The 121,836-nt window shown below is 43.2% G+C and overlaps 14 protein-coding genes across 22 annotated transcripts; 10 read left to right on the top strand and 4 right to left on the bottom strand.

Moving 5' to 3' along the window:
- Nucleotides 1-12,638: 12,638 nt before the first annotated feature.
- LOC129591087 (oxysterol-binding protein-related protein 10-like) lies at nucleotides 12,639-27,997 on the top strand. The gene is made up of 13 exons (XM_055486606.1): nucleotides 12,639-13,254; nucleotides 13,402-13,504; nucleotides 15,189-15,318; nucleotides 16,359-16,702; nucleotides 18,168-18,543; nucleotides 19,507-19,865; nucleotides 23,442-23,609; nucleotides 23,677-23,728; nucleotides 24,265-24,390; nucleotides 24,929-25,200; nucleotides 26,076-26,192; nucleotides 26,746-26,988; nucleotides 27,489-27,997. The coding sequence occupies exons 1-13, from the start codon at nucleotides 13,193-13,195 to the stop codon at nucleotides 27,579-27,581; spliced, it is 2,445 nt and encodes an 814-aa protein (XP_055342581.1). The 5' UTR covers nucleotides 12,639-13,192; the 3' UTR covers nucleotides 27,582-27,997.
- A 701-nt stretch (nucleotides 27,998-28,698) lies between these two features.
- LOC129591141 (uncharacterized) lies at nucleotides 28,699-32,737 on the bottom strand. The gene is made up of 5 exons (XM_055486677.1): nucleotides 32,697-32,737; nucleotides 32,564-32,637; nucleotides 31,769-32,018; nucleotides 29,625-29,735; nucleotides 28,699-29,382 (listed from the first exon to the last, which is right to left on the bottom strand). Exons 1-5 carry the CDS (start codon nucleotides 32,721-32,723, stop codon nucleotides 29,212-29,214), a joined length of 633 nt encoding a protein of 210 aa, XP_055342652.1. The 5' UTR covers nucleotides 32,724-32,737; the 3' UTR covers nucleotides 28,699-29,211.
- A 512-nt stretch (nucleotides 32,738-33,249) lies between these two features.
- LOC129591091 (uncharacterized) lies at nucleotides 33,250-39,174 on the top strand. 4 transcript variants are annotated; one of them, XM_055486612.1, is made up of 6 exons: nucleotides 33,250-33,901; nucleotides 34,536-35,084; nucleotides 35,334-36,684; nucleotides 37,240-37,342; nucleotides 37,640-38,433; nucleotides 38,531-39,174. In XM_055486612.1, exons 1-3 carry the CDS (start codon nucleotides 33,646-33,648, stop codon nucleotides 35,918-35,920), a joined length of 1,392 nt encoding a protein of 463 aa, XP_055342587.1. In that variant the 5' UTR covers nucleotides 33,250-33,645; the 3' UTR covers nucleotides 35,921-36,684; nucleotides 37,240-37,342; nucleotides 37,640-38,433; nucleotides 38,531-39,174. The 4 variants fall into 4 exon arrangements, with proteins under 4 accessions (XP_055342587.1, XP_055342585.1, XP_055342586.1 ...); XM_055486610.1 differs by having other exon boundaries at nucleotides 35,334-36,709; XM_055486611.1 differs by having other exon boundaries at nucleotides 35,334-36,709; nucleotides 37,624-38,433.
- Nucleotides 39,175-41,182: 2,008 nt separating this feature from the next.
- LOC129591060 (uncharacterized) lies at nucleotides 41,183-51,486 on the top strand. The gene is made up of 8 exons (XM_055486582.1): nucleotides 41,183-41,284; nucleotides 43,588-46,143; nucleotides 46,362-46,763; nucleotides 47,269-48,122; nucleotides 48,567-48,775; nucleotides 48,971-49,343; nucleotides 49,897-50,327; nucleotides 50,597-51,486. The coding sequence occupies exons 2-4, from the start codon at nucleotides 43,611-43,613 to the stop codon at nucleotides 47,835-47,837; spliced, it is 3,504 nt and encodes a 1,167-aa protein (XP_055342557.1). The 5' UTR covers nucleotides 41,183-41,284; nucleotides 43,588-43,610; the 3' UTR covers nucleotides 47,838-48,122; nucleotides 48,567-48,775; nucleotides 48,971-49,343; nucleotides 49,897-50,327; nucleotides 50,597-51,486.
- A 1,833-nt stretch (nucleotides 51,487-53,319) lies between these two features.
- On the top strand, nucleotides 53,320-55,538 carry LOC129591139 (uncharacterized). The gene is made up of 3 exons (XM_055486675.1): nucleotides 53,320-53,621; nucleotides 53,996-54,507; nucleotides 54,768-55,538. The coding sequence occupies exons 2-3, from the start codon at nucleotides 54,222-54,224 to the stop codon at nucleotides 55,370-55,372; spliced, it is 891 nt and encodes a 296-aa protein (XP_055342650.1). The 5' UTR covers nucleotides 53,320-53,621; nucleotides 53,996-54,221; the 3' UTR covers nucleotides 55,373-55,538.
- A 12,452-nt stretch (nucleotides 55,539-67,990) lies between these two features.
- Nucleotides 67,991-70,876, top strand: LOC129591095 (alpha-(1,3)-fucosyltransferase C-like). The gene is made up of 3 exons (XM_055486623.1): nucleotides 67,991-68,467; nucleotides 68,760-69,504; nucleotides 69,959-70,876. Exons 1-3 carry the CDS (start codon nucleotides 68,386-68,388, stop codon nucleotides 70,407-70,409), a joined length of 1,278 nt encoding a protein of 425 aa, XP_055342598.1. The 5' UTR covers nucleotides 67,991-68,385; the 3' UTR covers nucleotides 70,410-70,876.
- Nucleotides 70,877-75,043: 4,167 nt separating this feature from the next.
- On the bottom strand, nucleotides 75,044-76,503 carry LOC129591157 (acidic leucine-rich nuclear phosphoprotein 32 family member A-like). 2 transcript variants are annotated; one of them, XM_055486696.1, is made up of 3 exons: nucleotides 76,180-76,503; nucleotides 75,341-75,844; nucleotides 75,044-75,280 (listed from the first exon to the last, which is right to left on the bottom strand). In XM_055486696.1, exons 2-3 carry the CDS (start codon nucleotides 75,828-75,830, stop codon nucleotides 75,183-75,185), a joined length of 588 nt encoding a protein of 195 aa, XP_055342671.1. In that variant the 5' UTR covers nucleotides 75,831-75,844; nucleotides 76,180-76,503; the 3' UTR covers nucleotides 75,044-75,182. The 2 variants fall into 2 exon arrangements, with proteins under 2 accessions (XP_055342671.1, XP_055342669.1); XM_055486694.1 differs by lacking the exon at nucleotides 76,180-76,503 and having other exon boundaries at nucleotides 75,341-76,101.
- On the top strand, nucleotides 76,060-77,324 carry LOC129591085 (putative inhibitor of apoptosis). The gene is made up of 3 exons (XM_055486605.1): nucleotides 76,060-76,194; nucleotides 76,445-77,185; nucleotides 77,217-77,324. The coding sequence occupies exons 2-3, from the start codon at nucleotides 76,445-76,447 to the stop codon at nucleotides 77,322-77,324; spliced, it is 849 nt and encodes a 282-aa protein (XP_055342580.1). The 5' UTR covers nucleotides 76,060-76,194.
- A 4,392-nt stretch (nucleotides 77,325-81,716) lies between these two features.
- Nucleotides 81,717-83,054, top strand: LOC129591084 (uncharacterized protein F54H12.2-like). Its single transcript, XM_055486604.1, has one exon. It carries the CDS (start codon nucleotides 81,717-81,719, stop codon nucleotides 83,052-83,054), a length of 1,338 nt encoding a protein of 445 aa, XP_055342579.1.
- Nucleotides 83,055-83,475: 421 nt separating this feature from the next.
- Nucleotides 83,476-90,007, bottom strand: LOC129591156 (uncharacterized). Of its 3 annotated transcripts, XM_055486692.1 has the most exons (8): nucleotides 89,664-89,912; nucleotides 88,715-89,598; nucleotides 88,515-88,655; nucleotides 86,861-88,455; nucleotides 86,596-86,799; nucleotides 86,457-86,536; nucleotides 86,137-86,393; nucleotides 83,476-84,584 (listed from the first exon to the last, which is right to left on the bottom strand). In XM_055486692.1, the coding sequence occupies exons 2-8, from the start codon at nucleotides 89,546-89,548 to the stop codon at nucleotides 84,450-84,452; spliced, it is 3,246 nt and encodes a 1,081-aa protein (XP_055342667.1). In that variant the 5' UTR covers nucleotides 89,549-89,598; nucleotides 89,664-89,912; the 3' UTR covers nucleotides 83,476-84,449. The 3 variants fall into 3 exon arrangements, with proteins under 3 accessions (XP_055342667.1, XP_055342666.1, XP_055342668.1); XM_055486691.1 differs by having other exon boundaries at nucleotides 88,715-90,007; XM_055486693.1 differs by lacking the exon at nucleotides 88,715-89,598 and having other exon boundaries at nucleotides 89,780-90,007.
- Nucleotides 90,008-90,368: 361 nt separating this feature from the next.
- LOC129591058 (uncharacterized) lies at nucleotides 90,369-92,107 on the bottom strand. 3 transcript variants are annotated; one of them, XM_055486578.1, is made up of 6 exons: nucleotides 91,670-92,107; nucleotides 91,574-91,612; nucleotides 91,412-91,489; nucleotides 91,308-91,358; nucleotides 91,161-91,229; nucleotides 90,369-91,103 (listed from the first exon to the last, which is right to left on the bottom strand). In XM_055486578.1, the coding sequence occupies exons 1-6, from the start codon at nucleotides 92,013-92,015 to the stop codon at nucleotides 90,427-90,429; spliced, it is 1,260 nt and encodes a 419-aa protein (XP_055342553.1). In that variant the 5' UTR covers nucleotides 92,016-92,107; the 3' UTR covers nucleotides 90,369-90,426. The 3 variants fall into 3 exon arrangements, with proteins under 3 accessions (XP_055342553.1, XP_055342555.1, XP_055342554.1); XM_055486580.1 differs by having other exon boundaries at nucleotides 91,161-91,200; XM_055486579.1 differs by lacking the exon at nucleotides 91,574-91,612.
- Nucleotides 91,896-95,553, top strand: LOC129591059 (uncharacterized). Its single transcript, XM_055486581.1, has 7 exons — nucleotides 91,896-92,000; nucleotides 92,736-92,943; nucleotides 93,114-93,205; nucleotides 93,884-94,115; nucleotides 94,320-94,477; nucleotides 94,630-94,891; nucleotides 95,057-95,553. The coding sequence occupies exons 2-7, from the start codon at nucleotides 92,850-92,852 to the stop codon at nucleotides 95,236-95,238; spliced, it is 1,020 nt and encodes a 339-aa protein (XP_055342556.1). The 5' UTR covers nucleotides 91,896-92,000; nucleotides 92,736-92,849; the 3' UTR covers nucleotides 95,239-95,553.
- A 555-nt stretch (nucleotides 95,554-96,108) lies between these two features.
- LOC129591083 (uncharacterized) lies at nucleotides 96,109-98,571 on the top strand. Its single transcript, XM_055486602.1, has 3 exons — nucleotides 96,109-96,957; nucleotides 97,170-97,676; nucleotides 97,910-98,571. The coding sequence occupies exons 1-3, from the start codon at nucleotides 96,690-96,692 to the stop codon at nucleotides 98,569-98,571; spliced, it is 1,437 nt and encodes a 478-aa protein (XP_055342577.1). The 5' UTR covers nucleotides 96,109-96,689.
- Nucleotides 98,572-99,244: 673 nt separating this feature from the next.
- LOC129591140 (uncharacterized) lies at nucleotides 99,245-102,012 on the top strand. Its single transcript, XM_055486676.1, has 3 exons — nucleotides 99,245-99,588; nucleotides 100,090-100,590; nucleotides 101,101-102,012. Exons 1-3 carry the CDS (start codon nucleotides 99,444-99,446, stop codon nucleotides 101,760-101,762), a joined length of 1,308 nt encoding a protein of 435 aa, XP_055342651.1. The 5' UTR covers nucleotides 99,245-99,443; the 3' UTR covers nucleotides 101,763-102,012.
- Nucleotides 102,013-121,836: the final 19,824 nt, after the last annotated feature.

The raw sequence follows: 121,836 nt of genomic DNA, 5'->3' as shown, positions 1-121,836 counted from the left end.
TTTATTCTAAATCCAAGGGTTTCGTGAATCGTGTTGGTATTTTGATGAATGAATGTTTCTCATACGCTATACTACTGTCGAATCCCATTAATGATCTTTACTGTACACCCTGATGACAGATACACGAAACAGCACATTAATTTTTCCGATTTACAGTAACACAATCAGACAATCTTGCTACGCTCAGATTTACGTTCACCCACACACACCACGTGGCCAGCAGGGACTTTGTAACAGGCAATAAGATTCCATGCAATTAACGGCCAGTGTTTTAGCCATAAAGGTCATCAAAGCGCTGCACAACGCAAGTCGCTGTACAATGCTACTCGATTCCCAATAGAACATCAACACCTTACACTTTTGCGATCATTCTTGCCGAATAGGCAAACTGATCGTTAAAAGTATTTTGCCACCGTGAAAGCACGACACCGAGCCGACCGGTATATTCTGCCGGTAGGTACGGTAATATGAATATTTTTAAAAGAACTGCCCAGTATATATGGCTAGATGTTGATGCGCACTGCGAATGCTCATAACTGTTACAGAAAAATTGCTATAGCTGCAGGATAGCTGCAGTTAATAGTTGCACCAGCAACATGCACTGCAAAAATCGTAAAACAGTTCGACGACGAGCCCGTTTTGACGAGAACAATAACTATGAATGCATTTTGTTTTGCATGCTCCGAATGTCACATTCACCAGAAACATTCTCAAACGCAGTAAATGTAATTATCGTTATGCTTGTTCCGTTCACCAGAGCCATTACGATAACGAGGATTGCATACCATGGTTTCCTCCGCATCGGTCAGCCGTACAACAAATTCGTTGACATGCTGACTGTGGGTATCCCAGAGCGACGAATACAGATGATACAAATCAATGCGATTCAACATCCTAACGACATAAGACCCGAAAGGTCACCGAACTATTACAGTTGCAAAACGCATCCACCCAGGAGCGCCATGATAAATGAACGTTTCTCCTACCTTCTACCATACACACAACGGAGAATACTATCGGATCCATTAACGATCTTTACTGTACACGCTCATGACAGGAACTGATTTGTTCAACCACTTCAGCATCGCGCAGAGAAATGAGCACAGAAAACAGACGTCTTTAGACACAAATTACTACGTTAAGATGGTTCACAACAGTTACATAAACACTTGTCTACCAGTGAGCGCAACTGCAGACGTTCGTGACCGTATGTGACATAACAATATTTTTTTGTGTATACAGAAAATTCTTGAGCCTTACGACATTTCATTGCCACGAATTCGCATCACCGAAGACTGAATAAAATTATAGATAAGATTCGTTTTATTCTTTTTTATTTTGTAAAATCGTGGAACAAGTCAAATAAATTACACGGTGGCGGGGCTATCGATTACAAGTATCCTGTATGTACTCCACCCGCCAAGGTATGTAAGTACCGCTGTGCGCTACGCTACCGTCACCAACTGCAACGGTCGACCTACGTTTCACTGCAAGTCTGCAACCATATTACCATGGAAGTAGCGAAGAATCCCCACGCTAATACCTTCTACGGGTACTTTTTCTTTACAAGTCTTTGTACAGTATAATGCGTAACCTTTGTATACAAATGTTGGCTTGATTTTAGCTTATGTATGCTGTAAACATTGCTCTTTCGAATAAAGCCGAAACGATGCCGCTTAAACATCGGACAGACCCGGTGCAGTCGGGTAAAACAGACCGCCATTTTGGTTCAGCCACCGGTCCCGGGTGCAAGGAGGCTGCGGTGACATTTTGTACTACTCTGTATAATAATACATTCCGTGTCCAGTTAAAGCCTCACATTAGTACCTTCAAAATAACTAGCGAAACTGCCAACAAGAACAAGAAAATTTAAGTAAAATAACTTTTGAAACAAAGCAAAGAATTCGACGAAAAGCGTAACTAATCAACCAAGCGCCAAGCGGTAAATTACGCATCAGGAAAGGAGGTAATAGCGAAGTGCTGCGTGCACGGGTAAAAACGGACGTTGGATGCGTGCACTGGTGACCTTTCTGGGTGTGTTGGCTCAGCCTGAATGCGTGCGCAAGAGGTCGCCATGGCTTTTGACTCTATGCACGGAATCTCGCGTTTACGTTTAAATAGTTTTGAATCCTAGATTGTAATTCCACTGCCTTTTGTCATAGGTTTCTCAGCCGCCTTTGGGACAAACTGTATTTTGTAGTATGCCACGATCCAGGTATACAATAAATAAAACAATTTTTTTATCTTCGTCAGACTTTTGTTGACCCTGCCGGTATGTTGATGGCATCGAATCTGACCTTTAAATATCCTCGTATCGTTTCTGGTTCCCTTTTGTTGCTTACATGTTGCCGTTCCCGGAAAACCCGTAAAGGCGCGATTCAAGTTTTACGTAAAGGCCGTGGGTGTGAGGTGGTCCGACGTAACCGTTACGCTTTTGTTACATGGGTGGAGGGTAGCACGGTGACCATGTTAAGCTACATTTGAGCACCACTAAGAATTAGCCAATATATGGGCAATGCTACCGCACAGAAACCCAACAACGCCCCACTGGTTTTGGCACCGCTCCCTGACCACATCCACCCTTTCGTCTCTGATCTAATTTCATCAGAAAATTACGCAATTAGGCACTTAGTTTCCGCTGTCATATTCCAACCCAAACTTTGGCTTTAGAAAAATAATTCGTACAAAGATTTAAACGGTTTAAGAAGAATTCAGCCGTGCACACAGCCAAAACCCGTTTCCGACCTCCTTGCACGGCGCACGCAGCCTAACCGCGTGCAAACAACCGTGCTGCAGCATCCACCAAAAGATTTTGTTACTTTTATTAAACACACAACAATAAATCCCACTTCCTATGGGATGCTGGGATAATGCCGCTGTGTCTATCAATTGTACAGCCAGCTGAAAGCCGGTGACTCATGCTCTGATCTCACGGAGCCGAGCCGGAAATGAAATCATACGAACCGACGGACAACGTAAGGACGGTACATCACGCGGTGTCATACCATGGATTTCATATGCATGCACAGAGAAACACGATTTTCTTACGGTCATAATGAGCAATGAGTCAATGACCAACAATGTTGGGTGCTCTCAGCGTTACACAAACATCCTCGTCTTCATGATATCAGCACAAGTTTCTACGTAGAATTCTGGTATTCTATTTGCTTCTACAGTTTTAGGCAAGTATGTTCTACCAGGACCGACTTTATACAAGCCTAAGAAATGAAAAAGTCACGGGACTGTAGATGAGGCGCCGGAATGTATACTATGTTAGTGTATACTATGTTAATGTTAATCCAATTACGGTACCAAAAATATTTCTGTAAGGTGCGATCAGACACGGTTGCGCGATAGCTCAAAAAGAAAGAGAGAAAAATTCTATGCTATACGATGACAAATGTTTTGGCAAAAGATGAAGAATGAATGTTATTAGATGGTTTGAATTAGGGGCAGTCGATTGCCTCAACCGTGTACGCCTGCAGCGGGCGGTTGTCAGGCGACAGCAAAACGCCGTTCTGTGCTGTGAAATTGGTCGCCTCGTCGTTATTTTCTCCATTGACTCCTGTGTTAACCTCAAACACTTGCACCTCGTTTATTTCTCAACAGAATTAACTAACCGATATCTTAAAAATTAGGCAACAAATAAAGAAGATTTTTCAAACCAAATAAGGTGCTGTTAAAAGCGAGTAAGGCAACACAGAGCCGTTAGGGATTCCTCGTAGACACAGCATTGAAGCATGGTCAGGGTAGGTCCTATGCTATGTCTACGAGAACTTGAAATGGGAATATCTTGGCTTAATCGCCATCAATGGGATCTTGTTTGGTATCGAAAAACCTCTTAATTTTTTCTCTATCGTTGGAGATATCGATTGCATGGTTCTATTCAAAAATGTGTAAAACACAAGTCGATGTGCTTAACGTATGAGTCTATGGGATGCAACACTGCGAGGCGACCAATTTCATAACATAGCAGGCTGTTTTGCCAGCCGCTCAGGGAGACGTACTCAGGCCCGCGTTGGAGGGGGGGGCGGTGGGGGCGGCCGCCCCCCCCTTTCTAGATTTATGGCCGCCGGGGGGGGCGCGTTTGACAGTTACCTGACAGAAGGTCCGCCGTGGGGGCGGTTTTTATTTTTGAATAAAAATTAAATTGCATTTCTTAGTTTTTTTATTATATTTCTGGTAGTTGGATTTTGTCTGTAAAACTGCTGTACACTACCCTGCACTTTACGGAAATCTGTACAGTGCAGCGACTGGCTGCACTGTACAATACGAACACACATTTCCGTCAAGTGCAAGCTGTGCAACGAGTAGCGCCTGTAGCGGCTGGCTGCACTGTACAAATTTCCGTCAACTGGCCAGCCACTCACACTTGTACGAGCGCATTCACCATTCGACCATTCCATACACGGCTTGCAGCTAGTGCATTTGATTGCTTGCAAACTTTTAACTTTCATCTGTTTTAATTTTTTATTTTGTTATTTCGACTCTTTTTGTGCGCCATGGTCGTTCGGCGAGGATTTCGTTTTCCTCAAAAGGTACTTTTGAACTGAAAATTCTTATGTTACAAATTTGTAACATAAGAATTTTCAGTCAGTTGGGCTCCTGCGTCTGCGATGCCAACGACGACTCGATCTCCCAGTCCCAGCAGCCCGCCCGCCGTCCGCAGCACCATCAGCTACAGCACCACGGAGGATTCTCATGGCGGCGGGGGAAACCCGTACAGTAAAGCAGCTATTCTGGGATACTGCGCACTGGCAGCGCTGCTTCTTCTGCTGCTGCTGCTGTTGCTGTACGTGGTTTCCCGATGGCTTCGCGGAAAGCGAGTGCCATTGCGGGCTGCTGGTGATGGATCTCCATCCTCGTCGACGTCCTCGTTGGACCGAGCCACCTTTGTGCCCAAAGAGGACACAGTTCTGCTGCGGCACCGGCGTAGCGTGAGTGCTCCAAAGGGAGAACATTTGGAGGCCTCCCCACTGCCAGCCTGAATATTTACTGGTGAGTCTGTCTGACATGTAGGCTGTGTAGCTGATTTCACGGTTCTAATGGTTCCAACTTAAATTTATAACCAAATTTGCTGTATTGCGCAGATTCCTGGATTAAAGGAGTGGAACAGTATTCTCACCACGGAAGCCTACTTCCCGATGCCATTTCAGTTTTTTATAATAACTACAATTTGTTTGATTATTTCTGGCGATTTCGGCTGCGCACTGTGGGAATGTTAGGAGCTTCTGCGTTCTGGTATTTTTTTAATTTTACCTGTGTACAGACAGTACAGTATTTTTGGCTTACGGGCGGTATTGTTGTTTTTACAGTGTAGAGTGTGAAATTCAGTGAATAAACGTAAAAACTGAATTTGAATGCTCATTATTTTGTTAGTTAATCTGCAATAAATCTACAGGTTTTTGTGACTGTCCACAAGACCACAACGGAATTAGTGGTAACTGGTAAATTAAGTATTTAAAATTAATTTTAAAAAATTAAATCCGCCCCCCGGCGGACCCAAAAAAATCGTCCGCCCCCCCGGCGGTTTTTTGGCTAAAATCCGCCCACCGGCGGCCTTCCGCCCCCCCTACCCAAAAAACGCCAGCGCGGGCCTGGACGTACTGTAGCGGCTCCACCAAGTTATACCACAGAGTTCGTGTATGGGAAAACTGCATCCGCGCAGCGTGTGCATGCCCATGCATCGCGTGCATAATTAATGCACACACTCTGGGTACTGTTTCCCCGTACACAAACTCTGTGGTATAACTTGGTGGAGCCGCTACAGTACATACAAGTCTATGGCATTCACTGGCACACGATCGGCCCGTAAGCTCCGTGCTTTAAGCGTCTCATCTATGATCACGTGACAGTCCAGTTCATCGGCCGCAAGAACGAAAGTAATATGCGCAAAATCGTTCCATTTAAGTGCAACATCGTGTGGAAAAAGAGTTGAAAACGAAATTATCCTACCAAAAGCCAGTTTACCTACATTTCGCAATAGTAAGATTCCGTTGTTGTTGAACGGGACAACTACAGATGCTTTGGACGCAGATCAACACAATCACCACAGGAATGACGGGAAGGAGACCCATGGTGGAAGATCGATCTGACAGGAATAAAAAAACCGATAAACACTCAAAAACTAAATACTAATATCTGGATTATCGAAAAGTTCACTCTTACAGAAATGTAGACTGTAGACGCGCAATCACTAGCTGGATCCCTATCGAATGGAGATTGGATCTGCTGATTAGTACAAATTCCAGATACCTCGTAGAAAAACCACGTACACTATGTACGAGTACTATTATACCATGGACAGCTTTAGCGTTGCGTGCGTTGCGCAGCTGAGTCCATGAATCATTTAGCTGCGCAACGAGTTTGTAACCATGAATCAGCCTGTAGAGTACAGCTTAGGACGAAATGGTCGCATAACCCTAGATCCAGCATTTTGTACGCATTCGGTGCAGTGCACCTGTATGAACCGGTTAATTTGAACTCAGTCGCAGAGCACTGCGATGCATGCGTACTGAATGTGGATATGTTGGGTATGCGAGCATTTCGTCCTAAGCTGTGGAAACAGAAAGCAGAGAAAAAGTTGCGAATGCCGAACAGGTAAAGTTAAACAGCTTCTATTGTTTAAATTGCAATCATCATTGTCAGTACCAGCTGTAGCGGTTTTATTTAGCACGCGGTTTCCCTCCTGAGCACCCTCGTACCCAAAGCACTGCCGGGGCACCCAAAATAAGGTTATGGTAGTATTATTCGAGCTCCTTGAAACGTTTCCACAAAATTTTGTAGCTGGAAAATCGTGCAATCAATTGTCTTGTATTTTGCTTTACTTGTATTCGACTGAACAAAATGCGGTATATTTGTACATGCTTTTCCGGTAATTTCTGACGAATCAATGCAGCGATTTACACAATTTTGCGTGTTATGCCAAACTTCACACTGCGGCGCGCCACGCCATATTGTTTAAACACGTAACTTGCATTTGGCTGGCTGGTGGCTTGGTACACTCCATATAATTTTATGACAATCATCATAACTGCCTGGCGGAAGGTGGCTAAAAAATGGTCGGTGCAGTAAGCGACAATCTACCTGCGGAGCGCATTAATTAGAGATTTTAATAAACGTAGTGATGTGGCCATCGTTCTAAGCGCAAACTTCGCGCTAGCTGTACCTTTACGTAGGAAATTACCGGACAAGCTTGCACGTGTGCATTTACCGCTTACTGGGTACACTGTCTCCAGGAAATGGCGTACGTCTAAATTTTACCCAAAGTTCTGTAAAGTAGTACTAGTATACTGTATATCCACATAATATTATACAGAGGGTTATTCAGCCAAGTGTGGTCAGCGCATTAAAAAAATTCCTATAATTCAGCTGTAGCGCAGAGTCAGATTCTAATAATTGTTTTATTATGACAAATTAGTTTTGATGCTTTTTGCAAATTTTTGTGACAATCGAGCTTAAACAGCCCGCAAGATTGGCTACTGACCTAAAGACTCCGACTCTAAACCTTTGACCAGGCAAAATTTGGCTTTCGATGATCTGGCCTTAAAAGGATCGTCTGCTTTTCAAATCTGGATGGTTTTAATTGTAAAAAACGACGATCCGAATATTTTTCATAGCAAAAACGATTCCATATTCTTGCGCGTTCTTGCGGTAGGACGGTTGGAAAAAACGCGAAAACAGGAAGACACTCGCAGGAGCCATGCTCATTGTGCGAATTCTTACTCACGGAGCTATAGCTATCCTTTTCGTTCCTCCACAAACTAAAGTTGTAACGCAGGTCTTTCTTCACAATTTACAATGTTCATTGATCGAAAAGGACGCTCCGCGGATTAAGCCTGGCAGAGAGGAAGAAGTCATCCAGAACCAGAGATGTGCTCCCGGGAGCACTGCTGAGAAAACAAGGATGTTGCTTCCTGATCGAAAAAACTAGTAATTCCTTCTGAAAAAGGATTGTTCGAAACCCCTGACAGGTTTTCAATGGATTATGGCGAAAACCCAAATTTTAAATTAATTTTGAGTAAAGGGAATCCATTTCCTATAGCTGAACTGGTCAACTGTTGCCAACATGGGGGGGATAAACTTAATTTTTTCCTGGGCTACAGGATAGCGAAATCTTGGCTCGGTTGAATTCAGAATATGATTAAATGTTGTGGTTATCTGATAAAATTTTTAAAAAAGTAAAATAAGCCTGCAACGGCTAAGCAGAAATTTTCCAAAAAGTGACCACACTTGGCTGAATAACCCTCTGTAGATACAGATATAACTAATTCAGTCGATACTTCATGTTAAGTGTTGCACCGTACTGCAGCTTTTGCCATATGCCGTGAATTCGCGAATGGTAAAGGTCAACACTTCATGTGAAGTACTGAGCTTCTGACTCCTTTTGCCCGGGATAGTTTACATAATCAAATGACGTATGTAACGAAAAATATATTTTTAGTGTATGTCTTAAAATGGCGGGGGCAAAATATAGAAACTTATTTGTGGCACGCCCTTTGTATGTGCGGCTCATCGATAGGTTTGTACAAATCACGTACTTACGGATTTTTGTTAGTCACATAAATAAATATTGCCGACGTTGTATACGATTCGAAGCCCAGCTTACAGTACTTATTAGAAAAAACTTTAAGGGCAAAAGTTACGGTGATCTGCGGACGTCTTCTGATTCAGAGGAGCCCACAGTAATTTTAAGCTGAGTTGGATCTCTACTAGTGCATATACTGCTGGTGACTTCGTTAGCTTAGCATTTTTTATGTTGGTAACAGAGGCCACCATGCAGGTGTCCATTTAGTGGCAATGCGACAGTGACCGACGTAAGAACGCCACATTTTTCATTGTCGCTTCGCTTAGTCAAGGACTGCAAACAGCTGGATGATATGATCTTAATTCCCATGAGAGATGGTCGACATTTTGGGACACTGTGACCGTCCGGCTTTCATTCAGCCGGTGACGCTATGCATTTCCGGCTTTTATCCAGCTAGCGTGCATGTGAGATCGGCAAATGTATAGGGTCACAGTTGGCTGAAAACATTAAACAACGGACGTATGCTTTCGTTGAGGATTTGGGATACCTTTCTATCTCTGGCAGTCGTAGCACTCGGAACATTTGTGACGGCCGTCGCTGAACTGATCCGTTTCGTCGGCCCGAAGATCCGTGAAGTTAGCGGGGAAACTCTATCTACAGTCTTCTTCAGGCAACGTTTTAGTCTAGTTTACACATAGTACTGTAAAATGGAAGACGTGGTGTGATGGCTAAGATGGGGCTCCACAACGGTCACCATGCTTTGCCGCACCGGCTGTGCAAGTAGCGTTTCGGTCCTTGCACACGAACTAATGACGATAAATCCAGCTTTTGACATAACTGAAATACCAAGTTATGCCGTTTGTTTTGCCATTCTTGATTCTGCATTGATTGTTCGCTGCAAGCTTACCTTTACTCCTGTACTCGCGGAAAATTTTTTGGTCGTATGATATTACGTATCATCCCGTTTAGTTAGTTTAGTTTATTCCATTGAGCAGACAAACCCTTGAGACACTTTGAAGTCTGGTGAGTACAATACATACTTGCACAAACACAGAAAAAATAATAAGAACTACATGATTTTTTTTTATTTCAACAAGGACAGGAAAGTCTCAACAGATCCACAACCAAACAGCCCATTCCCCCCCTTCCCACTACTTTGTTAAACAAATTTTTCAGCCTCATCGCCAGGGTTGTCTTTCCAGTTCGTAGTTCTGCAGCATGTACATCAAAACTTTCTTTCCGGCGGAAGTCGTACCTCGTGCTAATGTCCTTGTATGGAACAAAGTCACACATGTATGCTGGCAGTCAAAACTGACCCGGTTGCGGATCTTGTACAGCCACACTGCTTCCTTCTGGCGCTATCGCTGGACTGCTGGAACTATGCCCAGCTGTTCGTAAAGTTGCGGTGTTACCCAAACCGCATCCTCCGTGAAGGTCCGTAAAGCGGTGTGCTGTCGCTCTATCAACTTCTCCCGTTCTCCCAAAGACGCTAATGACCAGGCCAACACACAGTAACTTATGTATGGCTGGACATACCCCAAGTGCATGGTTACTCGTTGGGGGATGTTGGGCCCGGGCATTTCACACCTGCTCTTTTGAAAAGCCGTAGTTGGTGTTTCCCTTCACTTTCACATACTGCTTACAATTGTTAGTCCATTGCAGGTTGTGGTCCACTTCAATGCCCAAGTACTGTACGTTGTATGCTGCTTACAAGCAATGTTTGACCGTTCAACCGTCAACTTCACCTGCGGGTCGATTTCTTTTCGGTTCTTCTGTTCGGTACAAATAAACACAGCCGCGCACTTTTTCACATTTACTGCCAGTCTGGTTTCTTCAACCCACTTCGCTGCCGTCTCCAGCGCATCGTAGAGCTTCTCAGTTCTCAGCAGCTGCTGCTTTCGTTTTCGCACGGCAGTGAGCAATGGTATTATCCGCAAATGCTTCAATCTCGAAACTGCTGTGCAGCAATAAGTCACTGATGTACAAAATAAATAGCAACGGGCCCAGTACGTACTTTGCCTGGCGGAACGCCGGAAATGACAGGTAACCAATCTTAGACGTACTGTATTTCTGCGTTTTCTGCATTTCTGCAGGTACATGTAAGCACTTGCACTCGTACTGCCGAAACTTGCAGTACCCTAACCGAATTAGGAAACTGGCGTTTTTATAATTCGACTCCAACCAAGTTCTGCTTTATTGTTTTCTAGAAGGTTATGAAGTTGAGCTTGACTTTAGCAGTACTTGGTCTGAAGCCACCATCGGATTAATTCAATAAAATAAGTCTAATATCTATATATTACTTAGATAATTGCTATCATAACTTACATACTCTGCAGTTCCTTCGCGATGTGTTTTTACGAATAACTTCATGTAGTTGTTTGCAATACTGTAATGAGTTCAAAATCTTTATCTAAACGCAACTTCGAACGCAAAGGTTATAAAAATCACTAACGCTAATGTCACATTAGCGTGAGGTAAGTGAAAGCAGATACTTACATAAGTGCGGCACACTGTAAAATTGTAAGTGCATACACGCAGTTGCTTAACGCTGTATATTCTTTCCAGTTAGCAGAACAAAGGAGTGCGAAATACTTAAATAATTCGATCTGAACTTAGTATGCGGTCGCATTAATTTTTGCCTTTTACCGTTTTTAAGGTTTACGCCCTTCAGTCGATGTCAAAATAATATGCAGTTTATTTTTAGCCGGGTACTGTACGATTGATTTCTGCTGCACTGTGTCATTCTATATTCGTCATCGACAACTGCATGTACTTGACATACAGGTAACTTGCCCGGAAATTTTATAGATACTCGTATTATTGTATATTTTCAGCTTTGCCTGATTTACCCATAAAAAAACCCGGACGGAATCCGAAGTCATGCTGTACTCGTATACTGATCTGTACGTTCACGCATGATACATTACCTACCCTGAGTCCAACCAAAATCTATATTAATTTTGCTCTTTTGCACGGAAAAAAGGATAATGTACACCTAATTCAATGGAAAACGAAAATTGTTAAAGAATTTTAGATGGTATTGTGGTGCGGTGTACAGTACTTGTACGTGCGCTCAGCATGTACGTACTGTACAATATCTGTAAATATTCTCAAGTCAAAAATTGCATGACAGTTAAGTTTTAAAATTTTTTTTTTCATGATGCACGCACAGGCCCGTCGCGAGACCCCTGTGCAATTTTCAAAAACAAACTCCTCCTACAGTTTACATCGGAAAATTTTTCTGAATACACCATTGGATTCGTCGTGAAATTCTAAACAAAACGGTTGAGGCCGATTTTTGAAATTCGCATTTCCCCCCAGACCGCTACTGCGGGCGGTCGCCAATGCGACAGCCCAGTTCTTGGGGCATTCCCCCCTGGCCCCCAAGGGCAGTCAAAGACACCTTCTCGAGCCTTTTTCAGTGATACAATTAGTATTTCAAGCGCAAATGGTTTCTCTATTTCTGAGGGATCAGGGGGGAAAGCCCCAAAACTTGGGTTGAGACATAGGCGACCGCTCGGGTGGACGTGCTTGGGGAGGAACGAATTTTGAAATTTGGCCTCAACCGTTTTGTTCAGAATTTTACGGCGAGTTCAGGAATGTTTTCAGAAAAAATATGCTATAAAAACTGTAGGAGAAGTGTATTTTTGAAAGTGCACGGGGGAATTCCCCAGAAGTCAGGCTGTCGAATTGGGGACCGCCCGTAGTAAGGGTCTAGGGGGAATTGCGAATTTCAAAAATCGGCCTCAACCGTTTTGTTCAGAATTTCACGACAAATCCAATGGTGTATTCAAAAAAATTTTCCGATGAAAACTGTTGGAGGAGTTCTTTTTTGAAAATTGCACAGGGGTCTCGCGACGGGCCTGTGCACGCATGTACATGTGTACTGTATGTAAGTATTATACTGTATCTATATATACATACTGTATCTACATTTCGATATTTGTAACAACGGCATGTGAGTGTTAGCTTCGCCACCCGGAAATGCCAGCTCGTGTAAAATGGAACTGCGTACCCGCACTGCTGGTGGAACTGGAAGTCACAGCGGAGTGGAATTGCACCGTCTGCACCGAGCGCTGCCAGTGCCTGCTCGCTCGTAAATCAAAAAACTTAATAATTTTACACTTTACAGTTTCTGTTTCACCCATTTTCGCGTTGTCCTCCACTTTTTCCATCAGTTTGTCAGCCTTGCTAAGTAATCCGTAAAAGCAAGAATTACTGTTGATTTTTTTATTTCTTTCTTTGTATAATTTTTTCAGCAGCGCGCTCGTGGATTGTCTTTCGTTAGACGGCAGTGCCTTCGATCACACGCAAGCGTCAGTTCGTGATGTGTTGAGTTCGCTGTGTCTCCCGTGGCGCTGGATAATTTGCCTGCCCCATCAGCTGTGTTTCATGGCATCCGCAGGGCATTATCCTGATTTGTATCTATTCCTGTCTCGCTAATACGCTCTAATAGCACTCTATAATGATCCCTGTTGGTGTTTGACGCGCGACGAGAACAATTTGACTGATCATTTCGCCGTTGACAATCCGCCATCGTCAGTCTCCGATTTTCCGCGTTCTTTCTTCTGCTTTTGATATTGACGTTATTTCTGCTGTCTTTTACATCCTAATTCTTGTGGAAAATTTGGCAAATTATTCAGGGATTTTTTTACAAATTGAATTATGATGGCGGGGACTAATCAGGATGGGAAAAACGGCGGACCGTCGTCGTCGATGGCGCCAACGTGAGATTTTCCCTAATTTTTCCCTCTCGGGTTTCTGCTTCGTATTTTGCATTTTGTTAGCTTTTCTTCCCAGTGAATTGGATTGTAGAATATTGTCCGATGATTGCTCTGTCCGGTGAATTAATTTTGGGTTGGTTTTGCGCGTAGGAAACACGAAGGGGTGCTGTCGAAGTGGACGAACGTGGTGCGTGGTTGGCAGAATCGCTGGTTCGTGCTGGATCCGGTGCACTGCACACTGGAGTATTATTTGGTACGTTTGCCGTTTGCGGTGTGTTCTTCACGCTTTCTTGTACATAATTCAGAAATTCTTGATAAGAAATATTAATAAATCAGGTTTTATTTTTTTTAAGATCATTTTTTGAACAACGTTTTTCTTGCAATTTGCCGTTACGAGTGAAAAATGAATTATTTCTTGAATATTCTTCCCTTTTCTGACAAATAGATTTTAAAATTGAAATTTGCTTTCTGTGTTAGCGATAATTAACGCCGTTGGTGGTGATTATTCGAAAACCGTGCTGTATGGTTTCTACAAAATTTTTAACAATTTTTTTCTCGCACTAATCGAATTATCTGATGATTTTTTTCAAAGTTGGTAAAATTTAAATTTTAGTTTTATTGTAATTCTTTATAGATAAATTTGTAAATAGAGTAGAAAGTAATCTGACCTGGATAACTGTAGTTGTAGCTTGTAGGTATTTTCTTTGGTTTGTTTGGGTTTTTTAAACATGACGACGACAGCGGTTATGGCCATTAATGACCGCGTTAAAACCGACCGTAGCGGAAATTTCCGCTGCTGATATTTTAGGATTTCGTTCTTACTACTTATAGCCGATTATACTGCGTTGTTCAGGCGTTAATGATTTCTTATCTTTTCTAACACATTTATTCGTCGGATTTTTGTTGAAGATTTATTGGGGTTTCGTGTTTCCTGTTGCTACTGCATTTCTTTGATCCTGTTTTTATAATGTATGGATTTTGACAAGTGAACTGGAGTACGTCGTTTATCCGTTTTGAAAAAAATAGACACATGTACGTTTAAAAAATAATATTCTTGCTTTTCGTATGTTAGTGGTGTTCGTGTTTTGGGCTAAACGTAATGATTCTGTAATATTATTGCAACAAATACATATTTTTCGTTTTTCGTAAATATGTGAGATGTTTTCAGTCCTGGTTATGTGGCAGTTAATAATTGTTTTTAAATAGAGATTTTTGTGTTGTACTTGGGTAGTTTTGTATTTTTGTCACTTTTTGGGTTGTTTTAACTTGCTTACATACATTCTGTTTTTCCCCTATTTCGTGTATTTTGTAACAAACGATGCACTTGTAAGATTGCCATTAACTGATGACTTTGGCGCTGACTTGTGAGACAACGTAACTTCTCACGTGGTTTTTGATGGGAATCGGGCATGAGTCGGCTGCATTTCGCATTATTTAATTATTTATCTTGATGTTCATATCAACACCAGCAGTTTAAACCGTGGTGTTGGCGTAGAATGGTCAATGGCAAAAATAATGGAAAAACTGTGTATACAGTGCAACTGCACAGTAAATTATCGTACTACTCACTGCTGTAACGCGAGGAATCGTAGTGTAGTGCATTTCACATTTCGCGCAAATGGATAAAATATTAATGGGAAATTTTACAGTTATAAATTATATAATCTTTTACATATAATTATGTATGCTCGTTAACCGTGCCTTTGAGTTGCAAGTACAGGTAGTACACATCTCGTTTTTTTTAACCTCGACGATCGGAGAGGGTGCTATCAAAATAAAAATTAATATGGTAATGAAATTACAAATTGCAGCTTTACTTTGTATCGTGTCTCTTATTTTTCTTTTACGAATTAAATTACTGTAATATCCAGATGAGGTAATTATGGTAGCTGTAATGTCTGCATGTGTGCATAAATTAACAGTTAATTGGTTTCCAGACGGAAGAGGATCGCGGACAGAGTCCCCGTGCCGTTGTCAAACTTCCCGGTGCCACCGTGTCGCCCAGTTCGGAAGACGCCCAGATCTTCGTTCTGCATTCAGCTAACGGCGAGGTGTATAAATTCAAAGGTAAGCGTGTGTAAAAATCAGACAGCAGCCTTTCGATATTTTACATGTTTTGCCCTTTTGTAAAAATATTCTTATTTATAAATTCTTAGCCAGTTCGTGCGAAAATAAGGCAGTCATCTATCAGCCTTTTCTGGGTTTTCTTGTTCTTCCTTTTGTGAGATATTTTCTTCTAAAAACGTAATTTAATTTTGCAGAAAAATCAAGCAAGAGCCTTTTAATATTTTGATCAATCTTTTTGTATTGTATACGAAGCAAAGGCCATTTTATTGTCTTAACAAATCTTTTTGGATTCTTTGGTTGATATGCTTCTGTAGTTTTAAGTTCATTGGTAGGAAAACCGAGCAGAGTTGTTTTTAAGTTTTATTTAATGTTTGTGCCGTTTTTTGAAATGCTTCCATGCGTGTGGTATGATGTAAGCGTATAATTTACGAAAACTTGTGAAAATACCGAGAAAAATTCTTTCAAGTTTTTATAGCATAATTTTTTTATAGTAATTTATTGGGTTTATTTTCTAAATAATTTTGTGTTTATTTATTCAAGGACAAATCGGTTTAAAAGTCCCACTGAAGTCTTTCGGCTTTTGTACACAATTTCTCCATTTCTTAAGTTTATTGTTTAAATATTTAAAAGAAAATTCGGGGAACACCCAAGCAGAGCTGTTTTGATTCTGAATTCGAGCTTGTTGTCGCCATTGTTTAAAATGCTTTCTTGCTGAAACAATTTAAGGCAAATGCGTGGAAATACCCGGCGAAGAGTTTCTTTAATTTTAATTTAACAATTTTGCCATTTTTTAAAATGTTTTGATGTTTGTATAGGTATGTAGATTCGCGGAACTATATCGATCAGAGGTTAATAATATTTTGTATCCATAATTTAACTGCGGCATTTTTAAATTATTTTCCTGAATTTTCACTCGTACTCTTTTGTCAGAAATTATGGGGAAAATTAGGTGCTGGAATAGATCGATCAAAACGAAACTAGCACGATGCTCCGTTAATTGGCCCGTATCTTTAAAAATAATGAATTGCTTATTTCCGCAGCCCATGACACGAAGGAGCGCCAGAAATGGGTTAACCTGCTGCGCTGCGTCATCTCGCCCAACTACGGCCTGAACGAGCCGGCCATTCCGCCGCGCAGCAACAGCACCGGCCCGCCGTCCACCCCCGGGGGCGGCAGTGCCGGCGGGCAGGAGCGCGAGAGCACCCCGCGCACCAGCAGCCTCAACCGGTCCTACTCGCCCCCACCGGCCTATTCCGCGGTGATGGCTGGACGCAGCTTCTCCTCGGAACCGGCCACAGTCAAGTTCGAGGAGCCCTTCGGCCCGGCACGCAATATCATCGCCAAGATCCGCGATAAACGCATGGAGATGTGCAAGCTGATTGAGGTACGCTTGACACTTGTCAGATATTAATCGTAGTGCAGTGTATTTCACAACGCCGGTTCGAAAAAATCTCGAGTTTGAAATTGTACACTGGTGTAACGGTTTACCATTTGCATCGATCATATTCGTATTTTTTTAGCCTGACGATTATTTTTTTCCGTAGTTTGGTTCGGGTACTTGAAAAATGCAACGTGGGTTCGTCCGTTGAAAAAATTAAAATAGAAAAAATCAAAAACTGTTTGTTGTCTCTGTAAATTTACCAAATTTCGGGAAGATTGGCGAATTCACGGAGGATCCGGTGCGATAAATTTGAAACTAAAAAAAGCATGTATCTTTTCGAGATCTGTGGTAATTTCATACTTAAAACAACGGAAAAAAATTGGAAGCAAGGATGAAAAATAATTAATAATTAATTTCAAAAATTCAAATTGGATTTCAAAATCCACCGGAAACCGCTTGAACTTTATCCGTGCGCCGTTGTGTGGCGCTCGGGCCGGTTTTTCCGGGTGGGTTTTACGGTTAGGCGCCGACAGTATGTGGTTTTACTAGAAATAAACATTATATTTAAAGTAACGTTTATTTCTCAATGTGTACAAGGCGAGCTTCGCTCAACAAATATCATATTTAAAAAATTATAATCGGTGGTAGTTTGTGTTATCAAAGGCTTTTTTTTTGTATTTTCTGATTAATTTATATTCATTACTGGACCACCAAAGCGCAACGTATATCAGCCTGTGTACTACGGTTTCTCGTGTTCAGAAGGTCATTGAGAAGGCAATTTGAACTGTGACAATACTACGAGTACGTATGAATTTTTGTCACGGTATCTACTATCTACTCGTATTTACGCATCACTGAATCTGCACTAATAAAAAAAATTATCTGGAAGAAATGAAATGCTATCGAAAAAAATACATACACAGAATGCCGTATTTATTCCATGATTGCATAGCTAAAAATGGTTTTCCCTCTCGATACTTCTCCCTGTTCATAAGGATTTTTTTCGGATATTGCGCTTGACGACACTGACTCATAATCACTCGTTTGTAATAATTTCCCCGCATAAAAATCTATTTTTAGGCTTGTTGACATTCTTGCGCCGTGGCCCGTATATATACGTGTTTAGGGAATTTTGCGTATAAACTCCCGCGTACAAATCACATCGCGTACATGTGCGTAATGCGGTGAATCTGTGGGGATAACGATTATTGATCAGCGTGTCCCAGTGGTGCCGCGGGGTCTACTGACACCGCGCAGCATCATCGGGATCAGGTCGGATGTGTTGATCATGACCCCAGGCAACGTACGCATCTCACGATCGATCCCCCCAATCGGCGGTGCTCATACCCGCCCTGTTACCCGGGCAACCCGCACCATCTTCGTTGCGAAAAACACAGCCTGACGCGCGTGCGATAAAATTCTGTAATAATTCCCGCAGAAATTCAGTCTGATGCGTTGTTGATCGTAGCACTCCAATCCCGCGGATGATCCCAGCACGGCCGGCCACACTCCCGACCTCCTCCTGCTGAAATCCACCTCCCTGGCACAATGGGACTGCCTGCACCAGTGTCTGTTTGCCCTGATGAACACGGATGTGCCCGAGACGACGGGAACAGGGTATTGCGGGGTGAATACGTATGATTTGAAGCAGACGCCACAGACCGCGCAGCAACGGGACGTGGACACGTCGACGCCCTTTGAGAGCCCCCAGGGATCGTCGTCCGGCGGCAGTGGGAAGGAGGGGACGCCGCGCTCATCCAGTGTCCAGGGGGGACGGGTGGAGGGGCTGACGACGGCGTCGCCCGCCCCGGAGCAGCGGCGCAGTGTGTCGCCCGCCCCGATTCGTAAGTGGCTATAATTTTGATTTTGTGGGGATTTTCTGGGAATTGTTTGTTGGGAGATTGGCAGCGGGAGACGCGGCGTTGCGTGATAAAACTGGGGAATTATTCTGTGTGTTTGGAATTTCGATCGAAATAATTTCAGGAAATTGCCAATAATTTTAGGGAAAATTAACGACAATTTGAGAATTATTTTCTGTTTAATTTTCTGTTTGGGGATTTGGGGTCATATTGTTTGTCTTCTATTTCAGAATATTGTCAACTGGGAGCTAGCATTGCGATGTGTTTTCGATTTTTATTTTTACATAATATGTATTTTTACATAAAAGTTTTAATTGAATAAAAGAGAAAAACGAAATATTATTTCGCTGTTTCTTTTATTCAAGTTTTATTAATTTAATTTTGAATTCCTGGATTAACTTAGCGTTGGTAATTTAACAGTGTTATCGCTTATATTAAAAAAACAGAGGAAATTCTGTTGCGTATTTGCTGTGGGTTAGGAAATTAATGATTATGATCAACATTTAAATTTTATGATACAGTAAATCTTTGTTCTGATGTGCATTTAAGTTTTTTTCAGTTTTCCGCATACTATTTTCGCTGTGATTAATGGCAGTTGTGGAAAAAATTTTTAATAACTGTCGTTATGGATTTACGAAAGTAGCGATGCTGAATTCTAATTTGAATTTCTACATTGAATTTTACTGTAACACATGGGGATTCCGTAGTTCATCGTAGAGCAGCGGCCCTGCAAAGCGAGGCTTTCTGCAACCAGGCTGTTCTCGTTTCACATATGCTGCTCTTCTATTACGTTAAAAATTTTCTCGATATTCGTTTCTATTGAAAATTACGTTTTTTTACGGGGGCATTTATGTTTTCTAGGTTGCCTAATTTTACCGATTTCCTTCTGGTTCTGAAATCGAACTGAATTATTTATATCTGAAAACGAATTTAATTTAATTATTTTAGGTACTTTAGCTAATTCAGAAGAGGCTGCTGAGACACCCCCGCCCACCGTGGAAATGCCGATTTTACGCGGGAAAAATCTGCCGGTGACGGAGGAAGCCGAAGCCAAGTTAGTGGTGGTCAGCGCGGAGACACCGCCGGCCAAACCCAATCCGGGACCGCGTTCCCGCAGCTCCTCGGGTTCCGGGGTGCCGCCGAAGATCCTCCGTCAGGATTCCCGCCCACCGGCCTTTGCCGATGATCAGGAAGAGGTCACCGATGAGGAGGAGACCGATTCCGGGGAATTGGGCTCGGTGGAGAGCGAGAAGAGCGTGATTCTGCATTTAATTGGCCAGCTGAAGATCGGCATGGATTTGACAAAGGTGGGCGCGAAATTCTCTCGTCTTTTGCAGTTTAATTTACAGTATTATGCAGTGGACGTTAGTTTAATACCCTTGAATTTGAACCATGAAATTTTACTATTTCGTAGCAGGTTTTCGCCATATTTAATTTGTATCTGACATTGCTGGAATACAGCTGTATTTGGTGGTGTTTTTCTGAAATATGAATCTTTTTGTAGAATTTTTGCGATTTTGCTTCTGCTTTTTTGCTGTGGTTTTAAAAAATATATGCTTGGTTTTCTGTGTTATTTGTAAAAAATCTTGTAAATAATAACAATTGTCTTTAAAAAAATGAAAAAATTTGCGCTAAAATAATTTTATAGTTCCGTTTTAAAAGAAAAAACTAGAAAACAATATTTCATTATTATACACCACGGAGTTTTAGTGTTAGCAAAGCGTGTTTCCATGTGCGCACTTTATTTTCTTAGACGTTGCACTACGTTTTTCCTTATTTCGTTAAAATGTCTGCGTCGAAGCGACAGGCAGCGCATTACTAGTAGTTTTTGTACAAGTTAATGCAAGGCATTTTGTGTGTATGATTATCATTAGAATTTTTTTATAGAATTATATAATTTACAATTTATCTATATTTATCATTTTTTATAGAATAATTTTTATTATATAATTTAGTTATATTTATTATTGTTTATAGAATTATAGAATTATTTTTATTTAGAATTATAGGGACACCATTCACACTTTTCTTATAATCGTTCATACTGTAATATTTATTGACCATTTATTGTGAACTGTTTTTGTAATCATTATCATTTCTTATAAGCAATAAAGATGTCATTATAATTCTCCCCATTTTTAATGTTTTGTTGCTTGATTTTTTTCGCGGAAGAAAACTTCTGCCTTGACGTTTGTCAAAATCGCTGCATTTTCTCGGCGTGGTTTGGCGTGGGGTATTGTCAAGACGCTGCTTGACACCGGAAGCGGTGTGGAGAGTGCGGGTATTAGCGGTTGTAAGCAGGGGAAAGTAGGCACTCGGGTGCCTTGTTTGATTCCCTCAACATGTCCCGCACAGACCCACGTTCGATGCTATTTGCACACTGCGGTGCGGAATCAATGGGCAGCCGGGAATATCCATTTCCGTTTGCTTGACAGGCCGGAGTGAGGTGTTTTCAGGGCATACACACGGGATGTGTGGAGCACTTTGTGCGCGCTGTTTATACACGGTTAATATGGTGCATGGAATATTTCGTTTGTTTGATCGTTTATCGAAATGGGATTGACGTGCGCGTTTAAACAGTAAACACAACGGGAGGCGTTGAGTGAAGTGTGGGTAGCGGAAGCGACATGACGCTCTACGACTGTTTAAAAGATTTTTTTCGGAAAATTATGCAGTTTTGCGAAATTTGTCCGCCTGTTTTTTTCCCGAATTATTTATACTCTAAATATGTTTTGAGATCTTGAAATTTTTCCCTAACTATCTTTGATTCTCTTAAGTTTTTCCTAATTATATGTATATTCTGCTATTTTTTAAATCTTTAAATTTTTCTCTGATTAATTTTAATTCTTAAATTATTTTCTAAATGTCTTTAATTCTTTCATAATGTTTCTGTAATTTCAGTTATTAAATTTTTCTCTGATCAATTTAATTCTTAAATTATTTTCTAAATGTCTTTAATTCTTTCATAATGTTTCTGTAATTTTGTTATTACGTGCATTTTTGTAGCTGAAACGATATCATCGTATTTACTTGAGTAGTTCCACGAATTTTGGTAAAAATATTTTTGGAAATCTCTGCAGAAGTATTTTTTAAGGATTTAATTTTAAGTTTTTTGTATAAAAACAGTGGGAGCTTGTTGCTGCATTTATTCGTTTTCTGCTATTTACTGCAGAATAACGTTTTCCTTTGCATATCAGACTGCGGTGTTTCGTGACTCTTTGTTAACTGAGCGTTTACTGACTGGACATTTTAAATTTTTCTGTTTCTAATTTTTTCATTCGGTGAATGATTAATTTTTTGGCTTTTTTGTTGTTGAAGCAACCTTATATGCAAGCGTTTCCGCTTTAAAAGGGCGCAGCTCGTAATTTTGCGTGGGAACAGTTATGAAACCGAATCCCGCGTATCTTCCATAAAATTTCTCTGCGAACACGTGCCATCCACATCCGCTTAAGCCTCATGAGAAGTGGGTAAAAAAGTGGGGAATAATTGGATTTCAATGGGAAATGGAGGGGTTGGGAAAGGCCGGTCGTGTGGCGGGGTTCATTGCTCCGCTTCGCTGGCAACGGGAAAGTTGAGCCATGCACGGCTGCCAACGAACCAGGCCGGAAATGTCGGCCGGGATGATGGGTAATCGAATCCATCTGGTCCCGTTCGGTGTCAGCCGCACAACTGGGCATTTAATCACCGCAATCCGCTTTGCTCTTCCCCTATCCGCCCGATTATTCCCAGAAAATAACCAAATGCGCTTTTTCCTGAGCTCTGTCGTTTGTCTTCGATAATCGGCTGTCAATGCAAATCGAGTTAAACGGGGGCGGAGATTGGGCTTAATAATGTGGGCATTCCTGCCTTTTCGATTGTTTTAAATCCATCATAATGGATAAATACATCGACTAAATATTTTGAATAAAATCAGTTAAAAATTAATTAATACATTGACAGTAAATAAACAACAAGATAGATTGTTGTGGTAAAATAATAGATAAATATGACGGAATGGATGAAAGAATGTCACTGCAGAAATAAGGAAAAGCGTAGTGTAGTGTAATCCTACGCCGGAATCATCTCACAATCAGCTTGTTACTCAATACTCAGTATCTTGGTGTTAACAGCAATATTTACGGTCAAACTTTTGTTATAGATTAACTGATATAATTAAATTTCAGTTTTTACCGCGTTCTCACTAAGACCTCCGAAATCACGATTTCTATTTTTCCCAGAATTTAGTTCTTACAAGTTCAGAAGTTGCGTTACCTATTTAGAATTATTTACTGGGGTTTTGTGTTTACGCCAGGGTTGAATTTGTATTTTGTAGAATCCAGTATTGCGTGCTTCCTGTAAACTGAATTTAAATATTGCTGATTAATTTACCAGCGGATTTTAATTTATTGCGTAAACTTTCCTTTTCGGATAGTGATTATTAGCATGGCATCCTGTTTTTCTGTTGTGGGTTTTTCGGATATCATTACCCATTAAATTACAGCAGCTTGATTGACAACGTGATCAGAATAAGGTCTATTTTTTTACAAATTATTTTAATCGAAAGGCATTTTGCTGGTGTTAATTTTAATCTTCGTTTTAATAATTTTATTGCAGGGATTTCTGTTAAGTTTTAATTTTAATAATTTTAATGGTTTAAAATTTCTTTAATGCTCTTAGTATTTTTGATAATTTAAACCGAAGGCGTAATAAAAATTAGGCTGGATTTTTTTTAATAACTTAACCGAAAGGATTTTGATCGTCTTTCGATAGTTAATGGTTTTACTGCGATGCACCTTGAAGCGTGAACATGCGTCACTATGCTGTTAATTGTTAACGACGGTGTTAGCGGTCAATAAGCGGATGAACGCCGGCGTATTGACGCATAATGATCCGCACTTCACCAGGTGACGCTGCCGACGTTCATCCTGGAGCGCCGGTCCCTGCTGGAGATGTTCGCCGACTACATGGGCCACGCGTACGTCCTGCTGCGCATCTCCGACATGGAGACGCCCGAGCAGCGCATGCTGGCCGTCCTCGAGTGGTACCTGACGTCCTTCCACATTGTCCGCAAGGTAATGCGCCGTGCAGATTAGAAAACACTAATGACGCGCGGTGCGTTCACGGCCGTTGTCGCTGCAGGGCACCCAGGCCAAAAAACCCTACAATCCCATCATTGGCGAAACCTTTCACTGTAAGTTTAGCCGGTGTGAATGTGTGATTAACACGAATACTGTTTTTCTACTGCTGCAGCGTGATGTGATCAATAGGAGTATTTTTTTCACAAATTGTTCTTTTATTAATTTAGGGAATTTTCTTATTTGAGTGTTGTGAGGTTCGTGACAAATTGAAAAGATGAAGTGCGCGTTTGTTTTTTCGCCGACTTACCGATGAATTTTTTTATATTATTTTTCATATTATTTACGTCTGGTCGAATTTAGATTTTTCTGTGGACAGCCACACGAAGAAACGAATAATTATAACGGAATCAAAAAAATTTTGGTGACCATTTTTTAAATTTCGATTTTGATTTCTGGATATTAATATTGTTATCAAATAACTGACAGCAGCGATCAGTGATAAGTTACAAGCTTGAGCCGTCGTACTACAATTTCTTGTTTTCCGTAGTTGTGTTTTTGGTCAACTGATTGGCATTCTTTTGCGCTTGCAAGAGTTTCTTTCACAGTTTGCAAATTCTGTTTGTTTTTAGCACTGCTGCTCTGTTTTCAGGTTCCTGGAAAGTTCCCGGCGAATCGTCGGCCGTGGCGTCCAGTGAGATCGCTCCGTCGTCCACCGGGCCCAAAAGTCTGCTGCGGCTGAAATACGTCGGTGAACAGGTGTCCCATCATCCGCCCGGTACGCTGCTCCCTATCTATTCGACTATTTTTAATTAATAATGTTTTTAAAAATAATCAAATTGTGAAACAATGTTATTGAAATATTTTCCGGGAACTTAATTTTATATTATTAGCTTAGTATTTGTTTTTATGTCCTTCTTTAACAAATGCCGATAATATTGCTCATCGTATTTGTACATTTAAATAAATACTACTCTAGTAGTAACATCTCTCCTTTGATAAGTACCGGTGTATACGCGATGTAGTAGAATAAATTGTAGTTAAATATTTTCGCCTTTAATTTACCGTGCTTTAATCAGGGAGTATTGAATAAATTAAATGTGAAAATTATTTTTCCGTTACTGTTGGTTTAATAAAAATTTATGTACTGTATTTATGTGTTTTGTTTTTAATTAAATGCTACTAATAATATTGCTTTAAATTACTAATTATTTACCCAATAATTTTGTCACTGCGATGCATGTTAGTGAATTTATGGGAAATTTTGTGTTGAATAATTTGGGAATTAGTTGATATAATTTTTCTGTTCTGCACAGTAACGGCCTTTTATGTGGAGTGTCCGGAGAAGAAGCTGTGCATGAACGCGTCCATCTACACGCAGTCCAAGTTCTACGGCCTGTCCATCGGCGTGAACATGATCGGCATGGCCAAGCTGAGCGTCATCCAGTACGGCGAGGAGTACACCTTCACCCTGCCCTCCGCCTACGCCCGCTCCATCCTCACCGTGCCCTGGTGCGAGCTGGGCGGGAAGGTGCAGCTGGAGTGCAAGAAATCCGGCTATTCCGCCGAAGTTGTCTTTCATACCAAGGTAAGATTTGCCGTTTTCGTGCGGTCTGGGAATTTACCTTTCGATGAAAATTATTTTTAATTTTTTCAAATTGTTATCTACTTATAATTTACTGTTGGGCTTTTTTGTAAATTGATTGGATTGTTTTAGTATTTTTCAGTAACGTTCATCTGCCTTCTTTTTACATTTTTATACCTCAGTATGCCGAGCTAGAGTGCCGATTACCAGGATGAATTGATGTTTCTTTCTCAACAATTTTTCATGTTTAGTCTACTGAATTTTCATACTTTTTTGTTATTTTGATACTAAGGTTTTTTGATATTTTGTATTTGGAATATTGCACTTTTTTATTATTTTCGTTTTATGGTTGTTTTTTTTAATATTTTGTGTACGTAATGGCTTGATATTTTAGTATGTATGTTTTTATTCCGTTGAATTTTCATTAGTAGTTTTCATGTAGTTTTCATGTTTAGTCTACTGGATTTTTTAATACTTTTTATTATTTTGATACTAAGGTTTTTTGATATTTTGTATTTGGAATACTGCGCTTTTTTATTATTTTCGCTTTATGGTTGTTTTTTTTAATATTTCGTGTACGTAATGGCTTGATATTTTAGTATGTATGTTTTTATTCCGTTGAATTTTCTTTCTATCTGTCCTTATTTTCGATTTACGGTTTTTTAATATATTTCATGTTTGTAATACTATTTTTTTGAGGTTTTTTGTAAGGTTTTTTATTATTAATTTTTATGTTTGTGATTGTGATATTGCTGATACGAGTATACATATTCTCTTCATTTTTTTTTCTGTGAACTTTTTTACCTCTTTTATAATATTTTTGATGTAAGTTTTTTTTACCATGTATTTTCAGGTTTTCATATTGTTTTTCTCTGTAGCCTTTCTATGGTGGAAAACTGCATCGCGTGACGGCGGATGTGGTGAATCCGCAGGGCAAAGTGGCGTGTAAAGTATCCGGCGAGTGGAATGGATCCTTCGAATTTGCCATGACCAATGTACGTCGAAATATCGTCTTGAACCAGTTAGTACAACAGACAGATGGATTCAGCCGAATGTATTTTTATTTCTAACAAAAAAGGAAAAGAGATTTCATTTACCAATTAATTTTTGCGCCCTAAATTTTGTAGTAGGCAAATGGGACGATGTCATTGCCCTAAACTTCTGCCGTTGCACTACGAAATCCAGTGTTAGGTAGTTTGGTGTGTTCTGAATCCGCACTAACGGTAGATTATTGCAGATGATTTTTTTTTATTTATAGTTACTTCTTAGTGATTTTTCTTACTGTATTATCATTATGAAATTGATAACGAATTATGGAATTAATAAGCACTTTTCTATTTATGGAATTGTATTCGACTGCATAATTTCGATTATTGTGTTGGGAAATATGTGAGCTAAAAATGCTAAGAAAGAATGTATTACAACACCAGGGAAAAAAATATTTTTTGGAAGGATTAAGTAAGTTAAAATTCGGTGAATTTGTTGAATGAAATCGGAACTCGTGGATGCCGTAAGTGACGGTTAGGACATGTGTTGATGGTTGAATAGGAGTCGCAGAATAAATCGGCTTCGAAGACCATCGACATCAGCTCCCTGCCGGTCATCCGCAAGCGCTGCCGTCCCATGGACAAGCAGGATCCCTTCGAGTCGCGCCGGCTGTGGAAGAAGGTGACGGAGGCGCTGGCCACGGAGAATATCGAGCGGGCCACGCAGGAGAAGAACGCCCTGGAGGAGGTGCAGCGCCGTGAGGAGAAACAGCGCAAGATCAACGACCAGCGCTTTCCCAATAAGGTACACAGTAACAACTTTATTCACGGTATTTTTAATAATTATTGTATAAACGGAAATAAGTTCAAAACAAATAGATTGGTTTATTTACAAGAAAATAACTTGTTTTAAATTTGCCTACAAATTGTAATTTAAGTGTTTGAAATTATTTTTATTAAAGGATCGGGAAAGAAATTTGATGTGGTAAACTAAATACGATCGGTTTCACAAACTACAATAACAAAATGACAATTTCGTTTTCTGTGTTTTGTGGTGGCGACTGTTATCAATGGACGTTGATTGACTGTCCACAAAATACGCGGGAAAACCGATAGCGAAAATTTGGCTGTTTATCCACTTTTTTCATAAATGCATTTCTTAGTGAAGTCAGCATGCTGAAAAAGGTTTTTAAAATAATTTTTATGAAATTGTTTAACATTAGGTAGTACTTTTTTTATCGGGATACCGCCGCCGTTCTGCGATGATTTTATTATTTCTACTTTAACCTGTATTCGCATTGTTAGTTTTTCCATTTGGAAGACGGCAACTGGATCTTCAACACGCCGCTGGACAAGCGGAGCACCAGTTCCCCCTCCTCACCCGCCAGTCGCCGATAATGCGGGGTCTGAAGGGTCCAGATCTTCCCGGCGACGATGGGAGCGTTTTGTGTCGATTAGCTTGTGATGCATTTTCCTGCAGAAGATGACGGTTGTAGCGGTCCTATCTAGGGGGCCGGATAAGAACGGGGGTTGTGCTCGTAATAATCGCTGCTGTTTTTCCTGTTTGGGGCTGGTGGCTGCTGATGATTAATGTTGCGGTAATTCAGGGGAGTTGGGGGGGTGCTGATTGTTTCTGGCTCTCTGTTTTTTTCTTCCCTTCTTGCCCGTTTGGTTGCTCGGTGGATGGGACGGGGTGGAGGGGGGTGCGGTTCATTTAGCCGTTAATTCGTGGCCAGGTCGGTTGCAACGGGTTCTGTTTACCATGTTTGTCTAATTTCTGATTGATTGTGATTTGGCAACGGCGTTAATAAAAACGTTCATTTGAGTTCTTGGTGTGCACTGTGCACGGGGAGCGCTTAATTTTAGGAGTTCCCCACACAATGTACAAGATTATTCCGTTTCTGTTGGAACGCCAGACCATAGATAATACTCTGTATATTGCAAGAGTAGAAAGTGTCAGTTAAACAAAAACAGTCATGACTCATGACTTTATCCCCGTTCAGCCAAATTGCAGTAGTAGGGAAAATACACATGTTCCTTCTCAACTATGTCGCTGAATGTATCGAGAACAGAAATTGCATTTCCTCGCTAAATCTCGATACCAATTTCTGGCGCAAAAACTCCCCTGAGTGAGGGTTGTAGCCAGCAGAAAAAAGCTGAACAATAAATCTTCAAAAGGCTCTTTCTGCTTAGTTATAGACTAATAGTTATAGGGTGCTTAGTGCTTAGTTATAGGGTTAAAAACGATGTTCTTAGAGCATCTCAAGTCGAGCTGCTATTCTGCGCTTTCAGGAAGCAGTCGACTCTTCAGGTTGGAAGAGGCAAGGTCTTGAATCACCTACAAATACGATTACCAGATTCGAGAATCACAAGGTCACCAAATCGCAGGACTCTTTAGTACAACCTTTTCCCGCACGTAAAAAAGGAGAATCATATTAACTAGTTCTGACTAGAAGCAGATTAGTCGGCTTCCGCTCGCGGCGGTGTCATGCTGCATTCCTGGTAAGCTGGTTAAAGCAGTTAGACACAACATGGTGAAACACTTGGACAAAACTGATCCTGTTTTGTTTTGCATGTCTGGTGCAATAGAGAAATAAAATGGTTTCTCGTTTAAACTGATTTTGTCGCTACCTATATCTTATTTTGCGGCCGTAGGAACTGTTGCGCTTCATTTTACCGCATAAATTATTTCTAAACGGCAACCCGGCAGTCCAGATTCCATTGCGAAAATCCATTTTGCCTAACAATACATATGAGCTGTTTGTGCCGGTTTCTTCGCTTCTCGTATGTTACGATCTTATCATTTTGCAGCTGTTGTATGCTTTGTGAACACATGTAAAACCTAATGCTGCAAATTCAAAACATAATAATTGGGTAGAAGTATTGTAACGATCTGGGAAAAAATCTTTTTGATGTGAACAAATTGTTAATGTATCTTTATTCACGTACTGTAGCAGCTTCGAACTGGAACTGTTTGCACCGCATTATGAAAACCTTGGCCGGCACGATTACGATCAGAATGGGACGATCAGAACGAAGGAGGCTTGGGAAGAAGGCGACATTCAACTGAGCCCACACGCTTCTTCAAGCTGTCTATGACGGTCGTCTGTTCCGCAATAATATCCCTCAAGCGCTTTATTTCCGAATCTATTTGTTGGTCTCTTGTACAAGCAACTGCATCGCGCGGCATTGTATGGAGCTATCGGAAGGGATTTAGTGCATTTTGTCAGCAAATTAAAACAAGTGTAAAAGTGGAAATAATAATTACTTCGGCTTCCGCTAGCAGATTAGCCTTACTGTAAGCGTTAATTCTCAAAATAAAATCGCTAAATTACAGTGCATACAAACTTATTAGAACTGCAACCGTTTACTATTCAACTGACCCTTTTCTTGACCAGCAATAAAAGCAACACTGTTATCTATGCGACTATTACTGCGTACCTGTAGGTCGGTGGCTGCAGAAGCCTGGGGATTCCCCTTGTCGCCTTTGTATTGCATGGAGTCTTCCGCTTTTGCTTCTTTTAAAAGTCTCTTCGCATAGGCGGCAAAATACTGCAACGCACAATTGTGCATTAGCGTAACACACCGGCTCTGCCCAGGCTGACGCGATACGAAGTAATCGACCGACCGAACAGGTGAGGATTTAATGGCAGTTAAAAGACAGTGCCAGAAAAATACGTAGAGCAATCAAAACCCATCACGAGTAGTATCTGATCGGAAAAAGTGTCATTATACGCATAATGACAGTAACAACAGTACCCGGGTAGCGCTACTGTTATAGTGTTATTAAGTACAAGATCTATACTACGCGCGGCGCCCCATAGTTTTGAGATCTCTATAACCATAAAACTTCTGGAAAAACGGACAACGCCATTAGATCCGGTATAGTTCAGAAGTGGCCGGCATGTGTTTTTTTTATGAAAATATCGAGCCGGTATCAAGCCGGCATCAAGACCAGAATGATCCAACCCATCTTAAAGGTCACCTTGAAACTTAGAAATATTTGCCTAGATACAATACAAAATACCAATTGACATAATTATCACACTAATTAAACCGAAAACTAAATAGATTATTGTACTTATTCAAACACTCGCGTTATTCAAACATTGCTGCCGGTGTTGCCGAGCTCGAAACACGTTTAAAATCAACCGGTATAAAATGTAAAAAATCAAATATAAAATCAACACGAAAAATCACCGAACGAGTGAGTGACCGAAACACTATCACCGACCACTGAGCGGAATCTCTAGATGAGTGGGTGACCGAGCTACCACCACTGACCAGTAAGAAAAATCACTAGACAAGTGAGTGACCAAAACACCATTACTGCCCACTGAGCAGAATTTCTAGGTGAGTGAGTCATCGAGCGGACTTTGCTCTTGCTCACCTAACGGGCTCTGTGCACTGGACAGTAGTTGTAGCAGGGTCACATCCTCACCTAGCGATTTTTCTCCTTACCTAGCGATATTTCTTACTGGACAGGTTGAGCTCGGTCAGTCACTCACCTAGTGATTGAGTGCGTCAAAAAATCGCTAGGTGAGTACGTGACCGAGCTACAACTACTGTCCAGTGCACAGAGCCCGTTAGGTGAAAAAGTACCGAGATACCACTATTTTCCAGTGCACAAACTCCGTTAAGTGATCTAGTGACCGTGCTACCACTACTGTCCACTGCATAGATCTCGTTAGGTAGATGGGTGACCGAGCTGCCGATACTGTCCAGTGCATAGATCCCGTTAGGTAGATGGGTGACCGAGCTACCAATACTGTCCAGTGCATAGATCCCGTTAGGTAGATGGGTGACCAAGCTACCAATACTGTCCAGTGCACAGAGCCCGTTAGGTGAACGCGTGACCGAGCTATCACTACTATCCAGTGCACGAACTCCGTTAAGTGATCTAATGAGCGAGCTACCACTACTGTCCAGCGCATATACTCGAGACCGAGTTACCAGTACTGTCCTTTGCATAGATCCCGTTAGGTAGGTGGGTGACCGAGCTGCCAAAGCTATCCAGTGCACAGAGCCCGTTAGGTGAACGTATGACCAAACTGCAATATTACTGAGCAAAATAGAGCAGGGCCTGCTAAGTTCTTAATGGGTGACCTATCTAGCACCACTGTCCAGTCTTAGCGTCCTTTTAGTTTGTAATGTGATACTCTCGTGGGTGATTTGATTCGGATGGTTTTTCGCTAAGAAAATTTAACAAAAAATGATCTGTAAAGTCAAAGTAATTGCCTTTGACTGCACGAAACCAAAACATCCATTTTTTTATAAAATTTTTTTTATCGGGCTCTTCAGATTTATCCGTTCTAAGTTAACAATCCGTAAACCGGCCAAGGAGTTTAGAACCCAAGAAACGCGGAGGCGAAGCCGAGGCGGTTTCTTGTATAACATAGCGCCACAGACACTTTCTTATTCCTCCTAATATTTCTTTACATACTAACACGCGCACTAAATAACAAAATATTAATATGAGATTCACAAAAGTGTAATAAGGTGTAACCTTCGCGTTAAGCATGCCCCCCAGGCTATACTTTATACTTTGCAAGATGTAATTAAATTTATCAGTAAACTTCACTCACCTGCTCTTTTGTCTTGTAATTTAAATGCTTACTGTCCTGAATTGATATCAGCATCTTCCACGCTCCACAATTCTTGTAACCGTCGTGCATAGCAGCTTGATGTCCCAGATAGAAAAGCAGTTCAGCAATATCGGTATCTCTTTCGACAGGATTTGACGAGATGGCACCAGCGTATTGTATAATGACGCTGACAAGCCAGTCTCCCCATTTCTCGTTGTCGTCGGTGCGATCCATGGGAAGAAGTCGCACACTATAAAGGGAAGGACCGAGATAGACGTGTTCTTGGACGTTCGCACTGCTTAATTACTGCCGCCAGCATGGACATTAAAGAATTCCAATAGCCAATAACTGTTCGCCAGTCTTTTGACTGCATTTGAAATAAACGAGTGATGTGCACGGTTTTGCCTCGGTGAGAAAAATGCCGGTAACTTCAAGTGGGTGATTTATTGTAAGGGAGAATGCGCTGACGCTACTGCAAAACTGTCTGCATGGCACACTCTATAATATGAGTTGACGATCCCACGAACACTGGCGGCGAAGGTAACTAACTGCATGTTCACCAAATCGACAGCAAAAAATCACCCAGACCATACGACGCCGTTATGCAGTGCAGTGTGCTTTTCAGTAAGATTTGCTTGCACATTCGAAGTCTGTTACGCGTGGTAACTGGATAGGACAGTAAAACTCGTACTACCCAAGCTGTTTTTTCGCTGAAATACATAACTACGAGTATTACGCGTAACACCACACAAGGAATATCTATACCAGTACTTCCTGTACTGGTACTTTCTTTACCTGGTCACTCCCTGCAAGGTTAATGTGTTGTAAACACATCCTGTTGGAACACTTTTGTAGCAGCATGAAACTATCTGAAAAAAGTGCATTTACAGGGTTCACGTTCAGTATTTGTACTGATGTGACTACGTACAAACACCCACAAGTTGTTAGGCTTCATTCTGTAATCGATCTTTGCGCCCCACAAGTCTCATATGCATCCTCCTGCGTATATATGTACATGCAGAATCAATGGAATAAGCAAAATCTGTGGCAGAAAAAGAATACTGACTTCAACTGTAAGATTTGTTTTAATCCAGTTGCCAGTCACCAGTGCCTGCTAGATATTACTGCCCGAGAAAGTGTATTTTTGCGGTAGAATTTACGTATTAAAACATTTATTTAACTCCTATTTGCTCGTACAAGTTACTCTGCACGGGGCCAGGGAAATTTAGGAGATTAGGATACGCTTCATTTTTCTATCCCGATCCATACTGCTGCCACATACAACGTTCTGGTTCCCACCATACGGCAGTTCAGGCGCATGCGATGTAAACCGGTTATTGATTTTTCGCTGGGCCCACACACATCATAACACCGTGCAATATGTTTCGTACAGTAGGGTTGTGGGAATATAACTCTATTTATAGCTGCACGTACTCATATTCTCTCGAGTGGATATGAGATCATAGTTATGACGGCTATCAGCACACAGAAGTTTGAGACCGTGTGACAGTTCAAGCATGTTTTAGAGCTATGACATCAGCCACCCGTCACCTTTCTGTTTAAACTTGCGAACGATCCCGTAAGAAAGCTATAGGACGCTCTACTTCAGCCAAGTTTAACACGGAAAAATTTCTTGTAACAAATCATCCCTAATACCGTTAAATAGGCGTCAACACTGTACGCTATTTGATCTCCGGAACAACTGTCGCGAAAAGTTTGACAAGCTAAATACTCGCCACTGTGTGGCATGCGAAAAATTTTTTGGGAATAGTGCTATTCGTTCTGCAACCGGTTCCATCAGAAATCGTCGCCGCGTAACGCCAGTGTCGAGAGAGATTATCTCGAAGAGCAGTGGATACTGACATCCGATACGAATTATGGTTTATCTTACGCTGCGGGAAGCAGCGGCATTGCGGATTTCGCCGGTCAGGTCTTCGACTGTAGCTATCTCCGCCGTGCGGGAGGAACAGTCAATGGTAAACGACATGTTGGATGATTTTAAGAGCACATATTACCATCTGACTTTAAACTTCTCTCTGGCGAATATTGCTGTCAACCTGCTGGCAGTATTCTTATCCATTATTTCTACCGGTGAACTGCGCAAAGGAAGAGCACCAGCGGACGGAAATACAAGTACGGAAATACAAGTACGAAATACTCGTACAAACTCTCTTGTTGATTATAACTATGTAATAATGCGCATATACGTTACATTTTGTATTATGTATAACGGAAAGTTGAGTATAAAGTTTAACAACGGGCCTGAATTGCACCCTTCGTTCAGTTCTGTACAGTGCAGGGCTACTTCACTGTACTACCCTGTACAGTGTAGGCTAAAAATGTCGGATCTTCAAATTAGCGCATATAGCGCAGAAATGCGCTTTTCTTCGTACCTTTGAGTGTCGGTGAACCAAATGTATTACAGGGCGTTTATCATATTTCTGTCAAACGCCTAAATTTTGAACCGCGGACCGACTGCATGACCGCGCCTCTTATAATACAGGACCATAAAACAAAAATCGGTCCGTGACCAAGTTTTGTTTTTTGCTCCTATATTGTGTAAAGCGCATGAACCGGTTTTAGCTGGTGACCCGCGCGGAAGGCCACCACCACATAAATTGTGGTCGGCTGGGGTGCATCACTTAAATTATGGTCAGATCACCGTCAGCTGGTGTGTGGGTCTGGCGGCCTGACGATAAGAAAATCTTATTCCAAATTGTACAGCACGCAGAATTCGCTTGGATTCACATAATTTATTATCCAATAGACTCCAAGCACACGATGGAGAATTGCGGTGAATTCTGTCGCAATTCCACAGAAGCACTCGGAGATTTCTGTGATTTCACAACGGGATACATCCTGGACGCGTGGACCATTCTATTTAACATGGGTGGAATCCTGTTCAGTGAGCGGAGGAGGCGAACCATTTGCCAACAAGCAGCCAGTTCATCTCACGTCAACAGAGCGCCGGGTTGGACGTTCTTTAAGGTCTACTTGTCCGGCATGCTCGTCACCGTTCTCTTGGCGCTGGGCGCCTTTATTCACGGAGCTGTGCAGTTGGGCGAAAAAAGAGGACGCGTGTTAATCCTGATTGGCGACATGAATTTCGTGGTAGTCGGGATATGCCTAATGATGGCCGCGGTAACCCTGAATCGAGGGCGTGTTCCGCATACTTTCACTGAGTGGTGTGTCGGAACAAACGAGAGGCCAGAAAATACGCGGACCAGCGAAGCTGAAGCGTTCCATATTTGGATGGTTTTGTCCTGCGCTACCGAGCTCTCAATTATGCTAATTATTATTATCTCCCATTTCGATGGTAGGTGACGCTCCATACCATTATTGAATTAATATTTAACTTATTTGTTTTATTAAATATATTTGCTCCTTTAATACTAAATTATTACTACTGGGTTTAATAATTATTGAATTATTTACCTCAGATGTTCTTAAGATGAAACACAAATACTGACATCATATTGTTTGATAACTTCAGCTTTTAAACTGCTTCAGTGAAATTTTTAAAGCAAATAAGGGGTTGCAACTTCATAATCCATTAGTTTTGCAGATTTCCAGGAAATCAGACAGACTGTGTTTGTGATGATTTCTCCGGCATGGCGAATTCTCACCAACATTTTCGGACTATCCGGTTTATTTTACCGGGACCAGCCTCGAGCGCTTGCACCAGACCCGCGTCAGTATTCCCAACCGGCTTGCTCAAGATTCATTCGCATTTATGTGGGCTGCATGGCCGTTAAAGCTGCGCTCAGTGCGGCCGCAATTGCAGAAGCGGTCGGACACCAGGCGACGGGAAAATTTACCAATAACTGGAACTCTGTCGAAGAAGGGCTTTCCCTGATATTGCAGGCCATCCTAGCCTTACCGGGCCTTTTATTACTGACATGTCCTAGGCCTGTGGCAGACTCAGGCGCGACGGCTCCGCACGGTATACTACCTCCCGTTGTACTTGTGAGCGACGCGGGAACTTCTACTCGTTCCGATGAGGTAACGGAAAGCCTTTTGCCACGCCCTAGCACGCCGACGGATGAAGCGCCTCCGTATGCCGCAGTCGCTTTAAGGCGGGAATCGGATCTTCCTCCTTCATATGCGGAGATTATGAAGACGACGACAGGAAGATCGCGGCAACGCCAGTGATCTTGTGGCTGTAACGTTGTAGTCCGGTGTTGAGAAGACTGCCGGGGGTGAAAAGCGGTGTAACCAAAGCGAAATTGGAGAACTAAAGTCGGGCGAACATGTCGGCAGAACGAAATCATATCGAAACAGCGTCCAGTTGTCCTCATGACTCGGCCCCATGAAAAAGCTGCGCAAAGTGGGCTTATCAGGACAGCATTCCAGTTACAGCATCCAAGTCAATAATCGCCAAAGGAATAGATGTCCTGGTGAGTACAGATGAGGCCCAACCGGAATCATGGCAGCCTGCAATCTCCGCTGAACTCTTTTGCTACTACAATTTGACGCTCGTGAATGTCGAGGTGGCCTTGCCGAATGACACGGTGAAAAAGTACCGCGTGTGAGACGGGAATGATGCGGCTCTGAACTGTCTGAAGCGTGTGCTTCGGGCGGGACCGCTGGGGCCCGTCACCAGGGAGTCCTTTCGCCGTGTGCTAATCCCTTTTTGCAAGTTCCAGAAGAAAATCCCTGATATTGCGGATGAAATGCAACGCACGTAGGACATGCCACACTTTCACAGCCAATTCCTGTCGAGGTGTGGTGCAACGAAGCAGATAATGTTTCTGGGGATTGTGGATGAGTGCGTTGCCGGGTTGGTCGCAAAAGGTCGCTGCCAAGACCCCGAGGAATGGCGTATTCGGAGGTATTCGGTCTACGCCATTCAGCGGTTCTTAGCTGCGCTAACGACGGGTTCCCCGAAGATCGTGGGTAGAATGGTGGACAAACTTGTGAGCGTGATTTTGGGCATGGAACGTAAGTAACCATTGTAAAGTAGATTGCCGTGACACGAAACCTTGCAGATTGCCGTATAAAGATTCTCTACCGTTGTCAAACTAGAAATTAAAATACACAAACTAAATATGAATTTGAAAATTAATATATATTTTAAGAATTCCTTCAGCTTCGTCTTAATAATATTATGCGCCTTTTCCCACAAAGTTATTAAAAAATTGGATTGGATATTAACCTGGCTATACGTCCAATTTCTTGGCTCAGTCTAATGCGCCATATCTCAGCAACCGGGGTATTGCGCTCACACACTTTTTAACGCAGTACTCGTATATAAAATCTTCAGATTATAAGGTCACTTTTCAGGCATTCACAAAAAGTACGAATTTTTAAAACGGAGAATTTGCTGTTTTTTGACACAAGTCATCACGCTGCATGTTAATAGCAACATCTACATAGCTGTCTTGCCTGTGACTGTAAAATTGATTTGTTAAGCATTCTCCAGTGCAATGTCGTGATGCACGGGTATGTACTTGTTGACTTGTTCTTCGTAGATCTGGACAACCCCAATGAACTGCGCCTTAGTGATCTATTTGCGGAGTTGCATCTGGCTGTATTCTCCTATATGGATGTTTTTGATCAACATCAGATTCGCAGGTACGGTATTTGCCCAATTTCCTTTCAGGAAATTTCCTGTCTGGATCAGACAGGTTATTCGAATATTCGTAAATAATCAATCGCAGAGAGTTGAGACAAAACTTCACAGTAGTTCCGATGCCTGCATATGCAATAGAACTGTTTTTTTATAGTGGCAGATGCACCGCTAAGGATTTTGCAAAAAAAATAAATGTCGTTTTTGTGTGAAGCGGTGTGGTTAGGCACATTCTTTTTTTTCTATGATGTCGCCGTATAGGCAACACGCTTTATAGGCAATCCAGATATTTTTGTCTTCAGGGCGTGTAAATGGTTTCGTCACTTATTATCCTCCGAGATCATACAACAGTGCTTGATCTTACCACGTCATGAACTCATGCTATGGATATCCTCGATACTTTGATACAGTTCTCACGACAGCAGTGGTCTAACTTTATCGGAGCCCCCGCTACCATAATGCACATACTGTGCAGCACAGTAACAGCCAGCACCAAAATCATTTACCTCATCGGTAACTGGGAGAAATGTCTGCACCATCTGGCAAACATTATTCTGCCGTTTCTGAGCGTGAAACTCGATTGGTGGATCATCGCTGACAATTCCGTCCTGACGTTCCACGAGTTTATAGAATTCCCTAACCTTTCCTGGTATACTTTCTGGCCTATGTTGCGAACGGAAGATGATTTTGTTACATTCCAGGCCACATTTCAGTCGAGGCCGATTATGCCACTGTGTTACGCCACCTGTTGCTGAAAAACTGTTGCTTCTAATGGCAAGCTGTCAATGTGTTTTACGCCGATATCGTACAACTATCCCAATGACCATCGAATCCGCAACACCCGGTCCTTTCCTCATTAGCATGTTGTAAGGAGCCGGTCGTTTTCGTATTTCCGTATTGGAAGTATACCTTTACGGAACCCACAACATGCACGTTGCCGGCAGCCTTCCAATCAGTCCTGAAAGAACGGTGTCCCACACTTCCAGATATGTAGTAAAACCAGAGCCACGCTATCCTGGTTAGATTCTTTGACGGAGGATGATTTAAAGAAGAAATACGTTGGAATCTGGCCTTTTTTTCCGCTGTGTTATGAGCTGTAAGTGCGACAAATGGGCAAAATGTCCATTATGAAAAAGCTTCAACTGCTGTAAAATGATGAAAATTAAAACGATGTGACAGTATTGCTGGTGCAGATGGAAGAAGAAAAAGGCCAAAAACATCGATGACGTCACAAAGGATGTGGCTACCAGGCTGCCTCCGAAGTGCTTGCTCATGCTGACCCTCTCCATGTTGTTGACCGTCGCGGATGCAGGCTAAGATGAATCAGACTGAAAGGAAATTCAAACTCTAACTGGGCACCAAATTTTTCTAAAGGCATTGGTGCATGTGCCGTCCGAGAAATAATGTGTTTCCTTGACTATCAACTGCAGGTTTTTTTACATTTGACATTTAGACTTTCAAACTAAATTAAATCCCGAATTTGGTCATATGCCGATTTTGCCGACGTCAGCTTCTGTGCGCCAGAACAGCCACATGCAACATAATTCGCCGCATTAGTAAGCTTGACCCACTGATTTCCTTCTCTGTAGTCTGTACTTATATATAAGCACTTCCCCTGCACCAGGCCATTCAGGAAAAGGGATGAGGATCCAACAAAAATGTTAAAATTCGTCCAGCCACTTTATGATTGTTTTGCGGCTGCCTTAAAATGCTGTTTTTTTTTCCATTACCGGCTTGTACAGATACGATGTATCCTAATCACCGCAATTCTAATGCCGAAGATTTATTCGCAGGGCTAAAGAATAAAAAAGTCTGACCGTGTTGTGCTTTTTCATGCTCGTTTCTGCAAGGTACGAGTACGTACAATTTAATAGTAAACGGTCACACTCTCCTATACTCAACTTCCTGTGCGCATGTGGCGCAGTGCGCTTTCCGACTGCTGTAAAATATCCGGCTTTCGCACAGAGCACTGCGCCGCATGCGCACGGAATGTTCGGTATGAGAACGCGCGATCGTCTAATCTTATTAATTGTATCCATTGACAATTTGTATGTACGTGTTGCACTAATACTGTACTTAAAAATTTATATTAATTCATAGTCCGTAAAGCCAAAACCAGTTTTTAATGATGCAGGTACCCGTAGTTGTAGTATGTAAGTACCCGAAAAATTATTCTGCTGTAATAAGTGGACGCCCTGGCGTACGAGGTTCGGATTCACACAAACGTTTAGGCACAAGCCGAACATGCGAAGAATATACCGATTATCGATTTCTTCGGGATTACTGTAAGTGTACTGTACACTTAACCACAGTACAGTAAAGCGCGAACTCGTACAGTACGTGTCATGGCATTTGCATGTGATATGATATCTTTCTATATGATCAAGCATTGCCGTTGCTCTACGAGTAGGTGTGCGAGAGGAAAGAATGAAGATTCCTCTCTTCATGTGTTCGTTCCATTTCTGTCGCACACCTTGAGCAACGGCAATGGAATGGATCACGCAATATTTTAGGTTAGTATACTTCTATCCCCAGTCTCAGTCTACAATACATAATAATAAACTTAACATAATAATAAGAGCGCCGGACGTTTTCTTCGCCACACTGCACTGAACGAACTGATTCGAAGAAGCCTGGTCACTGCTAAAATACCGGCTTTACTGGAACCGCTTGGCACTAGTGATGAAGATAATCGCCGGCCGGACGGTGTATCGCAACTGCCTTGGAAGAACGGGTTACGGTTAGCATGGGACGTGACTTGTGTTGATACGGTTGCCTTGTCTAACGTCATCAGCAGCAGCGTCAAGGCTGGAGAAGCTGCCCGAAAAGCGGAAGAAGAAAAGAGGCGGAAATACGAGTATTTAGCTCCTGAATTCGAATTTGTTGCTTTGGCTTTTGAAACGTTTGGCGTCGCTGGTCCATCATGTATCACATTTTTACGAGAGTTGGGCAGGCGATTAAAGGATGCTACGGGAGAACGACGCTCCTACGAGTTTTTACTACAGCGTCTTTGTATTGAAATACAGCGGTGGAATGCGCTGTCTGTGACGTCTACTGTTCCGCGTTCTGACGGTTTTAACGCTGTTTACTTTGTTTTATAATGTAATGTTGATGTTTAAACCTATAAATGATAAGCAAACCAATAAAAATTACCCGTCTACAATACCTTGGTGTGACTAGTATAACGACTGATCATCCAGTATAGTCGTAGTAAAGCTGAACAGACAGAGCTATTTTTATACCTCTCCCTGTCCTCTATCCTCTATGCAGCTAGACTACGGCATATGTATGTAGTATGAAAATTGATCACAGGAGGAATGTAATTGTAGTATGTAAGTGACTCTGGCATCGGCAACTCGACATCTTGCAGTGCAACCTGGCGCACATCCTAATTTTATTACTAATTTACGAGCTCCATTTGATCGGATAACGGCTGTTAGCAGAATATCAGCTATGTTGCTTCGAAAATACTTTTGTATCAAATGATATTTCCCCGCTGCATAAGACCGACATCCGGTTCGTCGCCCACATCTGTCGCAAAATGTTTACCCTGCTAAATACTTGGTGCAGAAGTCAAAAGTGTGTCGTGATGAAATATGTTCTGGAAAAAGAAGGTTATTTTGCTACGGCTCCCGGCTCTGTAGATCTCCATCCACAAAGTCAGCGTCAATCTTGAGGGAAAATGTATCGAAAAGCGCTGGAACTGAAAGCTGACTTCCGATCCTAATTGCTTAACGATGGGGAAGCAATGCAACTGCGGACACAATCCACTTCATCCTGCAGGAGTGAGAACCTGCAGCGTGCGGGACGCCGGGGAGAGTAGCTATCCCTACAGGACCTGGCATACGATTTTAGATGCACATACTATTTTCTGTCGTTGTGGTTCTCGCTGGTGAATCTTTCCTTTGGCGCACTGACAGCGTTGCTCTCCATTTTGAATACCAAAGGTACGAACCTGCAAGCATTACGTGTACAGTAATTCTGCACATCCTCGGCGATTGTGCGATGGCCGGCGAGAAGCAGAGCTTCTTGGATATGGCCGTGACAGTTAGTCTAATAGGTGAAAATACCAATTCACAAATTACAATAATTTATGACGGATGCAAGAATTACATCCATCATATCGCAATTCGTGATTACGGCATTTGGTCCGGTACATAGCACTAGATACGTGTACATCCACCGGAATTTTCGCTGTCGCGCACTTCCAAAACTTTTTCGCATTGCTTTGTGATATTTTATAGCCAAAGAATTGTATATGTAGGCGTGAAATCCGTTTGCGCGCGCAACATCGGGTTCGGGAGTCATTAGTGAAATAAATTCCAAAAGTTTAAACGCGCGGAGGTGTACCATAAGTCTCATTCTGAGCCGATGCTCTTCAAAATTTGCATGAAACCGCATATTACTATGAAGATCGTTCTACACCGAACCAGCTTTCCACCACGTTTTTCAAATTTTAATTTAATTTTAAAAGTTTTCGAAATTCATTTTAAAATTTGAAAAAAATTGTAGAAAGCTGGTTCGGTACCAAAACGAAAGGCATTGTAATGTGTGTTTTCGTGCAAAATTTGAAGAGCTTCGGTTCATATTGAGACTTTTGGTACACCTCCGCGCGTTTAAACTTTGGAATGTTATTTTATTAATAACACCCAACCGGATGTTGCGCGCGCAAAAGGATTTCACGCCTACGTATACAAATCCTTTGGCTACAAAATATCATAAAGCAATGCAAAGAAGTGTTTGGGAGTGCGCCACTGCGAAAGTTGTCGTGTATGTACCCGAATTCGGTACTATGTAATTAGGCAATTACTATTTTCTAAGTCAGCGACGAAAAGTCACATGTGAAGCCCCGAGTATATACATAGGTTACATGACTTACATCCGTACAGCTGTACATTATACTGCGGCGTCAATCACAGCTAAATTTTGCAGTGTGTTAAAGCGTAGGTTATTTATGTTTTAAAGTTTACAGATAATTATATAATAATAATTCTCTGCAATTTGAATGTTTAAATAATGACTTTGGTTGAGTTGTAACAATAACTTTTGTGGGTATATACAGTATATCTGAACAAATATCTGAACTGTTCATTAGAGTTTGCCGGTTTTTGAAATGGGTAAATGTTGACTCATAGTCAGTCAGCGATTATGAGCGTCAGTGAGCAAATAGTCAACAGCGATTACGAGCAGGGAAGTAATTCTGATAAATACTCGTACAGGTATATAAGAAGGTAAGAAGCGCGCATTTGCAGATAAGAAGAGAAAGTATACCTCGATTTTAGATGTCATTTTGTGCCTTTGGCATGCGAGTTATATGGGTTCGTTGAACAAAGCAGCTTTTGTTTTGTAAGAAATTCTTTTCGTTCGTACCGAAATATCCCAGTTCGCTTCCATTTTGCAACGTTTAGGTTTAGAGCTTTGGCAAGGATTGCGCAGCTGGTTTTGGCCACTATCGCCTCATGCGTGATTTCGGATTGATTTTCTGCTTGAATTTGTTGTTTTGCTTTAAATATTGTCATCTGTATTTTGCATTACAGTACTTGTACTCTTTCTAAATAAAATCCCCAAAAAGATTCGGATGCGTAGGTCTTTTGAGAGAAGGTATCGAGGGGGTGCCTCCCCGCGAAGATCCTGTAGGAGCCAGCTTTCTGCCGAATTTCATCCACCGTATATAAAATCATCCGCTTTCCTGCCGCATTGCATCCCTTTTTCTGTTTTAACTAGTGAAATGTATTAGCGTTACAGAATATTTTAGATACGAGTTACTGAAGGCAGATGCCAGACAGATACACTTTGTGTTGATTGTAGTCCAGGAGACTGAGTTAAATAAGCTATTTCGGAATAATCGTTTGCCCGCATTGGTTAGGTATTTCATCTTGTTGTTAGCAAAACTACTGTATGTACGGTATTTTAGATTGATTTAAAATAAAAAGGGCTGATAAAATTTTGCAGCTTCAGTTTAACGAAGTTAGTATCTGGCTGAAACATCAGCGGCGGCATGAATATAATACTATGCTTGCGATATATTTTTGCATTCGTATTTTATTAAAAGTACAGTGGGTCGGCCTACTTAACAATCGAATTTATTTCTCATAACAAGCCGTTTCGGAATTAAATTTATCATTTCGACAGCTGTAGTGTAGGTAGTGGTTGCTTTCTAACAATGTAAAAGGCAGCGTCGCGCGTATGTACTGCTGTACCTGTACCTTTGCGTCCTTTACGCAAGAAACTAATTACCCGGCTTGTACAGATTCGCACCCACTCGGATTGCCGATGATCAACTCCAAGGCACCCGATAAGAAGAAAGGAATGGATGAGAAAAAAAGACGGCTGATTTGTGAATTACACAAAGGTGGCTACAAATGGCAGCAAATCCTCGATCGCGTAGGTGTCAGCCGTGCTACAATCCTGAAAGTCATTAAAGCTGAAAAATTATCCCGACGACGCACTAAGCTGACTGAAAGCCTCAGAAAAGAGATCCTAGAGCTAGTTCGCAAAGGAGATCAGAGTACGGCAGAAATTGCGAAGCAGTTCAACATTTGCACGACCAGCGTAGATCGAATTCGGCTGAGGGCCACCGAATCGCCAGTCACGGAAGAGCAAAGGAAAATGATCCTTCAATTGTTCCATCGCGGCTGCTCAAGGGCGGATATTATGCGTGAGGTTAAAGTTGACGGAGATGCCGCATATACTGTAATTAGAAGTGCTTTGGCCGCGCAGCGGAAACTCTCCGTTACCCAGGCGCAACAAGAACAAATACTGAACTGTTTCGAAGAAGGGCGGACTAAGGAGCACATATTGAAGAAGTTCGGCATCACCGAAACGACTTTACAACGGATTTTGCAGCAGAATGGGAAAACGTTCCAGGAACGTTCCCGAAAAATTTATGAGGAGCGGCAAGCGTCTGTTCTGAAACTTCGTGCTCAGGGATTAACAATGAGGGCCATATCAAGGCAGTTGAAAATTACCACGGGAGCAATATTCAATATTCTGCAAAAGAACTGTGACAACGCACCCATCGCGGCTGATGGGCTCCCTTTGAGCAGGGTTAACCTTGAAATGGAATCGAGCACTGCCGCCGGAGAAAAAGTCGTCCAGAATTCGCCAAGTTCGCCAGTTAACGAGAAAGGCGGTAACAACATAGCTGTCGGGTGTCGGAGGTCGGCTCGGGTAACAGCCTTGCAGCAAAGAAATCAAGGATGCAAACGCAAAAGTGTTTATCAAGCCCAAACTTCCGAATCAGAAGCATCTGATGCAGAAACCTCTGAAGCAAAAAGCGATGCTTCCGATGCAGTGATATCAGAAGAGGAAACAGAGACGTCGGATGCAGGAACTTCCGAAGCAGAAACTGACACTTGTGATGCGGAAGATTCTGAAACAAAGACTTCCGGGGTAGGAACTTCCGGATTTGAATCGGGTCGTCTTGACGAAGGTCTGGTCGCACAGCAACCTGCAGTTACCGAAGCCGCTTCTCATGGGCACGCTTCTACGGATTCCCGAGATGAAGAAGCACACCCTGGGAGTTCTATGGCTCAACCCAAGCAACACAAACTGAACGAGAAAAACAAGCAGCTGATCTGCGAAATGTACAAAAGCGGCTGCACATGGAGAAAAATCGCAGAGCGCGTGGATATCAACAGTAAAACACTTCACAAGTTTATCAAGGCAGCAAAGTTGCCCAAACGGCGCACCGAGCTGACTGAACTTCAGAAAAATGAGATCAGAAAGCTAGCGCGCGAAGGAACACTCAGTCCAGAAGAAATTGCGAAGCGGTTCAGCATTAGCGTCGAGACCGTAGGGACATACCGACGAATGATCGTTACCAATGCACAGAAGAAGAATATCCTCCTGCTGCATCATCGTGGGTACTCAATAACCGATATTATGAAAGAGGTTAAGCTGGGTGAAGAAGTAGCCGCTGTTATTTCCCGCAGCTCGGTCAAGCGAACTAAGGTCTCTGTTAGCCAGAAAAAGAAGAAAGACATACTGAACTGCTTTGAAGAAGGTCGCGGTGGATCGTACATCCAGAAGAAGTTTAAAATCTCAGAGAGAACTTTAAACTGGATTTTGCTACAGAATGGCAAATCCCTTCAGGAACGCAGCCAAAACAGCTACCTGCAGAGGCAAGCAGATATTCAGAAACTGCGCGCGGAGGGATTGACAATGAGAGCAATTGCGAAACAGCTGAAACTGAGCGTTCGTACGATAAGCAAGATTTTGAGGAAAAACTGGGACCAAGAAGCGAGTGCGCCGGATGTGCTTCCGTTGAGCAGGAAGTCACCTGCGATGGATAATAATAGTGACGCGGAAGAAGGAGTCGTCCTGACACCGGGAGTTGATGATGACGGTGGCAGCAAAACGGACCATCGGCGCCGGAGGTCAGCTCGGTTGTTAGCCATGCAACAGAGAGTTCCAGGCTCTGAATGTGAACCTTGCTGTAATTCCGATTGTGGGAACACCTTCGAGTCTAATCCCGACGAAAGTACCAGCCATGTAATCTCCGGAGAGCCGAGAGTGTGCACTGCCGCTGTGGACGCCTTACCGACAACTATAAGTATAATCCAAGAATCGACCACTACGAATACGCATAGTCTGCAGGATGGAAATGCTTCAGAAGTTCACGAACTTGACTGGAGAAGTTTCAATGAAGGTCCAATCGCACAGGGCGCACAGCCAACGGCAGTTATCGATGGCGCTGGTTACTACGGGGTCGCTTCTACGGATTTCCGCGTAGATGGCACGTTACTACTCCATGACGCCGAAGACGGGGGTGTGGATCGCAATTCTGGGGAAAGTAGCCAAAGTGGTAAGCAGGTTAACCAGCTGCTCGTATGTTGTACAATCTATATTCGGCAAATTCCTCGTGCGTAAGTGTGCTTTTTTAATACTGGATGCAATGCCGTACAACGGGTAAAGTACAGGCGACTGTACAAGGTTTGATACCTGCTTGTTTCCTGTTTCTCCACCCGTACGCTGATAATAAAGACTTTATGCTCCTCAAACGCTTGAGTGCTGTTTTTATAGAAGCAGACGGGCACAATGCGTCCGAGGTCAGCACTTACCACGAGCTAACACGCAGTTCCTTTGACGATGTTTTCATAGGGACTTGTAACCTCGCCGATATGGCCCAGACATCGGGACTTTCGATGGAGCGACTCCGCAGTATGCTTGAATCTGGACCAGGAAGTCAGGAGGCTGATGCTCCAACAACATCCACGTTCCAGCCAACCATGACTGCCGAAAATCAGGACGGTACGGCGTCCCAATGCGAATGTGTAGCAACGGTTACACATAGTGGAGATTCTGTGACTGGATGTACACAACACGGCTCACCGAATTTGCGTTCATCGGTATGCAGCAGTGAAACCGCAGGGATGCCGGAACCTGCTGAGGTCAATGAACTGCGTAACAAGGGCAGCCAGAACGGTATGGCGTATTTTTATACTATTATTTTTATAGTAAATACGTTTTGAAATATAGCTACATAATAAGCACATGTACAGAGTAGCTACATGTATTTACCAGACCTGGGCAGTTATAGAAAAATGACCCAAAGTTAGAGTTACGAGTTACCGGGAGCGTGCAAATTACGCTAAGAGTTGAGTTATTTATACAAGAAAACCGAGTTTCGAGTTAAACCGCGAGTTACGCTGCCATAGGCAATATACAGTATTTTTATGAGAGCTAAAGAGCTAAGTTATAACTAAATAACTCGAAAATAACTCGCGTTAAGTTAAATAGTTAAAATTAACTGCCCAGGTCTGGTATTTACATGTACCTGTAGCACATATGGCAACATTACATTTACTGGCAATCACGCTGAATACATAATCTAACAATACGTAAGTCTCCACTCTCACAAGATGTAGACTGTATAGCACTTGTACGGCGCTTATCATCTCCAGCCTGCACATAATCTTTCTGCATCTAGCCGCTGCTGCACACAGCCACTATACAGCAGATACAACGGACCCCCCTCAGCCGCTGTCGCGCGTTAACGAAGCGCATCACGTCACACCATCCCATCAACATAACGTAGCCGACAGTGGACCGCCCATCGCACCAATCGGGAACATAACCACCATGTATATCGAACCTCGTGACAGCTCTCCAGAACGGCAACATAACGAGCCGCCCATCGTGCCAACTAGTATTACGCCCATCGCTTTGCCGGACCCGGCTGCACAGGAACGGGGAGCGGTTACGGACGGGAACAGTAGCCCATTCCGGGAACTGCAGTCCATCGTTCTGAAACTTCGCGAACAAGCATGTTCTTATGAAGCGGTTAGGCAGCAACTTAAAAACTGCTTCCTTTCCGCAGCCATTTCCACGGGAGATGCAGAAATGCCGGGCTGCAGCCGCAAAGAACTCCCTCAGGTAGAAACAGACAGCCATCATTTTCGTGAAGCCAGCAGTCATGGCGAGCAGCAACGCGATTCCTGTGATGATCTTTTGGGGCAGAACGTAACCCACCCAATGCAGGCAAGATCGCGGGTATAACGGCGAAACGTGTCCGCCGTATCGTCAGGTCCGGGACACGACGCCAGCTGTGTGATGCTCCAACAGCGTTTTGTGGTTTGTCATCTAAGCCTGCCAAGGCTTCCAAACGTCCGAACGGGCCAGCGTCTCAAGGCAGACGCGCAACCACATCTGCACACCACGAAGATTCTATGGCTGAACATACTCCACACGCCCCACCAAATTTACGTCCGCCGGTTTGTCGCAGTGAGAAAGAAGGGACACCGGGACCTCGTGAGCTAAATGAAAACGCGGACAGCCAGAGCGGTATGACTCATTTTGATCTTACGGGCCACGGCTGCATAGTACACGAGTAGACACTCTGTGAGGTATACACGTATCGATTATACTGCACTGCTAAACCATGCTGCTTCCATTACGTTTTACGTTTTACGAAAGCTTATCGTGTGAATACCAAAAGGCTATTGTAGCGCAAAGACAAGTCTGTTTGTGGTTAGTTACATTAATAATTCTATGTTTGGATAGGCATAAACATTTTAATGTTTTATCCGCATTGTATTTATGCATTTGATCTTATAAAGGTGTAGTTTGTAAATTTCTTTAATATTTTACTTGTTATTATAGCAGAAAAGACATTTTCTGTATACATTCAGTAGTGACGTTTCGCCGCATATGGCATACTCAGCAGTAGTTTACGTGAGCAAATCGGCTACTCGCCTGTTACCTAATGTTTTTATCTTCCTGTTTTAGTCGCTGTTGTGTACAGCCACCAAATCCTTAGCGTCAGTACAATGGATACCCAGCGGCCGCAACCGTACGAGAGCGAAGCCTCTAGCAGTGCTCCAGAGCGTCAGCATAACGTAACGGACAACGAACCGTTCGTCGAATCTGCCAGCAGCGACGCCGTTGAGCGGGATATCCGCAGCGGAGAATCACTGGTGACTTTTCAGCTGTCCAATGTAAGTTAGTTGCAGTGTGCCGACTATTTGTTCGCTTGTTTGTTACTTTAAGGCTGCAAAATATCTTTAACTAGGAATAAAATACATCGCAGACGTTTCTTCAGCTGTTATTGGCCGCCCCATTTGCTGCTAAGAATGTAGAGCCAAAGGATGGCAATCTTGCCTTCGTTTTAAAATTATTCTGCATGTTCACAGGCTCAACCGTTCACTGCAGTACCTGCCGATGACATATGCGTGACTCCGGTAGCGACATTATGTCGGTTGGAAGCTCCAGGCGTCGGTAATATCGAGCGGCGGACATCGGGATCAGCCGTTGATCACATCAATACGGAGCCGCTCCTAACTTCGCCCCAACTTGAGCGGATGCCATCTAAGGACCGACAACAACCGCATACAACTTTAGAGCATGCGGATTCACTAAGCTGTGAAAGCGAGAATAGTGACGCAAGTTCATTACCACATGACAACTGCGCTGTCGAAGTTCATCCTCCACACTCAGGTAACGGATCAGCAGAAACTCGGGAAATCACAAACAGCGACAACTGCCGCGCCATCGAGAGCCAGAAAGGTGTGTATACTGTATGCTTTAATGTTACAGTATCCTGCACTTGTCCATTAATTTCTTTTGCAGTGCGAGCGCACGTACGTTGTATGAGCCGTTCACTATTCTATAACTACAGTACATGGCTTAGATTTTATAACACACTACATGGACTGTGGTCTGTGAGCCATATGTGTGAATCATGAAGCAGTTCATACATCGCGCCTGAGCCTGCACAGTGAAATAAAATTAATGGAGAAGTGCAGGGTAGCAGCACAGTACCACGAATTAAAGAAGGCTGTTGATTAAAGAAGACAATGATTACTGTGCCCGCCTCAGGGAAAAGTTATACCCACTGTTCGCGGTTTGGTATACGTATTACGTGTGCGATACCTGGCAGTGACCAGGTCCGAAAGAGGTGCAAATCGACTAAACGGATTCATTAAAATAATGACGTAAATTGCAAGAACTTCCGGCTGCTGATTTAAAATTATTCTTTAAGTAACCAATTAAATTGACTCTCTCAGCGTGGCCTACGATTATTTAACTGAATTTTATATGACGAACGATTATTTTACAGAAGTTACGGCTCTAGTGTGTGTGGATATTCGTGCGCGTTCACTCGATGATTATTTCGGCATGCGACACCCTCAACAAAACGGTGAGCGAGAGGAAGATCACGTGGAAACGGAAGTACCGGAAAACATTGTGTGTGGCACAGGCACAGAACCGGGGGAGTCTGCGAATACCGCTTCTCATATGCCGGACATATCCGCAGACAACACCGCTTCACAATCGCAGGAGATTGCGAACAGGGAAAGCAGCCCATCTCGAGAAATGCATTCCATCGTTCCAGACTTGCGCCAACAGGGATGTTCGCCTGAAGTGATGCAACTGCACCACGATGTTTGCTCCGTGTCCGATGCCGCATCCACGCAAGATGGCGGTAGAGTTGCCGAAGGGCAGGACAACAACGACGAAGAAGCGTTCCCAACCGGCCAGCTCAGTAATGTAAGATGCCAAACTACATGTCTTTGTTTGTTTTTTGAGGTTGATTCATACTGTTACTCAGATACTAGTAACAGTACCACTCAGAAGCGATGTATCCTTTACACAATTTAGCGGGTAAACTCTCCTTCAGTTAGCAAAATGTAGGGGTGTCAATATAAACAGTAGCTTTGGCGGTTTATAAGTTGTACATTTCTTTAACACAGTTAAGACTTATGAAATTGTACGCCATAAATTATTATTATCATTTTGAAGATGCTTCCTTTGTATAGACTCAACCTTCGACTGCATTTCCTAACCATGAAACATGCGTTACGCCGGTATTCACATTCCGGCCGATCGAAACGGAAGATGCTTTGGATAACGGGCAGCAGCGGTCGGATGCAGCCGCAGATCCAACTTTTGTGGCTCCGATCGTAGAACCACCTCGACCTGAGCCTATGTCAAGTAATCTCCAACAGCCAGATCATTCGTCCGAGCCTATCCCAGAAGTCGGCGTGGATGTGGAAACTGACACAGCACAATTTCACTCCAGCCACAGTACAGGGCACCCAACTTCCAGTGAATCACCAGTCCGATGCGCGGGAACGGCTCCCGAGATGCTGTTACTTCCGCCAGAAAATTCTACCACGAGCAGTGTTCGCGCAAGATATCAGTGTCAGGTTTGTCGCGTATCCTGCGAGGAAGAGGACGCATTTCTCTCACATTTGGCAAACAGGGAGCACGCACAGCTTTGTGCCACCGGGGTTTTTCTATATTGTACAGGATGTAAGTTCAAAACCCGGAAATCGGCAACGATGGGCCAGCATATTGTCAAATACCAATCGCAAAGTACGTGGCAAATCAGCGTTATGCATTCTGTGAAAGCTATCCATTGACTTATGTCAACCGAAGCATGCCTTTGATCACTACAACTGGAACGCATCGGCCAAGGATTCTTCTAAACAGTGACACTACGCACTCCACTGACTGCGGACCGGGGTTCAAGAAATAGTGATTGTTGTTTGTCCAGGAAATTGTTGTTATTATTATAGTGCTTGGTGTTTTTCCAGTAAATTATTATTGTTATTATCACTTGTGGGTTTCGCTGGTACTTGTGAAGATAAAATACGTATCGGCAGCCAGCGTTGTATTTTTGGATAGAAAATTATTTTAAACATTAAAATTTCTTTTGTTACAGTTTTGTCAGCAGATAAAGGAAACCATTACCATTTCCTGCCGTACAGTTCGTATTGCCATATTACCGGTATGCGCATCTTTTGTCACATAAACGAAAACAGAATTCTTAAAAATTATTTAAGGACAGCGTTTGCTCTGATACGTTTGTGACTATGATTCCTAATACTGTGATAAGAATCATAAGATTATAATTATAACGTTCATAGTGTATAATATCGTATAACGTTCATAGCGTATTTTTAATTATGACACTGTACTGGCATATCGGAATAAGTGTGATCCTTTCAGCGCGATGTCTCGCCGTGCATTGTGATTTGTGAGTATATTTCATGGCCTTTTAAACCATGGTCGTATTTCCATCGTACGACCGTCTTCTTTCAACACTCGGAAGGCCATAGTAACATAGTTAGTTTTGGCGCATCCTTGGCCTTGCGATTGGGGACTGCTGCAGTAAGTATTTTTGTTTGACCATCGCTGAGAGCTAAAGCTTAAGAAGTTAACGGAGGCGGTACATCGCTCTCGTTATCCGCATCTCTCGTGATGCTTGCGCCACTTCCATGACAGATGAACTGTAAAGGACTCAAGAACTGCTGCTTCGAAACCAAGCTTTCGATGTGTTTTACGTCGATATCGTATAAGTGCCCCGATGACCATCCATCGAATCCACAGCACTCGGTCCTTTCGCTCATTAGCCGGTAGGTTAGGATGCATCTGAACGAAAGGAAATTTGAACGTCCAACTGAACACCACACTTTTCTAACGTAAGGGTGTTGTTAGTGCACGTGCCGTCTGTGGAATAATGTCTTCCCGTGATTTTTTACTGTCAGAGGTGTTTCACATTTACACTGGCAAACTGAATTAAAGCTTGAGCTTTAGTGCTTTTCGATTTTGCCATAGTCTGCTTCTGTGCCACTGAACAGCCGTATGTTGATTCGATTTGCCGTAGTTACCGTAATAAGCTTGAACCACTAATTTATTTTCTGTGCATATACGCACTTCCTTTTGTATCAAGCCATTCAGGACAAGGGATGAAGGTTTAACAAAAAAATTTGAGATTCGTCCAACCGCTCTATAATTATTTTGCGGCGGCCTTAAAGCGCTATTTTTCGCCTGATCATCGCAATCCTTTTTCCGACGATTTACCGTATTTGCTTAGAGCTTAGGAATAAAAAGTCTGACCGTGTTGTACCTTTTTTTGGTTTTTGCAAGATACGAGTACTTACATTTGAAGACTAAACCGTCTCGCGCTCCCATACCGAACATTCCGGAGCATGTGGTGCAGTGCAATGCACGACTACGTCAAAATTAATATTCAGCTGTCGCACCAGTGCACTGCGCCGCATGCGCACGGGATGTTCGGTATTGGGTATGGTACGCACGACGTAATTGTTTGTACTGTACGTGCTGCACTAGTACTTACTGCACTTAAAAATTGATATCTACAGTATATTAGTTCATAATCCGTAAAGCCAAAATCGGTTTTTGATGATGCCGGTATCTGCTGCTGTACGTTGAATATTACGTATATTCTAACGTATTCTGATCGTATGACGTTCGGATTTACACAAATGTTTAGGCACATGCGACGTTGACCGTTTATTGATTTTCTTTGGGATTACACTTCAACATAGCAAAGCGTGAATATCATGCTCTTACAACAGGTTGTCTTCGCACTTGCATGTGAGACTAACATTTTCCATGACCAAACAGCATTGTATCATTTGTACGTTTGTATGTTTCTACCCCAGTCTGAGTTTGCAATATTTTGATAATACTATGACTTTTGATAATTATAACAAGCAGCAAAAAATGACAATTGATCACAGGTTGAATGTAACTGTAATCATTGACTGTGACATCCATAAGTTGACATCTTGCTGTGCAATCTTGCTAAGCTGATCCTAATCAAGGATTGCCTAACGCTGCGGGAAGCAATGGCGTTGCGGACATCATCCACGCAGGAGCGGGGAACCTGCAGCGTGTGGGTAGAACAGATATCTTTACAGAGCACGACATACGATTTTAAATGCACATACTATTACCTGACGTTGTGGTTCTCGCTGGTGAATCTGTTTTTTGGCGTACTGACAGCGTTCTTCTCCACTTCGAACCCCAAAGGTACGAACGTGCAAGCGTTATATGTTCGAAGTGCAGTACTATTCTATACATGCTTGACAACTGTGCGGAGGCCGGCGAGAGAAGAGTGTATTAGATGGCGGTGACAGTTAAAGAATTCGAAGTACAATAATATTCCGAAAAAAGTTGGGTGCTCGCAAGTCGCAACTGTTTTATTCATAAAAAGGATTTCAATGCGAGGCCTCCTTTAAAAATGAGTAACTTGGGATCAAAGACCCTGATATTCCGGAGAAAAATCCAATAGCTGGAATACGTCTACAACTAGATGTCACCTTAAGCGGGCTTAACGGTGTTATTATAGCCATATGTACATACTATTCACCGCAACAGCTGCCACTCTCATTTTATTTTCTCAGATCTGCCCGGCGATTTTACATTAGGATACATCCTCAACGTGTGGGTGGTTGTCTGTAATAGCTTCGGAGTACTTTATACCGTGGGGAGAAGAAAAGCCTCACGCCACGTCATTCGTGAACAAACCATTATTTCCTCGTCCATCAGCCGGACAGCTGGTTTAAAGTTCTTGAAAGTCTGTATGTCCTGGATGATTATCAGCGTTCTCCTGGCACTGGAGCCGTTATTATGGGAGCTCTACAGGGCAGCGAAGGAAGAGCGGTCGTGCTAATTTTTGTGGGGAATCTTAACCTTATTGTGGAAGGAACCTGCCTGTTCATTGCCGCGGTAACCCTAAGACGGGATCGTCTTCCGCTCACGTTCAGGAACTGGTGCATCGGGACGACCAACGGTCCCGGAAATACGTCGACCAGCAGTGCTGAATTTTCACTTAGATTTGTGGTTTTTTCCTGTGCCCTTGAGTTGCCGTATGTGCTGCTGTCGTTGCCGTCAATCGTTATCTATCAGATCAGAGGTAGGTGGCGCGCGCCGCTCAGTACCGAATCAACGAGTAATTTAGGCGTACTGCCACTTTGCAGCTTTGATTATGCACTTGTTATTACTATTTTGTAGGGTTTGTGTTTTCGACCGCCGCACAATTGTCGTGCAGAGCGGCACAGGCGGCAGTCAGTTTTGTACCTAAACCAACTGTATAGTTATTATTATACACTGTCAGGTATTGGCTGCTACAGTAAATCACCGTAGGGGAACAGATAAACTGTACTGCTTTCACAGGTCACCAGGAAACCGGGAAAACTGTTTACTTTATGCTCATTTCCCGGTCATGGAGAGTGATGAGCAGCATTTTCGGACTGTCTGGCTTATTTCGCGGCCAACAAGTGGACGCACCGGCACCATACACGCGGCAGCCTTCCCAGCCGGTTTTCTCAAGATTCATTCTCATCTACGTATGCTGTCAGATCGTTCGAGCATTGCTCAGTGTAGGTGCGCTCACGGAAGCAGCATTAGACCCGTCAGCGGGGCATAGCAGTAACCAATGGACGATGCTCGACGAAGGGCTCGCCCTTGGAATGCAGGCCTGTCTGGCCGTGGTGGGCCTTTTGATGCGTTTCTGTGGTACTGATGTGCCCGCACCCGACGCAGTAATCTCGCTGACCATCAGCGCGCCACCTCCATCTGAAACCCCGAACGACGCCAATACTCCGCTCGCAGTCGTGGAGAACATGTTGCCACTCACCAACACGACCACCGAAGACGTCCCGCCGTTCTCCGCAGTTACAATACAACGGGAATCGGATCTTCCTCCTCCGTATGCCGAAGTGATGAAGGCGAACACAGGGAAAGGAATGCGTGGGCCGTGCAATGCAAGGCCGCTGTAACCGCCCAAAACGACCGGTCGCCTGAGTTGTCCGCCCGACGTTTTGGCCTCTAAACCGTCCGAAACGACGCTCGTAAATTTTGCCCGTATATTCATCATTTTCACCGCTTCCTGAACCGACAGTAAGGCTGAGTGTGAGCGATAACCACGTTTGCTACAGCCGCAAAACCGATGTATGTGGAATCTAAGAAAATGTTTCATTTATTTAGTTCACGCCTTTGCAAAGCAGCGATGTTCACGCGATACAACCATTACGGTTAACTGTTAATGTTCAAGCGAAAAAAACAAATAAAGTCATTTATATTAACAAAGTTGTTTTTCCTTGGCATGGTGCCAAACTGCCAAACCTGCTGCCGCATTGCTTTTAACTATTGCGAGACTACGCAGCTTCAAGAAAGCCGTAGATCTGTTTTACTTAAACAATCTCCTCTAATATCATTAGCCCAAGAAAACTGGCCGTCTCTTTTGTTTCCTCTCAAGCGCTCCCAGTGCTTCTACGGCAAATTGATAAAACAATCACTGATCACCCAGAAAGCGGCAGCTGCGTCGTTTCTGGTTTTCCCTTTCGTGTGCCCGTGAACCCGCTGCATTTTGCTGACCCCGGCAAGTACGACGGGGCTAGCGTAACCGCAAATCTATGTATCATGGCGCGCTTGTATATTCGGCAGGGATGCAGCAGAGAAAGTGACAAAATGTGCTGTAGAGCGGGGAAACCGTTGCCTCGTGCCTCGTACTTTACTGAGGAAATCCGGGGGTGTTCACTAGTTTCATGATGCTTGCTGCTGTCAGAAGCAGCTAGCATGCCTCTTTTCATCAGTAGGCAGCTATTTGGTTTTATGAAACTGAGGAAGTCGATGTAAAAGTCTCGTTCATTAAGATTAGCTTGTTCGTAGAATAGACGCGATATGTGTCATGGGTACAATCCCCGAGCAGGATAGTATTGAAGAAGTGTTTTTGTTATAAACTCGTTTTTTCTAGTACTCAGTTTGTACTTACATGACGATACTTATTAAAGGCTCCAGTGTAGAATAGAGATACAGCAAATGCTCTTGGTCAATTTGTTTCGATTAAGGAAAACGGAATTAACGGCATCGGCAAACTAACGCCTACGATTAAACTATAATTTTTTTAAAAGCACACTTTACCATACTTTACTTTTAATTTGATTTAAAGATTTCTCGTAGGCGGCTATGATAACCACGTATGCTCTCAGTGCCACACCTTAAGACGGAAACAGAAAAAAAATTGTTTTGCCTAATAGTAGATATTATTCTGTATTTTTAAAGCATACTCACAAACATTAACGCGAAAATTAACAAAGTTATGAATGTTTGAAAATTTAAGTTATCTGTTATAGCATATGAGTCTATGGGCCAGCGTCAAATCTTCACCGTCACGAATTTATTGCGCAATCATGATGTGATGCACTGTAGTATGTCTGTACACGTACAATTCGGCACTATCACATATCCTTATTTACGAAGGACATCAAATTAATATGCTATGGCTAGTCAAATCATCGCACATCGTTAAATAGCATTATAGCAGTAAGACGTACACTACACGTTGTCTTAATTGTTATTATTCTTCTTTTGCACATTCTCCAGGCGATTTTACAATAGGCTACATCCTCGACGTGTGGGTGCTTCTGCATAATAGCTCCGGAGCGCTGTACAGTCTGTGGAGAAGAAGAATGGTAAGCCCCATCCTTCGCGAACCGATCCTTTCCCGGTCCATCAACCCAGCACCCGGTTTAACATTTTTAAAAATCTACACATCCGGGCTGATCCTCGGCGTCCTCTTGGCGCTGGGCGCCGTTATCCATGGAGATATACAGGGCGGCAAATATAGATCGGCCATATTAATCACAATTGGCAGCGTTAATTTTACTGTGGAAGGAACATGCCTGCTGAGGGCCGCCGTCACCCTGCGACGGTGTCGGGTTCCGAAAGCAGCAAACAACGCCGGCACTGTTGCAGAAACGGCGATTGTTTTGCCACGCCCTGCTACGCCGATCAACGATGCGCCACCGTATACAGCAGTCCCGTTTAGGAGGGAATCGGATCTTCCTCCTTCCTATGCGGAAGTGAAAGTGATGATGACCACAGGGTGAATGCAAGACGATCGGATGGTAAATCCCGATGATATGAGATGAATGAATTGATATTAATTTTATTAGAGGAAATCTGGAGTGTGGACAGGTTTTGTGGAGCCTAAACGGTTCTCTTCCACAGCACGCATTTATTCCGGTTTTCGGAATCAACGTAGAGTTTTTTTCCAATGTGATAAGTCGGTTTTCTGGAACTCTGGAGGCAGTCGACGTTCGCCATCGATTAATTAACTGCAGAATGAATTTCAATCGGCAACAAATGCCAGGAGGGCAGTGATTTTTTTAGCCTTAGCGCCACACGGCAGGGCTGATACGTCATGCATGCGATCATGGGAACTGGTGGATGGATTTTTATTTTGTCTAAATTATAATTCTTCAGCAAAATACGTATTTCTAGGAAGTTGCTCTCAGTACTTAACTGAACCTGGTGCGACTTTTATTCTTGCGGTGCAGCTGTCTGCAGATACGTAGGTATAATATTACAGTATGTTAAATAATATACTGTAGCAGTACGCCTATATTTGTCGCAAGCAGCAGAATAAAAGTCGCCAACATGAAATTTCGTTCGCGACAAGAAATTGGTATCTTGTAAACGTGTCGGAAGAGCAGCGCGGGAGGACACAAATTGAAAAAGCACTTCAGCATGGCAGTTGTTTGCGGTAATCCGGCGGCAGTTTTCGACACTTTGCCGCGAGTAGAACCGCCAGACAACGATAATGTATACCAGTAGTTTTCGTTTTACTCTCTAAAATTTAATTTTAAAGCAGTCATGACTGATTGTAGCCATGAGAATTATGAGGACTACTATTTTTCGCCTCCAGTGCTTACTCCTTCTTTTGCCATTGTGAACGACTAAACAAGTGCTCGATTATTACAACAAAATAATTTTGGTGAAGATTATTTGACACGTCAGCGCAGTTGAACCCTGATTAGTGCGTTAGCAGAAAATAAATTTTGAAATCAATATTTATACAGTATTTATAAAGCATTTTATTAGGACCCGATTACTGTAGCCGCTAGATGAAGTGGCTCCACAGATTAGGTGTACGGGAAATTAGCGCTTGCAAATGTGTATATTGCCTGTGCAGTTGTTAATACGAGCAGTACACACATTTGCAGGTGTTATTTCCCCGTACACCAACTCTGCGGAGCCACCTTATCTAGCGGCTAAAGTAATTGATGCGACACCAGAAAGCAGCTCTTGTAGTGGAGCAGTAGGGACGATTGTCAGTGATAGCGAGCAATGACAACGGTTTTCACGTTTCATCAACGAGTTGGCTGAAAAATTCGTTGACGAAGGTCCGGCAATGACAAAACAAAAATTATGGGATCCACTATGGCTTGCAGTTCACTTAATGCAAAAATCCATGGCATGACAATGGGGTCCACCGTCGTGGTCAATACCGGCAAGATGATAGCCGACGGTGTCCAGCAGATTAACACGCTTCCGATCAGCAACGTTAACAACAGAAAAGCGCTGTTTTCCGGCTTTGTCTCCCGGGTAACCGATGAATGCGAGGGTGCATCAACAGAATGCTTGTGATTACCTGCAAAGGTCACAATTTTCTCCACGTTTTTGCATTATGTACTGTATAACAAAGGAAATCACTGTTATGCAAAGACAAATGCTACTAAACATCTTGAAGAACTATGAGCTTGGGAGATTAGGAAAACAAAATTCGTTAATACTTAAAATCGAGGCTTTTGCTAAAAAATAATAAACTATTAGAATTATGATGCACATAACCGCGCTAGGAGGAGAAGCGCTATAAATAAATTTTAAATAATGAAATTACGAGTACACACGGAGATGCTCATGTTGAAGTTCGGTGATAACCATAATAACATGGACTTTTGATAGCAGTAATTCCTTTTCTGTAATGTGGATTGATGTTGAGACTGCATGATGCAGTGCCGTCCGTTCGGTATGAACGGCACAGTTGTACCGGTACTTACTGCGTTTTCGCGATGTGTAATTGCCGTAGCGTTCGCGAACGTATCCGGTGAATAAAGGAAACAACCGGATACTGTGCCAGTGTAACATGATTTATCATGTGTACATGCACAACGTATGTACTGGTCGTTGGCATAACAGTAACAGTGAGTTGTTACACAACTCACTGGCCAACAGAGTTGTTACACAATGCATAAGTGCCGGTTGGCGTTCGAGCCACAGTGCGTTGCTGTATAACGCACTGGCCAACAAAGGCATATTACGCAACACGGAAGTGCATCCGTTTGAATGTCATAACTTCTATTCACTATACGCCAGTAACGTTGTGTAACTGGACGTTGTCTTGTCCATCTGTTCTCATATATAAGTCCTATGTTTTCAATACTAAAAAATCGTTGATAGTTTTAGTCAGTCTTAGATCAATAAAGACTTATACCATCTAGCCAGCTTTGAGTTACAGTTAGTAAGAACCTACGTTACAAATGGTGGCTCCAGTGGTCTTTAAAGTGTTTACTATCAACCTCCATTGACCTTTCCACACTGATCCCACTGTATCTACCGATCTTTATGGATTACAATGGATTACATTTGACCTTTATGTACTAAACTGACATAATAGTTCCATACAGCTTACAACATAAGTGAACTATCGGTTCCGATCCAGCTGTCTACATCTGACATTTCAGTCCGATTCCTGTTTCTGCTATAACCCTGACCTTTCCATATTTGTCCACCATATGTACTGAACGGATTACTCTGTGACCTCTTATCAGTTGATGCCGAACACTCGTAGTAACACCGACATACCGGATAAGAATTTTGAGCAAACCGACATCGAGCTGCGCCTTGCCAACCAGGCAGGTAAGACACGCAATACTGACAATAGAGCGACAGACACAGACAGTGACCTTTCCACAACATCAACGCCAAATCCAGCAACAATGACCACTATCACATTTGAGGATACCCAAGTGCAAGCAATCCATACAGGACTACAACCACTGATTTCAAAACACGACATCCTCAGACGGTTTAGCCTAAACGACATCCCAATCCTAATTGACCTTTACAACGTGATCACTGTTACTGACGAAGCTGACGCACTATCCCAACTCCAAAATGGAACTTTTCCATTCAAGATGTCCAAGGCTGACCTTAAAGCATTGTATATAGCAACAAAGGATAGGGCCTTCCAGTCATTAATCAACACAAACAATGTGTACGGAAGAAAGATCGACCAACTTCTTCAAGAAATGACCTCACTTAAACAACAACAACAGCAACAACAACAGCAACAACAACAGCAGCAACAACAACAGCAGCAACAACAACAGCAACAACAACAGCAACAAACTGGATCAACTCCCATTACTACCATTCTTCAAACGTCCGGAATGCAACTTTCTCCTAAAGATTTCCCGAAATTTGGCGGTGAGTCACACGAAGATGTACGCGAGTTTACCGAACGCTACGAAAGTTTTACCCGAGTTTATGGATGGACGGAAGCGACAAAACTGACGAATCTTAACTTGTGCTTCATCAACAATGCCTTAAGATGGTGGGAATCGGAGCAAACCAAACATGTAACCTGGATCAGCGCGAAGAACGCCCTGCTTAAAATTTTTGGCCCTACTGACCTGGACTACGACCTGAAGAAGGAAGAATACCAGAACTTAGCGAAGTCGGATCCTCCATCATACGTCACGAAAGTCCTGAAAATGTTTGATGTCATCAACCCTACAGCCACTGAGCACGAAAAGGCGAACGAATTATTTCGTGAACTCCCGACACGCATGAAATCGAACTTTGTCACCAATCGACCGACAACCGTAGCCCAGTTCCTGGACAAGCTGAAGACCGAGGCAACTAAGGAGCAGTACAAGGAAAAGGCCCAAAGGGAATCAGAGGCTGATGACTCAAAAGCAAAGGTTTTCTTTACGGAAACACGGAACAGCGAAATAACTGATTTGTCTAAACGCCTGGATCAAGTAGTCAACATTGTGGAAAACATAACACGAGGATCCCAGCCCAACTTCCGGCGTAACGAAAGCCGATTTAACGGACGCAACACTCGTTCAGATGCAATATGTCACCGCTGTGGTAATAAAGGTCATATGCAGAAGGACTGTTGGACAAAATGCAATAAATGTGGAAGAAAAGGTCATGTCGCTCGCGAAGGCAGAAGCCAGGGACGAAATACGGACCAGAATTACAGAAGAAACCCGAACAATTTTTCCAGGGGAGGAAATTCTAACCGCGACAGTAATAATAACAACAGGCAACCGTCGTACTTCAGCTACGAAGAACACGACGACACACTGGAAATACCTGAGTTAAACTAAAGGCCGTGGCAGATAAGGCTCTTTTTGCTACGGTAAACAATCAACTGGTCTGTACAAATTCGACATCCGGCGCAATAACCTGCAAAGTACGAGTTGACAATGAGCCAATAGAAGCCATCGTAGATACCGGATCAGGAATTTCAATAATAAATCAGAAATTTTTTGAGAAAAAGAATTTGACTAAACAACCATGGAACGGTACCATCGCAACGTCCGCATCAGGTGATAAACTCAACATTTCAGGATCATGCAGAGTCCCCATAGATTTGATGAAAGAGAGAGTATGGGTGAAAGCAGCCATACTAGAGGGGTTCCCATATGCCATGCTGCTTGGGACCGACTATCTTCGGTCAACACCCTTTGTGATTGATTTCAAACAAAATAAAGTCTTCAATCCCAGGGCACGTCTAATGGCCGATTTAAAGAACACCATGCCAGTACCATCCACGAATACGCTACTCCGCAACCGGACATCCTCAGCACAACCTTTGCCCAAGTTTGGCCGATTTGGTCGGAGGGTTGGAGATGTACGAACACCCAATCAAACGCGCGATGAGAGGGAGGAGCAGCACTGTTCATCAGTGAAGAACCTAGGAATCACTGAAGGCATGATGTTAACAAAGAAGTCTCCGGAGAAGAAAGAAGTAGAGAGAGAAGAGAAGAAAGAAGAGAGAAGAGAAAAGATTGAAGAAGAGAGAGATAAAGAAAGAGAAGAGGAGGAGAAGGCGTACGCAGAAGAAAATGGGCAGTTAAGCCCGAAAGACCTCCTGGGGGACTCATCAAAATTTATAGAGGACCAGCTGTCAATGGCCGACATTGAAGATATGGTCAAGCTAGGACCGGAACTCACCGGTGAAGAGAAGAAAATGCTCCTGAAATTACTGTTTAAATACCGCGAGATTTTTCCAACGAAGCAGTCACCAATGGGACGTGCAAATTGTGCGAAGTGTTACATCGACACCGGTAATAACGAACCAACATCAAGGCACCTGAGACGATTTTCTCAGTGGGAACGTGAGGCAATTGATAAGCAAATAGATGAATGGATACACCTAGGAATAATATCACCTTGCCAATCCCAGTATGCAGCTAATTTAGTTCCAATACAACAAAAAGATAAAATTCGTATATGTGTGGACTATCGGGACCTCAACAAAATTACTGTCAAAGATAAATACCCGATTCCAAGGATCGATGACTGCTTAGAATCGCTTAGAGGTAGTAAATATTTTACTAGTCTAGATCTAGTTCAAGGATACCTGCAAATTCCGATTGAAGAATCATCCAAGGTGAAAACAGCTTTCCTTACTTCGACAAACCAATACCAATTCGAGGTGATGCCTTTTGGCCTTACCAATGCCCCCGCGACATTCCAGCGCATGATGAATAAAATTTTTACCGGATTAATTGGCCAATACATCGTTATTTACCTGGATGATATAAACATCCATAGCCGGACATTTCAGGAACACCTTGAGCATTTAGAAACAGTTTTACAAAGATTAACGGCAGCAGGACTAAAACTTAAACCATCAAAGTGCAACTTTGGACACCGTGAAGTAGAATTTTGGGACATCTTGTCAATCCAGACGGCATATTTCCCAATCCCAAAAGAGTAGAAGCCATACAAAACTACCAAGCCCCGACAACCAGGAAACAACTTCGAGGATTTATCGGGATGGTCGGATATAGCAAGTTTATCCCGAACCTCGCTACAATATCGGCACCCTTACATCAACTGACCTGCAAAGACACACCTTTCCAGTGGACAGAAACACAGCAGAAAGCTTTTGAAACATTGAAGCGAGCATTAACAACGAAACCCATTCTGGCACATTTCGACCGGAATTTACGGCACATAGTGGAGACGGACGCCAGTGGTGTTGGACTCGGTGCTGTTCTACACCAAGTCGAAAACGACGGAAGGAAAACGGTCATCACCTACGCGAGTAAAGCTTTATCAAAATCCGAACGGAACTACAGCGCCACGGAACAGGAATTATTAGCAGTAGTGTGGGCACTCGACAAGTTTCGCCCATATATAGGCGATCCAAATAGAACTTTTGAAGTTATAACGGACCACAATGCTCTGCGAGGACTTATAAACGCAAAGAATCTTACAGGACGTCACGCACGTTGGATTTTAAGGTTACGGCAGTATAATTTTAATATCGGATACAGAGCCGGAAAAGAGAACGTTGTCGCCGATTGCATGTCAAGATATCCTTTCGACAATTCCAACACGCCTAAAAATCTGAAATTTGCCAACCCGTTATTTCACATAACGACTTCCAACCTAAAACAAGAGCAACAGACAGACAACTTCTGCAGGCGAATTTCCAGTATCCTTAAAGGCCCGACGCACATCGAAGCCTATAAATACCGGCGTACACGATTCACGTTGACAGCTGACTTACTGTATCGCATAGCATACCGGAACGATAAAATGGTTACCCTGTTAGTCATCCCAAGATCAATGCAGAGAGAAGTTTTGCATAATGCACACGACGCAAATGGACATTTTGGAACTGAGAAAATGTATCACCAACTTCACGACAAATATTACTGGCCCGGCATGACGGACTCCATATCTGCATATATTAAACAATGTATTTCCTGTAATGTTAAAAAGCCTCCACCAGGCAAACCATCAGGTTTGATGCAACCGTTTCCCGTGGAAGGACCTTGGCACACCATCGGAATAGACTATCAAGGCCCGTATACAACATCCTCAAAGGGGAACCAATACGTTATAGTTGCAATCGACCACCTGTCCAAGTGGATAGAAACAAAAGCCGTAAGAAATGCCACAGCAGAGAACGCCGCTAAATTTATAATGGAGCAAATCATCCTACGTCATGGGGTACCAAAATACATCGTATCCGATCGAGGGAGACATTTTTGCAATGATCTTTTGTCACAGTTGACGAAGCTTCTAAACTGCAAACAACGGTTTACGACTTCATATCATCCACAAAGTAATGGAATGACAGAGCGAGCAAACAAGACTATTGCTGAATGTCTGTCGAAAACTGCGACGACCACAACAAATGGGATAACTACTTGCCCTTCGTAACACACTGCATTAATACAACCGTCAACGCCACTACAAAATACTCTCCATACGAACTCCTACATGGACGCCAAGCAACATCTGCCCTCGACACAGCATTAAACCAACCGGAAGCCATTCACGACCTTGACCATTACGTGAAAGAAACTACGGAGTATATAAAAGATGCACAGGAACTAGCCAAACTACGATGTATCGATGGAAACGAAAGAAATCAAGTACCGTATAACGAGAGGAGAGTAGCTGCGCAGTACGAACCAAATGACCTTGTGTACCGCTGGAACGTACCTCGGCTTGTTAACAAAGATGGCAAATTATCCCAGCCGACACTCGGCTTACCACCAAACTGCTTAAACATTGGCACGGACCGTATCGCGTAATCCGACAGTTGAACAACGTTAACTACGAAATTGAGAACATAAACGGAAAACGCAAGAAGGACGTTGTCCACGTTTCCCAACTGAAACCGTGGTACGACAAGTTAGATGAAGAGGAGAATATCCAACTCGCTAAAACGACTCCAAAAGAACAACATACAACAGAGAACAGAGACATTGGAAGCAACACCAAAACACCACACAGGGACAACAATGAGCCAAGATACAATTTACGTGAAAGAAAAACAAGACCAGTTTATAAATAATTTTCAATTATTTTTTCTTTAGAAGGGGAGTGTAACATGATTTATCATGTGTACATGCACAACGTATGTACTGGTCGTTGGCATAACAGTAACAGTGAGTTGTTACACAACTCACTGGCCAACAGAGTTGTTACACAATGCATAAGTGCCGGTTGGCGTTCGAGCCACAGTGCGTTGCTGTATAACGCACTGGCCAACAAAGGCATATTACGCAACACGGAAGTGCATCCGTTTGAATGTCATAACTTCTATTCACTATACGCCAATAACGTTGTGTAACTGGACGTTGTCTTGTCCATCTGTTCTCATATATAAGTCCTATGTTTTCAATACTAAAAAATCGTTGATAGTTTTAGTCAGTCTTAGATCAATAAAGACTTATACCATCTAGCCAGCTTTGAGTTACAGTTAGTAAGAACCTACGTTACACCAGCACAATAAACAGCGTAGCAAAAGAGACGCTTGATTAAGATACAGCCAGATCTCTAGATGCGGCGCCTTGAAGTTCAGCATGCAGTGTGTTATGGTTTCCGATTGCCGAAACAGAAGGGCATCAACAATCACTGCCGGTCCAACAAACAAATTAACGATTAACCAGCACAGACCACACAGTACCATGGCGACAAATGTCGTGTGGCGTTCACGATACTGCACCGGAATAAGCACCGCGCAACAGCGACACAGCGCGACAGTTGTATGGATAAAAAACTGGAACATCTGAATCACACCTCCGGAATAAATGCGCAATGTGCACCAATTCGAACCCCAGCACCATACAGCGATTATACGGTTCATCACTTCCCGCGGTCCAAAACACAAGGCATAAAGGAAATTGCCGCCGAGCAGCGCAAAGGCATAAACGTGAAAATGACTGATTATGCGGAAGTTGACGATGTAAACTAACAGTACCATTCCGTTTAGGACAAAAATTAAAGCACAAATGATCAGTACTGCCATACTATACGATGACCAGGTCAATGGATTGGCCATCGCAGCGCATACGTCAGCGGCATGTTGAGAAAAAGAACTGTTATTAATCGCTTTGTTCATAGTTGTATTAGCGCACCTCCATGGAAACGACAATTTTCTCCCCAAAAATTATGCTGAAAATTGCAGGTGTTTTCCAGAATAGAGGCGAAACCAAAAAGCGAAAATTAATGGGGCCATCCCGGTATTTAACGCAGCTGATGCAAATAATTCCGCTCTTCGAAAATCCGTTTTTTCTCGCAGCAAATGCAGTTTAAGATATTTTTCTGTTTCCCTCGAATCTGCAGACTAATAGATCGGCTGATTAAAAATTTCGGTGTGCAGGCAAAAGGCACTTCTACAAAATTATCAGGGTCTTTTTAGGTTAGTGTTCAGGCGCTATCGTAGTGTAGATAGAAACAGATTTATTTCGACTATAAAATAGATTACACACAGAGAAAATATTGTGTTGCAAACGTTTGTTGCAAATGACTAAGTCAGATGACATTCCAGTATTTGATAGGATTCTTAAAATGAACTTTAATGAGCTAACTGCCGTTTGGAGCGTGATGCCGGCGTAATTAGTGAATTAGTGCAGTAGAGTGCGCTAAGGCATTCGCCCCTATTAACTCATCTGAAATCTGATGTAGCCGTAGTGGACTTTGACCGAGTTGAATTCGTTGCACCCTTGCTAAGATTACGTAAATGCATCCGCTTCCAATCTTTGGCTTCCGGTTACGCAAAACATAGTACTCATATAATTCATAATGTGCCCGGTGTGTAACCTAATGTCGCTAGAGCGTTGTAATTTGCCAGGTAAAGCAAGTACCGCTACTTTAGCGATCGCATCCCCTCAGTTAGTCTCCGGTCACCCAGCCTCCTTACTTCCGGCTTTTGCACTAAATCACAACAAGGACAGTGTGAATACATATTGTGAACTACTTTTATTAATCTGTGTTTCGATTTCCCACGATAAGGACACCGATTCTCCCCAAACGAAAAGTTTGTTTCCAGTGTATTTGTACTCTTTATTACAACAACCATTAAAAATAATTTAAGGAGAGCGGCTATATTTATTTCTACTGAAGCGCCAAGGCAGCAATAGTGAATGCGAGGAACGCCTGTTTTTCTATACTTGTATCGGAGGGCCTTCTGACTTGGCAGAAAGACCAAGCAACCAACCAGTGTTGTTTTTGCGCAAAAAGTTCGGAATAATTCAAGAAAAATGGGAATTTCACTAACAAAAACTAGTCAGTGCACTTTCCATCTGTGTTTGAGCTGTACAGTGGTTCCCCTGTACTAACTTGCGGGGGCAGGGTTATCTTTACGTACACGTAAGGCAAAATCTAATGAAGATGAAGGAAAGCAGCGATGAAAGGAAGCGTTAGCACTGTCACTTCATAAATTAAAGTTGCAAAAGAAGTGTTGTCGCATAGCAACCATCGCAGATTACGCAGCAGTACAGAATTGTTGCTGATCATGATTGTTTGATGAAAAGCTTTTAATATTGCTTAATTAAAGGATTATTTTTGTTTACAGTACTGTAATATTGTTATTGTACGAACATGGTTCCTTCTGCATGCATCGCACGTTTTTATTTGACCGGAACTGTGGCCATCGCATTATGGACGGCGTGGCGCTCTAATAATCACCCATGAATTTATAGGAATATGCTAATTATATGACTACTTTAGAATGGTCTACATAATATGACTACATTATCATACTGTAGATCGTAAAACGCTAGCGTACTGCGTACAGTATGGACGCACCGAAAATATAGAGTATTGTGGATGTGCATCTGAGTGTGTTATTATACGCGTATATTATCTGAGCCATATGACCACCAGTATCTAGTGTCCGCTGCCCGCTTTCGTTGTGTAAGCTACCACCTCTTTGCTCAGTCACACTCTGTGAAGTTATACTATGAAGCTCACCAGCTCGCTGCTGCCAAGGCGTCTGGCTTACGGCAGATTATGCGGCTCACTTTTTGAATACTTTGACCGAAGTAAGTAAAAGTGCATTCAAAATGTTATGAGGGTATGCAAAATATTATCTGGCAAAATCACGGCTGATGCCTTTGAAATTTTATGATGACTTCAGGACAGTGCGCGTACCGTGCTGTTCTATGAACGTGCTAAGCAATGCCTGATTGCGAGTATAATTACACGATTCACATCTAAAATTGCGAGTATAATTATGTCCCAGTTTGACAGGCTCTATCATGATTCTATGCAAATCCCGTTTATAAAGTATAGGGTCTTGTCGTCTTGATAATTCGGAAAGCATTTTTTCGACAGGATCAGCGGCATTCAAGATGGGAATTCTATCAGCCATTTCCCTTGCCGGTTTTATTGCAGTGCTATATGTTTACGTTCTGAGCAGCCTGCCAATATTCGACATGCGTTTACGGCTTGGAAGAAGGGCTCTTAACCAACCCAGGCGCCAACATGTAATTTTATTTTGGACCAAGTTCTATGCGGACGATTTCGTACCGTCTTTGCGTTTGTACCAAGAAGCCGAATCAGGTATAGAAAGATGTCCGTATTCCAACTGTCTGGTCACAAGCGATCGCAGCCGGTATCTCGACAGCGCGGCGATTGTCTTTCACATCCGGGATTTCTATTGGGCAGATATTCCACCACACCGTCTGTTGCAGCAGTACTATTTATTTTACGGATTAGAATCACCGGTGCACACTATCGGCGATGTTGATCGGCTGCGTGATTTTTTCAATTTGACGTTTACGTATCGACTGGACTCGGATGTCGTCACGGATTCTTATTTCCAGCATTTTCATCCGAGTGTGCTGAATGATCAACAACTGGATGAGCTCTTAGCCAAAAAGACCGGATTCGCAGTGACTTTTGTTTCCAATTGCGGCTTGATTCCCAGTCGACGGGATGTTTATACGAAGGAGCTGGGAAGGCATGTCCAAGTGGATGTCTATGGCAAATGCGGAACCAAGCAGTGCAGCACAGATACGCCGGAAATATGTGATCAATTTGTTACTACTTATAAGTTCTACCTGGCCTTTGAAAACAGGTGAATATTTTGAAGAAAACTCGGTGTACAGATAATGTACAGATAAGTGGAATAACAAGATTTTATTGGTCTTTATGATTTTCAGATTATTTTCTTCTTTTCGTATTTCCTTTTAAGCATTAATTTTGTTAGTAATAATTTTATTATTAATTTAATCTATTATTTCAAGAATGAGTAAGTTAATTTAATGTTTTGGTATGTACCTTCGAAAATATGTAAGTTGCAATATGTAAATTAAATAAAGATGTAAGTTATATTTTAAAAAATTTCAAAGATGTTGTTATAAAACCAGGCCGACATATTGTGCGGCGTTCAGAATTTAGTTAGAAATCATTAGGAGCTGGGTCTTAGTGACGTACAGAGTGCAATACGTATATTTGTGGCTTTATTCATGAATATTTCGGTTTTTTTGGTATCGTGAACAATAATTATTCACTCTGATTTTAACTTTTAGTATCTGCAAGGATTATGTGACCGAAAAGATCCATCGCGCCTTTAACTACGGAGCGGTGCCGGTCGTTTACGGCGGCGCTAACTACTCGGCTATATTCCCCAAAAATTCCTTTATCAACGTTCTGGATTTTGCCAATCCCAAAGCTGTTGCCGATTATTTAACATTCCTGGATAAGAATCCCAGCGAATACCGGCGATACTTCCATTGGCGAATGAATCCAGCCACGTCACGACTGGCCGGCAATCTGACAGCCGATAACTTGTCATGGTGCAAAATCTGCCAGATTCTCAACACCCGTAAGCCACAGCGGAAGACTATTACGGATCTGGGACGGTGGTGGAGGGAATTAGGCTGGTGCCGCACTCCGAAGACGCAGAGTGATAAGTGGATTAAGAACCCGGCGATTCCTCACATGGAGCACATGCAATCAGAAACAACGGGATACCCTTAGGATCACGCCTTGACGTCACTGGCGTGGAATAAATGGGTCTCTCCTGGACTGGATATTTTACAGTCGCTTGTCAACATTAGGGTTTAAAGCACGCTACTCTGGGGCGCACTGTTTTCCGGGCGGAAGCGGCTACCATAAACCTTTTTCGATACAAATGCCTTTTTTAGAAGCGCCTGGTTTTTAAGGCTAGCGTACGGGTAGAATGACATAGATCGTCGTGCATACATGAAGGGTACAACCAGCGAAGCAAAGATGTAGCACAGGTGGCAGCCATAATACATGATTGTAAGACTGAGTACTTCTTGTCTGCCGAGATTTTACCTACTTGTCGTTGTGTGTGTGCAGAAAAATGTTGTGCCGAACAGTCTCCACTGACACGCCGTGTTTTCACCGGCAAACTCACGCTTCGCTTTTTCTCAGTGGTTCACGGCAGTACTTAATATGTTAATGTACACCGGTAACCCCACAATAAAAGCCCAACTAACATGCACTGGATGCCCAAACCGGTGCACCGGTGCAAAACAGCCTACAATCGTGCTAGAATACAAAGTATTTCAGCCAGTTCTCTTTCTGCCTTCGAGAATTTTGTGAATTGCTTAACTGCAAGATTTAATTTTTCGAAATTCGTTGGCTCATGCCTTTATTAAGTTAACGAACCGGAAAGATGTAATCCCTCCGTAATGCTATTCCAACAAAGATAATGCGTTCAAAATATTCGGAATCGATAATTTCGGTATACGTATAACGTATGTATGATCGGCATACCTGTTACGGTTCGCGTAATGTTTTATGTGGCCTCCACACCCTGACGGCCTCACCTATCGTGTACTATTAGTGGTTAACTTGGAAGCCATACCAAGGATATTTTATTGCAAACGTTATTGTTTTTCCTCAAAAACAACTTTAAAAAGGACTTACAGTTAAAAGATTAGGTTTTTACCGAAACGTATATAGAGATTGGAGTCATGGAATAATAAACATTAAGTTTACATTGCAGATAATATCGAGTAACTAAATACTTAATGTCCAGAATCTGCGATATACACTTCGCCTCTGTAGGGACTGTACCAGCATACTGTACAGGGCTATGGCAGATTCTATCGTCTCTGAGTAGTGCACGTTGCGGGCCATGATTCGGGCGTAACAATCGGTTTAAAACCGCGCAGAAAATGGCTGAAAAATCCTCTCAATCCAATTCGATATTGTTTCCCAATCAGAAAGAAGATTACCTGCGTATATAATACGGCACATCAAATCAGAAGCACACCCCGAAAACAAGCGCTTCTTTCGGAGAAAGACTTACCGGTGTTCCAAGATCGCCGCAACAATACAGCGCCCACATCCACAACTGTAGATGCGGATACGTGATATATACATGGTAATGCAAGGTCGAAAGAATAATATGCGGTAAATAGCACGTTAGATCCCACAATGATGACGCAATCAGCATTTGACCAATTAAAATGCGGCGTTCTAACTTCCACTGCAACGTTCGCTCCCCGGCGTCCCGGTATTCATGTCCGGTTGACTTTAACCAGAGCTGCGACAATAAGATCATCAAATAACAAAGGATAGTCCCAGAAATCGGAACATAAATGCTCAGTATTGGGCGGAGACGAAAGATTATCAAGTTCTTCAGCGTCGTGGGACGCATTGCGCAAACATTCCACGGTGGAGCCGGGTTTGTTTCCCAGCCGCTGTCCATCACGATCGGTAAGGAACATGCCAGCAGTATGACCCAACCAATCAACATCGTCGCTATGGTCACACGGCGTCGGTTGAAAACGGGATGGTGATGCGGAAAAACCACGGCAAAAAGCCGGTTAATTGACAGCATAAACGCTGCCCAGTGTCCGCTGCCGGAGAAGATGGTGTTGACGACGTAAACGTTGCGACAGTTAGTGGAAGAAAGAGTAAGAGAGGGAAAATAAATGGGCAGAAATACGGCCGGGTTCAGAACGGCCATAATGCCAAGGTCAGTGAGGAGCATATGGATGATCTGGATATGGGATTCCGATGGTTTGAAGCGACGGTGCAGTATGGCAATAATGAGGAGCACTATTAATAGCGATGTAAGGAAGGCGATCAGGATCATGACGATAAACCAGCTTGTCAGGAAAGTCGTGTTGGTTTCTGTTGTTGTGAAATTTAACGATGTATTCATGTCGATGTTTAAATGCAAAGTACGGCTTAAAAGGTGGAAATCGGTCTGTCGATTCACAGTTTGAAACTTTAAGGCTGTGAGTTACTTTCCCGCAGTGACTGCGGTAGGCATTTGGGAACCTGGATTATAAAATCTTAACACTTGATATTAAAATCAGCAAACAATGCGCAAGACGATCAAATAAATATGCGCATAATTAATCGGTAATGGGGTCGAACGAAGAAGTGCTTGTTTCTCCAAAATACATCACAGCGAGGCATCATTTTGTTTCTAGCCATAAAATTTAGAAGGAGAAAACATTTTCGTCTAAATAGAATGTAAGGTGAACATTCGTTTGGACCCAACATATTCCATGACTGTGGACTCTGATAGAGAATGGAGCCGGTAACGCGAAAAACTAATTTCACGCTACACTCCCGTCGTCCCGATAGGAGTTTGGCTTAATGAAACTCGCCTCTGCATGGCGTTCAATGGTTAATGAAACTCGCCTCTGCAAGCCTTTCCTCGTACCACATTGTGTTATTTACAATGACCTATTATTATTTCACACGCTGGGTTTCCAGTGAGCCGTCCCATAACCCCTCGGGAAATAACGCGTGAATGATGTTTTGTGAACTGTGGGAGATTATTAGGTTAACAACGTTGCCGTTGTACAAGATACGAGTATTTTCGTCGCTGCCCATTATTAATGATATTTTGCCATAGAAAACAGCCACACCCACAGCTTGCCTGTAATTTCACAGACACAGGCTGCCAGAGTTTTCTCAAGGTAGCTGCAAGGGTTGTGAACAAGTAAATGGTTGGCATAGGCGTCATGATAGCAAATATTGTGCTGTTGTAGAGAGTCGATCACGCTTAAGAAACTTGTATGCATTATCAGATTTTCACTACTAACGGCATTTCTTAATTATCAACATCAACTCCTCCGGCAGTAACTTTTGCGTGCGTTCATCTTCATTATTTTGACATACCTTACCTTACTACATAATATTTAGGGCATTTAAAGTTACGTAAGAACTTAAGATGTAAAAGTACGTAAGAACTTAGGATGTACAACGTTTTTAGTGAGACAACTGGTTTGTCCAGCACCGGCACTGCACCGGCGCTCACATACCTATGCATGTGTACTCTTAGTATGGCCTCACCCTCCAATGGCTGCAGTAATCTCTGATGAAATTACCGTAGATTACCGGTATGTATTCGGATATCTCGTAATACGCATTCACGGTCATCTATGCTGAGATAGTTTGTGAGCAGACATACAGGTCCGTGCCCTTTCACAGAAGTGGACAGTATAGCTAGGAGACATAGCAATAACAAACTCCTTCGGAACGCTTCCTACGGAAGCCTTACGCAGGCGCGTGGATTGGATAAGAATAAATGCGAAAAAAACTAAAATACTGCAGCCGTGCAAGAGAATTTGTTATTTGCGTAATGAAAATTTGAATTTCATGGATGCTAGTCAAATCGGAACAATGCGTTATCTGCGACTCTGTGTACGAGTTGTCCAATTCTAACGTGGAATTTCTAGAATTTGGGAATGTCTGAACTATTCTGATGTACAGCAATAAGTTTCCTTGACCTGCATTCCTTTTCATTTTATATTCTCCTGCTCAGCCTGGACACTGCATTCTTGTCCTGGGAAACGAGCAATTAAGTGTTCTAGTTCGATGATTTTTTTCTGAGCGCCGATACATAGAATGGAGAATGAGGGGAGTCATCCACTGATACTGTCGTATTACAATACGAATGCAAGCCAGCTGCCCTACGATTGTGTGATTACCGACAGTCTATAGTTCAGCTTTGCGATACATGTACACTGTACATGTATCGCAAAGATACAGTGTCATGTACAGTGTACTCTGTCGGATTCCCATTCGAAGAGATGCTGTACCAGTACATTGTACAGCATCTCTTCGAATGGGAATCCGACAGAGAATCGGCAACTGAACAGGCAGGATTGAGGCTAACCTTTAGTGTCCTTTACTTTCCATCTTTTCCCCGTTAGAGGATAGACAGACGCAAAAGCTCAGAACAGAGAGAATCATCCTGACCTTTCAGTAACCTTTCAGTTACACGTTGGATCCTATACTAATATAATATATAGACAGACTACGTCTGCCATATGTTATATTAGGCTTGCCCGTTTCAACCGTGCAGCGCCTGCGTAAAAATGTGTAATAACAGTAAATAACTCGCAACTGGCATCATTAGGCCAACACAACGCAGAAAAACATAACGTAAGAGTAGTATGCAGCAAGGGTTATTGGCAAATAATGGCGGCGAATGGAAACAGTATACAGTGCTGGAAGATACGTCTCCTGAAAGGAAGCCGTACGACGTACGAAGGGAAAGGGCTCCCGAATGGAAGCGGTAGTGTTTGAGCCATGTTTGACAATAAGTACTGTACTATTAATAGATGGCGTGGAGATGTTTACTGTATATGCGTAAACGAAAAGAAAACCGCACGCTTGTTCTGTACTGCCTTTATTCACGTGTTTGAAAAAAATCTAAAAAAAAAACAGCAGGAATCCTAAAATGTCTTATTTTATTGAAGCGTTAATAACATTGTCTAAACACAAAAAAAAAGAACTGCCATCAGAGAAAAACTAGTCCAACGTGATAACCTCAGGCACCCGGGCGTCCGTGTGTGAATCATCATCGTCTCCGTTGTAGCCGTCCTCATCGGAATCTCCCATGGCTTCACCTTTGAACCACCAATACATTACTCTCGTGCAGATTTAAGAATAATAATCAGTCGGCTCACCGCTGAGAAACCAAGAAATATCCTCGTCACTCTCCTCATCCTCGCTGTCCACATCATAAGCCGTGATTAAAAAACGTGTAACGTTCGGAAACTTATCAGCCAACCAGCGGTCGTGTCCGCGAATTTCACACAACTCGTTGCCTTCAACGTCCAATGCCCGCAGCTTTGGTAAAAGTGTCAGTGGCTCTAATTCGTCACGGAGACCGATTTTGTTACCGACAATGGAAAGCTTCTCCAAATTGGGGCAGCTCTGAGGCAGGATGCTCAGGTCATCAATATGGTTGTCTCCCAACATGAGGATGCGTAGGCATGGCAAACGCGGTAGGCCCTCCAACGACCACAGGTCGCAATCAATCAGGCTTAGCTTTTCTAAGCCTTGAAATTTCACAAACAGAGGAAGAACTGCTGGAGGCACGCGTTTTCCATCGAAAACCATTTCCGGCGTACTGGCACTAAGCTTTCCAAACAAATTACGGAAAGCGGCTTCCATGACCGAGCGAGAAACTGCAGACATTTCAGATTCAGAAAATATGTGATTATTTTTGTAGCAAAATAAAACACAACTGAAGGCTTGTTGAATGCTGCACATTTATGTAGCGGCAGTTGTCACTGTACTCGGTTACAATAATTCTTGCAAGTGATCATACTTGTAACCGAGTTCAGTTATCATACTGTTTGTTTGTTTTATAACTGTGGTCACCGTGTACAGTGATCATTACTTATAATCGCCTTCGATTACAACAGTTACATGTATAAAAGATCGATTGGTGGAGGTGCAGGTGTCAGTAGCGTTTAACGGATGTTTCAACAGTGTGTTTACTCGTATTGGATGGTCTTACCTCTCCTCAGAAAAGGTATGTCAGGATGTCGAGTTACGTAAGGTATTATTCCAGTGGTCACTCTGTACAATTTTTTCAATTCCTTCGGCGATAACGAAAACAGCAAAAACAATAAAAAATACCACGTAGAGAACAATCAGAAGCACCTTCTCGCATTTTTGCTCCAAGTTACGTGCATAGCACAGCATATGCTGTAAATTAGCCATGGTGCCAGCTTTTGTAAATTTATATGATACTGCATCGCTTAAATAGACTTTTATTGTAGATGAATGTTGAAGATCGCTTGCGAACTTTTGGCAACTGGCCTTTGGCATATATTTCTCCGTTGTCCTTGGCCGAAGCTGGTTATATCTACACGGGAGAAGGTGATGAAGTTAAATGTGTCACGTGCAATTGTGTGCATTTTGACTGGGCGATGGGAGACAAGCCTATCTTCGAACACCGCCGCGATAATCCGGAGTGCCCATATGCAGCAATGGTAGCGGACGGTGACGTCTATATACCGGCAATGGTAAATTACCGTGATCGGTTCGGCACTTTTGCGGAGTGGCCTGTGTACGCCCAGCAGCGGCCAAGAGACTTGGCAATGGCCGGTTTCTATTTCATGGAGGTTGCTGATCGAGTGCAGTGTTTTTGCTGTGGTCGAAAACTGGAAAAATGGACCCCGGACGACGACCCATGGATTGAACATGCTATTCATGAGCCTCGATGTGAATTTCTGATTGAAAAACAAGGACTGGAGTTTGTATATTATGTTCAGAGGTTTCACGATATGGACCACAGAAAGTGGGTGACTGGTCCACGAACCGATCGACGGGACTTCTTAACCGCCCATGCAGTAGAACTTGGATGCCATTACACGTATTTGATCAAGGCTCTGCTCCGTAATAAGACCGCGTGGCTCTATTTTGACTTGAAAGACTTGGTGGAGGCGGCAAACCGGATTAAGGAACGCATCACAGTGGCGAGACTGGATGGTAACTCTCAAGTAGATAAGGAATGCAGTGTATGTTTGGATAAAAGGTTTGCATGTGTTTTTTCCGTGTGGTCATGCCGTTTGTTGTACTGGTTGTTCGGAAAGACTGCGAGAATGTCCTGTTTGTCGCCAGCTAATTTTTGAAAAGGTTAAGCTTTTCTTTGCATAAATGTTTATTAAAGCTGTTCCGATGTTCTGTGTACTTTATGACATAAAAAAGAATGTTTAGCGTAATAAATGAGTATCCACGCTTTTGCGTACCTTTTGGTATGTGTGTTTGCGGGCCAACAATGTCGGGCAAAACACAATTTGTATTCACTCTCCTGAAAAACAGTGCTTTAGTTTTTGATCGGCGACCCACACGAATACTCTACTGCTACGGTCAGTGGCAGAAAGGTTTCGATGACTTACAAAAAGAGGTTTCGCAAGTCGAGTTCTTGCACGGTCTGGATGACCTGTTTTCAGAGCTGCACTCTGCCGATAGCGTTGACCATATACTGCTTATTATTGATGATTTGGCCACGGATTTGTGCAAGGATGTTCGATGTTCTGACTTGTTCACCCGCGGCATTCATCACAAGAATGTTTCAGTCATCATGATGCTGCAGAATCTCTATAAGCAAGGAAAGTCAATGCGGGACATCACGTTGAATTCACAGTACTTGATACTATTTAAGAACGTCCGCGATGTTAATCAGATCGCACTGCTGGCACGACAGACTGGACTGAAACATTTAGTGGATGCGTATAATAAAGTCACAGCGGAACCGTATCAACCTCTTGTACTGGATCTACGACCTACTTGCCCGGACTATTTAAGGATACGTTCTCATGTCCTACCGAATGATCAAATGCGGATATATCTAAACCGGAACGCTACCAATACTTTACCAAAATGTCCGAACGGGTGAAAGCTTTAGCACCATTCATTATTACGCTGCAACAGCTGAGACCAAAACAGCGGAAAGTGTTGGTTAGCTACCTCACCAAACCGCAGTTGAAAGCCCTCGAAGAAGTTGCTGTCAATATTGTGAAAAACACCGTCGACTTAACACCGGCACAGGCTGAAAAGTGTAAACGACACCGGAAAGCATTAAAGCTAATTGCTTTACAACGGTATCCCCTCAAGGAGAAGCGAAAAATTATTCAACAAGGAGGCTTCATCGGAGCCATATTACCAGTAATTGCAAGTGTTCTCACGTCTCTCATTGGAAATGGATGAATACTTCATTGTTCCGCGAAGAGTAATGGAGAACCGTATGCACCATCAGCTTCAGATTAATAAAGAACCACCGGAAGCACAAAGCGTAATAACACTAGACGCCCTGGTGGCTACAACGCTTCACCGAACCGATATAAGCGAGTACGAAAAAGCCAGCCAGTTGAGCAGTATACTGGAAAGGTTCCTGGCGTTGAAACAGAAAGCCATTCCAGATGAAAATCCAGTGGAACTAGCAACGGATGTGTCGTCCCAACCCCCACCACTAAGCACAGAGAAGCAGAAAAACGTACCATTTCAAAAAAAGAAAAAAACGGCAGAAGAGGGACAAACTCCGATCGAGAAGTACTCGGTCCCGGTGGATGTACCGATGAATGGACGGAAAAGAAACTTGCAAGACGAGTTTGAAGAAGAAACCGCACGAAAGGCGCCTCGACGGGCATTGTTTCCTGCGGTAACACCCACAAAAGGTTCAAAACGAAATCACCAGCAGAGCGAACCCGGAGACGAGCGGTCAATTAAAAAAGCTCGAGTTGCCCTTTTTCCTGCAACACTGCCCGAAAAAGGTCGGAAACGTTCTTTCCCTGGTGAACCTGAAGATATCCGCCTGGCAAAAACAGCACGAATCGGCTTGTTTCCATCAACCGTACCGCAAAAAGGTCGCAAGCGAAAAAACGAGGAGGCTGACAAACAACCCAAGCCACATAAATACCCCCGACGGCCGTTGTTCTCCATCTCGAGACCAGTGCGGGGAAAGAAAAGGAAAGCGGATGAAATCGAAGGCAACGTTAGAAAACTGCGTTTCCGCACCATTCAGAAAGGAACCGGAAAATCGAAACTGCCGTGGATCACCTTAACATAATGGCCGGTCTAATACCCAGCGTGTTACGGCTATGCCGAGTATTTAAGATCAGCTGCGTTTCTACTTGCTGTAATGATAATGGAGAAGCTGATGAAACGATATCTCGACCCGCGAAATCCCGGCGGTCTTGGAGGCATCGAAAGGTTCCGAAGAAGTTTAAAGACCAGAGCCAACAGACGGAAAGCACAAGAAATTCTGCAGGAGATCGATGCGTACACTGTGACCAAGGAAAATCGACGGCGCTTTGCACGCAACTGGATCGTAGTGACCAACCTTCGTCAGCAGTACCAAGCTGATCTGGCTGATTTATCAAAATATTCCAAAGAAAATGATGGGTACAAACACTTGCTGTTTGTAATTGACTGCTTCTCTAAAAAGCTAAGCATTCAACCAATGAAGTCTAAAACGGCCAACGAAACCAAGAATGCCTTGTCCAAGGCTTTTGAAGAATTGGGTGAGCCGGAAAAGCTGCAGTACGATAAAGGCAGCGAAGTCGTTAACGCAACGGTCAAGACCTTCTTGAAGGACAGGAAGATTCACTTTTTCACATCGGAAAACGAAGACATCAAATGCGCCATGGCTGAACGCGTCATTCGCACCATCAAAACAAGAATGTTTCGCTTGTTTCGTGCGCGAGTTTCGACCCGTTACATTGACAAACTGCAAGATCTGGTGTACTCGTATAACCACTCCAAACATCGAGCACATGGATTGCGACCGATAGATGTCACTCAGAACAATTCCTTGGCGGTATTCAATAAATTGTATCCAACCAGAGAAGTTCGACCACCTCGATTTAAGGTCGGTGATGCCGTCCGGATAGCCGTGCATAAAACCAAGGTCGAAAAAGGCTATACGTATCGATTTAAGGAGGAAGTATTCTACATCAATAAAGTCATTTCACATATCGTACCGGTATATCAACTAAAGGACTATCAAGACCAACCTATTCAAGGAACCTTTTATGAACACGAGCTCTCCAAAGTATCGCGTCCGGAACAGAAGGAATATACTATCGACCATATCATTAGACGCCGTGGTGACAGAGCACTAGTTCGGTGGTTAGGGTACGGACCTGAGCACGATTCCTGGATCAAGGCATCATCATGTACGAAGGAGCACCATTCTACGTGACGCTCCCGAGCGATGTGGCGACGGACCCGAGCAACACTCCTTCAAACTGGACGACCAAATTGAAACACCCCATTACCCTGAAGGGAAAATGGGAAATGGCCTTGGTTGAACTACAGTACCTCAATTCCTTTTTCACTCTTCCCGTGGAGCAGAAGATTGAAGTGCACATCGTTAAAGAATTCAGACTAAAGAAAGACGAAGCAAACTTTTTGGAGTCGGCGGACCAAGTTGTCCATACCGACGAGATTACCATCCCTCCTGGAAATTATAAAGATGCCGATTTGTTATTGAAGACCATCAATTCATTGGTACCCAAAGTTGGATCGTACATGGTGGACGAAACGGTGCACCCTGACAAGAGCGCTTTGACTGCCGACAGAGCCTTTACCGTTCAATTGCTGACCGCCACCAATCATCGGGTCCGACTAAACATTGGCAATGACCGGGTTTCCGTTGTCTTTCCCCCATCGTCGATAGTCCTACAAAAAATGCTGGGATTTGAACGTAGCGTATTAAAACCCGATGTACCGATGGAGAGTAACAGTAATGGTATGGTCGGTCCATTTCCTTTTGAAACAAAGAATGTCAGTATCCAGTACCTGTCATTTCTGGCCAAGCCTCCGAATCCAAAACTTACCAGCTTTATTTCGGAGCGACCGGTCAATACCCTACTGGGAAATCAAAGCCTGTTTGTCTACAGTGATGTGGCCGACTACAGCTTGATTGGCGATACTGCAGCGCAGTTTTTACGCTCCGTACCTATTAGAGGAGAAGTCAATCAAATTGTCGAGGCCAGATTCGACATTCCGCATTACGTCCCAGTACTACGCCAACATTTCGAAACGATAAAACTGACCATTGCCAACGATCTGGGAGACGACGCCAAGTTCCAAACGGGAAAGTCACTGGTGAAACTGCATTTCCGACCACAACGACTCTACTAGAATGCCTCTCGTGGCGTACGTGCCGGATCCCCGGCGATACGAGAACGTCTTTGTCAGTCAGACGGGTGGTAGCGCCCTGATCCGGTATCGAGGAACCCTACAAAACGGATCGGGGTTCCCGCAAATTTTAAAGAGCCTTTTCGCCAAGCTATCAGCCTTTGCTCAGCCTATACTACGGAAGGCTGCACCGCATGCCAAAGCCGCTCTGGAGGCGGCTACCCCTCACCTGCAAGAAGCGGCGACCGGGGCTATTAAAGAGGTAGCTTCGCGTGCGGGAACAGCCATTGGAAAACGTTTTGCTTCCCAAGAAGGCGAAGGTATCCGCAAGAAACGACGTATTCGACGTAAAGTTGTACGAGTTAAACGTATTCCTCCTACCAGCATCCCCGATTTTTTCTGAAAATGGCCATGCTGATGATGGAAAACTCGGAGCCGGCCATGCAACTAGAGAACCAGCTGTTTGCATTACCGGCTACTCTAACGGATAGGTGGCGCACTGAGCACGAAAAGCTCAATCCCACGACCATCTTAACGGACAACGGATCGGCCGGCGACATCAACTTTTTCATCCCACCCAGCACATCCGGACTACTCAGTTTAGCGGACATGATCCTGGAACTTGAAGTGGGTATTAAAGTCCGTAAGAGCACTGGGGAATGGGAACTGATTACAACGGCAGATGGTGTGGGACCGGTCAACAACATTCTGCACTCTATGTTCTCTTCATGCCATGTGACGGTGGCCAACCGGTTGATCTCGGATGCCGCCACGTTTTATCCGTACCGCGCCTACCTGGAATCTTTGCTGTCCCACTCCCTTGACGCTCAACAAAGCCAACTGACATCCGCCGGTTTCTATTACGACTCTCCGGGTTCTTTCAACAGTGAAACCGCGAACAATGGTGAAAAAAATCGAACGGCGTTATTTAATACTGGACAGTACGTTCAGCTTTCCGGCAAACTATTTTCGGACCTTTTTGACCAGAGCAAGCCACTGTGCACCGGGGTACCCGTCAACATTCGCCTAGTGGTTAGTCGACCGGAGTTTGCCTTACGTGTATGGGACACGGATACCACCAAGACATTCAAACCGTTTATCCGTAACGCACGTCTATCGGTTCGCCGATACATTCCGTCTCCGGATTTTCTGACCGCTGTAGCCGGAGAACTCCTGAAAAAAACGGTCAAATACCATATCGAACGCGTGGTTATGCGCGTGTCGGACATTCCCCAGCGAACCCAAAGCACCGTGGTCAGCAATTTGCAGATTGGCCAAATTCCCAAAGTCGTCTTTATTGGTTTTGTGGACAGCGAAGACTTTCACGGATCGCAAAAGAAAAATCCTTTCAACTTTCAACACTTCAATATTACACAAATCAGCGTCGAAGTGGACGGTCAGAGTTACCCTACGAAACCGTACACTGCCGATTTCGACCGCAAGTTGTCTCTGGAGTGCTACGACGGGCTGTTGGACACTTTGGGACATCGTCCAAGCTTGCAAGGCGGCTTACCGTTTAACCGGACCCAGTATAACGACGGCTATACCATTTTCGGTTTTGACCTGACTCCAGGACATACCGGACGCGGACCACTGACGCTAATCAAACAGGGAAACCTAAGTGTGTCCGTGTCCTTTGGTAAACCACTGAAAAGTACCATTATGATGGTGTGCATGCTGATCTATGACAGCATCATTGAAATCAATCAGCACCGTCAGTTAATTGCTGACTTTACAACATGAACACACAAGAAATTACCTCGGCCCTCCACGGGAATCCCCAGACCACAGCGGTATTTCGTGGGGTCTACGCGAGTGATCAAGTTCCAACCACTCTGGCACCTTTCCCGGGAGCGTGTGTGGTAAATACAGACCCCGCCGACCAGGAAGGTGAGCACTGGATCGCGCTGTACCAGGAACAAGCTGGAAAAATGGAAATGTTTGATTCATACGGGAGAACTTTGGAACGCTACTCTCAGCATTTCGCGTCACTGGCGGCTGTCAATGAAATAACTCTACAAAATGAACAGTTTCAGTCTGAATTCAGTACTGTATGTGGACAGTACTGTTTGTTTTTTATTTTACGACGCTGTGGTGGTGAATCATACACAAATATTGTGCATTTGTTTACGGATAGCCGACTAAGCAACGATAAAATGGTGTGTCAGTATGTCAATTCTTTTTTCGACATAAATACAAACATGATTGATGGGGCTCTGCTTTGGCAAATATGCAAGCGTTTATTGAAATAAAAATATGAAAACAAGTAGTGCCGGTTTATATTGCTAACCAATTTAACACGTCAACAATTATCCGCTGCAATAGTGCGCCCAACATTTCCACGAATACGATTCTCATGCAACATTAAATAAGACTCCACATCCATTTCCAGAGCTTGCTCAATTCCCAGCTTTTCTAACCCAAACAAGATACCATGCACAATGCGCAGTTCCAATAGACGTTCTTTAGCTCCGTTCCATTCAGCATCCGATGGGCGGTAATTTTCGGTGTAATTCTTCGGTCCAGTCCCGTCGTCCATCAGTTTTACCAGTGGAACCAAGGCATCAGCTATGTTTTCATCCAGTTCAGTGTACGCTAAACCTTCCAAAATCGGATCCTCAGTGCCACTTTCCTTCTGAATCTTGGCAATGTCTTTAATCAACTGCAGATCCTTCAGCAGTTCCTTCAGTCCGTCATAACAGCGCTCACCGAACGAAATACCGTAACGGGTCGGGACCATGTCGCCAGCTTTCACATTGAATCGACGAATCGTAGCCACGTTTGCGTTGCTGAAACGACTCCAACCAAAATACATACTTCCATCTAGTAAGTACAATGGTGTCAACCTCCCTGTTTCTGCTGAACTGGCGCGGGCAGTCTCGTCCATGTCGGATTTTCCAGTCAGCATAAGAGCCGCCAAACGGAGAAATCCTTTCTTGGAGAGCACAATGTTTTTCCCCCAAGTCGCTTTCCAGGAGTTATCAGGCTGTTCTTTCCATTCCCCGAAAACAACGCGAATCGTACTTTTCTTTGCGTCCGTATTCGTACCAACATACACGAACTTGTCGTTGCCCAGTCGATAAACCGGCTTGCCGTTCTGTGTAAAAGCAAAGCGTGGATGCGTTGGCGTACCTTCTATTAGTGCGCCACCTTTAGCTTTCTTTGCTTCCGGGTTGGTATCGTCTTCGGCTCCTGGGCGTTTTCGCTTTGTAAATCCTCCTTGCGGTCGTTTTTGTGCCAACAAGTCAAGAAACTCCATGGTTTATACAATATCTAGATAAAACAAAATTCAACAAAACTAAACTCTGCACGGTCTTAGTGTGAGCGGTACCGTTTATATACAATTCATTTACGACCGCAACTTATGACACACCGTTTACTTCCACGGTTACAGTAATCCCACTCGATTACAACGATCTAAACGTGCAGTACACCACAGCTTAGTCCACAATTGTGATCGTACACGATTACAGTCACTTTTGTAAGGTTATAATCCTGTTCGGTGATAATCACCGTATTCGGTTACAGCACTATAATGGTGTACGATTACAGTAATTCTGGTCGGTTACACAATCGTAACTCTGCACGATTACAATCATCTTGCACGGTTGCAACCAGTTCAGTTCGATTCTATATAAATTACAATACTCGAAAGGTCACCGTTTAGAAATTCTTTTTTTTTTGCAACATTTTCTCTATATTTGAGAAAAAAATGGCAGTGCCCTGCATTCTTGACGCAGATTGGTTTGTCATCAACGGTAAAAAGTATATTAAACAACTGGCATTTTACTGTCCGGAAAAATCGGAACAGAATTTATATACCTTTACGTTACCGCGTTGTGCCAGCCAATACAAATTCGACCTCACACGACAAGCTCGCCATTCACACGGTCTGTTGTGGTATACCGAAGGAGATTACCGTTGCAACCAAGTGAGTTGCGCCGTTGAAGACATATTTAAAAGAATTGGACGTCCTAGCAGAATACGATTCCTTGCAAAAGGGCAAGAAAAGTGCCGGTTGCTGGAACAATTTGTACCGGAAGTAAAAAACCTGGAAACCTTTGGCTGTCCACCGTTTCATAAGTTGACATCACTACCCGTTTCTACACTCCGTAAAGCCGTACGTTTCGCGTTGTGGTATCATTGCGATGCCCAGAATCACCAATGTAGTTGCCGTTGCGGATTTAAACACTACCCTGGACCTTCGGAAAATTGAGAAGCTTTTACCAATGGCTCAATATATTCCTGAGACATTCTCGGGTTTGCTGGTACGCCGCCTGTTACCATTCAAAGCACACTGCCAGTTATATCGAAACGGTAAAATAACTGTTAATGGAGCGCGGACCGAAACGGAAGCCCAAGAATTGGTAACTTATTTTGCAAATCTTCTTTCGGATATAGGAATTTTTTATACCGTTACCGATTACCGAATTGTGAATGTCATTGGGAACCATGCTTTCTCACAGCGCGTGCACATTGAAAAATTCAGTGCTTTTTTCAGTTTAGAATATACGCCTGAGTTGTTTAGTGGTTTAGCGATTAAATTGAGCACTGGTCGAGCGGTGTTATTTTCCTCTGGTAAATGCAATTTTCTCGGTTTAAAAACAACGGAGCAATTGTGCGCAGCCGTTCAACAAATTCAGATAATGCTTGATGAATTTAATAAATCACTGGTTTAAACCAACTTGTAACCAAATGGTACTGTATTAAACTGTTCATCAATAACACGACGTTTATCATAAGTTACTTGAAATCGTTTCACTGCACTTGCGTTACGAATGCTCAAACTCGATTTGACCCTTTGAAGAATATCAGGATACTGTACATCGACTACGTTGCGGTTTTCCAGCATGTCCAGCATCGTTGTATAGTTGATCTGCTCGCTAGTGCGTCCGTTTATGGTGAAACCTTTAACTTTGACAACGCTGGCCCCATCGTTGGTAACGTAGGCATAGGTTTTGGCTCCCAGACTGACAAACTGTGTTATGTATTGTCCTGGCTTCAATTCGTTTGTTAAATCACCGAGAAAAATTCCGGTAGGAGGATCAACAGCTCCCGGACGAGTCACAAAAAATATTGAGTCTGCAAAAAAAAACAACCGTAAAAAAAAAAAGCAAACTAGCATGAAAAACCTTTGTAACCAACCGGTATCAAAATACAGCAGTCGACCTTCAACCATCTCCATAAACTTCAGTAAATGTAGTCGCGCCCAGCAGGTAGTAAATCTGAAATATTTATCTGAGCCACGATATATGGTTATTATTCATCAACGTAGAGCACTTACGCTGCAAGAATGACGTTCGTATTAGGATTACGGTCGACAAATCCGGGTTCGGTTGTGTACGTAATTTGAACAATTTCTTCCGTGAATAAATCCCAAGAATTCACGTGGTGCTTTCCCGACAATAGCATACTGTAAAACTTTTCAGGTTCACTGATATACATGGTGTTCAATTTGTTGTCCTGCATTCCCAGGCGGCCCCAAAAACTGCAAAAAAAAAAAAGTAGAATCTATAATTATTAAAAAAATATCAATAAAGGTTTTTTACCTGTTCAAACACAGCTTGGCTAGTGCCCTTAAACCTGGATTCGAATTTATTTTTTCATAGTCCAAATCAACGTTTTCGTGTTCTTTAAAATCCGCAATGTACTTTTGTTTCTGCGCTTCCGTCTGAATTTCTGCGGGCCATCCACTGGACTCCGTTTTGATTTTAAGGAACTGATTAATATAACCTTCGAACAGTCGGTCTTCATGCTTGTCAAAGTGCCAGACTTCAAAGATTTTGACTACGCCATATCCACAGTCAAGCGCTTTCAAAATTTCCGGCGTGCACCAGGTACCAGTAATGGCACGTTCACAATCCGCATGTTCGCATTTGGTGTTAAGATGTTTCTCCATGCACGTTCGGCACAAAGGGAATGTCAGTTTGCCGCCACAGCGGTAAGGTAAAACCGGATAGGCCAGATTCCCAGGTGGAAGCATTTCACACACCACCACTCCAAAGTAGTTTCGAATATCGAGGAAATTCTTAGTTATGATAATGGGATGACCAACAGGATACCGCTTGTTTTTGTTGACGAACGGGTACTCGCTGTTGACATCGTAATAACGGATTTGTTCGTCACCGTCTACTTTGTGGAGAAGTTTAACCGCATTCGTTCGACCACCATAGAAAGCGTTGCGCGGGTCCAATCGGTCCATGAACTGCAGGCGGGAGACAAAAGCTTTCATTTCAGGATTTGATTTCAGTTCTTCATCAAACTCATGCTCCCAAATGCAAGTCAGATTGTATCCTTGTCCTCGAATGTACTCCTCGCGATCGAGCGTCTCTTTATGAATTTCGGACATTGGTATGTCACGGAAAGGGTGCAGGGTTGTTGGGGCGACGCATTTTGGGCAGCCATGAAACCTGCAGCCGTAAAATTCATAAACCATGTGAATATCATCTCTGTAACCGTCGACATGGTATGGTCCAATGTTGTGCTCGGAACCGTTGATGACCGATTGGATCTCACAATTTCCGTCCTCTTCCATCCAGGACAGCCATTTCTTGGCCTTTACTGACTGGTGGCGATTTCTTGCGTTTAAACCGTGTGGTAACAGTCCAATCTGTTCTGGTTTCAGCATGAATGTGCGCCAGTACTTGTTGCACAAACCGGCAATTGTTAAGGACGAGACGAAGGGGCACAGCCCTTTGCTTATTCCTTGAAACAGTTTTCTAAACTGCTGGCAACATAACCGTAAAACAGTAACGTCCATCTTGCAGTACTGTACGAATTCTTGACGGAAATCAAAAATGTTGTTCTTCTCCATTTTTTCTTTTTCATACCATTCTCGGAATGAGTCTTTGGACTTGGTATTCATTCCTTGATAACCGTACTCATCCATCGACGGAAAGGGAACAACTTGATCCCAGTTTTCTTTGCGGTTGAAGCGATGTGGGAAAGTCCCTTTGCTGATGTCTGGTAACCCAAAAGTTGCCGGCCATTTTGCGAGGCTCTGAGGATTGTAATTAATGCTGTCCCGGAAACGTATATTCAGCAAAGGTACATCCAGCTGTAGAATTTTGCCACCATTGAGAATGACTTTTGGAACCACTCCATTTTTTAGTAGCCAGTTGAGTATGAAATAGCCATCGAACGACTGGAAAGAAAAATGTGACAATTAAAACGCGAAATTTGAGTACATGCTATTTTACTAACTTTAAAATTATGGGCAATGATGAAGTGATCTCTGTGCTCTTCGTTGAACAAGAAGGTACATAATGCATCAGTCACATCCCCGCCCAAAGGTGCGTCTTCCGCCGGAAACACCCATTCGTTACCGTCATCATCCTGTACCACCTGCAACAACACCGGACGATCTCAAGCCTATAGTAATTTTAAAAAAACAAATAATTTACCGCCAAATTAGGAACTAAATCGTTGTTCTCTCCGACATAAGTCTCGAAGTCGAAGTATAAAAAGCTGGCGTTTTCGTTCAGCTCCAGTTCTTCCGCATTGACTTGATGTGGTCTCATAAAGCAGTGATGTGAGTCGGGTAGAGCATGCACTTTACACGTCTTGCAGAAAATCTCACCACACTGATGAGTGTTACCGTTTTTCCTTCGCTTCATTGAGACAATCCGTAAACAATCTTTACAGATTTGGATCAAGCTGCAAATGCTCCTTCGTTTTGGCCGCCCTTTCATTGGTCCAATCTTATGGTGAGCGTAGCAGTCCGGTCCGAAAAAGGCACGGTTGCAGTCGTTGCAGTGCACCATAGAACATGGATCAGACGGACAAGATGACCTCAAACAGCACTTGCACATATTGGAACAGCGATGATCAGCGCGTTCCGAATAACCCTTATTACACGCGTAGCACCAATACTTTTTTCTAAAAAAGGCTGCTAAAGATTTTAACACGTCAAAGTGATGATCGTGATGCAGCAAAATGATTTGCTTGGGTTGAACTTTTCCGCTGAACACTATGAGGTTTGCATGATCCACACTGACCACGATGATCTGATACTGAGGAAGAATTTCTTGGAATTTATGAAGGTGCCGAAGGTTAAATTCCTGTTCTTTAAATCCCGCTCGGGTGATGAGAAACTGGGCTTCCTTGGTCTGCAATCTTTTACCACGTATAAGCTTCCGGTACAAGCTTTTGTTTCCGTCGGCATGCGCTTTTCCAACAACAAGGGCACGGGCCAGGCAGATTTTATCCGTATTTTTAATAACAACCACTGATTTCATTTTTTCCAACCTTCGGCGTAGAAGCTGCGGCACGTCTCGGTTGCAGCTACCTTTTGGAATGTTGGTGTATTGCAATGAAATTTCGAAGGAATCGTCGATAACAAATTCTTCGTACGAATTCAGTACGCGCGCAACCTCTGCCATCCATCGTGCTACCGTTAGCTGCGACCGTGCAATAGGTGGCGTCCATATTGGTCGATTCAGAGATCCAGAATCAAGTCGCATTCTTACCATTTCATCTGGTCCCACGTCTTCCAAAAGAGTGTCTAATATATGCTCCAAAATAAGCGTTATTACAACTGGTACTTCCGAAAACGGCACTTTTTCTAATTCAGAAACTTTTACAGAAAAGCATTTGAAATGCAGTCGGTATTTATGGGAGAATTTTTCACCGGTACACTCGATGCGTGTGAAATCTTCAATGTTATACGGTAGACTGTTATCAGCCATGGTGGTGTAAATTTATTCGTCTAAACTTTTTCCGTTACTTCATGCGGTAGTTATTATATAGCGGGTGTTGTAACCGACTTCGATGACAGCTGTGATCGAGCTCGGTAATGTTTTGTTAACTTTTAAATTAATTGTAACTGACGTCGGTGATAATTGTTGTAAATGAGGTTGATGATGCCGCTTTAATTGTAATCCGTGTCGGTAATAACTGCAATTTTTCTGCGATATTATTTATTATAAGTGCGGGTCGTAATACTATAAATAAATTTTTACATAATTCTTGTTTTTAAAATGGTGCGATAAGCGGTAATGTTTTAACGGAACTCGTGTGCTTGAGGCAGCTAAATCTATGATGGTTAAAAATCGCTTTTTTATTCAGATTTCCATATAGTTAAGCCGACACCGATGCCAAAAAAATATAAGTAAAGTCACACTGTTATCAATGGTGGATATTCAACGCCATCGGGCACAAGAATCTGCAACAGGTCTCGTTGTTCAGCTAGCGATTTAACAGCAGCTTCGTTAATATTCATGCAATTAACATAAGTATTTGTTGTAGTAATTCGAGTCAATGTAACATACACCGTGTGACCTTTAATGCTACGCACCGAACCATTGGCAAATTTTCGGTACCAAATTAACAAAGTGCGACTAATTCGACGGTATGGCACTGTTGGTACTGCAAGCCTTTTGCATTCATTAGCAGCGTTACCGCTGTCCTGATCCCATCCTCCGTCCAAGATGTACTTTAAAACCGTCTGAAACTCATCGCGTGTCACTTCCAAGCTGCCCGGTTTTGTCAAGAACACGAGCACAACATGTGTAAACCACCCATTCCACTCTTTGTCGCTGCTAAAATACATCAGCAGATTTTCGGCCCTAATATCCCATGGAATAGACCGAAGAGCGGCAGGCAAATTCTTATGGGTCGTGGTTTTTCGATTTGTTCGCACCCACACCGCCGGCAACGGATGCAACAGCGATAAGGCAACCGCCTCTGATACCCAGTCGCTGCTTCCGGAAGCTAGTGGGACCGCAGCCCGCCCTTCATCCACAAGGGTTACGGTGGCCGGTTCGTTGAAGTTATAGCATACCGCGGTTTGGTCTGGAAACATTTTCTCAGTTAGGCACTATTTAAAGGCGAACTAACTGAAATACGTACTGTCGGTACATGGATTCTGTGCATCCGTCCACTTCATACCCTGTGGAGCAATTGGCACACCTTGTAGCCCTTTTTTTAAAAAAAAAAAATGAAAATTAAAAACGGCTCTTTTATTTTTTTATTAGAACAAATTAGGCAGCATCGTACCCGTGTCAACGGTGTTGCATGCTTGCATTTGAGGAAAATCGAACGCAGTTCCTGTAATATCGTTTGGTGAACATTAAACAGATTTCAGGTCTATAGCTTCTAACCTTGACCGTATTGCATCAAATCTTCTTGGGAATCAGCCTGCATGATTTCGGGATACTCCAAGTAAATTGGGTACCGATCTGTAAGCAAGAATGTCACCAATGAAATATTCTAAAAACGTAAATATTATTTAATTGTTTATTTAACTTTTTTTTTTTGCTTACCTTCCAAAGAAGCGTAATTTGCAGCTAGTTGATTGGAATCTAAAACCATGTAAAATTCGAATGATTTTCACTTTTGTTTGTCCGTGTGATCGATACCTTGTGTGACTTGAGCTGTTGGGACGGTTTGTTCTGATGTACTTTCCAAAACGCGAGCTGAGCCTACTGCAGGAGCTTGAGGGACATTGAGCTCGGTCATCACCTCATCCAACCAGCCGTAGTCGATTGTGTAGGACGATGTTCCAGGCTGAGACGTAGACTGTCCACCTGCAGCATTATTGGAAACCGTCTGTTGACCGTTTATCTCACGAAGCCATTCATCAATCCATGCAAATTCATCCGTCGCTGCAGCAGGAGGAAGCGGACAATTACCACTGGCGGACTGCAGCTGCGGACTAATCACGTCATAGAAAGGCGTCAGCATTTCGTCGTACGTGTAATCCATAGTTATACAGGTTTAAAAAATTATGAAAGTCACAAGTAATCCCTAGAGCCCTTTTAAAGGAGAACCCACTGCTTGGTTTTTACTTGGTGTAATCGTTTTCGATTACACACAGCGCAAAAGGTCACGAGAATTTCCGTACTACTTTCATAGCAACAGTTGTACAATCACCGAGCTCGGTGACGATGACCGAGGTCAGTGATAAGGGCCTACGGATACTAAAATTGATTACACGCTTTTTTTAGTACAATGTTTTGTTTGTTAGCATTTAAGCAATTACTGTTTAAGATGTTTCTTCTTATTTCCTTTCCGATTTTGGTTTTGCACAGTGCAGGTGTTCTGGCTATGGACCGCCGACCAAGCCAGTTCTGTGGCCGTGGTAGCACCGGCAATCGTAGGACGGCGACCACTACCGTCAATCTTCCGTCTCCTTATTACGTGCGCTCTCCGTCGGTAGCACCGCATCGCCCAACTATGAATCTGTTCCCTCCAATCTTTCCTGGCACTCATTATCATGCTCAGTCTGCCGTATCTGCATTACGCTTCCGTTTACCCGAATTTGCTAACTCTATACCACGGGTATCTACGCCTATTGTGGCTACTACTATGTCGCAACCACCCCCTGGGCTGGCTGCGTTAGTTGCCGCTGCGATGGAAGAATATTCCCCTGTTTCTCACCCTAATCCAGCTTCCCCAACCTCTTACGTGTCACGCCTTTTTCAGGACACTCCAGAATCCCCCGCCCCTGATGAAGACAACAACGTGACCCTGTATTACCACTCTACTCAACCGCAAAATCACTACGGTACAACAACAGTGGGTTCGCGCCATGGTGACATGGAAGGCCAATTGCTGGTAATTCTACAACAAATGGAACGCGTTCTTAACGGTCCAATAGAGGTTGCATCCGCTGGCTTCAGTGAATTACGTGGTAAGTGGTACATCACAACAAGGTTTTTCAATTTTTTCGAAAACATTCTTACGCTATTGTGATGTAAAGAAAACGGACGCTTGATACACACATGATTAATGCGCGATTTCATTTTTCCTGGTAGCAATTAATCGCGCTTCATTTACTGCATTATGTGTTGTTGCTCGTAGATCTTATCACCGAATATTCATATTACCATCACAGGATGGCTACGTATCATCGAAGCATGCCATACAATAACAGGACGTTCTATTCACTGTTTGTAAATAACCTTACCCGTCTGCAGTGATCCACCAAAAATACCATGCGGTTTCAGTATTTGATATGTTCACATTTTACTGCACACGTTGTATTATCTGTACAGTATGTATGTGTTGTATACCGAATAAGTACTGTAGCAGTACGTTAGGGTTTTTTTCTTCATGCTGGGTTCTGTCACAATATAATTCAAGAAAGGTCACTGTTTTTACGCTGAGAACTGGTGGCGTTGCTACGTAACATGAAAAGCTGAAGACCGTATTAAGACGACATTTCAATACCGAGTTACAAACTTTAGTCTTTACAACAAATCTTAAGAATATCAGCCATTCTTTCCATAAAAAATCTTGAATTTGTTTTGCGTTTTCTCATCAGCACAATGCCGCGCAAGTTCGCATGTTTCACAAACGGTTATTTTGGTAATCAGAAGTGCTTAGAAGTTTTTAATAACAAAGAGGATGCCTGTCATCATTTGTTCGCAAAAAATCCAACAACGTGCTGTACTAATATCGCTGCCGCAGTTAAAACAGCGATTGAAGATTGCAGCCCCACGCCCGCCGAATTTAAAGCAAATGAAAGCGATTGCATTATGTTGGTCGAAAACTTTAAACCCGTTTTACCTCTGTACTCAGACCACGTTAATGACCTATTGCGTTGTATCGTCCGCGGCACGGGGTTTCAGAAGCGGGCGGTGATTTTCGACCTGCATGGGATGCAATTTCTGGGCTCATACAAGGATATGCGGAACCTTGGTGAGATCATTGGTGAACCACACTTGTCGAACTCTGCTGCGTTTCAACAAATCATAGCTGCCGATCTTGTGGTGATTCCTTTTTGCCACACCTACAAAGGATCGGATAAGCACATGACTTTGGCTGTCGTTACTGGTGGTTGTAAGTTAAAAACACCTAAAGGTCATTAATGTAACATCCTATAAATTAACCGCTTACATATGTATTAATATTGAGCACGGCTTCAAGCGTTACTCGTGACCTTTTAATGTTCGCTGTATTTACGAATGCTCAATTTGTCAACATGCTTGTACATACGTGTTAAGGAAAGTACGTGGCCATCTGTGCTCTGTTTACGCACTCACAGCTTGTTTTGTCCGTGTTTAGCTGTCTACCACTTCGATTCTAGTGGAGAAGAGTTTAAAGAGCCGTGGCTCCAGTTCGTTGACTGCCTGGAGGCTTTACCTGGGAACAACTGTTTTCGTGGGGCATTGCAGGACTGGCGTAATCCAGTACAGATGTTCCACGAGAACATCCAGACAAAGGTACCGTAGTTTTCATGGTTTTGGTAAAGTTAAACTATGAAATTCTCACTCGTACTATTAACAGATAATTTTATAGTACACGCACGTGGAATGCTAACGTTTTAATTTTTGGTGATATCACACTGACCTTTACATTAACTCCGGATTTGTAGGTTGTAACGCTGGAATTAGCTTGTGGTGTCATCGTTATATACCTAGCGTCGGCGGTGGTGAAAGCATTTTGTCTGTGGAAATTACGCGGATCCGATTGCGTAGACAGTGCAGTGAGGCAGTTCCATAATTTGTGGAAGCGCATGCAGCTTGCAGAACAAGACCACGATGACGAAGAAAAGCCGAAATCCCTTCATGAAGAACTGGTAGCTGGTGCGGGTTTGGGTGTTTTCCGTAATGAGTGGAGCGTGGCGCGTTATAAAGGTACATCATGATTTCATATGTTTACTGTACTGCTCCTTTGCACTTGTCCAGACTCTTGTACGGTATTATCTTAATCCACTGCAGGCAAGTGCGAGCTAAACTGATCATGTTCAGTCAGCTGCCTGTATTTCGTACGTGGTTGCTGCAGCTTTCTTTTTTTTTAAGATTGGGCGAAAAAGTTGGTATGGCCAGCAAAACGCCCACTGCGCATCCTGGACGTGGTATATTTTGCCGGAAAATGGTTCTACAAACTAGAACACTACGCCAATGAACCCGACTACGAGTACTGGGCGCCTGAGGATTGCGTGCCACCCCGTTTGTTTACACAGTTGCTTAAATTTCGATAAATTAAGTTTTGTTTTTGATTTGTGGTTTTGCGTTTTTTAACTGATTTTCCGGGCTACAGAGTCGAAGTTTTTTTGCGAAGAATATTCAGTTAATCTAGCTACTGACCTCATTAGTCATACACCATAGACGAACTACATAAAACAAAATCATTTATTAAAAAAAAAACATGGCTCAAACATTACCGCTTCCATTCGGGAGCCCTTTCCCTTCGTACGTCGTACGGCTTCCTTTCAGGAGACGTATCTTCCAGCACTGTATACTGTTTCCATTCGCCGCCATTATTTGCCAATAACCCTTGCTGCATACTACTCGTAAGAGAGCAATATTATAACAAATGTTATAATTAAACTTAAAAATACGATTAAAACATATCAAAATTGTCGTCCAGGGACAAGGAATGCAGTACTGGTTGACTTGTGCGGAGAAAATACGTGCAGTTCACGTAGGAATTAATGCGTTCAAGAACTAATTAGTACTATACTACGGCTTTCCTAGCTACAGCCGGAAACACGCCGCGACGAGGGCGACACGGTGCATCAGCGGGACATGCCGCAACAGCGCTGCTCTACTAGCTCCCTAAGCACGTGTCTACTGGTACCGCTTAACCGTGCGGAGGCAGGATAAGTAAGAATCCACTTCCGGTTTGTGTGTGTGTCATTGTTGGCGAATGATTGCTGCCACGCGGAAATATTCTGCTCACTTGTCAGCCAAACGGTCTGCGTGCACACTTGCAGTCATTTATGGTTAGTAATTGATTTTCCCAATTATCGTTGGCATAGTTTGTGTCAGAACTTAATAACATTCTACCATGCATGCAGTCAGTGGTATCAAGGATGTACCTGCATTTTCAGCCCGGATCCGTGCACTGCGCGTCTGCATAGCAGGTTTCGGTTCCCGTCAAAGTACGATGTAGGAACATGCCATGTGGGCGGATTATTGATTTTCTCTGGGGATAAACACATTCGGAATGCACACTGCTTTCATACAGTAGATATTTGTGTCTATGTTGCCGTAGGCCTAATCCTTTTTCGCGTCGCTCCACGTTCAGTGTCATTACGACTGACAATTAATAAAGTACGGGGACCGTTCAGTATATTTTTGCGAGGTGAGGTCATCTCATGGGGATTATCCTTGTAAGCGTCCTTATCAAGGAACAGGAGCTAGCTTTATGTCGACGACCCTACGTGGAAAGCCTTTTAAACCATTATATTTGTCAGACTATTATTATTATGCAAGTGAACGATTCGTACGTTTTCTGGTAGGGCTAACCGCGCAATGTCCGACATGTTTAAATAGTAAGTTGGACACAGGTCTGAAGTATGTCGCACGTATAACCGCGAGTAGCATCAGCCGCTCGCCTTGAAGCTGCTCTGGTACCATCACCTCCCTAAAGTCCCTGGGAGACAAGTAAATGTCGACGAGCACTAGGAGCTGAATTGCGGTCATAATCATGATTTTCCATCCGTACCGGTATGATGCGGAGTTTTGGGCTCCACCTGATTTGCCCATACAAGAGCCGATTGCCGGAAGGTCTTCCTCCTTAGCCAGCACTTTGAGGTCCATGTCCATCACTCCCTCTCCCGTGCGGGAACAACCACTAATTGTACAGGAGCCTACAAAAGATTTCAAGCACACATACTATTCTTTGACACTGAACTTCTCACTGGCGAATCTTGTAGTCGGCGTATTAGCAGCGTGCTTGTCCATTATTTCTAAAGGTACGTAAGCGTATACGCCGTTTAACGCTTGTTCCTTGTACAACTGGCGCTTCTGTCCAGTGAGCACTCGAGCACAATGATTTTAAGTTGCAAAATATTTGTTAAACTCAGGATAACGTTAGGCATTACCGAATGGTTTGAGACAGTTTTCCGTTTCCTCTACATATGTAGTATTGCGTGCACCTCAAATGCTTTTTCACTTTTACGCTTAGATTTACCAGGCGACTTTACAACGGGACACATCCTCGATACCTGGACGGCTCTCCTGAATATCTGTGGAGTGCTGTACAGTATGATCTGGAAGAAAGCGTTAACAAGGAAAACCCTTCGCGTATGGGATCCTAATTCCCCGTCCATCCAAGAAACAGCGGGTTTGAAGTCCTTTACAACTTTCGGGTGTGGCTTGCTTCTAAGCGTCATCCTGGCGCTGGGTGCCATTATCCAAGGCGTACAAGATGGTGGCAAGGAAAGGGCGGCTGTGCTAATCATGATAGGAGATCTGAATCTCGCGGTGGCAGCGACCTGCTTGCTGCTGATCAGGGTAGCTCGAAAACGGGGCCGAGTTCCGCACACTTTTACGGAATGGTGCGTAGGGACGGACATCAGTCTCGGAAATACGAAGGTCAATAAAGTTCATATTTGGATCGTATTGTCCTGTGCCATTCAGCTGTTGTTTATTCTGCTGCCATTGCCGTTCATCATTTCTAATTATATCGAAGGTATAGAAACCGTACTAACACATCTATTTATGAACTTTTTTTAGATATATGAACGAAGGGCGTTGCCGTTTGTTAAACATACTGAATAAAGTTACTATAAATTATGTATTTCCATACTGTTTGTATGCAGTACGTAAAGCTAATAAAATTCACGCAACTTCACCAGCATATTGAAAATCCTTGTTCCAAGCGATAAAAGTTATTCAGGCTAAACAGTGACAATCATTTTGCAGTTATCCGGGAAACTGGGAGAACTGTTTATTTCGGGATGCTTGCACGGGTATTTAAAGTTTTGACCTGCATTTTGGGCTTGCTCGGTTTATTTCACGGAGAAGAACCTGCCACCCAGGCATCGTCCTCGCGTCAGTCTTCCCGGCTTACCAACTCAAAGCGGGAGGAGAAATTCATTGGAATGTACCTGGGCGGCACGATGGCAAACGTACTGTTCAGTGTGTGTGCCATCGTTGAAGCAGCTGTAGACATACCGCCTGGGTCCCCGAAAAACAAATGGATTGTTGTCGACGAAGGATTCTTCCTGGCCTTGCAGGCGCTGCTGGCCATACCCGGTCTTGTGTTGTGGTTATGTACTGAATCAGCGATAGAAACCGAAGCCACAATTCCGCTGAGTACGCCGCCACCCGTGGAAACCGCAACCGACACCGACACTGCTCCTGTCGAGGCAGTGGACAATTGTTTGCCACCCACCGCAAGGGGACCCGATGAAGCGCTGACGTATCAGTGGTCTCATCCGCCGGCTTACGAAGACACATTACAACGGGAATCGGAGCTTCCTCCTTCGTATGCGGAAGTTATAGAGACAACCGTAGCCCGATTCCAGCCCGGTTTCATAGTTTTGCCTTTTTCGGAATTAACATTTCAGACCAGAATCGTTTAAAACTGTGCTGTGTGCGTTGTTTAGCTCCTAAGGATAAAGTTAGCAGATCTGTTTGCTAAAAAACTCGCAGAAACGTCGCTTTGACCATCGTTGAAGTAATTAGTTTTTAAGTACGAGTAGTATTGTGTACGGTTTATTGTACCATGCAGGATAAATTTGTTCATAGGCGTCATTTGAACGTTTTCGGTGAATCCACCCATAAAACTATTGTAGTACTACCCCACAAAAACAAGTATCACGTTGCTACCGAAAATTACTTGGTTTATGGTACCAAATTCACATAATAATAACCACCTCTGACTTCAATGAAGTCACTTCGTTAGATGCATACTTCTATAATTACGTATAGTCAATTATTAAGTACGTACTAATGTGGGCTAGGCAGCTGTGGGGGCATGCACCGTACTCATTATATCGCGTGTGCCCATAGCCAAAAATCAATACTTGCTCATATTCACCATATCATAATGGCTCGGCGTCAGGTTTAGATTATTGACGCATTTTGTACGATTCTTTGAACGCGTAGCGTAAATCGCATGCCCCTTGTAACACTTAACTCTAACGGTGGGTGAATTTTCCGTCACTGCACTGCGAGATTCGCACGGACCAATAATGTGATGTACTCTGTAACTCTACTTTATTCATCAACGATCACAACAGGCAGTATGTGGTTCCTTGCATTTTGACAGGTTAGATTAAAGTGGAAACTCGGACGACTGCTCTTTCTTCTGGTTTATTCTGAGTACCAGATTGTATGAGCCGATCGAAGGTGTAAGCTTGTATCCTTCGTGTACTGCGACATAACACGCAAATACGCAGCATTATTCAGCTCTACTCTTTGCTTGGGTTTCTACTAGCCCCCTGCATTAACAATGGTCTTATCCCTAGACCAAATCAGCGACAAGATCGTGCCATGGCATTCGATGTACTATGCTTTAGTATGTTATTTCTCCATGCTGCAATTGCTTCTGGCGGCAATGTCAATTCCAGTTTGGGTACCGATGTTTTTCCCGGAAGGTTCGTACTTGCACAGTAGCTTTCCGTGCTTTCCGTGGGCACATTTGGTTTTTTTTAAAAATTTGATTTGCCTTGTGAAATCCGAAAAACATCATTTATATTTTTGACATTACAGTACGTCACAAGATTCAAGAAAAATTATTTTTAGATCGTCTCAGTGTGACAAACAGGCAGTCACTGTCTGTATGTAAGCGTCGCCAGAAAACCTGCTCTTGTATCCAAGCTATTATATGCTGACCAAACGACAATTTAGTGATAATTTTAATGTACAGTAAGTCTTTTAAATTCAATAAAAACATTCCGCTCTGCAAGACAGCAGTTGAAAATCAGTGAAGACTGAAGTTACTAAGCCATAATAATATTATCAGTGCATGAGCCTTAACCCTGACGATACAGCCTTTAAAGGCTGTATCGTCAGGCCGGATTAAATTTAATCCAGCCAAGCTATTAGTGCAGTTTAGGCGTCATGGAACACGGAAGTTGACTGTTCTTTTTTTGCAGCCGACACAGTGCACAGCCATCTGGCAGTGGGATACGTCTTCTACATGTGGATCGTCCTGTATAATTTTGCTGGGATTGTCACCGGCTGCTGTTACAATGGAAAGCACACCGAAGACCTGGAGCAGACTGGCCGTCACAGGGCACCGGGGTTTGGGCTGGCTCAGGCCTATTTAGTTTGCATGGTCACCAGCGTGCTGTTGGCACTGGGGACCATTCTGCAAATCGCTCTGCAAAGCGGACTGACACCTATGCTGGACTTGGCGGCCGTGGCGTATGCCTTTCTCATTCTGAACGTCGTACTGATTGTGTTCACCGTCATTTCACTGAAGAAGGGCCGCCTGCCGGCCGCCGTTGTTTGCTGTTTGCAACGCTATGATGAGGAAGAGAGTGTGTGTACGGAGTGTATGAAGGATTATTACGATTGGACGGTGATCCAGGCGTGTATTAAGCTGCCGTGGGGATTATTTACACTGCCGTGGATGATCCTGGGTAGTATTAACGGTAAGTACGAGTGCAAGAACTTAAAGACTACTCTTCTAAATAAATAATCAGAGATTAAATACAGTAGAAACGCAATGATACACACTCCCTTCCGACAAACCCAGGGGCTCCCTGGCATCCCCATGAGGGCTGGAGTAGGGGCCTGCATTTAAGTTACTTTATATAAGCAACATTATAAGAATCGCGAAGCAGAAAATTTCCGCGTGTACCTAGCGGCTAGCGTCCACTATTTTTCTGAAATAACGCATGGAATAAGATTTTCCTGGGGTTTTGGCTACAGCTCTCGCTTTAATAACGATAGGAAAGGAACGAGCATTATATGTTGTCCCGGAACGGGTGAAATATTCATAATCGGAAACTATTTATCACCAGCTATTGACAGAAAAGGGAATAAGACGGATGTAGTGTATTAGACCACGTGTATTACAAGAAGATACCAGTATGTACTGTACACAGGTCCGTACCGATTCTCGCAAAATGAACCGGTTATTAGTGTTGATACTTTTCTAGACCGGGCTACCACTGGCGAAACCATCGTTTTTGGGACGATTACCGCGGCATGGATGGTCCTCTACAACGTAATCGGACTTCTCGGATTGGCAGCAACGACTCAGCCATCTCCGCCGTCTCCAACGCCAACACGCATCTTCGGTACCATGCGCGGATTTAATTTCTTCGCGATCTATACAGTTTTGATGTTGTGGAGTGCAGGAATGGCTGCGTCTGCCGTCCTCGAAGGGCGCAACCTAGATGCCGAAAAAACGGACTTGATATCAGCAGATACGAAAGAAAAACTGATGGGTCTCATGAACCTCCTTGTAGAGCTTGTGTTTGCCATGATATCGTACTGTATGGGCGCGTATGAGCCACTGAAGCGTACCAAAAAAGCATCCCGTGATGATATCGTGGAGACTGTTCCTCAACACGCTGAACCATGCACTCCGGATATAAATTCAACCGATGCGCCAGCTACCGTGGCACTGCGTACTCCGAATGCAAATGCCATCGATGTACCACCTGCATATCATGAAGTTGTGTCGCGAAATGAACCGGATGTCCCTCCGTCCTACGCACAAGTGACAAATATTTCCAATGATGACCACCATAGCGGCAGGATCGTTTCCCGGTGTCCGTTTTCCAGCTGGCACGAAGAGCGAGACTCTATCATTTAAAAGAAGCGTTCTGGAAAATATAATGTCGTCCCATCCGGCTGTTTAAACTAACCGATTATTTTTCTGCAAAAATTATGTTTTTTTATCCTTTTAACCGCTCGGCACTTTTATCCCAAAGCAGCATACTCTGTAACTTTTTATTGTACAATTTTTTACACATGAACTGTAGAACTAGAAAAAGTGGAACTACCGTAGAAAACATTTTTTAAACGAATATTGCCCAAATAAGTAATTCTTGGTTCGATTCAGTTCTTGCGGCTTATGCGCATGGAATGTCTATTTCGCTGCAGGCTGTTTATTGATTTTTTATTGCAGTTTTCTACCGCTATCTGACTGGCCAATTCCCTGTTTTTCTTTCTACTCGTAATTCGTAGAGGCCTTCAAGGGCCACCTATGTCAGGTGAATGGGCGGCAAGCCATCAAGTGCACAGGCCTGAATTGCTTAACTCTGGAACCGATCTCCTTCAACATTTTTTTTGTTTCTGTATGTTAGGCACAAACTCACTCTTTATAAAGTACAGAGTACTTAATAATTTTTTAACAGGTTGAACAATTGTTTAGCTATTTACGTCGTAAAAAACCGGTGACCAAAGTTGACACGAAGCACTTAAGCCATGCCACGCGAGCCATTGTCATAGCCGAGTAATACAAAAAATAATTCTGTATCTGCTGTACCGCCAAAGCGCCAACGGATACATACCGGATATTGTAATCCCACGTTGGTTGTAAATTTTGTAATGTCCTTGGTGGCAAAATCAGCTTCCCAGATCTCCCATATCACCATTTTGGCCAACAGCTTATCGTTTTAGAAATAGTGGCGGGGGACACCGGAGAATGTCCGGAGGCTACACTTTTGCCTGAGATGATGTTCACAAGTGCACACTACATTGTGTTCCGCCAGGTTTAAATTCCCATGCTGTTTGTGTACGTAAACCACAGCAGCTTTATGGGCTACTTGTACTGTGATGAAAACTATTCAACTACTCTACGTACTCTAGATATGCAGTATGCACTGGCTAATCTGATCCACAGTCCACACCTCATACTATTTCTTTTAACAAAAAACCGCGCTTTTGAAAGAAATAGGCAACGTTTTATTGGTATCGTTGGAGTATATTATAGTATTGTTTTATTAGTATCGTTGCGCTATCAACGGTACAGAAATCACTCGCATATGCAGTCTGAAAAATGCAAACAATAGTATTGTCATGCTATTGGTGTTCGTTTAATACTCGTACATAACCCTCACTTTGTTGAATAAGCAAATGATTTTTCAATGATTCTTGATTTTGGTGATTCTACGTAATTTGGGGAAATACTACAAATCCGAAGGGGTCTATGCAACCGAGCACTCAGCACTGCGCTGCAGTGTTGGAGGACGTGCTGAAGGAAAGCTGCATGGTGTGTACCAGCTTGAATGTTATCGAATGTCAGGTCGCGAGAATAATCCAAACTGAGAACACTGGACATGTCCGCATAATTAAGGAGTGAAGGCGGTCACGAATATCATTTTGACGTTCCGGATCCCGGCAAAATGCTGTTTTTCCATCACCAGATTCCGGCAGGCTTCTAATTTCAGCGCTATTAAATTCATCACGGTTCCGGCAGCGTGGATCTTTACTGTAATGTCCAGCGTCACGCAGCGGCTAACCCCAGCTCAACTAACTGTTGACGCATGGGGTTCAAGACGTCAGAATGAACAGTCTGCATCGGGTCTTCCGAATCGGCACCTTCTTTCAGCATGAGCACCACGGTTCCTGTAGCCCTGCTGAAATTCTCGCCTGTTGTCCGAGATAGTACAGCAATTCCACAATGTCGCTGTTTCTCCCAGCAGTGTGGTTCTCTCGCCAAATGCAGGAAGCGTGCGGTCCGACGGTTGGGATGATCACGTTACTCCAATCTCGGTTGTCTGTGTCATGATTCATGATGGAGAACTGTCGTACAGTAAACGGGAAAAAATCATAAGCTGGCGTATTATTTTACCGGTTTGTAAGCAGTCAACATGGGACTCTTCGAAAATACCAGTAACGCTTACCAGTTGTACCTGTAGCTGGAGTTACATACAACAATCCAGTGTCGTGCATCGCGGTACCCCATTGAAATACAAAATGCCGGTACTTTTCGTGGATGATTGTTGTGACGGAAATGTACAGAGTTGCAGACATTACAACAGGCCGCTCACGTGGCGCATTCTACGTTGGCGCGCTGTGTAGTCAAATTACTTCGGACTACCCAGCGGCTATGACGGCAAGCAGCGCACTCACACGTGCGAAATTCAAAGATCGTGCGAAATTCAGTTCAAAGGGCAAACGTTATCATCGTTATGATACTGATGAATTTTTTGACTTCGTGCGACAGGACCGTGCCATTGTACAGAAGTGGCAAGTAAGCAAAGCTACACAGGGAAAAGTGCAACAGAAAAACAAAATAATATGTAAGTACTGTGTTGCTGACTCAACTTGGCACTTTTTCGTACAGGGAGTTATATACGGATATCATAATATAACTCACTGAACGAAAAAGTGCTAAGTTAGGTCGACAACACAGTAGCGAACTGACAGTATTATGAAAACTGAACGCGGAAAAACGTAACATAAGAGAACAAAAGCAAAACGTAACATAAGACAGCAATATTTAAAAAGGGTCATCCAGGAAAAGGATTGGAGCAATGGCGGCAAACAAACGGTAATATTCTGCTCAGCCAAACGGTCTGTGTACACAATTGCAGTCATTTATGACGAGTAATTGATTTTTCAAATTATCAGTTGCACAGTTCATGTCAGAACTCCATAACACTCTTCCATGCATACGGCCAGCGGAATCCGGGATGCGCCTCTTTCAGCCGGGATCCGTGCACTGCGCATCTATAACAGGTTTTCGATTCCCGTCAGACTACGGTGTAGGTACATGCAATGTGGACGGATTATTGATTTTCTCTGAGCTCAAACACATTCGGAATGTGCATGTTTCCATAGAAGTATAGTAAACAATAGACATTCGTTCTGTTTGCCAAATTGCCGCCGTATGGTATCGATACGACTGACAATCAATAACGTATGGAGACTGTTCAGTATTTTCTGGGTTCAGCCTTGTAAGCGTCCTTATCAATGAACAGGAGGAGCTAGCTTTGTATCAACAACGCTACGTGTGAAGTCTTTTTAAACTATTAATTTTTTTCAGACCACACACTATTATCACTGTGTTAGTGAGCGTCACTGAGCGATTCGTTCGTTTCCAGTGGAAATATCGCGCAAGGTCTGACGTGTTTAACTAGTTCTTTGTGCGCAAGCTTGAAGTTACGCCGTATATCGTATACCGTATATTCTCGAGTAGAGCCAGCCGATCGTTGCTCCGGTACCATCAACTACCTTCGCCAAATACTTGAACGCATAATATCCATGGGAAACGAGTAAATTTCGAAGAGCACTGGAAGCTGAATCCCGGCCTTAATTATGATTTTCCGTGCTTATCAGGAAGAAGCGTCGTCGTGGACTCCATCTGATTTACCGATGCAAGAGGCGACTGCTGGAAGGTCTTCGTCTTTAGCTTGCTTTGCGTCCATAGTCGCCCCCATCGTGCGGGAAGAACCGCGATCTGTACAGGACGCTGCATTCGATTTCAAGCGAACGTTCTATGCTTTGACACTAAACTTTTCACTGGCAAATATTGCAGGCGGCATACTAGCAGCGACCTTGTCAATTATTGCTAAAGGTACGTAATGCATAAACACCGATTAACGCTGGTGTTCTTTGGACAGCGGGTGCTTTTGAACACGACACGCGAGTATAATAATTTTTAAATGCGGAGTGTTTACAAAACTAAGGGATTAGCATTGCCCTGATTGAGAAATAAGCAAGAATTAATCAAGCATCAAACCTTTTCTAACAAATGAGCAGGAAATAATAAGGAATAAACGAATTAACGTCGGTTAAGCACTGCCGAGCGGTTTAAGGCAATGTTTCGTCTCCGAATAATACTACGTGCAGCATGTATGCTTTAGTTTGTTCGACTCATTTAGATTTACCCGGCGACTTCACCATGGCATACATCCTCCATGCATGGACGATTCTCTATAGTACCTGTGGAACGCTGTATAGTCTACGCACAAAAAGGGTGCTGTTACGAAAGCCCCTTCGCGTTTGCGAACCGAATTCCCGGTCAATCTCTGCAACAGCGGGTCTTGAATCCTTTACAGCTTTCGTGTATGGCTTGCTAATAAGGCGCCATTATCCAAGGTGTTTTCCTGGGTGGAAAGGAAAGGGCGGCGGTGCTAATCGTGATAGGCGATATAATTCTCGCGGTGGCAGCGACCTGCTTGCTGCTGATGGAGACAGCCCGAAGAACAACTTTACTGAATGGTGCGTAGGAACGGACATCTGTCCCGGACATACGAAGGCCAGCAAAGCTCGTATTTGGGTCGTTTTGTCGTGTGGCATTCAGCTGCTGTTTATACTACCATTGCCGTTCACCATTTCCAGTATTATTTATTAATACGGGTTCCATACCTTCGATATAACATACCTCGATGTGTCTCTTATTCCTAACGCTTGCACTGTGTGGATCAACATTTCTGACTGACACCCATCTGATGGGTGTCAGAAATGTACGTTGTCTCTACGCTCCGGTCCGGTGCGTAGAGAAGACATTATGCACGGTGGTGGTACATATGCACGGTGGTGTCTGTAACCGGATGCTCACATGCATGGTGGCCGTATGTACTTCGCACATGGATTCAGCTCGCAGATCTTTAAACTGTACATAAAATTTAGTCTGCCGTTCCATGATTGGTGTACATTATACTTGTAGAGGAGTGAACGTTATAAAGAGAACTGCCCCTGCGTTATCATATGCCGGACAATCCGATTCCAGACGTGTGCACATAATAAGTGGGTGAACGTTATAAAAGGGCGTACATTACGAGGGGTTTCAGTGTACAGCTTGTATACGGTAGGTACAGATAGATGGAAGTAGACGTGAATACTTATTCTTGCAGGTATTCCAGGTCGCATAGACGTCGGTCATAGACCTATAAGAAGAAATAGCACCTGTACATCGTGAATGTGTAATGACAAAATGACCACAACACGTTCGTCGATGACAAATCCTATACTTTTAGCTGATTTGATTCCATGAGATACAAATCATCCAGGCTAAATAGTGACAGTCATTTCGCAGTTATCCACGGAACAAAGAAATGTACGTTGTCTCTACGCTCCGGTCCGTGTTTTCGGGATGATTGCATCCCGAAACCTGTGTTTTCGGAATGATTGCATGGGTTATTAAAGTTTTGACCGCATGTGGGGATTGTCCGGTTTATTTTATGGAGAAGAGGCTGCCACCCATTCATCGTCACCGCGTCAGTCATCCCAGCTTATGGACTCAAGGCGGGAGGATATATTTATTGGAGCGTACCTTGGCGGCATGGTGTCAAACGTACTGCTCAGTGTGTTTGCTATCATTGAAGCAGCTCTACCGACTTGGTCCCCGAAAAACAAGTGGGCTATTGTCGACGAAGGACTTTACCTAGCCTTGCAGACGCTCCTGGCCATACCGGGTCTTGCGTTGTGGTTATGTTCGAAGCCAGCTTTAGGAACCGAAACCACAAATTCACTGAGTGCGCCGCCACCGGTGGAAACCGCAGCCGACGCCGACACTTCTCCTGCCCCTGCAGTGGACAGTTGTTTGCCTCATATCGAAAGTAGGCTTGATGAAGCGCCGACGCATCAGTGCTCTCTTCCGCCGGCCTACGAAGCCGTCAGATTACGACAGGAATCGGATCTTCCTCCGTCGTATGCAGAAGTTGTGGAGACGGCCACAGCCCGGTTACAGCCCGGTTCCAGCCCGGTTCCCTAGCTTTGCCTTTTTCAAAATTATTATTTCAGACCAGAATCGCTTAAAACTATTGCTCTGTGTTTTATTAGGCCATAAGAATCACGATAGCTGATCTCTTTCGCCACCATTTGTGGTAAAAATTGGATAAATATGAAAATGCACCTATGGGTTCATTGAGAAACCGGAGCGCGGCGCTCACAATAGTCAGTAGGGCCTGTTTTCCGAGCTTAAAGTTTTTTTGTTCTTTAGTTTACTTCAAAAGCGTTTTATATGCATTGTTTAGTAAGCATGGCAAAACAATACTAGTAATAAAATGACTATATACCGCTACAGTGATGTGAGTCTTTCCGTGATTACTGTGGGCGACCTGCCCCATGGTATACGCTATACAGAAAAAACATGCCGACCGTCGACCGAAGTGCGTGCTAAACCTCTTTGCCAGATCTCTCTCTTTACACATACCGCCTACCGCGCATTTTATACTTCACAATACACAGCATGCCACTTTCTTTTGACCGCTGCATATAAAACAATCTTTCCAGAATATTTGAAAGTTATCCGGCCACCTTTTTGCGAGAAACGACAGTTGTTTGAATGTGTGCTGGCCAATATTAATGGTAATTGGGATTCCTTGACACAGAAATTTACCGAAATGCACTGCCGCTTACGAAACTCGTGTAGCTACATATACATGTTTCAGCCGTAAAACTGTGCAGGTGTAAATGCTGAAAACTGACAAAAACGTCGCTTAATCATCGTGGAAGTGAATTGCTTGCTTTTATGTAGTATAGTGGTTTTTGTTATTGAAATTAGTACTGATAGGCGCCGTTTGAACATTTTTATTGAATCCACCCATAAAACTATCGCACTGTTAAATTTCTATGGATCTTACGGGAAGTGGCCCGGTACATGGTACCAGATTCGTGTACATAAACGAAATCTTTCATTTTTGCGCACTCCCAAACCCTTTTTTCTCTTGTTTTATGACATTCTGTAGCCAAATGATTGTATACACTGGCGTGGAAACCGTTTGCGCGCGCAACAGCCGGTTCAGGAGTTATGGCTGTTCGAATATTCCAAAAAGTTTAAATGCATTCAGGAAATAGAAAGATTTTGTTCATGTACACGAATTTTCCGTCAGTGCACGGACAGATTCTCACGGACCGACGATCGACTTTACTCTACTTTTATTTACCAAGGATCACTACAGGCAGTTCGGCGGTTGTGACAAGTCAGATTAAAGTGGAAACGATAACTGCTGTTTTCTCTGTTGCTCTTTATGTTACCAAACTGTATGAGGTGGTAGAAGTTGTTAGTTTGTCTCCTTCGTGTACTGCGACATAACGCGCAAATACGCAAGATTATTCAGCTTTTACTCTGTGCTGGGATTTCTACTACTCTAGCCTACAACACTGACAATGGTCTCATCCCTTGACCGAATCAGCGACAATATCCTGCCACGGCACTCGATATACTATGCCTTGGTTGGCAATTTCTCACTCATGCAGTTGTTTTTAGCGGCAATCTCAATTGCAATTTGGGTACCCATAACACTTCCGCAAGGTTTGTGCATACAGAGTAGCTTTAGTCGTCGACCTCAATCTGCTGTTGAAATACATATCTGCATACAGCTCGCGCCACATTAAGACAGTTTAGAAGAAATTTCATCTACTCTTCATTGCAAAGGAATCGATAATCAGTGGAAGTCTTTCTGAAAGCCCTGTTCGTTTATACTATCCAGCAGACGCAAATTTCTGTTGCTGGAAAGATGCTCAAGCGTGTATATGTTGCGCAAACGACAATTAATTTTAGTAATATGTAATTTCAACTTGAGTATTCTACAATCGAAAATCGTAAATTCAAGAAGAACAGTCTGTTTTGCTGAACAGCAGTTGAAAATCAATAAAATTATTAATATCAGTACGTAGAGGTTAGTGTTAATCCTGGTGATACAGCCCTTAATACAGCCAGCCAAGTTAGTGCGGTTTAGGCGTCATGGAACACGGAAGTTTGCTGTTATATTTTGCAGCCAACACAGTGCACAGCCATTTGGCAATGGGATACGCCTTCTACATGTGGACCGTTCTGTATAATTTTGCTGGAATGGTTGTCGGTTGCTGTTACAATGGAAAGCTCACCGAAGACCTGGAACATACTGGCCGTCGCCGGGCCCCGGGGCTTTGGCTAGCTCGCGCCTACTTGATCTGCATGGTAATCGGCGTGCTGTTCGCATTGGGGACCATTCTGCTAATTGCTCTTCAAAGTGGACTCACACCTATGCTGCACTTGACGGTCGTGACGTATGCCTATCTCATAGTGAAAGTCGTGATCATTGTATTCACTGTCATTTCACTGAAGAAGTGTCGCCTGTCGACCGCCATTGTTTGCTGCCTGCAACGTTGTAATGAAGAAGAGAGGGTGTCTGCATGTGGAGTGTATCAAGAATTATTACGACTGGACAGTAATCCAGGCTTGCATCAAGCTGCCGTGGGGATTGTTTGCGCTGCCGCGGATGATCTTCTGTAATAGTATGAGTAAGTAAGTATAAATGCAAGAACTTCAAAATTACTCTTGCAGTACTCGTAGGGCATTACTTTATCTTATCGTAATTCGCCATTGAAATAATTTGCAAATGGTATTGACACAAAACGTGCTTTCCGGCCAGTCAATGTATGCAGAAGCAGGCTATTCCTTTGTATTTAAAAAGGATCGAATGCGAATAAAAAGTTATTTTGAAGTTTGCGTAAACAAAAGTTCGGTGCATAAGAAATTGGCACAATGCAACGGCCAGCAGATATGGGTGCTGCAAGAGCAGTAGCGTTTTTGGAAAACCATAATGTTTGTCTATAATGCCATAATAATTGCTTGCTATAATGTACGAGTACGAGTAGTATGATTACAGGATGATTACAGTATGATTAGAGGATGGTAAACACTAGCAGCTAAACATGTCTGAATTCGATTTTTATCTCACATGCTATCGCAACCCGATTATATTTCGTTCAAATAAAGCTTCCAATTGCAGAGAACATAGTGCGTTGTCTAATCACTTTCTCGCACATTCATTTTTAGACCGGGCTACCACGGGGGAAACCGCCATTTTTGGAGTGATTTCCGCGGCATGGGTGGTCTTATACAACGTAACCGGACTTTTCGGATGGGCAGCAGCGTCCGCGCCGTCACCGCCGTCCCCAACGCCAGCACGCATCTTCAGTACCAAGCGCGGACTGAAATTCTTTGAGCTCTACACAGTTTTAATGTTGGGCAGTGCAGCAGCGGCTGTGTCTGCTATCTTCGAAGCAAGAAACTTCGAAGCCGAAAAAACGGACTTGTTATCGATCTCCACGAAAGAAAAATTGCTGGGATTCATTAACCTCTTCATAGAGCTGGTCTTTGCCATGCTGTCTCACTGCATGGGCGCCTATAAGGCAATGGAGGCTATCGAAGACTCCCGCAACGATATCGTGGAGACCGTTCCTCGACGCGCTACCCTGACACTGCCTACTCCGGATGCAAATGCCATCGATGTACCACCGGCGTATCATGAAGTTGTATCGCGAAATGAAGCGGATGTCCCTCCGTCGTATGCGCAGGTGACAAATGTTTCCAATGATGCCCGCAGTAGCGGTTGATGCATTTCTCAGTGCCCACTTTCCAACTTGCCAGAGAGCGGAACCCTATTTTTTAGAAGAAGATTTCTAGAAGTTATCATGACTTTAACATACTGCATATTCGTGACACCCATTCTACAAAGTTTTGCTTTTAAGGAGAATAAAGGAAAATCAAGTATATTTAATTTACTGGTACCAACAAACTGCTTAGATACAAGTCACAAATCCTCCTTAATAATAATATAATAATAATAAAAGATTAAGAGGGGGTGTGGCCACTGTGTTTGCGCTCCTACTACGAACGATGTACTGGGACAATCCCTACTCTCTATACATCATTTAATAGCCCTTATTTGATAGAAGTGTACAATATGCATTTACCTTGGAAAAACAAATAAGTTTTTGAAGAAAATTTGGAAAACCTTACTATGCAAAGTCTACGGAACACTGCAGCAACCAATCAGAGAAAAGAGAAATCATTTTACAATCAGTTGGGTGTTACGTAGTTGGCTACCGAAGCGGTATGCTTAATGTGAACGTAACAACCTGTCCATGGGCTGGCCCAGTACTTGCTGTCATGGCAGGTCATACTGTACACTACGAAATGTAGTGTACACTGTACAGGCAGTCAATAACCTTACTGTAATTGTACACTGCCTCATTATTTTGCAAACCAAAACCGTTTTTTTGTTCTACATACAGGGGGAAATCAGTTGCATAAGATACACCTTCCCTGTATTGCTCCACGAAATTTTAAGGCAATTAAAAGGAAAAGAGATTTTCTCAAGAATAGAGGGCAGCTTGATGGAAATTACTCATACGCATCTAAGCAGGGCGCAATCCGCAATCCGAGGGAAACCGAGAAACGGCCGAAAAATGCGCCGATAGGGGAATCGAACCCCGGCTACGTCGTTAGATCCGCGTATGCAGCACCACTGCACCACGGCGCAATACGTTGAAATTCTTTGAAAGATTTTGTCGCTGTACGTGAGCCGCTTCTCGGCATTTCGAAATTCGAGATACGCTAGCTAAAGCGACTCTATGCGCCTAACCGACACGAAAGGTGCTGTTGATACTTTTCTAGGCCGGGCTACCACTGGCGAAACCATCGGTTTTGGGGCGCTTATCGCGGCATGGATGATCCTCTACAACCCAATCGGACTTCTCGTGTTGGCAGCAGCGAGCAAGCCGTCACCGCAGTCCGTAACGCCAACACGCATCTTCAGTACCATGCGCGGATGGAAATTGTTTGTGCTCTACACAGTTTTGATAGTGTGGAGTGCAGGAATGGCTGGGTCTGCCATACCCAAAGGGCGCAATATAGATGCAGACAAAAAGGACATGATATCGGCCGACACGAAGGAAAAACTGCTGGGACTCGTTAACCTCCTCGTGGAGCTGGTCTTTGCCATGGTCTCTTACTGCATGGGCGCGTATGAGCCACTGAAGGGTACCAAAGCATCCGCTGACGATATCGTGGATATCATTGCTCGATACGCTGACGAACCATGCACTCCGGATACAGATGCAATCGATGTCCCACCGGCGTATCATGAAGTTGTGTCGCGAAATGAGCCGGATGTCCCTTTGTCGTACTCAGAAGTGACAAATATTGAAGCGTTCAGCGTAACATGTGTGGTTTTGATCAGTGTGGCTGACCACGCTGATTACAGGTGTTGAGATGCTGCGGTAAACTGTCGAGTTGAGGAAGATGAATTTTAATTGATTTTTGGCCGGTCTTACGTGACGGCTATTAATTTGTTAATTGTGTTGTTTATTACGGATTAAATTGTGAGCCAGTGTCAGTGTGTGTTTGAGTTTGTTTATGACCTTTCCTTGCTCGTGAAATACCACCTACACAGAACAGTCGTTTTGGCCTCGTGGGCCGCTGGATAAGCAATCCACTTTGAGAGATCTTAGTGTCTTGTTTTATGGCGCTCCTGGGTCTCCTTGCCTGAATCCCCCGACTTCATGGGTTCGCGAAAATCGCGCAAGCGTTCTCCTTCGTCTTCGTCCTCATCTTCTGAATCCTCGGGATCTTCAGATCCACATCCTCCACCCCGTCCGCCTGTGAAGAAAGCCGAAGAAATCCGTGTGGTGAAAGTCCAGGCTACGCGCAAACCTGAACAGCAGAAGCCATCGGTCGCGAAACCAGCAGCTGTCAAGCCTTCTGCGTCGAAGCCTGCTCAGCCTTCTCTGGAGTCTGTCCTCACCCAGAAGACTACGGATAAGCCATACAAAATCCCCAAGCTCCCTGTCAAGGAATCGGAGAAGCGCTCTGCGTCAGTCGTCCCTGTGGAGAAGTCGGATAAGAAAAAGAAGACCGAAGAGTCCGCAGCCAGTTCCTCGTCATCCTCTTCCTCTACCCGCAAAGCAACAGGTACAGTGATTGCACAATAAATCACTGGTAATTTTACCATTTATTGTGGGTAAACGTATTGTGAAAATCAGTTACCAGCATAATTGTGGACCTTTTGCTACCGGTACAACTTCCAGCATAATTTGAAGCGGCGTCAATTGACCAGTTAATTATCGTTATAATTAATTTTCTGGTGACCTTAAATTTGCGAATTTTTAAAAATCTGCTTGTTTCTTGCTGAGATAAGCACTTTCGTAAATTTGAAAGGTCATTTCCTTGTTTGTCGGATAATTCCCGGCTGCGTACCTGGATTCTGTCTGGGTCGTAGTCTGAGCACAATAACCTGTCATGAACAGGAAATTACCCTCTCGCGTCAATTAATTGGCGCATATCCCAATTGAGCTGTACCATAATACAGCAAAATTCCGATTTGCGTTTCGATTTACTACAGTGATATTACCGCATTCGCATACCAGCGTTTGCTAATAATTACCATTAATTACCGCTAATTACCGAAAAATGGCTACCAAAGCAGAAATTTTTGCACAACTAAATGATACGCAAGATTCTCTGAAGCAGCTCAAGAAGCTATGCGAATTCTTGCGTATCCGACCTGGTAGTACCAAAGACCTGATGAAAAGTGATATTGCTGATCACCTGCTCGCTCAGAAAATTACCCTTGCAAGCGTCGTTGAACGCATGCCGAAAGATGCAGAACCGTTGTCCGAAAATTCCCGTAAAACTGCTGATACTACCTCGAAATCTACCGAAGCAGCGAAAGCTCCCGAAGCTTCCCAGAAGCAACCGGTTAACACTGACGTTCGGTCCACTACGGATCCGGACAATCGGGCTGGTAGCAGCCATGCTGCTGATACCCGTACAGTTACCGATACAAGTACCGATACCAGTACGAGTACCGAACGGGATACCGCAAACGAAGATATTCAACTAATCAGTGATTCACCGAACCGAAAGTCCCGAACCGAATCAGAATACCGTACATTCTTAGGCACGCTTAACGATGATGAAAAGCGTGTGCTTGATAACATTCTCTTGTTGCATGAAGAAACCGTCCGTCGAGATATCGAGAGCGAACGTAAGCAGATGCTTGATCGCATCGATCATCTCGAACGTGACCGTAATTCCGTGTCGCTGTCCCAGCTTGTCGAAGCATTATCGAAGATGAGTACTAATTCCCCGTCGTCGTCAACTACCGTTGATTCTCATAAAGTTTCCGTGAAAGATTTCGGTATTTAGAAATTCGCGAACAAGTCCGAACTGATTATTACCGATTTCTTCCGGCAATATGACCGTGCTACCAACAGTCTTGGGTGGCCAATATCAAAGAAGATTCTCATGCTACCTGCATACCTCGAAGATTCTCCTCGCAAGTTCTTTGAGTCTATGTGGGAATCAAATCAGAATACCGACTACGATGGATGGAAGTCCATCCTGGTCAAGCGATATTTACCTGCTGATTATAAGCTCAACAAGCGAATTGAATTGTCTCAGAAAACTTTCCGACCTGGTCAAGATGTTGATACATTCTTTGACGAACTACAGGTCCTGTTCGAGGAAGTAAACCCATTAATGTCCGAAGACGATAAGATCGCTGAAATTACCCGAGCATTCATGAATATACCAGAGTACCGCAAGTTACTGGCAGTCACTGATGCCAAGTCAGTTGACCAGATGCGATCAGTGCTGACCAAAATTGCCAATATCGATAAAACCGATACTCCCGTTGTTCAGAATGTTACCTGTGATAATGCTGAAGTGAATTTTATGAAGAATAATTCCCAGTCGAATTACCGTGGCAGAAGCCGTTCTCGTGATAACCGTGATCGAAACCGTGAACGTTCTGATAGTTCGAAATACCGTGATTACAGACGTGACCGCAGTTGCAGTTATGATCGTAATTACCGCAGTAATCGAACTTATGCCCGGCAGTTCCGTGATAACCTGTTCCGTGATCGCAGAGATACCCGTGACCATGACCGTAACCGTGACCGTTCTCGTGAGAGGTCCCGTGACCGGGACCGATCGCGAAGTTCGGATCGTTACCCTACCCGTCGCAGGTCTAATTCCCGTGAACGTCGTGATGCACCTGTGACTGAATGGAGATTCCCTCGAAACGAACTTGACTTTGAAAGCTACCGACTACGGTCTGGTAAGCTTTTCTGTCCCGTGTGTCTCGATTACCGTCATACCTTTAAGCAATGTACCAAAGCGAAACCGCAGGACCTTGAGCACGTTGAGCCGAAGTGTCCTCGTGGTGTGCTGTACCGTGTTCAGAAAGAATACGATGATTTCATCCGTGACAATTATACCCCTGATTTTTGGGAGTCCCGTGAGGGAAAAGCCTAATGCCACATCAGAAAGGAGGTCAATGTGGCAGATATTACCGAAAGCCTCCCTACCGATATGATAAGTACCGACATTTCAAGTACGGTGGTCAATTTCCTAACAGAAGTACCAGTCAAAACGTTGATGTCAATGATTTCTCAGTCAGATTTTCCGATAATTACGTGATTACGGTTAAAAGTGACCCTGCTAAATCCCCTTTCCGTACCTTTGGGATGCCTGATATTGTGAAACCAGTGTATGCACCAGCAACCATCAATAACCAAAAGGTCATCGTGTTAGTTGATACCGGTGCTAGCTGTTCCATTATCAGCGAACACACAGCTTCACGATTGCGTCTGCAATTTAGACGGTGTGATTCCAAAGCTCCCAAACTGCACTTCACTACTATTTCCCAAACCTTTCAGAAGGATGAAATGTACCAATCTGATATTACCGTTGAACTGAATGGCAGAACAATCCCCCATAAAGTGTACATAATCTGTAACTCTCCGAGAGAATTTGTGATTCTTGGAAATGATTTCTGTAAAGCATCTGGTGTATGGATACATCCTAAGACCGATCGCTTATGCTTCGAAGAAGACCTGAAACCTGAACCTTCTAAGAAGATTCAAATTAACAGTACGATCATTTCCGACCTGCAAGATTTGCACTACTCTCAGAAGAGTTTTGTACCTAATTATTTGCTGAGGCAAGTGTACAGTACCAGTAATAAAGCAGTGCTAAGTCCCATTCCTGAAAATGAGGTTCCTACAATAAATACCGCAGTTATAAATGTACCGTGTGAAAACAAGCCTGTTTCCGTGAAAGACTCTAATACTGAAGCAGAACCGTCTGTTATCGCTCCGATAAACACTACGGTACCTACTGAAGAAATTGTTAGTAAACCTGAAGCCGTAATCAATCATATTGGTCTTAAACGGAAGAAAACGAATATTCTCATTCAGAATACCATAGTAATTCCCAAAAAATCCGGAATTAAACTGATGATTGATTTACCTGACAATTACAGTGGTCCTGTCTTGTTGACTCCCAATAAAAAGCTAATGTTGAATCACCTGGTGTCTGTTGGCAATTGTCTCGCTACCTCTGTTGATGGAAAAGCTGAGATATTAATTACCAATTTCTCGCAACGTAAGGTCCGACTGAAGAAGAACGTTAACGTTGGTACCTGTGAGAAAATTGATGATTTTGCCGATATTGAAGTGATAGAAGTGGAGTTTAATACTACCGTAACTACCAATGATAAAGACCCAAAACCTAATGATTCGAACATTACTGATGAAGAATTTAAGGAACATATTACCAAGATGAAGTTCAATCCTAAATTACCGAATTTTGATCATCAAAAGTTAATGGACCTGTTTCTCAAGCATAAGACCGTGTTTCCTTCTAAATCCCGTAAACTTGGTGAATTTTCCGAGGTTGTCCATGAGATTGATACCGCGGAAAATAAACCGGTTAAAAAAACACCATGGCGAACTTCCTACGCTCAGAGAATGACCATTAACGAGCAAGTGGATAAAATGTTGCGTGATGGCATTATACGTGAGTCGAAGTCACCATGGTCGTTTCCCGTTGTTCTGGTCAATAAGAAAGACCCTACTGACAAACCTCGATTTTGTGTCGATTTCCGTGCGTTGAATAAACTTACCAATCGTCCGATGTGGCCGTTGCCACGAGTGGAAGACGCAATTAGTAGTTTTGAAAAGTCGCAGTTTTATACTTCCCTTGACTTTAACAGTGGATTTTGGCAAATCCGTGTTAAAGACACTGATATTCCCAAGTGCTCATTCGTAACCATGGATGGCCAATACGAATTCGTTCGTATGCCATTTGGTTTGAATGGAGCTACAGCTACCTTCCAGCGTGCAATCGATTCCATCCTACACCACTTTAAGTGGAAAGGTGTAGTGTGTTACATAGATGATGTTCTTATCGGTGGCAATACCTTTGAAGAACATTTAAATTTACTCGATCAAGTTTTGACCGCTGTGGCGAAAGCTGGATTCACGATTAGTCCCAAGAAGTGTGAAATTGCTTTCAACCAGATAAAATTCCTTGGGTTTATCCTGAGTAATGACGGAATTAAACCAGATCCGTCTAAAGTTGAAGCAATTCAGAATTTCGCGATTCCCGCAACGCCGAAAGAAATCAAATCCTTTATCGGCGCTTTAACTTATTACCGTGCCTTCATTAATAACTTCTCGACGATTGCATTTCCTTTGATTCAGTTGACCAAGCAGAATGTTGCTTTTCAGTGGACAAAGGCATGTATTACCGCTTTTCAGAAGTTGAAAGAATGCCTAATTACCGCCCCGATCTTAAAACCATTCGATCCCGCGCTAGAGACTCAGATTAAGACCGATGCCTCTGGCGTTGGTGTGGGCGTAATTGTTGAACAAATGCACCCCGATGGATGGCATGTTGTGGCATATGGCTAGAAGATGCTCGATAAGCACCAAAAGAACTACAGTACCACTGAAAAAGAGTGTTACGCCATCGTATGGTCCGTTAAAAAGTATAAACATTACCTTTCCGGAAAGAAATTTAAAATAATTACCGACCATAATGCCTTAAGGTACCTAATGCGTCTCAAAGAACCAGAAGGCCGTCTGAACCGATGGGCCTTGTCGTTACAACAGTATGACTTTGAGATCGAGTACCGTAAGGGCCGTTTGCATGCCGATGCTGACTTATTAAGTCGAAATCCCTTTGAAAAGTCCGAGAAGAACGAAGATGACTGTGAAATTCCCTTATATGCCGTTAATACTAATATTCCATTTGAAATTAAAAATACCGAACTACTCATACGTGAGCAAATGACCGACGAATTCTGTCAAAAAATCATTACCATATTGAGTGATCCCGATAAATACGTTAAATTACGCAAAGCGTACCAGAAGCGTATCGATACATTCCGAATTGTCGATAAAATTCTGTATAAAGTGCGTTCGCGTCATGGTAAAAATACCTTGTTAATTGTGCTACCGAAGAAGTTACGTGCAGATATCCTTTATGCATGTCATGACTGTCCGATGGCAGGACATGTTGGTTACCATCGAACGTTTGAGAAAATGCATGCCCGTTACTTTTTCCCTAAAATGACCAAATATATTGAAGCTTACTGTGAGAGTTGTGAGTTGTGTGTGAAGCGAAATGCCATGAATATTGCTCCTACCGGGTACATGCAGAAATTACGCACTCATAAGCTACTTGAGTCGTGGTCCCTAGATCACCTTGGTCCCTTCCATGTAAAAGATGGATATCAGTACCTACTCGTAGCCGTTGAGAATTTTTCCCGTTATGCGATTGCAGTTCCCGTCAAGACTACCAGTGCGATTGAGATTGCCCAAGTGGTTCTTGCAGAAATTATCCTCAAATTCGGTCCCCCTAAATACCTTACTTCCGACCGTGGTACTGGATTTACCAGTCATATTATCGCAGCGATTAATAGGCTAATCGGTATACAACACCGATTTACCACAGCTTATCACCCTCAGTCAAATACCCGTGCTGAGAGGATGATGCGATTCATCGCTGAAAAATTGACCATGTACATTAATCAGAACCAAGATAACTGGGTAGAATACGCTAAATTTATAATTTATGCGTATAATACTACTCAGCACAGTACCACGAACATGTCTCCATACTACCTCATGTTTGCTACCGAACCGATATTAACCGTTGATACCATCTTTAAAAATGCCAGTTTGCAAGAAATCAGTAAGCAGACCAATGCCGAATACTGGAATGAGTTACGACAAAAGTGGAAAAATGCTCTTGATTTCTCTCAAATATTAAGTGACCGTGTACATGAGAAAAATGCACAGAATTACGATAAAAATAAAGTTGAAAATCCCTTTAACACCGGTGATAAAGTATGGATTAAAGATGAACAACGTACCGTTGGTCGAACTCAGAAATTAGAACTGAAGTTCAAAGGTCCATACGAAATTACCGAATTCAGCCCTGATGGAAATGTTACCTTAAAGTCCCTTCAGAAAGTGCCGAAAAATAACCTAATTAGTATTGTCCATATTTCCAAATTAAAACGGTTTAAACCGATCGATTTAGATGTAGAGGACAGTAAAAATGACTATTTACGCCGTATATTCCCTCAGAAATCTAGTATTTCTGACAGTATTACTGTGCCGAAATTACCCAGTACTGTGAATACCAACGTGATTAATCCTAAAGTACCGCCTGTTGAGCCCGTTAGCTCTGAAAATGCCGACACTCCTGTACTTAGACGATCTGACCGTATTCGTAGACAAGCGCATTCTGTACTCCATAATTTATACGAATACTTCGCTTAAAGTGTCGTCACCGTGTACATTGTCTGTATTTTTCAGAACCGAAGATGGCCAGTTCGCGCTCGCAGTCCCGCATGTCAGTTGACCAAGCACCATCGGCCAGTAATTCCCGTACCGTTGAACACTCTGGTAATTACCATAATTCCGAAAACCTTGAAATTACCATTAATAATTATGATAATGGCGAATTTCCCGAGTCACCGTCTGATTCTCGTTTTTATGATGAGGTCCTGCATGTGGACAAAGAACGACCACAATCGGATGTCACTGGTCTCGACGAAGCACATCCCAGTGATTACCGCCGTTCGCGCAACTTTAACAACACCTCAGTGAATAATTCCCCGCAGAATACCTCTCAGAATACTTCCCGTGGTAGAGTTCATGATTGGAACTTTGGCCTTAACCGTACTCCACAAGCGGTTACCTATGTTAATACGAGTGTCCCGCGTCACAAACCTAAGCACCTGGCTGACATACCCAACAATCCCTTTATTAAACGGAATCAGTCCCGTAGCTTCGACCGATACCTTGCTGATATGGCCAAAGCTATTCCTTTACTGCAACAAAAAGCTACCGATGCTACAGAAGCACGCGAGAAGGCCATTTTAACTGCGGAAGCTGAGGCTCTGAAACAGATGCGCGAAAACCTCTTGACCTTCAGCAGTCCCACCGATTCGGCCGTCGGATATGTGCGGAAAGTGTATGCTTCATTTCCCGTACCCATGTCTACCTCTATTGCTCCCGTCCATATTCAACCAAATTTCTTCGATGTGTTTGCAACGACGCCATGGATTAAATACTTTAAGGACGGACACTGGCGTTATGAGCACCGCACCGGCTTTGTTTTCTCTTACCATGAGAAGAAGAAGCACTTCCAGCGCGTGGATGAACATCCCCTCCGTTTCAACCCTTTGCGTTACTTCGTGCCTGACATGGTTCAGTGGCCTGGTCAGAACATGTGGGATGGCGCATACCGAACGCCGGGACATGCTGATTATGTGTACCGTTCGTTGGTCGAGACTGATCGCTACCTGACCAACCTGTTAGCTAGCGAAACCGTACCGAAAAGTTCATTCGTTGAATTGCTCGATTCTCCACCAACTGAGTACCATATCGTCGATATTCCCAAAATCTTGACCGATCTTGGTATCGAGGGATATTCCCCAACTGACATCGCCCATATTGCCCAGAATGGGGATAACCTCAAGCAGCGTTACCAGAATGTCGTTCAGGAAAATCAAGCCTTAAAAGACCGCATTGCTCAACTTGAAGCAGCCGCTGCTGCAGCCAATTCCCTTCCAAAGTAGAAGTGAGTGCGGGCTTCCCAACGTACCTTTTAAATAAGATTACCATTTCGGACATTCCCTTTCATAATAAAATTCCCATTTTTGTTGATTACCATGATAATTTAAATTACCTATGTTACAATAAAGTTCCAAGTCTATAAAATTACCATATAAATAATCTGGCTCACACTTGTTTGCAGTATATTGTATGCCGTGCATGGCTACCGGACATTGTTTACCGCATCACCCTTATTTCCGTTGGACATCATCCGACTCAAATGGACCGCCACCGTCGGATCCTAT

The sequence above is a fragment of the Paramacrobiotus metropolitanus genome, unplaced genomic scaffold (genome assembly GCF_019649055.1).
Source record: "Paramacrobiotus metropolitanus isolate TYO unplaced genomic scaffold, Prichtersi_v1.0 Parri_scaffold0000044, whole genome shotgun sequence".
Lineage (NCBI taxonomy): Eukaryota > Metazoa > Tardigrada > Eutardigrada > Parachela > Macrobiotidae > Paramacrobiotus > Paramacrobiotus metropolitanus.
Note: the sequence above shows the minus strand (reverse complement) of the source record. Positions and strands in the feature narration are given on the sequence as shown.

What these genes read in the sequence shown, in the direction of transcription:
- LOC129591140 (XM_055486676.1), top strand. Translation starts at nt 99,444, where the DNA reads ATGGTCTTATCCCTAGACCAAATCAGCGACAAGATCGTGCCATGGCAT. An exon ending in ACCGATGTTTTTCCCGGAAG is followed by an intron (nt 99,589 to 100,089) that starts GTTCGTACTTGC and finishes CTTTTTTTGCAG; the next exon opens with CCGACACAGTGCACAGCCAT. An exon ending in GATCCTGGGTAGTATTAACG is followed by an intron (nt 100,591 to 101,100) that starts GTAAGTACGAGT and finishes ATACTTTTCTAG; the next exon opens with ACCGGGCTACCACTGGCGAA.
- LOC129591139 (XM_055486675.1), top strand. Translation starts at nt 54,222, where the DNA reads ATGGGAGCTCTACAGGGCAGCGAAGGAAGAGCGGTCGTGCTAATTTTT. An exon ending in CGTTATCTATCAGATCAGAG is followed by an intron (nt 54,508 to 54,767) that starts GTAGGTGGCGCG and finishes CTGCTTTCACAG; the next exon opens with GTCACCAGGAAACCGGGAAA.
- LOC129591084 (XM_055486604.1), top strand. Translation starts at nt 81,717, where the DNA reads ATGGCCATGCTGATGATGGAAAACTCGGAGCCGGCCATGCAACTAGAG.
- LOC129591059 (XM_055486581.1), top strand. Translation starts at nt 92,850, where the DNA reads ATGGAAGGCCAATTGCTGGTAATTCTACAACAAATGGAACGCGTTCTT. An exon ending in TGGCTTCAGTGAATTACGTG is followed by an intron (nt 92,944 to 93,113) that starts GTAAGTGGTACA and finishes TGTTGCTCGTAG; the next exon opens with ATCTTATCACCGAATATTCA. An exon ending in ACGAGAACATCCAGACAAAG is followed by an intron (nt 94,478 to 94,629) that starts GTACCGTAGTTT and finishes CCGGATTTGTAG; the next exon opens with GTTGTAACGCTGGAATTAGC.
- LOC129591085 (XM_055486605.1), top strand. Translation starts at nt 76,445, where the DNA reads ATGAATGTTGAAGATCGCTTGCGAACTTTTGGCAACTGGCCTTTGGCA. An exon ending in AAGTAGATAAGGAATGCAGT is followed by an intron (nt 77,186 to 77,216) that starts GTATGTTTGGAT and finishes TTGCATGTGTTT; the next exon opens with TTTCCGTGTGGTCATGCCGT.
- LOC129591091 (XM_055486612.1), top strand. Translation starts at nt 33,646, where the DNA reads ATGGTTTATCTTACGCTGCGGGAAGCAGCGGCATTGCGGATTTCGCCG. An exon ending in ACCAGCGGACGGAAATACAA is followed by an intron (nt 33,902 to 34,535) that starts GTACGGAAATAC and finishes ATTATCCAATAG; the next exon opens with ACTCCAAGCACACGATGGAG. An exon ending in TATTATCTCCCATTTCGATG is followed by an intron (nt 35,085 to 35,333) that starts GTAGGTGACGCT and finishes TTAGTTTTGCAG; the next exon opens with ATTTCCAGGAAATCAGACAG.
- LOC129591060 (XM_055486582.1), top strand. Translation starts at nt 43,611, where the DNA reads ATGATCAACTCCAAGGCACCCGATAAGAAGAAAGGAATGGATGAGAAA. An exon ending in TGGGGAAAGTAGCCAAAGTG is followed by an intron (nt 46,144 to 46,361) that starts GTAAGCAGGTTA and finishes CTGTTTTTATAG; the next exon opens with AAGCAGACGGGCACAATGCG. An exon ending in TAACAAGGGCAGCCAGAACG is followed by an intron (nt 46,764 to 47,268) that starts GTATGGCGTATT and finishes TTCTGCATCTAG; the next exon opens with CCGCTGCTGCACACAGCCAC.
- LOC129591157 (XM_055486694.1), bottom strand. Translation starts at nt 75,929, where the DNA reads ATGTGCAGCATTCAACAAGCCTTCAGTTGTGTTTTATTTTGCTACAAA. An exon ending in TATTTCTTGGTTTCTCAGCG is followed by an intron (nt 75,281 to 75,340) that starts GTGAGCCGACTG and finishes GGTGGTTCAAAG; the next exon opens with GTGAAGCCATGGGAGATTCC.
- LOC129591141 (XM_055486677.1), bottom strand. Translation starts at nt 32,723, where the DNA reads ATGAAGCCTAACAACTTGTGGGTGTTT. An exon ending in ATTACAAGACAAAAGAGCAG is followed by an intron (nt 29,736 to 31,768) that starts GTGAGTGAAGTT and finishes TGTGCGTTGCAG; the next exon opens with TATTTTGCCGCCTATGCGAA. An exon ending in CTGCAGCCACCGACCTACAG is followed by an intron (nt 29,383 to 29,624) that starts GTACGCAGTAAT and finishes CCCTTCCGATAG; the next exon opens with CTCCATACAATGCCGCGCGA.
- LOC129591058 (XM_055486578.1), bottom strand. Translation starts at nt 92,015, where the DNA reads ATGGATTACACGTACGACGAAATGCTGACGCCTTTCTATGACGTGATT. An exon ending in AAATTACGCTTCTTTGGAAG is followed by an intron (nt 91,490 to 91,573) that starts GTAAGCAAAAAA and finishes TCTTGCTTACAG; the next exon opens with ATCGGTACCCAATTTACTTG. An exon ending in ATGCAACACCGTTGACACGG is followed by an intron (nt 91,230 to 91,307) that starts GTACGATGCTGC and finishes TTTTAAAAAAAG; the next exon opens with GGCTACAAGGTGTGCCAATT.
- LOC129591156 (XM_055486691.1), bottom strand. Translation starts at nt 89,998, where the DNA reads ATGGCTGATAACAGTCTACCGTATAACATTGAAGATTTCACACGCATC. An exon ending in TCATTGCCCATAATTTTAAA is followed by an intron (nt 88,456 to 88,514) that starts GTTAGTAAAATA and finishes TTTTCTTTCCAG; the next exon opens with TCGTTCGATGGCTATTTCAT. An exon ending in GCCAAGCTGTGTTTGAACAG is followed by an intron (nt 86,800 to 86,860) that starts GTAAAAAACCTT and finishes TTTTTTTTGCAG; the next exon opens with TTTTTGGGGCCGCCTGGGAA.
- LOC129591087 (XM_055486606.1), top strand. Translation starts at nt 13,193, where the DNA reads ATGATGGCGGGGACTAATCAGGATGGGAAAAACGGCGGACCGTCGTCG. An exon ending in CATTGGCGAAACCTTTCACT is followed by an intron (nt 23,729 to 24,264) that starts GTAAGTTTAGCC and finishes CTCTGTTTTCAG; the next exon opens with GTTCCTGGAAAGTTCCCGGC. An exon ending in TCGAATTTGCCATGACCAAT is followed by an intron (nt 26,193 to 26,745) that starts GTACGTCGAAAT and finishes ATGGTTGAATAG; the next exon opens with GAGTCGCAGAATAAATCGGC.
- LOC129591095 (XM_055486623.1), top strand. Translation starts at nt 68,386, where the DNA reads ATGAAGCTCACCAGCTCGCTGCTGCCAAGGCGTCTGGCTTACGGCAGA. An exon ending in TTTTGAATACTTTGACCGAA is followed by an intron (nt 68,468 to 68,759) that starts GTAAGTAAAAGT and finishes TTTTTTCGACAG; the next exon opens with GATCAGCGGCATTCAAGATG. An exon ending in TACCTGGCCTTTGAAAACAG is followed by an intron (nt 69,505 to 69,958) that starts GTGAATATTTTG and finishes TTTAACTTTTAG; the next exon opens with TATCTGCAAGGATTATGTGA.
- LOC129591083 (XM_055486602.1), top strand. Translation starts at nt 96,690, where the DNA reads ATGATTTTCCATCCGTACCGGTATGATGCGGAGTTTTGGGCTCCACCT. An exon ending in CTTGTCCATTATTTCTAAAG is followed by an intron (nt 96,958 to 97,169) that starts GTACGTAAGCGT and finishes TTTTACGCTTAG; the next exon opens with ATTTACCAGGCGACTTTACA. An exon ending in CATTTCTAATTATATCGAAG is followed by an intron (nt 97,677 to 97,909) that starts GTATAGAAACCG and finishes ATCATTTTGCAG; the next exon opens with TTATCCGGGAAACTGGGAGA.